Here is a 144,179-nt window from a genome sequence, read left to right on the forward strand (position 1 = left end):
ATCGAAAGCTCCCGGACCAAATGGTCTCCCAAACTCTTTCTTCCAGAAATATTGGGACACGGTGGGCCCAAGTGTGGTTAGTGCAGTAAAGAAATTCTTTAATGCTGGTAATTCAATGGACCCAACCCAAAGCCCGAGCCCAAAACAATATAAACTGTTAATTCAGGGCAACCCGACTTGCACCCCTACCCACAGTGCTTTGATGATGTGAGGCTTTCATTTAATTAACGGCAAGTGCTTAATCCTGTACTAATAAAAAAAGGAAGATCGAACTCTCTTGAATCAGCAAAACCACCATGAAATCTACTTTTCTTACCCCTACTAATAGGTAAGGCTGTTAATGGTCAAGATATTGGTCCAATCTGATTCAGCCAGCACGAACCCATTACAGATGGACCAGACCAATCCAATCAGATGAATACTTTGGAGTTTGGACCATTTTGGATTGGTCCAATTCAATGTTTGGACCATTCAAACTGTTTGAATTGGTTTGAATTTAGATTATGTCCAACCCAAATCTGGTCTACTGACACCCATACTCTTATATTATGTCAATGGACTGGATATTGATTCAATCTGACCTAATGCAATATAAATCCATTACAAGTGGATCAGGTCTAATCCAATCCAATAAATACAATAGACCATTAACTCTGGACTGGTCCAATTCAATGTTTTATTAGTCCATCCAATCCATATAAAATGATTGTGATTCGGATGGGTCCCAACACAAACTCAGTCCATTGACATATTGACATATTATAATAATCAAAAGCTGAAACAAGAGATCTTCCACTTTACCTGTGTTAGGTCAATTTGCGGGGTGTGAGCAGAGATCTTCCACTCCAGTTGGAGTTTTAAGGAGTGGGAAAGTGAACAGAGAGAGAGAAAGTTATTTCTAAAGAAAAATAATACCCTACATCAATGTTTCAAGATAACGGAAGGGAGGTAACTGAAGGGAGTTAACAATACTTTAGAACTATAGGGGAGGATTTTATATTTTTCCCTTTAAAAGATAAAATTATGAAAATGCATGAAAAAGGGTATTTAAAGTGTTTCGACTTTTTTTATAATATTTCCATTATAATAACTGTATGATATCTTATTAAAGCTCTTATCTGAGAGCAAATATAGAACAGTTCTCAGCTTTTTGAAATATCATTGCACCACATCACTTTCATGATTGATCCATCACCAAGGTGATTCAAGAAACCCTTATCTCACAATATTAATCCCAAAGCTAATCCTTGAACCAATGTTTGTCACATGATTAAAGAGTGCTTTTGTTTTTCTCCTGATGATACTTTATTGCTTCAGTTGTAAGATAAATAATTAAACAATAGAAACCTTGAGAAATTACCCATCATAATTAGACGCAAAAGGGGAGTTATAAGTAAAGAGAAAGAAAGAGAGAATCATTCCATCAATCAAATTACCATTTACATACTACAAAATAAATGCAAAACCCCTAATAATTTAGATCATAATGCACCCTAAGGCTATGTTTGGTTTGAAGGAAAAGGTAAAGAAAGGAAGGGAAAGGTAGGGAAACTCATACAAGGTTTGTAAAGGTTTCCCTACCTTTCCTTTCCTTTCCCTACTTTTTCCTTCAAATCAAACACAGCCTAAAAGAGAACCATTCTCAATCATAAATCGGTTTGGTAACAAAGAAGCTAAACCAATCCAAGCCGAGGGAACTATCAAATAGTAAAACTAATGATTCAAAACAACGGCCTTGATTGTACCATACTTAGTTCAAATTCCACATACGTTTCAAACCATGCTTTGATAGGAATTGAAAATTGTAATATAGCAGAAAGGTGAAAAACTTGTTGCCTAAAGCAAACGGGATTTCCTACTCACTTTTCCTATCCACTCTCTACCCACCATGAATTGAAGTCACACATGGGTTCGGCCCAAATCCTATTCAAATTCAAAAACTTGATGTGAAAAAACTATTCCAAGTGAAAGCTTTCACTAGGCGAAACAATTTTCTCCCTTAGGCTCCATTTGGTTTGTGGGAAGATTTGGGTGGGATGGGATGGGAAAGTGTAAAAATTAACCTTTTCATTGTTTAGTTTTATATATGGGAAAACACTGTTACGAGGGAGAAGAGAGAAAAAGGTGAGGGAGAAAAGAGAAGAGGAAGATGGAGGGAAAGAGAGAACTCCATGACTGAAGCTCCGAAAATGTCCTCCAGCACCGATAGTCCCCCCTCCTCCACCAGTGCTTAATCGACCACTACACAGTGGTCCCCCCTTCTTCGCACTTTCTCTGTAACAGAGGATGATTGGAGACGAATAACCATTGTGGGGTGCTCTGTTTCACCAAGAGGAAGACGAACAATAGTTTGTCGACGGAAAGCGAAGATGTAAAGGAAGGGGGAAGAACGAGGAAGATGATGAATAGTGTTTCCTGTGTTCGTTGTCGAGAAGACGATGAGCAATGCTTTTTTTTGGGTGAAAAACAAAGCACAAAAGAAGAAGAAAGAGAAGAAGAGAAGAGAGAGGGAGGAAGGGAGTGGCTAAGAGGGGGTGCCATCGCTGCTGTTCTACTTTTATGTTTGAATGGGGAAGGGGATGCAACAGTGGTTTCTCAGTTTTTCCACTAGGGTCGCACTATTTTGGTGCGACCCCGATTCCACGATTTTGGAATCTGGCATCCCACATTTTTCTCATCCCATCCCTCTATTTCTCTTCAAACAAGCAAGAGAAAATGGAATATTTTTGAAACATTCCCTTTTTCTCATCCCCATCCCATAAACCAAATGGAATCTTAGGGATCGAACATGGAACTTAGACCATGGCATATCAGACACAAAATAAATTAAAACATACCTTAAAATTGATGAAAAAGACACCACAAGTGCAACAATTTGCTGTGGTAGTTCACCCTCAAGACTCCAAGTCTCCTGAGTTTTCCTAATTCAGCTAACTATTGTCTAGTCAAACTAGTCAAGCCCTAATCATATTAGAACACTTCCAAACTGAACTGAGTTGGATACTTCAATTGAGAAGAATTTTGTCTTAGAGCAACTGAAGAGTAATGCCTTCTCCCCATTGAATTTTGAAAGTGTTCTCTAAAATGTTCTAGAGCAGCAAGAACATTGTAACACTGATGTTAATGGTATGTGACTGAGATGATTATGAATTTGACGACGTATTCCATGGAACTAAAATTCGTTTGTAATCGACCTCCTCATCCTCAACCGAATGGTATTCTCCATTCATTTCTTTCTTACCTATTGAAACATTTTCTGCTTGAAACATGCATGACACATTGGTTAATTGTATGCCCAACTCCTTAAGGTTGTGTTTGGAAAAGATGCAAATATGTAGAGTGTAAAATGGTTCATATAAATTGCAAAGTCGGGTTAGTTTTGCATTGACAAATTTACTTTCTTTCCAAACAGACTTTTAGTTGTAATGGAAACATGAATTACAATAAAGCATATGCTTTTTTTTTATCAAAAACCCACTTGAATGCAAATTTATTTATTTTTACATCTTATTTGATGCTCCAAGTACATGCAGAGGCGAACGACTGAGATCTTTATGTGTCAAACCTGCATGCAAAGATAGAATAACAGCAGCTACACAATATAGGATCCAAGACACCAACCTCTCGAACAAAGTGTAAGAGAGAACTGCTTAATCTAATTAGAGCCAAAGCTGAGTGGATATTTTCCCTTCTCAATAAAGAACTTATGTTGTGTGTTGGAAGCACTTGAGAGTGAGTCCTTATATAGTTGCTTCCCCAACGTTAAGTTCCATGTTATTAGGAACAAGCATTAACCAGAATAACCAATTGAGATAAGTGTTCCTCAACAGTAAAATTCATGCTCCATCAGATTTGAGACAAGTGTCTCATGTTGACCAAGGATCTAACCACTTGGTCATCCAGCCTACACTGGGTCAAATGGATATCCATTGACCCAATAAGAGCTGGAATATGGATCCAAATAATCCAACAATATTGGTATCTCCATGCATAAAAATATTTTCAAATAAACAATCAAATAAATTTGTTTTTATAGAAAATAAATAAATAGGTAATTATTTAAAATGAATGATTGTGTGTGAGAGTGATGCATGGAGATAACCAAAAAATAATCATCATCCATCAACATGTGGCTTGTCACATGGCTATTGGATGTTCCAACATGTTGAGGATTAAATGAGGGCCTATGGCCACTCTACCATCATCTCCCACTTGGCCAATTATGCTCGAGATGAATAAGTGCCAATTAACCCCATTGCTTTAACGTTCCTTACATAATCTGTAATTGCAATGGGTTTAGTCAAAGGGTCAGTAGTCATATCTTTTGTAGGCACATATTCTACCAAGATCTCATTCCATTGGTAGACATCATATAAATACCGGTAATGGAGATCTATGTGTTTCCCTTTAGGGCCGATCTCACCATTTTTAATTGTCTTAATGGCAACTTGCCTGTCACTAAAGATCTTCATAGCTCCTATTGGCACATCAGGAATTTGGAGTTCTTTCAAGAATCTCATAATCCAGACTGCTTCAGATGCTACAAAACTACAAGAGATAAACTTAGCTTCCATGGTGAATTTAGCTAAACAGCTTTGTTTCTTGCTTGTCCATGAGACAGCACCTCCTCCTAAGAGGAATAAGTACCCGGTTGTGGATTTTCTATCATCCGGGTCACTTGCAAAATCTGCATCACAATAACCCACTAACTCTAAATCGTTTGCATGATAGGTTAATTTGAAGTGTTTTGTTAACTGCAAATATCTAAATATTCTCTTAACAGTCTTCCAATGTATTTTACCTAGGTTACTTTGGTATCTACTAACAAGACCTACTGCATATGAGATATCTGGTCTTGTGCAAAGCATGGCATACATCCACCTAACAATATCTTGAGCATAGGGTCTATACTTCATTTTCTCTATTTCTTCATCCACCTAACAAATTGGAGTTTCAACTCCATTACAATCTTTCATATTGAATTTCCTTAGGATTTTTTCCAAATAATGTTCTTGTGAAAGAGTTAAGGTTTTAGTGTTCCTAGTAAGATTTTTTCCAAGTAATTCCAAGTACATAACTTGCATCACCCATGTCCTTCATTTCAAAGTTGGTTTTTAACCAATCTTTGGTTTCATTAATCATAGACACATCATTTTCAGCAATAAGAATACCATCTACATATAATGAAAGAACAACAAAATTGCTCCCACTATTCAAAGAGTAAACACAATGATCAAACGGATTAGATATAAATACAAGTTTAGATATTGCTTCATGGAATGTATGGTACCACATCCTAGAGGAATGCTTTAAACCACATCATGATTTCTTTAATTTATACACTTTATTTTCTTGTCCCTCTATTACATAACATTTGGGTTGAGTCGTGTATATTTCTTCATTCAGCTTTCCATTCAGAAAAACAGTTTTGATATTTAATTGGCACAACTCTAAGTCCAAAAAGGCAACTAAGGACATTAGGATTCTAATAGAGATAAACTTGGCAACTAGAGAGTAAGTCTCCTCATAATCAATCCCTTCTACCTGGGTGTACCCTTTGCTACTAATCTTGCCTTATACTTTTCTATAGACCCATCAGCATTGAGTTTTCTCTTTAATATCCATTTACACCCTATAGGTTTCCTATTCTTGGGTAAATCAACTAATTCCCAAACCTAATTTTTATTTATTAAGTCTAACTCTTCTTTTATGGCTTCACACCACTTTTCTTTATCAGGTTCATCCATAGCATCTTCAAAGTCAATTGGATCATCAAGAGACTCTTCATTCAAGTAGGTATAATAATCTTTTAATCTTGATGAAGGGAATCTTTCTCTTTGAATTCTACCTTAAGGTGTCATTATTAGGTGAAGCTTGTCTACTAGGTGCAGTCTCAGCTTTTATAATTTCTTTATTTAATTCAAATAAGCTAGGTATATGTTTATTATCCTCAATTTGATCTTCTAGAAAAATAACATCCCCACTTTCCATTAATTCAACTGTTCCATCAGATTTATGATTAACAAACCTATACACTTTGCTATTATCACTATACCCTATAAAGGTACACCTTAGACTCTTGTTATCTAACTTGCTTCTTTGCTGATTTGGCACTCTTACATAGGCACTATCCCCCCAAATTTTGATGTCAGTTAGGTCTGATTTTCTACCAGTCCACATTTCATGGGGTGTTAAGCAATTAACTTTAGTTCAAACCTTATTTAGGATATACACAGCAGTACCTAAGGCATCTCCCCAAAAGTGTGTTTCTATACTTGAGTGAGATAACATTGATCTCACCATATCCAACAAAGTCATATTTCTCCGTTCAGCCACTCCATTCTGTTGTGGCGTGAAGGACATGGTTAATTGGTGTATGATTCCATTTTGTGTATAAAAGTCACTAAATAGGTTATAGATATATTCTCCACCTCTATCACTCCTAAGAGTTTTTATTTTTCTACCCATTGGTTTTCTATAAGTGTTTTATATTCTTTAAATTTCTCTAAGACTTCTGATTTTCTTTTAATCAAATACATAAAACCAAATCTGGGGAAATCATCTATAAAAGTTACAAAATATTCCATACCCCTATATGTTTTTACGTCAAAGGGCCACAAACATCAGAGTGTATTATAGTCAATAATTCATCTGATTTCTTTCCTTTCTTAAAAGGGAGCTTAGTCATTTTTCCACTAAGGCATGGTTCATAATAATTGAAATTCATTTCTATTCTAAGAATTAAGCCATTAGTGCTCATTCTCATCATTTTATCTTTATTTATGTAACAGTCTCATGCGCCATATGTATGCATTTTCATTCACATGATAAGCATATCATAACTAGAAAGAGCATCAACTTTATTGATAGTCAAATGATACAATCCATCAGACTTGTTCTCAAACATTAAAACTCTACCATGCTTTCATATGGTCACTTTTCCTCCCCTGAAACGTACATCAAAACCCTTCTCATCTAACAGAGGTATAGACAACAAATTTCTCCTAAAATTAGGTGCATACAATACATCATTAAGGATTAAATTTGTGTTCTCATTTATGGGGATCTTCACTTTTCCGATTCCAAGTACATCAGTGTAGGTGTTGTTTCCCATAAAAATTATGTGTTCTCTTGTCTTCATTTCCTTCAATTCCATGAACATCTCTTTAGTTTTACAAATATGCTTAGAGGAGCCAGAATCTATGCACCAATAAGAAAAAACAGAATCAGTAAAGTAGGATTCAGAGACTACACAGACTATGTCTTTCTTTTCAGTTTTTCCTTTTTCATTATTTGATTTATTCTTCTTGCATTCAGGGCAATTATATTTTGTATAGCCTTGTTTTCCACAATTAAAGCAATGTTTACCCTTAATCTTCTTGAATCCTTTTGAGAATTTAAATTTCTTCCCATTATTATTTTTGAAAAACTTGCCCTTAGGCTTTGCAGCCATTCGGGAAGTTTCAGTTGGTTTGGGAGTAACCATTAAGGATGAAGGTTGGGATTTCTTCCTCTTCCTCTCAGCCTCTAATCCTAACAAGGTAGGTAAGTTTTTTATGCTAACTTCTCTTCTAGATAGGTTTAAAGTTGTTACTACAGAATTCCAAGAAGATGAGAGGCTATTAAGAATGGTGGAGATCTGAATTTTCTCAGGAATAGGGTTCCCAGTGGCTGCCAACTCTTTGGCAATCACATTCATTTTACTAACATGATCTACTATAGAATCCTCTTCTCTCATTTCACAGTCATAATATTTTTCAATTAACAATTGAACATAGGTTTCAGTTATTTTTCCATATGTTTCTTTAATGGCTTCAAACATATCTTTTGCATTATTGTATTCTTCAAACACAACTACTATGTCAGGCTCAATAAAAGTTAACAAACAATTTCTTGGCTTCCTATATCCTTTTCCCATTTTTGATATTCACGAATTACAGTCAAGGAATCATCATCAGCAGATTTAGCAGGAATAGATTTATCTAAAAATAATCAACATTTTCTTCATCAAGTATCCTTCTAATTCTACGCTTCCAGAGAGAAAAATTGGTGCCACTCAGTTTCTCAGTTTTACTGAGTTCTTGGGATAATGCAGTAGCGGACATGATTCAAAATAGCAACAGTATTCCATAAATAAATAAAGCAAGTGCAATATCAATTGGTTGTATTTTACAAGACCGTCATTCAATTTCGGAGGCCAAAAATAAATAAATAAAGTAAATGCAAATGGAGTACTTAGCTGTTTATGCAAAAAAAAATACTAATCGACAACTAAGTTATCCAACAGATTTAATTTGTCCAGCTCCCACTGCTCTTTTTAATTCAGCAGCAGCTTTGGTATTCGGCAATGATGCTTCTAAGTGGTTCAAAAAAATGTATCCTCAAAAAAATGATAGCAAATGATCAATAAGATGTATGAATCAACAATTGCAAAAAAAAAAAGAATGAACAAAAATCGAAATGGGTGAAATAAGCAAGTATATAAAACTCTAATACCTGATTTGAGATGCTTGGGTTCGCCTCACTGGTTGAATCTACCCTTTCTAACCAGATTTGTTTTGTAGTGAACGAAAATAGTAAAAATCCCTAAATTTATTTAGGGTTTCTTGTCTCACTTCAAATCTGAGCAGCTATGGAGATGACTGAAGTTTTTGCAGTTCCTCGAGTAGCAGATTCGTCTATGTATTTGAGAAAACTCGAAGTACCAGTGATGCTTTCGAGGTTGCAGTAACGTAAGAGTGAAGTCGATGTTGTTAGAAGCCAATGGTTGGACTGGAAGTGAAAGAAAAAAAACTTTGTACTGGGTTCTGTTGTCTCGGAGTTTCCAGAGCTGCCGTTTGTTCGGAGATGGGCAGTCGAACAGGGTTTCGCAGCGGAAATCAGATGAAAAACTCGTACCAGTTCTCTTTCTCGCAGTGAAGGGTGCACAGATGGGAGAGACGAGAAGAGAGGCAAAGATGTAGAGATGAGAGGAAACCCTCGAAGTGGGTTTGTTTTCTCTCTCCTCTCCTTCTCTGAATCTTAAATGATGAGGTAAGATCCGGTGTGGCACGACTATACTTTAAACACTATGCTAGTCAATGCTGCGCTCTAATACCATTGATGCTCCAAGTACATGCAAAGGCGAATGGCTGAGATCTTTATGTGTCAAACCTGCATGCAAAGATAGAATAACAACAGCTGCGCAGTATAGGATCCGAGACACCAACCTCTCGAACAAAGTGTAAAAGAGAACTGCTTAATCTAATTAGAGCCGAAGTTGAGAGGATATTTTCCATTCTCAGTAAAGAACTTATGTTTTGTGTTGGAAGCACTTGAGAGTGAGCCCTTATATTAAGTTCCCTGCTATCAGGAACAAACATTAACCAAAATAACCAATTGAGATAAGTGTTCCTCAACAGTAAAATTCATGCTCCATCAGATTTGAGACAAGTGTCTCATGTTGACCAAGGATCTAACCACTTGGTCATCCAGTCTACACTAGGTCAAATGGATATCCATTGACCCAATAAGAGCTGGAATATGGATCCAAATAATCCAACAATATTGGTATCTCCATGCATAAAAATATTTTCAAATAAACAATCAAACATATTTGTTTTTGTAGAAAATAAATAAATAGGTAATTATTTAAAATGAATGATTGTGTGTGAGAGTGGTGCATAGAGATAACCATAAAATAATCATCATCCATCAACATGTGGCTTGTCACATGGCCATTGGATATTCCAACATGTTGAGAATTAAACGAGGGCCTATGGCCACTCTACCATCATTATTATCAATGTAAATATGCATTGGTTTGTCATTTGTCAATATAAAAATGTAATGTTGCAAAATATAGGCAAAAGTGAACCAGAGTGTAAATTTACCCTGAACCGGGATTTAAACTCCATTTGCATCGTTTCAAATACAGCATAAGGCTCACTTTTGGAAGGAGTACAAATACAAATATGGACAGTACAAATATATACAAATAATACAAAATATAAGGTTTTGCACTCTACAAATTTGTATTTGTACTCATTTCAAACTGAGCATAAACAAAGAAACTATTTTGAAAATTTTAGGACAAGCAAAGAAAAGAAGAAAGCAAGAACTGGAATTCCCTTTGACATCTACAGTTTGCATGGTTGCATTTAAATACTTGACATCATAATCCGTCACCAACTCTTCTGAACTTTGCAATTTCAATCTTGCTAGGTTTTCCTTAGTGCAAGGATTAGCTGAACGTAATGGCCGTTCAGCAGGCTGTGGAACCAATGATAGGTTTTTTTATTAGTGGCGTCCGTGGAACCTTATTATATATTGATTCAACTTCTACAGCCCTCTGAACAATCATCACGTTCAGCTAATCCAAATTCGTTCTCTTAGGGCTGCAAGCTGCTGCTGTTGTCATTACATGAATCAGTGTTTTATTATTGGCGGTTCCACAGCCCGCTGAACAGCCATCACGTTCAGCTAATCCGAATTCGTTCTCTTAGGGCTGCAGGCTGCTGCTGTTGTTATTGCATGAATGAGCAATATTGTCTGAACTCAAATTTCCTCCATGACCCAGCTTGGCAAAATTGTCTTATGAGACATCACTACGGGATCTTCTGGAGTTGATGGATATCTGGAATTCCTCGTTTCTTCTTCTATGCTACCAGAATTTAAGGAGTTACCAGAATGACAGGATCCTTGAGTCCAACCCAACGCTCCCATCCATCCTTCTATGCACCACCACATTGTTGGGTTGTGATGTTTCCACCGAGTTGGGAAAGTCAGGTTGGGTTTTAGTTCTTTTTTCCTTCTGCCCTTACTCAGTCTTAGATAACTGAAACTCTTTTCTTCTGCCAAAGATGGTGCTGGTTGAAGCAAAGTAACCGCCATTAAACAACAAGTACTACAACCGCGCGACTACATCACGCCTTTGAGGAAGGATGGCCTGGAATTAAAATCTCCAACTTTGAGGCAATAAACTCATCTCTGGTACATGATCCCTCTCTCGTTCACATAATTTTGTGTATAGGAGTATAGGACTGCAAGAAAGATCGGCTGAATGTGATGAAGGCAATGCCTTATAGGTTGCCAAGGCAGTAGGTAATTGAAAACTGGGGGAAAATGGCCAGCATCAGAATAGTCATCTCTTTCGATCAAGTGAATAGAGGTGTAAATCGGGCCGGCTACCCATGGCCTGGCACGATAGCACATGGGCCATGCCAGGCCCAGCATGATGGTCCGTGTCATGCTAGGCCTGGGGTTTGAAGTCCACAAGTCGGCACGACATGGCACAGCACGACTGTGTATAGTAAGCAAGTTTGATATCGACTATGCGCCTCAGCCTGCCATTAAAGCCCAGGCCTTGGCCGACTTCCTGGTCGAATGCACCTTCACTGCACAAGACCCAGTTGCACACCGCCGGTATAGACTCTTCATGTGGACGGTTCATCCAACCAACAGGGTAGCGGATCCAAGCTCATCCTCCTCGACCCAGACAACACCGTATTAGAGCATGTCCTCATATTCGAACTCAAGGCATCCAACAACAAAACTGAGTACGAAGCTCTGATCATCGGACTTCGACTCGTCCTAGACCTTCGTGTCGGGCGAGTCGAATCCTTCAATAATTCCCAACTGATGGTCAACCAGATCCTCAGCCAATTGAGGCAGGAACACCACCCATGGCGAGCTACCTGCAAAGGGTGCAAGAGCTCATCCAACAACTCGAACATTTCACCATCCAGCAGATCCCTCGAGCCGAGAACGTAAGAATTGATGCACTCCCAAAGCTCACTAGCTCGCCATAGGCTGACCTGGACCCAATAGTCTGGATGGATACACTAGCTCAACCCAACATCTCGACAACAACCTTCCTCATCCTCCCTGTTTAGAAAGGCCTGTCATAGATGGACCCCATAGAATAATACTTTTGGGACGGTGCACTACTTGAAAATCAAGTCGAGGCCAAGGGGCTCGTACACAGGTCGGCCCGATACTACCTCATCCAGGGACAGCTCTACCATCGGTCACACACTCTCCCCTACCTAAAGTGTCTCCCCCCTTCCGAGGCCAACTATGTCTTCAGGGAGATATACAAAGGTATTTGCGGAGATCACCTCATGCTCAAACCTTGGCGCATAAGGCACTTCGACAAGGTTACTTCTAGCCGACCATGAAGCATGATGCAACCCAAGTCATCAGGAAGTATGACCATTGTCAGAGGCACTCCAACCTTCATCACCAACCAACATTCCTCTAAAGCCGATCACAAGTCCATAGCCCTTCGCCCAGTGGGGAATGGACATCCTCGGACCATTCCCTACCGCAATTGGGCAAAAGAAGTTCCTCCTCGTCGTAGTAGACTATTTTACCAGGTGGGTGAAGGCTGAAGCCCTCGCACGCATCACCACACAGAATGCCTAAAATTCCTTCTAGTAGAGAACCGTGTGTTGATTTGGTATTCCTCAGGTCCTCATCATCAACAACGACACTCAATTCACCATTCGAAAGTTCAAAGCCTTCTGCACCGAGCTGAAGATAGATCATTGGACCATAGCCATTCACTGACCTCAGAGCAACGGACAGACCAAAGTGACCAATCGAACCCTACTACACGGCTTCAAAACCAAACTCGATAAGGCCAAATGAAGGTGGGCCGAAGAACTTGCAAGAATCCTCTATTCATACAAGACCACACCAAGAACAGCTATCGGAGAGACACCATTCAACCTACCATACAGGGCCGAAGCCATGATCCCCGTAAAGATAGGATCCCCAACCCTATGACAACGAGCAAAACATTGAGGACCATCGCGTAGAGCTTGACCTGGTGAAAGAAGCACGTGATCAAGCATACCTTAGGATGGCAGTGCAGTAGCACCAGATGGCTAAATACTATGACTCCAAAGTCCGAAGAGTTGAGTTCAAGACAAGCGACCGCATTCTACGCAAAGTCATAGTGTCCAACGCCAAGAGAAGGTACACTCATACCAAACTAGGAAGGACCGTAAAAGGTGACCAAAGTCCTTGGACTTGGTACCTATAGGCTGGAAGACCTCAACGGGAAGCCTGTACCGAGAAGTTGGAACACTGGAAACTTGAGGATGTACTAGCAATAGTTCACATCAATAAAGGCCTCATTTTGATATTTAGTTGTACAACACACACCGCCCAACCGAACTCTAACAGTTGAGGCACCCAATGCTTTCACTCATCACTACACACACAATCACACTTCAGAAATGCATAGTCGACCAAGTTGACCAGCTGACTCGGCCAACCCACAATGGCCAGAGCCAAAGCGGGAATGATGCCCTCACCTCCTAAGGCTAGAGGGCGGCCATCGAACTTCGCACACTCGACTAACAATCTGTCAAAGCAAAGCCAACTGAAGAACACAACTTGCCAAAAAAGAGCATGAAGCTCCCCGAGACCACGTGCCATTGAGCATCCCCAAGTGATGAGAGCTCGGAAGCTCCTCAGCCAACACAAAGCCGAAGACTAGGATGTCAAAATCTCGGCTACTCTAGACCTCGGCCAGAATAAGACTAAGGCTTGTGACTAACCTACTCGTTTAAGTTCAACACTATAAAAGGAGAAAAAGGAAAACACACAACTCAAAACAAAAGGTTCTCTTTTCATTAATTAAAAGTGCTTACATGTCAAAAGTTTCGACATACCGAGCCGCTTACATCAACAAAAAAAGAGATAACATAAAGAGAGCATAATAGAACGGAAGAAATAGAAACTTCACTTCATTGCTCAGTCGGATGCTCCTCGATCTGCTCAGGGACCTCGGCAGTAGCACCCTCCTCAGCAAGTGTAGGGGGATTGTACGGGTCTAAACTGTGTGCAATTTTAGCAGTGCAGGGAGCCAACGCACAATCCTCTCCCGATAAAGATAGAACCCCTCCACCCAAGAGTTAGAAGAAAAGTCATCGAGGGAAAGCTATTGGGCCTCTGAGGCCTTGTACTTAGTGACCGCTTCTTCCTCCGCATTGGCAATCCTATCCCTGGCCTCCCTGAGCTCCTTCTTCAAGGCGTCATGTGCCTCCTTCAGCTCGATGATGTGGGTCTTCAGTTTGCGGACGGTGTCGTTCCACTCATCTATGTCGTGCCTTAACTCAAAGTTCTCGTCCTCGAGCTCGAAAACCCGAGACCTCGACCTCTCGACCTCAGCCTCCCATGCCTCATGAAGGCACCGCATTGTCTGAAGGTGATCCACCAGGCCGACATCCGAACAAACATTCTATAGGAAAAAGACAACTCGGTACAACAAAGACAATAGTCAACTGAAGAAATAAGAAAACTTATCATTGTGGCCTTCCAAAGAGCAACGCTCTCCAAGGAACTGCTTGTCATGCTGGAGACCTCCTGTCTGATGATGGGTGTCAATAGACCCCGAGCATGCCCTCCGTTTCAAGCTCATCACCAGGCTAAACCTTTCACCGCAATGAGTAGAAGTCAACAACACCGCTCTCCAGCACGTTCTCCATCGGCGGCGAAGAATGATCGTCCCGAGCACCCTCCTTCGGGTCGACCACCACTACTTCCTCGGGCAATCTTGGCCTCTTCGACTGTCAAAGCGTATGCTCCGCAGACTTCAGCTGCGACTCGGCAGTCTGAGGTTGAGTGCTCAGAGCCCCTCCAGACCGTGCCCTCTCCACTGCAGCCCTCATGTGGCGAGCCATCTCCTCACGACTAGCTATTTCAACACCTTCACAAGACAAACATCAAATTAGTCACCAAGTAAAAGAGCTCAGAAAAAGAATGGACCAGAAAAACTAAAATGGCGCACAGACTAGCCGCCTCACTCATCAGCCCGGCACAGATTAACATCGAGAAGGGCATGCACTCCATCATGTTGATCCTCTCAATCAACGTAATCAACATTTTCTCATCAGTAAGCTCAGTCACGCTTAGTGCCTTCACTTCCGTCCTTAGCTTTTGGAGGTCAATAGGGAGCAAACAACCTCTAGGGTAGCACACAAAGATGAATCTCTCCTTTTAGCACTTCACCGAAGATGAGGCCCCGACCAGCACCTTGTTATGTTGTCGAGCTGAGAAGTAATAATACACCTGCTGGTGATGCTTCAGTTACAGGAAAGAGACAAACATTGGCAGGGTAATCTCTAGGCCGCGGACTAAACAGTAACACAGAAGATTGACCACGAATCTAAAAGAGTTTGGCATCAATTGAATAGGGAGGACCCGGTACCACCTAAACACCATGGTGGTTCCCTCCCTTAAAGGAAACCTCAGCCTGACCATCAAGCTATGCATGTATACGCAAAGCTTTCCTACCCGAGCTGAGGTGGCTCTCTCACCAATGCCCAGACACCTAAGCTCAAACTCTTCGGGTATACAATACAAGGCCATAATTTGGTCCATGTCCCCAAGGTTTAGGCAGCACGGAGTGGTTGCGAATTGATTGCCAGACCATGGAGGGAAATCAGCCTCCTCTTTGGATACTACTTCGAAGTCGGCCTCCCAGACCGTGGCTCCCTCCAACTCAATGGCCTCAGCCCCAAACCCGTCATCCTCGGCCCCTGGCCATCAGCCTCATGGATAGTGAGTGCGGTAGCATCAATGAGAGACCCTGGCTAGGACTCATTGTTGGATGAAGCAAAAGAAGAGGATGAGTAGGAAGAATCAAAGGACGAAGGAGAAGACATCTTACCAAAGAAACAATGGAAGTTTAGACCGCGGAACTAAAGCCCCACCAAACCGAAGACTACTTCTCGCTGAGCTCTAGAAGGCCTCCTCGCAAATGACAAAATGAAAATGCTCTTCACTCCCAATTATAGGGCTCCCAACTATCCAGATCAAGGCAAATCAACGGTGTAGATTAGATATCACCCTCTGACAGGTCAGGAAGATGAAATGACACCACCGCCCTTTACACGCACATGCCCTCAGGAAACAAAATGGAACTCCTACTGACCCATCTCGAAAATGGTATGGAGGTCGAACCGACCGATCCACTCAAACCGGTTGCATCCTGAGGCACCCAACTCGGAAAAATACTATTCAAAAAGAGTTCCTTAGTCATAGACCTCAGAGCTCTTCCACGCCACACCACGGTCGAGCACTACACTCCTCAACTTCGGAACTGGAGGAGTGGTATTTGGGTTATGGTTGAGCTGGCCCTGGGTGCCAAATATCACCTCCATAGCCACCTTATCTCTTCGGACACATCTGCACCACGTAGGATGGATAAGCGCAATCAAGAGATGAGAGAAATGTATGGATAAGGAGGACAGCTCCACCAAGGATTAGGTCTTATTCCAAAGACCTCGGCGAACAACCTCATCCCGACAACCCCAAAAGCCTCATATGAGTCACGAATCCTCGGCTATAAGTAGGTAACCTCTGCTCAAGGTAAAGGACTTCTGACTCTTTAGACTCCATACTGTTACTCTGCCTCTACTCGAACTAACACATTTCCCTCAACTACTCAACCCAACCACACTGTTCTTGACTGACTTGAGTGTCGGAGCGCCCACCGAAGGAACAACTCCTTGGGCCTCTAACTACTTTCTTGTTTCAAATCTTGGTGCACAGCTTCGTCCTTCCACCTCAGCTTCGCCAATTGGCACGATTATCTTACTGCAATCCTAGTTTAAGACACCTCGGATCGAACATCATCAGCAAAGTTTTAAATACTTTACATGCTTATGGAATTGAGAATAAACAATTTTCTATTAGTTTTGATAATGTTAGCAATGATGATTATGTAATAAATATTTTAAAATCTTAATTAAATCCATGTTTAAATGGTAAATTATTTCATATCAGATGTGCATGTCACATCTTAAATTAATGTATTCATGATCCTTTAAACATTATTTATACTTATATTTCTAAAATTAGAAATTGAATTATATTTATTAAAAGTTTTGGAGCAAGAAAATAAGAATTTAAATATTTATGTCAAAATTATGGTTTAAAATATAAACATTTTATATTAGATGTTAAATATAAATGGAATTCTACCTATGCTATGTTAGAAAGTTGTATTTCTCATAAACAATTTCTTACTGATTTTTATAATGCAAAAATGCCTAATGATATTATATTTGGAAGACTATGAAATGGTAATTTGTATAAGAGATTTTTAAAACATTTTTATGATGCAACTAATGAATTATCGGATATTTATTATCCAACTAGTTGTAATTTACCTTATTAATTAATGGTAATTAGTGATTGTCTTGCAAAATATAGAAATAACCCACAATTTAAAAGTATTATTGAAATAATGGAAAATAAATTTAAAAAATATTGGGAGAACATTTCTCCTCTTTATTGCTTAGCTACAATATTAGATCCTAGGATTAGGAAAGACGGTTTAGATATCTTACTTGAAACACATTGTGAAAGTATGAATATTGAAATTGGAAATAAAAAAGAAGGCAATAGTAGAAGATAAAAACTTTTCTATTTAATAAATAGAAGGCAATAATATGTTACATCAACAAGTTCATTTACTGAACTTAATTTTTATTTACAAATAAATTTTTCTATGAAGTGAGGGAACAAATAATTTTGATATTTTAGCCTGGTGGAGTGAACATTCAAAAAATTATCTAGTTCTCACCACCATGGCACGTAATCTACTAGCCCCTCCGGCGTCTACAATTCCATCGGAGTCTTGTTTTAGTGCAGGTATTAGGGTATTGGACAACAAGAGAAGTTGCATAAATGATGAAAGTATAGAGATGTGCATCTGCATTAAAGATTAGCTAGATGTTGAAGATAGATTACAAGACAAAGGAAGGCAAGACACTACACCCGATATTTCACCTGAAGCAAATGATGAAAGTCATGAACAATAATTGACAAGTTGTATAGAATTTTTTATTTTTTTAAATTATTGTAAATTTTGTTTTAAGTTTATTTGTTATTTTTTTAACAATATAATTTTGTATTTTCAATTTGTAACTATATTGTATTTTTTATATTTTATTAATTTATTTCATTTTCACATTTCATTCATCCAAGCATCCAACCACTGTATGCTTCGTAATTTGTCATTCAAATTTAAATGAAACAAAATTCCTATTTTTCTTCCACTTTGTTATTCCAGCATTCTTATTTGGTTAAGCATTTTTTTCACTTGTGTTAGATTTCTCATTTCTTAATTTTTCAAATAATTCCCAAAACTCAAAGGAAAATTAAATATTTTAGTTTTACACTTTTACTTAGAAATGAAATCAAATTTTTCAAAAAAGAAAAAAACAACAAAAAAGTAAAGAAACCAGTCTAGCCCAATTCGACCCACACCCAAAGCCTCCTGCCCCGTGACCCAACCCAGCACAGCCCAAACCCATGGCCCGGCTTGCAGCCTGGCCCAGCCCAAGCCCACAGCACGGCACAGGCCCGCACGAGCTTGGGTCATGGGCCATGTCGGGCCGACCCCCAAACTTTTCACTGAGGGGAGCATGGCAAGGCCGCACTTTGCACGGGCCACCACGAGCCGTGCCGGCCCGCTTTACACCTCTACAAGCGAATACTAAAAAGAACAGCACCTAATCAGCTTTCCCATATAAAGCCTGCACTAAACTCAAATTGTAACATGAGTTGACTAAGTGGACAAGGATTTACTTCAAAAATGTTGTCAACATACACATTCAAACAATATACTCGTTTCAAGATTAAAAATGTTTAATTTACCCCATTTACAGACGTAAAAGTAAAACCAAATAGTATTTTACACAAAAAAGGTTATTAGGAAACATATCATCACATTTATACATATGAGGCATCTCAATTCTCGCAGAGCTCTATAACCAAGGTGTTATCATCATCATCGAAGGCTTATCCCAACTATTTGGGGTCGGCAGAGAAAAAAAATCAGCTCAGTTATCGACAAAGTTGTCAGCAGCATTAGCAGTCAGAGTGAATACTTCGAATGTCATGTCAATTTATATTTCCTGAGATTGTATAGTCCTCAACAGCTCATTTAAATTTGCCAGTACTTGGCGTGGTCCCAAACTCATAAGCCCAATAGAATTCAAGAGTTGCTCTAAATCCTGCATGAAAAAGGCGAGCATGAGACCCATAAATGGCAAGGTTATATAATGTCATAATTTTATCTTAAAACATGTGAGGAATTGATCCTGTAACTCAAGGCGATTGACATACGGCATCAATCATGAGGTAGTCAGCGCAAGTCCAACTTACCCACTGAAATAAAGATAAAAAATATAAAACATAGAATCAGAGGTAGCTCGTCGGAATCAAATGGAGGACAATTTTGAAAAAGAACTCTGAAATCCATATAGATTTCTTGAAGACTCAACATGGTGATCCTGGCCTATGTTTAAAGAAAATTTATGATATTCTTCACCAATATTCTTAACAGATCCTTGACAGGAAACAAAATCCAAAGAGCCTAAGGCGGTGTTTCGCATTGATGCCGTTGCTTCAGAAAATGGCTCTACATCTGTGCCACATCAGAAAAAACGGTGTGCCAAGAAACACAGCCTTTGTTTGGAATCATTGTTCCGGAAAATGGACAGGAATTGGAATTCGGGAAAGTGTGGCTCGAGAAAATGTCGAATTTGGTGTTTTCTCATTTTTGGAACCGTTGCTGCCAACTGTACCATGACATGGCATCATGTAAACCATTGGATATGTGGACCAATGCTGAAAACAATTATAGAGCACTGATGCCAAATAAAACCGGTGCCTTTCCCCAGAAAATATTCTCTGTGGCAGCATCAATGCCAAACAATAAAAAGAAGGCGTTTTCTCAGAAAACGGTGCAGCAAATACAGCACTGTTTTCTCAGATAACAGCTCTGAAGCAACACATTGTTGCCAAACACCAGCTAAATAATAATAGCTAGATGAGCAGCAGCAGCCATAGTTTTCAAGAAACCAAAGTGAGGCTGCTAGGCGACAAGGAAGCACCTTGTTGCCTAGTTGCCTAGGCGATGATGTTTTTAGTAAAAAACACATATTCTAGGGTAACTCCGTAGGTTTCATAACCATATTTCCTTAATAATCATCCATAATTTTCATAAGAAAAATACAAACCTCATGTTAAAGTATAGAAAATCAACATATTCATAAGAAAAAGAAGAAAGAAAAGAAAACTCAAAAAAAAAATATGAGGGCTGAACCCCTATTTTGTTATAGGAAAAGAAGAAGAAGAAGAAGAAAATACAGCATTTAGCAATATTTGTGTTGATTAAACCAGTGTTTTAAAAGCACAAGGCGCAAAAAAGGCGCAAGGGTCAATTTGTGCCCAAGGCACAAGGCGAGGCGCATGCCTTTTTGAAGTAAGGAACCAAAAAAAAGCTAAAAAAATCGAAAAAAATGTCAGAAATTTCAAAAAATGCAAAAAAAAATTAAACATAATATTAATAAAAAATATAAATTTAAATTTACCGGAGCAGAGTAGAACCCCCTATTTGGTAATGAACATTTTAGTTTAATGATGCCTATTTTATAATTATAATATCAAAAAATTAGGAATATAAAAGTATTTTATAACTCTATTTACAAAACTACTTGGCAATTAGGCAAGGCAAACCTCCAAGGGTGCCTTGTCGCCTAGGCGTCGACTTGAAAACTATGGCAGCAGCTTCTAACATGGGGTTTACTAACATTTCTGGTGTAACAAAGGCCGACTATTTTTCACTCCAGGAAACACTAAACATTCCACGGCAACTTTACCAAACAACACCAAGAAATAAAGAGATGACACTAGAAAAAGCACACACACCTTGTTCAACAAGAATATAGCATAAGTTGCTCTCGTTGTATCTTGGCCTTCTAGAAAGAGAGGAAATTCTGTTGGCTTAGGATTTGTTGAAGGTAGTAAACTTGATGTTGAATCGGATGGCATTGGTTCAACTGAAGGTGCATGATCAATGATATATGAACGTGAACCTCCCAAGCGGAGAGAGTACCTCAAAGGAACGTCTAAATAAGAGGCAATAAGTGAAACTGCCTGCAAGACAACCAAAATGATGAATTTTTATTCTGCATAGAATTTGGACCAGAGTTCATGGACAGATTTCTATGAAGGGGCCCAAATGAGTCATGAATAAAAGGAGAAACATTGAAAAGTCAAAATCTTCTACATCTGGAAAATTAGCATGATTTGAGAATTAAAAACTACTAACAAGAAGAACGTTTAATTGGAATTACATCATATGAAGTAACATAAAAAACTTACATGTGCAACATGTCCCAGAGCAGCAGCAGATTTCAGAAGTTCCTTCTTATCATTGAAAAAACTCATCTTCTTTAAAGGGAGTGAAGTCAATTGAAGACCTGAAATGGTCAAGGGTCCTGGATTATGAGGTGTTGCAGATGTCCCTGCAAAAGTAAGTATATATTTTAGTACTCGTCTTCAATGTAGTGGAACATGATGAAAAGTTGCTAAGCGTGACCGATTAAAGGATTATTTCTTTGGAAATCAGGAAATTATGAGCACAGATACACTGCCCATGAGACTTCAGGCAGGTATATATTTTCGTATCCCTCCTACACAATAAAGAGATGGTGTAGTAACAAATAATATCAAGACCTTTCAGCACCAACTAAGATGCTACCTCGAAGACTCCTGGTCATCCAGAACTCTTTCACAAATGATCTTTTTTTTTTCATATCAACTCTTAATGAAAAATGAATAACCTTGAAAATTTCACCACGTATGAAAATAGTACCTGATTTACTGTTGTTAGAAGATGAATTAGGCTTTTCCACATATGTTGATTCAGTTAAGGGCTTTACAGGGTAAAGAGTTGAAACTTGAGCTATCATATATTGTCTCCTTTTCTTTAGCCTCATCAGCAAATTTTCTAGATGAATATAACCTCTTTCTCCAGCTAATAATCTATTTGCCTCCTGCAACCAGAACTTGATCAGATTGTCTGCAGCAGCAGTGTTTATTTTCAACCATGATAGCAAATGAAGCAAAAGAAACTAAATTAATTTTGTAGTCTCTTAGTGCTTGCTTTCACTATTTTTCCAATATGTTGCAAGTCTACAATTGACATTATAAAGGATAGTGATATATTTAAACTTGTTACAGGTGATGTTCTAGTCATCACATTCAAATGCATAGAAATTGTTATTCAATAAAAAGATCCCATCCAAAACCCAAACAAAGGGACTGGAAATCCAGGGCTATCTGGTGTGGGTGGTGCTTTAAGGGATAATGGTGGTAACCTCATTCTTAGCTGTCTGGTGTGGGTGGTGCATTAAGGGTAATTCCATAAGAATTGAATTGCAACCTCTAATTCAAGGGTTGAAATTCAGGGTCTTAGAGATGTAGTAGTGGAAGGAAACTGCCAACTTGTCATCCATTGAATGCAGGCACAACTTATGACCCTGTGGCAATTCAGGCCACTGGTGAGGCTTAGCTACTTCCCTAGGAGCAACTACCTTGTCCTGGTTGGCGCGCTTCTTTTTCTAGTGAGCAGTCGGGCTTGTTCTTTTTATGAAAGCATTCAGTTATTTATCAAAAAAAAAAGAACAGAAAGGGAAAAAAAAAGTTGGACACTGCTTAAAAGATTAATAATTAAAAATAGCAGGAGAATAAACATAGTATCTACCTCCTATAAACAACTTACAAAATGTTTAAGCTGGACAGACCAAAACATCCATATCACCATATAAACACAACATTAATTGTCAAATGTCAATTACCTGCACTTGCTTACTAGCCATAGATAGAACTTTTGCAGCAAGCAGAAGTGATCTAATTTCAATAGTAAGCTCCTCTTCTTGGTTCCTTAAACCCTCTGCAACAACCTTTGAGTGCATCAACATATTTCCTATCACCAACTTCCGAGCCTCTAGTTTTTGGCGCATTTCCTCAAGCTCATTTGACCTACTTAGAGATTCTGATCTTACCTGCCCACCATTTTGTTCCCCACAAACCAGCAGGATGATCAATAAAATCCTAGAATTTCAACAATGAGAGATTAAGAAAAAGACACTAGATTTTAAAAACAAACTTCCACTCTTCACTGAATTTTTTGAAAATAGAGAATAAAATCCCTAGGTTTTGAGACCAAAGCACAATTGAAGATGTCAAATTGAATGTAATGCCCTACCTGGATAAGTGACTCGAGCTTCTGTTGAAGAAAATTCTTATTCTCCTTAGCTTTGATGAGTGCAGATGATAAACTCCATAATCGAGCAAGTTCCTGCTCAAAATCTTCCCATTGAATGATCTTCAAATTTGCAGCTTCTTTCGGATTTTCCTTTGAAGAGGAAACTTTCTCAGGTTCCATAGCAATGAGAGCTAAATAAGTAGAACCTGCAAATTCAAGATCATCGACAAACATCATCATCTCTCTGGTTGCAGTTAGGTTTGATGATCATCAATCCATTAATAGAGAAATGCAGCAATGGTGATATTTTATTAAATAATGAGATGAGAATGCCTCATTAGAGAAGGAAGAAAAAAAGGAAAATTATTCTTTGTTTTAAATCGCAAACTAATAGGACTACTGTCTCCAATCCACTAGATAGGGTAACTCTCTAGATAGGTCATGTATAATGCATTACATCTCTTAGTCCATGTCATCTCTGCACTGCACATTGTATTGGAGTTTTGCCACATGACAAGGAGTTAATCAGGTTACACATTGTATTGATGGGTCACCAATACACAGAATAAAGGACCTATGGGGTTTTGACCTATTTCAGGGGGTAGACAGGCCTAAGACAACCTGTCCCCTGACCTATTTATGAAAAAAAACTAAAAAAAGGAGTTGCACAAGTTTCAAAGTACCGATACACCCTTCCACCATCAGGGTGTATCTATATTTTTGAACCCTGCTCAGAAGTGTTTAAAGGTAATCAGATATGCCGTACCTAGGAAGGGGATCCCTTCTATAGAGGAAGAGCCCCAGCCAACGGAGGAGTAACAGTCTCCCTAATCAGCCTACATTCCTTGTCCTAAAGTGTCACAATAATGATCCATTTGTAGGGTCACCGGTTTCCACAATAAATATGTGGCCATTGCTGACCTCCTCATTTGTCACCAGTTATGTCAGTAAAATCCTTTTATTCTCTTTTGACAAGTAACGAAGATATCATTCATTCATTATAAACATAATACCATGTTGGCTGATCTTTGCACCTATTGAACCTGCACCTACATACCCCTAGTTAAGCACTTGAGAAAAGAAAATCCTAGGCTTTTTGAGAAGATAATGAGGAAGCTGAGCCTAGAAAAATGTACTAAATAATAAAGATGATATCTGCAATATCATGTCATGAACCTAATGAAGAGACAACAGTTGATAATCAATTATATCTGTAGTATCATGATAAGAGAAAGAAAACATAAACAAGATGATATCTACAAAAGCTCTTCCTTTCCTCCTATGCCATGCAGGGTCCTGTATGGTTAGTGTCATCTGTGCATCCATAAAAGTGTTTCAAAATTCCCTAAGATGCTTAAACCTTGAGGCTTATCAAGCACGATGAAGTGATCAACCTCAATTATGAGAGCTACATCTAAAAGTATAACAGAAATGCCCCACATCTTGAGACACCTTACATTAACAATTTTCAATTCACATAGTAATTGAAGTAGGACTCTCCATTGAAGATCAAGTTAAACTTCAAAGGTGAATCCTAACACATATATACATGCACACATGTTATGATTAACATATTTAGAGTGTTTAAAGCACTTGTGAGTTGTAAGGTATCATTTTACACAAACAAAAAAAATCTCTCTTGCTTAAGAGAAAAAAATTGGGAATCGATTAAATAAATCAGTTAATTAGAAATTTTTCATGGAATCTAGTTAAGGCCCAATTACTTGCAGTTTCTGATTGCTAGTAGACAAAAGTATCAACTGTAGAGCCACTTACAGCCTAGTGATCCAAGAATTAGCCTGTGAATATGGTTAATTTTTCAATATAGAACAACTTATGGATTCTTTCTACAGTGGTTTTGTATGATGTCTAATACGGTGAGTCAGGATGAGATGATGCTACCAAGCAGCTGCCCAAGGTAGGTATTCAAACAACCAAAAGAAAGGCATTAACAGTAATAAAATAGAAAATAGAAGAATTAATTTTGGGCAAAGGACTTGAGATATATTGTTCATTTTTTTCTCTTAAAAATCCCTTGTAGCAACCAAAACCCTATAACTGCTTCAGTCCACATGATAAAAACATTTAAGAATATAGATAGCATTATAGAATCTGGATTCTAGTTAGAATATAATTCTCAGAAGACAATTGCGTTTTTAGTCCAGTTTTTATAGACTTGATTATAGAAACAACCCTGAGAAATGGCTTTTCCGTAGAAACTAAAAGGCCATTTATTAGATTTTGCATCTTCTTTTTATAAAATCTGGAAAGTCAGATTCTAGGTTTTTTATCTTCTTTTTTTATAGAACGCAGAAACTCGGGCTCTAGGTGTCTTCCTTATTCTTTTTTTTTTTTTTCCTCTTTTAACTGGTCCGTTGAACAGGGGTTCCACCCCTTTTCTTCCTTCTACTTCTTCATCAACGGCAGGGACTCCGTCAGTACATCATCTTCTTATTCTTCTCTTGTCAAATAAAACAGGAGCTTTCCCCTTTATCATCTTCTTCTTATCCTACCTATTCTAAATTCCTTAAAACAGCCTCTACTCCTTTTCCTAATATTTTAGATATTTCCATTAGTACACAATATTTCAACAGATAGCCTGTTTCGTGTTGACAATGCAGTAGTAGTTCAAGTGTTTAATAATATAAAGTTTCTTAACAAAGATCTCCATTACTTTATATTGGGTAGCGGTCTTATGAATCTCTCATCGTGTACATATCCTGTAGGTGTGAAGCATATAGCACATGTAGCTTTCCCATAATGCAACATACATTTGCGGATTTTTATTACAACTTTAACCATTATAATATGTTTTTTTTATTTTCCTAATGCTGGTGTTTATTTATCTCATGGGTATAAGTATTACAATGTTCTTGGAGGGCACATACTTTTAATTGTTAGGGAGAGGGGGACCAGACATTATCACTACTCCTGAGGTAAATAAATGCATTAAACGAGAACCCCTTTGTGGCTCAGTGGCTGAAAGCCTGAAACATGACTTGGAATAATAAAACAAGTGAAATTTCACATCAAGGGAGATAAGAAAGGAATTGGCCATCCTTTCTCAAGCCATGGTCTTTCTTCCTGAATATTTCTACACTGTAGCAGTTGGCATGCGGTTATCTTCTAACTGTTCAAAGTCTAGAACTACCACATCTGTTGATGTAGACTACCTATAATTATGTATGCAAATTCAAACAGCTGTCATATATGTACTTTGACAAGGACTGCTGCAAAATATTTACAGGTGCCAGATAGTTTAATAGTTGGTAAAACTCCTACTCACAAACCCACTACCCACTAAACCCACCTTATCCACAAGGAAGATAAACTAACAAGAAGGGGGGGGGGGGGGGGGGGAGAGAGAGAGAGAGAGAGAGAGAGAGAGAGTTCATAGAAGCATGTTGAGTTACCAAATATATGCAAGCTCTCACTAAACTAATCAAGAATTATTAGTGGGTTCTCCTGAGGTTTTTTTCCTTATCATCCTAATAAGTAATAAGTTCTTATGCTTCATGTATTTTCTTTCCCCTTATCAAATTATTTGTGGGCTTCAGTTGTCTTCCATTTCATTCTAATTCTGAGCAAATTACACACATTTCTTTTCAATTGAATCAGACAAAACAGACCTAAGCATGCTTTTCAATTGAATTTCACATTTCTTTTCAATCTGTCTGATTTTTTATAGGATATCTGTCTGATTGAAACACTAGTTTTTCCATTTATGCAGGAAACAGCACCAATAGTCAAGGTTCCAGTCACACGTTTCCTTTAATTATCTTATATCATCCTTATACAGTCAAGTTGAAAATGTTTCAACTGTTGATACTTCTAAAATACCATTGGAAATTGGATTTAATTAAGCAGCAAAGAGATGGATGAAACTTGAAAAAGGATACAAACAATACCTTTGCTTTCCTTGCAAATTATCACGCTCAGAAATGAAGATCAATAGGACTGAAGAAGGCGACCTGAAAACGAAGAAGTTAGGACCCTCTCTTCAAAAAGAAAAATCAACAAATAGCGAAGTAGATCAAAGGCAACCTGAAAACGAAGGCAGATCAGAGTTGTCTCTCTGTAAACGAAGGCAGATTTGCCTCAAGACGAAGACGGATCTCTCTTCCAACTAGACGACCTAAATGAAAAAAAAAAAAAAAAAAAAAAAATCATAATGAGAGTGCAGAGATCGAAACGAGAAAAGAGTTACCTCTCAGAAATCGAGGACAGTTACCTCGACTGAGAATGAAAGCGAAGATTCCTTTCATTTTTGTTGAGAGCAAAATTTGCTCTTATTTTCGATGCAAATCATGGCACATACATTTTTGCATCAAAAAGTGATGCATTTTTTTATCTCTTTTCAATTACAAACATGAACCGAATCGCAAATTTACCACGGTTGAGCATTTGCACTCCTTCCAAAGTTCCAAGTGCAAACTACTAAATGAAACGAAGGAAATCCACACGAACATCTCTCTTATTTAATTTTGTTTTTCTATCCATGTAAATTCCTTGTGCCATATTTAGGGGTGGCCACGAGCTGAGTTTTGCACGAGCTACTCGAGCTCGACTCGGTTCAATTTCAACTGAGATTGATTTTGAGTTTGAGTTTAGATTATAGGTTCGATTAATAAATGAGTCAAGTTCGAGCTAATGGAGCTCAACTTATGAGGCTCGTGAGCCGGTTTAAATATATATATATATGTATATATATATATAATATATAAAAAATAATATTAGCTCGAACGGAGCTCGAGCTCTAGCCTTATACTTCCTAGGCGAGCTGAGCTCAAGCCTCATACTATTCGGCTCGGCTCATCTCAAATGGAAAATTTTCAATTAATTATTGAAACCTCCCCTAAAGTTTCTGATTGTTGATATAACCACCCTTGAAGTTTAATAATTACAATCACTTTCTCTATACTTTGCAACACAATTGCAGATAAACCCCCTTTGGTAGAATCTTCTAAAAATAGGCTTGAAAATGTATAAAGTACCCATACAATTTATGAGCATTGGAAAAACTAGTTCACTTTGCCACTTGGGTTGAAAATGGAGTGGCTACCCATCAAATAAGGAAATAGAGGTAATGGGACCTCTAAAAAAGATTTTTAAAATGCTTTGTTTTAATAGTGACTCCAAAACCCTAGGCACCAATCCAATCAATCCGGATAAGACTCAGATGGAAGAGGGAAGGGGGTTAGGCATCCCTCTCCCGGGTCCAATAGGTGGGGCCCACAAAGATACCAAACAAGCAAGAATACTATGAAAAAGAAAAAAAAACATTCAATTGACTAACAACATGATAAACAAAACACGTGAAGAATAAAACACCATAAAAGAAACCCTCCTAATTAAATTTTTTTATTTTATTAATTATTATTATTTTATTTATTTTATATTTTCATTTTTTTTATTTTTACATTACTGTTATTTTCTTATAGAACTCTATTTATTTATTAATTACTTTTTTAATCAAATTTCTTAAATAACTTTTGTATATGCTATTATGTGATTTTTATAATTTTTTATTTTTTATTATTTTCCTTTTTTTTTTTGTTTTTTTTCACTGTTTCGCTATCTACTATTCTACTACTCTCCAAGCAGAAAATACCTCTTAAATCTCAAGTTAACCACCCAGATTTGCTAAAACCGATATCACAAATTCTTATTGTTTCCTCTTTATCTTTTTTTTTTTCTTTTCTTGTATTTATTTCGTTCCTACATGTGTTTGCAATGGGTTGAACCTACATGTATTGGGGATCGTTCCCGCTCTGTCCATCTCGCACGACAGCACAAGACACCGCAGCAAAGAGATATTTGACACCCAACGTAAATTATTATTTACTTCCAAATAATATGGCAGGTATATCAAGCAGCAATAACGCATATACTCGCGGTGAACACCGTATTCATGCAGAGTAGACAATAAAGTGAAGCACATCGAAACTTAAACTGCTTCTAAGCAAATAACAGATCAATTTAATTGTAAATAACAAGAATCAGGAAACATGGGAAACTACATTTGAAGCAACAAAACCAATAGTTCAAATGACAAACAAGCACATATCGTGATCACTAGATTCGTTGCCGACAAATAAATTTATAGAGGTCGGCTCAGCAGAGCTTCATCGCCGTCTCTATGGCTGATGATCAAATGTTGTTCAGCAGGGGATGAGAAGAATACAATAAAATAAGTAAATAAACTAAAAAGGGGAAATCATAGAGGAGAATAGACGTATCTGAATCGAAATTTTGGCCTGAGCAACGATGCTGCAAGAGCCTCGGCCCGGTCATCCTAAAGTCAGTGGTTCCTCGCCAGACCCCCAAGGAGAACCATAGTGTGTTCAATGCTCGGGCCGCCGTTGCCAAGAGCAAAGAGGTTATCTTCCCTAACAAGGTTTTAAAGCACGCCGAACTATCCCCCATCGGCTCACCACAAAAGCTTTAGGTCTTCTTAAACTCATGCTTGTGTTTATCCTTTCTCCTCACTTAAACTCATTGTCTACTTCTTTCTTGTAGACGAACTCCATGATTCACTCATTTCTCAAGCACTCTGAGCTGCACTCTACCAGGGTGCAAGTTGCCGAGGCTAAGGCATCTGCTTACGAGGCCAAGGCACAAGCTACTAAGAGTAAGCTAGTGAAGGCGGTTGGTCATATCCAAAAGCTTGAGGGCGATGTGAAGGCGGAGAAAAGGCGTGCTGACGAGTTGGAGAGTGAGGTCGAAGAGGCAAAGAAGCAGCTCGAGGAGGCCCAAAAAGACTTTGCTAATCGCAAGGATGCTCTGACTCAGGAGATCAGAAATGCCGAGTTCCTTGCAGTTTAGGCCTACAAGGATTCTCTTGAATTCGATAAGTTTCATTACGAGACCACTACGTTGGCCATCTAGAAGGGCTTCAAGCTTTGCCACTGGTTAGTCAGACGTGCCTTCCCTCAGCTCGGCCTCAGAGCTGTCACCACTGTCAGGGTCACCACGAAAATGGTTCTAAAATCAAAGAAAGAGAACCTTGACTCTGAGGAGGAGAGTGATGACAACTTCGACGAGGGAACTGTCGAGAAGCTGAGCATCCCGGGTGCCACCGCTGGAGAAGCCATGGAGACCGATTACGCTGGTGTTGTTGAAGATGTTGTGGAGAAGGAACCGATGAGAGATTCTCCCGAAGATGTTGAGGGTGGGGGTGAGGAGCCCCGAGACCCCTTGTATATACAACATATACTGAGCCTCTGAGCTCGGTTCAATAGACTTTCTTTTCTTCTCTTTTTTTTATGCTTGTACTAGAACTTCTTTTTGGTTACAAAGTAATGAAGTGCCTCTTTTTTGTCACTTCGCGTACAATAACATAGATTTGCAAAAAAAAATCTAAGTATAGGTTACCGGAGGTGTCGAGCTGACGAACTAGGCATGGTAAGGGATAACCCGAAGTCAATATACGCTGAGGTGGGTAGACATTGTAGGGTATGTGCCCAACCTGCCTACGCAGCAATGAGGCGTGAGTTGGATTTGTTCGTTGCCCATGCTTAGAAGCAACTGGGTCTTATTTTAGCACCAAGGTTACTTATTATATCGGCACCGTAGCACTTGGGCGTTGGGAGCGACTCGTAGTCCACTCTCCATTGTAAATTTTAGTCGGCGTGCGGCCTGACCAGCTTGCTGATCTTCTGGACTTAGAGAAATTTTGTGGATGTCTTACTCTCAAGCTCATAGGTAGTACCCCCTCAAGTTGTCAACGTTCCAAGCATGGGGTACCTGCCTCCCTTCGAATGTCTTGAACTTGTAGGTGCCTTCACCAAAAACCCATCTCATTTTCTACGGACCTTCCCAATTCGGTTCGAGCTTACCCATGTTGGGCTCAGGTACCATTACCTCTGGAATACAAGGTGTCAACTCGGAACTACCATCTCTTGACTCGGGCATTGTAATATCGAGCTACTTGTTGTTGGTAAGTTGTAGTTCGGATGTAGGCCAGGTCGCGTACCTCTTTGATCAGGTCAAGGTTTGTCCGAAGCTCATCATCATTGGCCTCCTCGTTATACACCTCTAGTTGTAGGGTCGGTACTTCGATCTCGGTTGGGATGATGGCCTCCATCCTCTACGTCAAGTTAACTGGTGTCTCACCCATTGCAGCCTTGATGGTCGTCCTATAGGCCCAAAGGACAGAGGGCAGCTCGTCCACCCACAAACCCTTAGCTCACGCTAATCGAGTTTTTAGTGTGTGGAGAATGGCCCTACTCATCACCTCCTGTTCATTCACTTGCAGGTGCACTACCAATGTAAAGTTCTACTGGATCCCCATCTCGGAGCACTAGTTTTGGAACTTGATGTTTTCGAATTGCTTCCCATTATCCAAAATCAGCACCTTGGGTAATCTGAAGCGGCACACTATATTCTTCCAGAAGAAGTTCTATACATTGTGGGCTGTGATCATCACCAACGGCTTGACTTCCACCCACTTTGTAAAGTAATCCACTGCCATGACCAGAAATCTCCTCTGCCCGGTTGCTAGTGGGAATGGACCGAGGATATCTATTCCCCACTAGACAAAAGGCCACAGGTTGTTCAAGTACTTCAGATCGACGACAGGTTGATAAAGGATATTGGCATGCCTCTAGCAATTGTCACACTTCTTGATGAACTCGAGTGCATCCGCCTTCATTATGGGCTAGTAGTACTCTTGCCCTAGCGCTTTTTGGGTGAGTGCCCTGCCCTCCAGGTGTCCTCCACAGAGACCTTCATGGATCTCATGCAGTACTCGGTCTACTTCTAAGGGTCGTAAGCAGTGCAAGTAGGGGAGCATGAAGGATCTCCTATACAGTCGCCCGTCGATAAGGATGTACTGGGCTGATTAACGCTCTACCCCCCAAGTTGAATTACGGTCTGCTAGTAGGGTCCCGTGGAGCAGATAATCAATAGGCGGGTTGACTAGTTCGGTTCTGCTTGCAACATGGTAGTGACCTCTTCTGCCCCCCGAATATGTTGGGTCAAGGCAGGTCTTCTATGTACAGCGTCTTCATTGTGTTGTCGCTTATGCTCACCAACTTCAATAGTGTGTCAGCCTCAGCATTCTCAGACCTTGGTACTTTCCGAATGAACCAAGAGTGGAAGCCGGGTAGGAGTTTCCTCACTTTGGCAAAATAAGCCATCATGATTGGTTCCCAAGCCTCATACTCACCATTTACCTAGTTCACGACTAGCTGGGAATCGCTACACACCACGACATTCTTCGTGTCGACATCCTTTGCCAAGTGCAGCACGGCTATCAATGCCTCGTTGTTCGGTGTCGAATCCAAACCGGAGAGCGTACTCCAACTTCACTCTGCTTGGCTCATACAATATGAGTCCAACACCACTTCCTTGTTGATTAGACGAGCCATCAACATGGAGGATCCCAGGCTCCTCATCCAAGACCGGGTTTTCCTTGACCGGAACAGGTGCCGCACTGGTTGATGCCTCCGATGTGCTAGTCGGCTTATCCACCTCAGGGGCCGATGTGTTGAACGTACATTCCACGAAAAAATCCACCAAGACTTGAGCTTTGATGGCTGGGCGTGGCTCAAACCGAATGTCGTACTCGCTTAGCTCGATGGCCAACTTCATCGGTCTGCATGACAACTCAGGCTTCTATAAGACATGCTTTAGGGGTATGTCAATGATGACAACGATTGTGTGAGCTTGGAAGTAGGGGCGTAGCTTCCGAGCCACGATATCCAGGGCATAGACTAGCATCTCGATGTCGAGGTACCTTGTCTCTATTTCTTGCAAAACTATACTTATATAGTAGGCGGGTCGTTGGATCCGGCCTACTTCTCGGATTAGTACCGAGCTGACCATCACATCACTCGCAAAGAGGTACAATCTCAGCTCGTCTCCAACTTCGGGTTGGGTTAAAACCGGTGGTGTACTTTGGTATTTTTTTAGCTCGTCGAACGCGAGTTGGCACTCATCGGACCATTCAAAGTCCTTGTTCTTTTTTATTGCCTTAAAGAAGGGTAGGCACTGACCTACCGATTTAGACATAAACCGGTTTAAGACGGCTACCCAACTAGCTAGTATTTGTACTTCTTTGATGTTCCAAGATGGTCTCGTATCTAGTATGGCCTTGATTTTGATCGGGTTGGCCTCAATGACAAGCCGGTTCACTATATAGCCAAGAAATTTGCCCGATGTGACCACAAAGACACACTTGTTTGGGTTGAACTTCATGTTATATTTCCTTAAAATTTGAAAAACATAATTTAAATCATCAAGTAAAGAGATGGAAAATTGGGTCTTCACACCATGTCATCAACATAACATTCAATTTTATTTCCAATAAGAGGTTCAAAAATTTTGTTTACAAGACGCTGGAAGGTCACTCCATCATTTTTCTGTCTCAAGGGCATCACTTTATAACCGTATAGCCCAAATTTAGTTACAAATGCAGTATTGTCCTAGTCGGCAAGGTCCATCCTAATCTGGTTGTAACCGGAGTATCGTCCATGAAACTCAACAACTCATGGCCCGATGTCGCATCTACCAAACGATCTATTCTAGGAAGAGGGAAGTAATCCTTTGAGCAGGCTCTGTTGAGGTCGGTGTAGTCAATGCACATGTGCCACTTTCTGTTAGCTTTCTTCACGAGCACAGGGTTGGCCACCCAGCTCAGGTATTGGACCTCTTTAACAAAGTCTACTATAAGGAGCTTCCTGACCTCCTCATCAACTACCCTCCACTGCTCCGGGGCAAGATTCCTTTTTCATTGTCTAATTGGCCTAACTAAGGAATCCACATTAATTTTGTAAGTTACGATGCTAGGGTCAATGTCAGGCATTTCTACTGCCAACCAAGCAAAAATATCTAAATTATTAAGTAAGAAACTTACTAGTTGTGACCAAAGCGGTTCCTTAGGCAAGTGTCGATCTGGAGGGTCTTCGTTGGCTCGACGTTAGAGACCAGGACCTGGACTATTTCCTTCATTGGGGCAGCGCACTCCTCTGTATGCTCGAGGGGTGGTTCTAGTTTGACGTCGTCCGTCAACATTGCCTTGCCCTTCAATACGGCTACGTAGCACTTGCATGACTCTAGCTGGTTACCTCATACTACCCTTACTCTGTAGCTCGTCGGAAATTTCATTGACAAGTAGTAAGTTGACACCGCCGTACATAGGGCGTGCAAGATGGGCCGACCTAAGATTGTGTTGTCAAGGGATGGAGTTGCAACCACCAGGAATGTATGCTTGAAGCGTACTGAGTTGGGCTAGGTTTCTACTACAACCGGGATCATAATTCGGCCAAGGGGCTTCACCACATCTCCGCTGAACCCGACCAAGGGTGTGTCTGCTGGTTGCAAATCTTTTCGCTCCAGCTGTAGCTTATCAAATGCCTCCATTAACAAAATGTCCACCGAACTCCAAGAGTCTACCAATATCTGCTTCACCTCGAAGTCGTTAATTACCAGCTTAACCACGAGGGTGTCGTTATGCGGATACTGAATCACGCGTACATCGTCCTTGGTAAAATAGATTGCCTTCTCGACTCAAGGTCGCTTCGATGGATTCTCATCTTCATGCCTCAGCTTCCAGAATGTTGCCTTGCCTGCTAATGTATTGCACCCCGCTACAATAGACCCGACGGTGATCATATTGGCCACCTTGCGGATTGGCCTGTCCTATGGTGGCGGCGATTGCCGGGGTGGCTATTGGTCATTCCTTCTACTCGACTTTGGTGTGTCCTTACATTGGTCAGTCCGCTGCTTCCCTGTCTTCATGCTTCATAAAGTGCTTCAGGTATCCGTAGTGGATCAACTCCTCGATCTTGCCCTTGAGGCTATGGCAACCCTTCGTACCATGCCCAAAATCATGGTGGAAATGGCAATTTACATTGGGGTTTCTGGTTTCTAGTTCTCCTCTCATCCTAGGCAGCCACTTGATGTAGCTAGTATCCTTGATCGCCATAAGGATTTCACCCCGCTTCGCATTCAGAGGGGTGTAGCTAGACCTTTGAATAGGTGGGGTCCTAGATCGCCAACTTGACGTAGAACCCCAAGGTGGTGACTTGCTCTTCTGTCGTGGGAGCTTACTTCGCTTGTGCAGGGACTTACTTCGCTTTGGCAACTTGCTCTTCCATCGCCGATGTTTGTTGCTACTGGTACCTTCATCTTCTTGCTTCCTCTTCTTGCCTTGTTGCAGCTCTAACCTGGACTTCCTCTGCCTTGATGAACTTGTCAGTTTCGTCGAGGAACTTATCCATTGTCTTCGGAGGGCTCAACCCGAGGTGCCAACGAAACTCAATGTGTTGAACTCCCTTATGGGCTGCAGTAAACTGCACAGCTCGGTCGAGGTCGGGTATCTGCAAGCACTTCACATTGAACCTTTTGATGTAGCTTTTGATCAACTCATTTTTGCACTGGACCATGTTCAAAAGGCTCACTACGGATTTTGAGCACTTCTTACTTGTGATGAAGTGGGTAGTAAACAGCCCCATGAATTGCACCCAGCTCCTGATTGAACCCGGTGGTAGGTTTTTGTACCATGACCTAGTCGTGTGCTCGTGTCTCTGAAGGTCATGGAGAAGGCCATGCATAGGCTTGCCTCATCTGCTCCGGCGAGTAACATCAGGGACAGGAAACTATTAACGTAGTCATTCAGGTCGGTGTTCTTGTTGTACGTCTCCAGTGCAGGTGTCTTGAAGCCTTTTGGCCTTGGGGCCTAGAGGATTTCTGGTGCTAGGGGGAGGGCCGACTCAATAAAATAGGAGCCAGTTGTGCAGCCACCGAGCTCACTTCCTCCCTTCCCCTATCTGTTGCTGCTTGCGGGCCGAAGTATGATGTGCTCTGCGATAATGTCGCTTCTTCGCTGCTTCGTGGTTAGGACTATTAACCTCGGTTTCAGCCCTATGTTTTCTTTATCATGAACACTGCCCTGAGTAGGAGGCGGGTCCCTGTTACTGGCATTCTCATTGAAGGGATGTTGGTTGTTGCGGACTAAGGGGTCCCAAGCTACTAGTTACTAACCTGGTTTTCTTGATTCTCATGCGCGTGATTGCCACTGATCGGTCCTGGATTGGCGGTTGTTCTGTGGCCGATCCCTCCGATCTAACACCTGGGAAGGTGGTGGTGTGCGCCGACCCACTGTTGGATCCCGAGGTGGGGTTTGGCCCCGTGGAGGGGTTGGGACCCGATATGTCCTCCCACCCTGGGGAGGAGATCAGTGCACATTCTGCTGGTGCTAGTTCTGATTCGGCTGGAATCAGAACACCTTCGAGATCCTTGGCTAATGCCCTTATATAGACAAGTTTTCATGGGTTACACGAAACACCTCTGAAATCCTTGGCCTAGGCCGTTAGGAGTCCATTCTGCCCTGGAAGGTTGATAACGTGCTGGCCGATAAGGCCTATCATATCCATCCGATCTGAGCAAAATGAGGATAAGACCTACAGTCATATGGCGTGATCCCGAAGAGCTCGGGGACAATTGGCAAGCTTCTAGAAGTTTGCTACATGTGTCCTCGGTAGACTAGGAAATCCTAAGCTACTCGGACCTTGGTCCCTACCAAGGTTCTCGAGACACCCGAGGTGGCCTGGCCCCCCGAAGTGGTCGAAAGTGCTGAAGTGGTAGTAAGTGTGTTGAGTCAAAGCCTAGTTGGCAGGTCGCATTCACATGTTTGCTGTTTAACAGGTTGGGCCAAATCACCCCTCAACACAATTCGATATAGGATTGTTAGCACTTGACAGGTAATGATTTTCTTGGATTTCGATCGGGATAGCCACCAGTTCGAACAATAGAGTTCACAGAGTAGGAGCTCGATTGATGATTAGAATGATAGAGGAATGACAATGGGGTGATAAGAAGGAAAACTATGGAGGTAAATGGGACCGGAAGAGTCTGGGTTTATCTTAAAATCAAAATAGGGAATCAGAGAAGGATTGCATCGTCGTAAGTCATCTATTCTTGTTGATGGTACACAGCGAACATAGAGAACTGCGACGGGAGAAACTCAAGGCGGTCACCACAGGTTCGCCTTCGGAGGGAGAAGATGATGAATAGTAAACTTCTCTAGAAAATCCCTTGACAGTGATCTTGTCGGTTCCCTGGCGCTAGAAGGAAGGCGAATGAAGCTTACATTGAATTTATATGGGAGGCAGGGGTAATTTTATAATTTTGGGAAACATTTGGGTATTTTGGTAATTTTTTAAAGGTTGGGTCAAACCAGGTCTAAAGGGGTCAGGCTAGGTTTCTGTTTCAATGGTGGGGAATTTTTTATCAAAAAATGGAGGGTTGAGATATGACTATGTGCTGAAGAGGTTTGTGTGAATGGGCCAGTGAGATTGGCCAAAACGAAATATTTTTAGATGAAAGGGTAAATGGGGGTATTTTTGGCTGAAATTTGGCAAGGTGGGGTTTTTGAGCATTCTGGGTTGATTGGTGGGGTCAAATTAGCCCAATTGGGCACATATTGGGTAGGTCTAGAAAGGGCTCGATTTGGTTAATCTAAGGCATCACAACAAAATCTTTGTGTAATCAAAGAGCAAACAATGTATATTCACAAGGTAGGATTTTTGGGTAATCTGAGGTAATTTGTAAGGTTAGATTGAGCCAACAGGGCCCGGATTAGGTAGATATAGAATCCAGTCAATTTAGAGCCTTGACATGGAATCTTTGTGTAATCAAGTGTAAATGAAAGTATTTGGGGCAGAAATTTCACAGGTGGGTATTTGGGGGTGTACGGGTTCTAATGATGAGTTCTGATTAGTCTTAGAGGGTCAAGGTCATAGGGATTTGGATCAACGAGATGTGGGAACAAAATCTTTGTTTAATGGACGGGCAGACGGGAGAATCTAGGGCTAAAACTTTATGGGAAGGTGTTTTGATGTGTTTAGAGTTTAATGATGTGGTTTGATCGGTTCAGATCTGTCCAAATCAAGGGAATCTGGGTCCTGAGGTTTTAGCTTAAGGAGAGGGGTCAAAATGGAATCTTTGCTTGATGAATGGGTGAACAGAGGAATTTTGAGTTCAAATTTCATGGGTAGGTGTCTTAGGAGCTTCTAGGTCTGATGGTTGTGTCTAATCTAATGGTTGAGATGTAAGTGGGGGTCAATTAGGGCCATCGGGTAGGTATCGGGCATGTTTAACGATGGATCTGAGGGCTTTTGAGGTGAAATTCAGGGTTTTTGGGTTTTTGGCTGTTTCAGATGGATCATAAGGTTCTGATTAGGGATCTGGGTTGAATTAGAGGTTCAAGCGGTGGATTGAGCAAAAATTGGGTGCTGACACAATTATTTTTACAAAAACATTTATTTTCCAAATTTTCTTTTCACATGAATCACTACCCCAAACCCATCCAATCTCTTTTCTGAAATTGATTTATTTTTCAAAATTGCCCTTCATATCGATCATTCAAAGGTAAAGCTGTAACTTTAAATTCTTTTTGTTTTTGTTGTTCAAAAGTTTGTATTATTTTTTCCTCTTATAGCAACCAACCTCAATAGTAATTATGGGTATTTTAGGCATTTTCATGTCATTTTTAGAAGATTCTATCAGAGGGGGGTATACTTGTAAGTGTATCAAAAAAGTTTAGGGAAGGTTTCAATAATTTATAGATAGAGGATCTACTTGACAGGCTACATGTTTAGTTTAGGAGTGATCATGGTTAGGCCGGGCCTTTCACTTGTTATAAGGGCAATAGCTTGGGCATGGGCCCGACCTGGCCCATGGTGAATTCAAATCAATTGAATGCTTGTAATAGCAAGTTGTGGAACCAATGGTAGTGCTCCACACCAATGATAAAATACATGGGGCCCACATTGATAGGTTAGATGATTGTGGGCCCCATATATTTTATGACTAGTGTAGAGTGTTACTATCAATCCCACAACTTACTCAACAACTAATGCAGTCAACTAATCCTATCTCACCCAAGGTTGCGGGTTTGAAACATAAGCCTAGGTCTAGGTTGGACAAGACCTAATTTGGGACTTATCTTTTTATGTAAAATATACAACATATATCTAATATTTTATAGGGTAAATTGTATATTAGGACCATATACTTTAGGGTCCCGTTTGTTTCAAGAACTCTCATGGGGAAATATTGGTCAATAGGATTATGGTTCCCATTGACCGATTCTCCCATGTTCTTTTTCATAGATTCATGTGGGACCTATGAGAAAGTCACTATCCCTAAGTATCACTTACCCTCCTAGGTGGGTAAATAACTTTCCCACTTGAAGGGAAGGTTGTTAGCATATGGTGGAACAACATTGTCCCTTCTAAATAGATATTTTTTTAGGGTAAAATGGCCATTATCCCACTTGAGCAATATAAGAACATAGATAAATTTATTGACCCGGGAAACACTTACCCAGGTAAGTGAATTTACTTGGGTAAATGGCTGAAAGGAAAGCAAACAAGGCTTGGGAGTAATCTCACTTTAGCACCCAAACTTTAAAATGTGCCACTATAATACCTGAACTCCTTAAAACCACCATTTTAGTCCCATAGTTATCATTCTGTCCATTATCTATAGCATGTGACAACGTGTGTGACTTAAAAGTTTTAAAAATGTCGTAAGTACCCTTCTCATTATTTTTTGGACCATTGTACAATTTTCTTTAAAACCATTAAAACTTTAGTCCTTTCTTATTTTCATATATGCTTTTCAACAATGGAATTAGAAGATGAGATCTAATGATCTCAACTATGTTGCATTAGGATGAAACACAAGCAATTCCCTAGCCAAATCATTATCACATGCAATCAACTATTCGACCGCCACCACACACAAAAGCAAGTGTGGGCACTTTGTGATGCTTGTTTTGAAGAAAAAAATACGGTTTTTCATCTTGATTTTCTTCCTTGACAGTGGTAACAATTATTCGTCCACTTTGACAATGACAATGATCTAAAACCCCTATCTTCTTAGGTGAATAAGTACAAAAAAGATTAGTAGAGAACCTCTGTATTATCAGTAGCAATGACATTCTCTACGACTCTTTTCCAATGATGATTTTTTGTCATAAGTATGCTAGTGAGAAGTACTAAAAGCCATATAAGTCTAATTGGTCTGTTCACATGGCAAATGCAGCCTCAATGGGTATTTTTATCCTTTCACCTACCATCTAACATCAATTAATGGATTTGGCCTAAAGTAGCATTTTTTTTAGATTTTAGGTATTGAAATGGTATGTGTTAAAGTTGGGGTACTAAAGTGAGACTACCCCCAAAGTATAATGTATTAATCTATAATTTACCCTATTTTATATCATATATTATGTAATATGCATATAAAATTTATTTTGTACATTAAATGATATAAAATATTATATATAGTATGTATTATAAATTTCATCTTATAATATCTATATACAAAATAACATAGAATAAAATATATGCATATGACTAAATTATCTATAAAGTATACATATTTATAAATATGTAGGCTAAACTAGACTTGAAGTATTAGGCCTATAGTTGACCTTAAATTTTTGGGCCTAAGGTAGGCCTAGGCTAGGCTTGAACAAAAAACTTAGGCCGAAGCCCAGAATTTCAAGGGTGGGATTTGTGGGTAAGGCTAAAAATGATCACCCTAAGTTTAGTTCCAAGAGTAATTACCCCATATACAATTAAGCAGATGCTTGAAGATGATGTTGAGCCATTTAAAAAGAAAGTCCATTTAACAAGTGTGGAGATTGTAAGTAGTGCAAATCATGGCTCAAATTGGAAGAAGATGGTTCAATAAACTACTACAAAATAAAAATAAAAAAAAAAAACCAAATCAATTTGCATGATGGCAACATTACCACCCCTGAAACAACCTAGGTAGTAGGCCATGAAATACCACCACAATAACCTTAATATCTTAGAACTATTAGGGGAGCTAGTTGATAGTTCGACAGTTCAAGTATCTCCTTTTTGGTGTTAGGCTAGAGTTCTTCCTTAGCATAAATACATTCCTTTGTTTCAATTGTGAGTCTCTATGTTTTAGGAGTCAAAAGTGTTCCATACTTTTATACTAGACTTCATCGTTATGAGAGTTTCAATGGAGGCATTTGCCCTTCTTTATTGATAACTCTTGACATTTTGCCACCATTTGCAAAGGATTCAAAAGATGTCCACTCATGGTGTTCACTTGTGGTTTCGATCCTAGCTGAGTGCAATGCCTAGCCTTTTCCACATTCAAACCTTAATCTCAAGCCTAGGTTAAATTGAATAATTTGGAGCCACTTGGGGATTTTTTAGACTAAAAATTCATTGTTTTCTTAGATTGAAGGAAGGCTTTCAAAACTCCCTCACGTTTTATTTTTCCACATATTTTCCTAGTTTTTAATGCAAAAATTAGGTGGTGACTCCCACTTCCCCCTATGGACCTTACCCACAAGTTAGAATGTTATAGACTAGCGACTCCATTGGGGACTCTAGAGATTAGACTTAAAAAGTTTCCTCATACCTTAAAGTACATTGTTATGCATTTTTTAAATAAAATGGTGAATTAAAATAGGGAAACCCCATTTTTTAGGAATAAGGTTTCTAAATATCTTTTCTTTCATTTGACTTGTTTTCGGCTTAAAATAAAAATGTGGAGGCAACCAATGGCTAAGATTTTTGTCTAAACTTAACCTAATAACCAAGTGGTTGATTCCATTAATTGCATGGTTGATCACACCCACTACTAAGTTGATCCTCATTGGTTGTGTGACACTTTGTCGTAAAACAAATTTCTTGGTTCCCATTTACTCTTTGAGTTTTTATTTCCTTTCAAACTTTGCTTAGAGCCTTCTTAAGTTTCTAGGAAGGCCATAAAGTTAGATTTACTTTTGTTTAACTGTAAATAAGAGTTTCGTTTGTGCTTTTTGTTCTTTTAGATTCTTGTTCTTGTTGTTTGTGGTAAAAAAAGAGGCGGTTATTTTACAAAAATGCCCTAGGTGCACCTATCAACTTAATGCACACACCCACTCACTTTCACAACATGATCTCTCTTCTCTTTCTTTTAGGCATTACAAATGCATTGCGTTCATGGTTGTCCCTAAAACAACCCTAGGTAAGGTAATAACTAAGACTTGGTTCCATAAAATATAATGCCACTCGTAGTCACATACTCTTATTTTGAGGGTATATTGAAAAGAGTCCACCCTATACTATTTAATTGAATTATTTTCAAGAGGTGTATTGGTGTGCTCTTGTTGAGAGAACTTAAGCTTCAACTTTTTGCAAGTAAGAAACATAGAACCTTCCTTGGTGATGCATCCCAGAGTTCCCAGCATTATGACAAAGAGGATAGTTGTAAAGAGGAAGTTCTTTGCTACGATGAGACTTTGGTGCACGAGAGTGAAGAGCCCTAATGCACGTTAGTAAGGATTACAATGCAATAAAATATAAGAGAAAATACAATTTGAGTACAAAACATTAGACTAGGACTCATCGCATGCAACTTTGACACATTGCACTGGTGCGCAATGCTAAGGTTAATGCTAAGGTGCAATTTACACAGATATTACATTACAAGGTCAACAATCACCAATACACCCGAAGTGACACGACAAACAACAATGCTCAAGGCCACATGCCCGTGTTCTAATTGTCAACTTCCTGTAGTCAATTCCTAAAGCACAATCACTATAGAACTGACCACCTAACGGATATCTTATTGGCCCCCTATCGTCTAAATCACACTCCATACATCGTCAACTATCCAATTTTCATTTTAATCACAAGCCTACATAGTTGTGTCAACAACTCCTTTACTTAGTTATTTTGGGTTATTGATTAGGTGCCAATATTTTTGTATTGCTCATCTCTCAATACTATATAAACCAAGAAAAGCCTTATAATAAATAGTTCTTGGATTTTGAATACCAAGGCCTTGTTTGAATAGAATTTTATAAAGTATTTTCACACTTTTGAAAGTATAAAAATACAAAAAACATGACATAATCTTTGTACTATGTACTTTATACATTTTGCTTTCATACTTTTAAAAGTATGAAAAACCCCAAAAGCACAAAGTCAACTTTTTATACTTCACTCTTTTGGTGAAATTGTCCTTTTGTTTTCGTTCAAATGAGTGGTCCACTCGTTGCTACTAGAGTCGGACTACCATCACTAGTCTTAGACACCGAAACTACTGGAAGCCATTACCAAATGTACAAACGATGTGCTTTTTTCCAACAAAAAATAGTATTTTTATTTTGGAAAGCATATTTTTCATAATTTTTACCCAAACGGTTTTCAAAGCAAAAATACAAAAAGTATTTTATGTACTTTATACTTTGATATTTTTAAAAGTACAAAAGTACAAGTATATCCAAACAACGCCTAAGTCATTCCTTGGACTCCAAGTTTTATTCTTTTTCTTCCTTGCCTAGCTATTCTTTGTAGGTTTTATTTTAGAACCATAGAACTTTAAACCCATAGCACTATCTACTTGCATAGAGGTTAAGGTCATTGGGCGTTCTTGGGTTGTAAAACCAAAGGTTCAGTATCGTTACTGCTAATTGTTTTCTATGAGTTTTCCTTCATTAAAAAGTACCAACTGCACTACTTGGGATACCTAATGGTAATTCACATCATATCATGACCCAAAGATGGGTGTTTTCAAGTTGCTAAAAAAAGAAAAAGCAGAAAGGCAAAACTAAGCAAATCTAGCTAAAAGTAAAAGTGCAAGTATTGTGAAAGTATTGTGCTAGTGAACCATGCTCTTATAAGCAAGACAAAGTTCCACTAGTAGCATTTTTCATTTTGTTGTTAGTTTGAATGTAGATAGGTTTACTCTTAGCTATATATTAAAAGACTTTTAGAGTTTGTTTTATCTTGGTTTTCCCATCACTTGACTATCTCTATACTATTGATAGACCCCTCCCCCCTTCTATCCAAAGCATGAGGTCCTTTTGTTCCCATGTTTTTTTAAGCTCTTGCTCTCATAGTTACCACAACACTCAACAATGCTCTTTCAAACCCAAAAAGGTCCCCCATAAGAAGACATAGCCACTATTCAACCTTTTTTCCTATAAGTTGAAGAACTAACTTGAGTCAATTTTGTATCACCACTCATTCAAACAAAAGTAGCACCTTTTGTACTTAAGGGAGAAAACCTTTTCCTACTAGGTGCAAAGAGTGATGATGTGCAATATCTCACTAGAAGTGGGTGGGACTTAATACTATTGTACCTTAATGATAATAATTAGACTACATCGACCCTTCAAGAACTTAGATGAATAAATCTAGGCAAAGGAAAATAATGTTCTGAAGCAATTAAAGAAAACATAAGCAAATATTTCCATTCGGGACTACTAATGGCTTCATTTAATCACCAAGAGGTAGTTTAAAAAATCCTTGAATCACATCCAAGTTCCCATTGACACCACTCTATAGTAGTTGGTACAATTAATAGGAGCTTTGTACACCTCCGATGCCATAAATTTTAGTGATGCAAATCTATTAGAAGGGCTTGATCACATGTGCATTACATATAACAATAGATTTTAACAAGTAAGTTCCTATTGTATTAGTTGATAATAACTCAACACTAAATGTCTATCCCTTGAAGACTACCATAGATCTTGGTTTTGAACCGTAAGACTTCTTGCCACCTATACAAGTAGTTTGTACCAATGACAACACCCACTGAAACCTGATCTGCATTCTCAAAAACAACATTGAGATTGCATTAGTGATGTTTTCTTTTTTTTTTCAAGTAATTGACATATCATCATTATTTAACATGCTTCTTGGTAAACCATGATTACACAAAAATGAAATGATACCCTCTACTTTCCATTAGAAAGTCAAGTTCATGAATAGACGATGAATTGCAATAATTTTATGAGATCCTAAACTTCCATTTCCCTTTATCTTGGCAACAAAGTAGAACACTCAAATCCTTAGTATCTAGCATAATGAGCAAAGAGAGGATTTGCATGGCTTTTGTTGTGAGGAAGTTATGTTCATGGAAAGAGAAATACCATGACAAAAAAAATATCAACTTAATACAGCGACAATTGCAACGCTATCACTATGGCCTACATAATGGGTTAATTCCTAGTTTTATGACTTAGAAGACAACAATGGACAACTAAGTGGTAGTTTAAAATTATGAGACCACCTTTCGGGCTAGGATACTAATCTATAGAGAAAGATTTTAGAAGAGTATAGAAATGACATCAGAACACCATCTAAGCCTGTCTAGAAGTAATACCTTATGAAGGAGAAGTGATGAGGCCCTACCAAAATACTCTTAATGGCTAGTTTGTGAAAGAAGGGGAAAGCCTGGTTTACTTTGGGATGAAGACACTAGAAGGTAGCTACCAAGGCTTGGCATCTTCTCTATAGAGCAACTAAACCTCACCAGAGGTAGTAACAAAGAAGCCAACATATTTAGAATGGAAGAACTATTTAAAGAAGACTTCATTAGCATTGTAACTTATTTGCAAGAGAGGACTAAGTTGAGGAACTATACTGCAAAAATTATAAGTAATGGTTGTAGGATATGGAGGGTCTACTTTTACTATTGCCTCAATATTTTCTATTTTTTCCTTAGCTAAGGGCCCCCCAAATAATGTTGTATTTGAAATCGTTTCTTCTATTATTCTTGTTTTTATTAATAATAAAGTGAGTGCTACTTTTATTTACGAATATGCATCTAATAGTAGGACTCTTTATAATAATATCAACCCCACTTGAGTGTGAATTCAAACACCACTTTTGAATATGAGGAAGGGCTGACCAAAGGACTTACTCCTAATTTGCTTAAAATCCTATAAAATCCTAGAACATGACTAGCATCAATGTGCCTCGTGGGAGTAGAGACTAAGACCATTAATCTAGTAATTTCAAGCCATCCACAAAGAGGTGAGAATAGGGGCCACATTAGGTCTAGATGTTGACCATATATGTTTTGATGATAACAAGTCCATTGAGAGTACTAATGGTGTATCTAGTGTGTATTAAATATTTATTAAACTTCTTTGTGCTAAAAAAAAGTTCTACCGAGTTGGATACTTGTACTTCAAATAACATGTGTACTATCATCATCTCTTTAATTGAGAAAGCTCCAAGCACCTCAATTGAAGGACTTAATGGTTTTGGATATGTTCAAAGAAGATATTCTACATCTCATAAAGGAGAAGACTATATTAAGTTGTACTCAATTATATTTATCTTTTTAGGATCTTGATGTAATTTAATCAGTTGTATGATACATTTTATAGATGCTCAACAAGATTAAACTTAATAAATCAACCTTAAAAACCACAAACTTAAATATGTTTGATTCTATAAAAGAATTTCCAAGGATTTAAACAAAATTTTCGAAGGTTTCATAGTATTGGGTTGTTAGGCAAGTTTTGTACTAATTGCGAAGAATAGTTTATTATCGTAGAAAGATGTTTTAACTAGCAGTGACAGTTGAGACATGAAATGTTAGGACTGTAAAGAGTAGTTAGCTACCTCATAAAGATGTATTAACTAATTATGACAATTGAGGCATGCAAAATGCCCTATTTGAGAATATGTGTGAACTAGCTAAAAATATAAGTTGACTGCCCAAAAAAAATGGAGTTTAAATTTTACTATTTGATTGGTATGGAGAATCCAGCTGACCAGGAGAGAAAAAAGATTCCTCCATTCGTCAAGTGGTTAACTAACAAAAATTGATAGTCGAATACTTTGAAGAAATTTAACCATTTAAAGGATCTAATAGTTATTATTGCTAAAAAGGTAAAGTCTCTCCAATGACTAGAAAATAATCACTTACTCTCAAATCCTCTATACATAGAGGAACTCAGCTTGATTCAAAGAGAGAGAGAAAGAGAGAGATTTGAAGCAAGACTTGTAAAAAAACTTATACATTCCTTGTACATATTGTATATAGTTGTTTTTTAAAGAAAGCAAATTAGCTGGTGTCATTTTTGCAAAAAAGATCATTTTGCTTTAATAATGTTAGAGGTGAACAAAGCTGCAAAGCTACCGAGATTGTATAACCTCACCCACTTGTTGGTTGTTTTTCTCTAAGTTGAGCATCTATTGATAATTCTACCAATTGAGATAGTTTGAGCTTGTGTTGTATATATCTGTCTATTGAGAGGATTTCTCTTATTTGTAAACTTGCTCCAAAGAAAAAAGAGATACTTTAAGTAGGTAGGTGTTCAACCAATTAAACACCACCAAGGTCTTGTTAGCACCTTTGTTAAGCCTAACTACAAGGTCTTGTAGGCACCCGAAAATCCTACTAGTTTAGGTTCGGTTAGCACCCATAAAGTCCAATTGATCTAGGTATTGCAAGCACCCATGAAGTCTTATTGGTTATAAATGCATCACTAATGCCCAATTGGATAGTGTAAATCCTTAGTTCATTGATGTAGACAATCGCTTAATTTATTCTCTCATGTGGTAATTGCTTGTGTTTTCAAAAGCAAAACCAACCATGTTCTCAATCATCCTCTTAATTTATTTTCAACTTTAGCATTCCTTGGAAAATGCCCCTTTGGCCTCTGCCCAAGAATATAGGAAGTCTAATGCAAGGATCAAAATATCGATAAATATCATATTTGTAACGGTGTACCCATGTATGCTTTGATACATCAATATAGAGGTATTTTAAAGCTTTTTATGTATATACACCAATTCTTTAATAATTATTATTAAATTAAAAAGATAAACAAATTAAAAGAAGTGGACATTGACCATATTGATACATGGACAATATTGATTATCAATGTTTTAATTCTTGGTCCCAAATATATATAACCCTTGGACTAGAGAGTTTTTCACTCAAGCAAGTTACATCATATTTTTTTAAGAAATATCATCTCAGAAGTAGTTATTTTTACTCTTAAATGAAAGTTTCCTTTTTTAGACATGTGTCTACCCACTAAAAGCAAGTATGGGCTTCAAATGGTAGTTACTTCCACTCTTACAAAGGTTAGTGGTAGTTACCTCAACCAAAAGAATAAAAAAAAACTCATTTTAGATTATGTAGGATCCACAAAGTGGGTTATTATTTAGAAATAAAACTTGATTTAATTTTTTGGATTGAATAACCAAAAATGGGTATCAAGCAAAATTTACTAGAATACATAAATCAAAATGAATCAAGGTAAAAAATCTGAATACTAGCCCTGTACTTAGTATGTGGGGCATTCTTTACTAATATATATTAGAACAAAAGCACTCAAACCAGAGAGCTTCTCCCTGAGACAAGTAACATCTTATATTTTCAAGAAAGAACATTTAAAAAATAGTTATTTGTACTCTCAACTAAAAACTTCATTTCTAAAACATGTGTCTATCCACTCAAATGTACTTCTGCTCTAAAAAAGTATTGGTGATAATGTGGTAGTTACCCCCACTTAAAAGAATAAGAAAACAAAACAAAAACTCATTTTAAACCTCTCTTGAGTTTTTTTGAAAAAGCCTTAAACCTCCAAGCAACTTTGACTTGCCCTTAAACCTCCTTTGATCTTTGAAGATAAAGGGACTTCTAGACCCCTTCTATTACTTTACTCTTAGAAATCCAACAACAACTACTAATGTTATGGATTTAAACATATTATAATGTCATTTTTTTTTTCTGTTATGTAAGTTATCAAATGCTTGATGATTGAAATACTCTTAAATTCTCAACAAAAAATAAAATACCCTTTAATCTCTCTTTACCAAAAAAGGTTTGTTTGTGTGGTAAAAAAATGAAATACTAAAATATAACTTGTATTAACAATTCAAGGGTAAAATTAGAATTAAAAAAATCTACTAACTTCATTAGAAGAATTAATATGGGAATAATGGACATTGACGTCTCTAATGGAAGGGGGATCTATATAAGTCCCTTTATGGAGGTTGAAATCCCGTGACATTTGGCTCAAAGATGGGGACAAAAATACCAATTTTTTTTCATCATATGGCCAATAAGAAGAATGTAAAGAATGACATCTCTTGGATAAAAGATGGGAATGGGAACTGGGTCACCTTCAAGAGAAGAAATAGCCAAAGTATTCAAGGAACACATGTCAAGCATAGGAGAGACCTCAGAAAGCTAGTCAAGTCTCTCTCTTTCCAACCTTTCACCCCCTCAGCTGAACACACATCAAATAGAGGACCTTCTAACTCCACCTCGCATTGAAGAATTGTATGATGTCATCCACCAAATGCATCCCTATAAAGCTCCAAGTCCAGATGGTTTCACTGCTTATTTCTACCAACACTATTGGAACCTACTGAGTGATGACATCTTCCAATTGGTATTTTCACTTCTTTGCATCAGAACATCTCCCAAGAGAACTGAACAATACCAACATAATTTTCATCCCCAAGTTTGCCACAGCTACAGTTCCATTAGATTACCGACCCATTAGTCTCTGTAATGTCTTATATAAAATCATCTCAAAATGGTTGGTAGGCAGACTCCAACCCATTTTACAGGAACTAATTTCACCTCATCAAGTTGGCTACCTAAAGTCCAGGAAAATCACAGACAACATCCTATTAGTGAGGGAAATCACTCACTCCATGTTTTTACAAAAAAAGGGGAAGAGTTACATTTCCTTGAAAATTGACATGTCGAAAGCCATCGATAGAATGGGATGAAATTTCATTAAAGAAGCCTTGCTAAAAATGAAATTTCCAGAGAAATGGGCTAACCTCATTTATCAGTGTATCTCTATCCCATCCTTCTTAATCAAGTTAGGGGGGAATCTTTTGAAAACTTCAACTTGAAGAGGGGCTTACGACAAGGTGACCCATTATCCCCATACCTGTTCAACATTGGAATGGAAGTATTCACTGCCTTCCTTCAATTGGCCTCACACGATGGCTTACTCGAGGGGGTAAGAATTCGCAAGAATGGATCATCACCCACCTAATGTTTGTAGAAAGCAGAACTGAACCAGATAAAGGTGCTCGAATGGATCATTCAACAATTTGAAGAGATTTCAGGTCAAAGAGTAAATTACTCAAAATCTCAAATCTTGTTTAGTAGCTTTGTACCACGACAACATAGGAAGGTCATTTCACACGTCCTCGAAGTAAAAAACCCCATGGTAGGATCAAAATACTTGGGCACCAGAATTCACCTTCAAAAGAAGCACCACCTGTCGCTCCAAGATGTAGTCAACAAAATAAGTGCTCGAATAAACTCATGGAGTTCAAAACTCCTATCACAAGCTGGAAGGACCACACTTGCGAAATCAGTCATTCAGGCAATCCCAACATACTCTATGAAGACTACAGTCTACCCAAATAAAGTCCATGACAAATTGGATAAATTGTCTAGAGATTTCTGGTGGCAAGGAAAAGAAGCACACTATAGCATGGAGAAATTTATTTAATCCAAAAGGAATGGGAGGCCTAGGTTTCTATCATTGGCCAAACAAATGGAGATTACAACAATCTCCCAGGTCACTTTGGAGTAAAGCAATAAAAGAAAAAAATTTTCCTAGTTCTCAACTAAAAAGAAGAGAGACAGCTCGCTGTGGTAGAAACAGGCCCACAAACTTCTCTCTAAAATCAAACTCACTAAGGCTGATCAAGGACGGCCAATCCATTTAGTTTTTCAAAGACCCTTGGGTCCCCGCAATAACTGGAGGTACACCAAGTCATTTCCACCAAAACTCACAACAGATGAGTCACCATTGACGGACGGTACTGGAATCATGAGCTTCTAAATAACTTGGTAGATGAGGTCAGTCCAGAAAATTATTGATCTCCATCCAAACCCACAACTCAGTTTAGACACCCTAATTTGGAAAAGGAACAAGAGTGGAGTCTACACAGTCAAGTCAGCGTATTGAGCTTTCCTCTCCATGAATCCAACATCATCCTCCCCACACTTCAGTTGGCCACTACTTTGGACCCTCAAAATACCGTACCGTTGCATCTTGTTGACATGGAAATTACTATGGGAGGGTCTGCTAACAAAGGACAAGTGTAAACAATGGCTCAAGGAGGAAGATCTTCTTTTCATTTTCTACGAACAAAACATTGAAACGAGTACTCACCTTTTTTTTTTTTCCTGTCCGTTCGCAAGAGCTATATGGTGTGAGAGTCAACTGGGTATCAATCCTGAGTTAGCCGAAAATAAATCCACACATGTCTTCATTTTGCTATGGATGAAACATTTGAAAGCACACTTGGATAAAACCACAAAAGCCAGTTACATGGCTAGGTTTTGTACTCTCCTATACATGATCTGGTCTGCGAGAAACAAGACGACCTTCCAAACAAAGCAAGAAATACTCGCCAATGGACATTGTCAGGAAAGCTTAGTCTTGTATTAGTACACAAAACCAATCACATTGCCGAGCATATGCCAGCACAGGGTGCAACCAGGATCTACCCCCATCCTCAACACCTCACCAACATTTTGATGGCTCTTATGATGTCAACACAAGTCATGCAGGAAGAAGTTACATCATCTAATGCCCCACAGAGGAACCATTATTGCGGCTCAAGGAAGACCTTGCTGGGCAGTCTGTGGCTATGATGCAGAAATTCAAGCTCTTATAGATGGCCTGGAAGCAGCTCAAAAAGAAGGAATTCGTGGGCTAATTATCTTGTCAGACTCCCTACAATTAGTAACTTTTTTGAATAGCAATATAAAGACCTCATACTGGTTAGAAACATTGTATTAAAAACACTCTGTCGACCTTCCAAAACTTTTCTATCAGCCATGTAAATAGAAACTTAAACAAAGCAGCTCATACCCTAGCCTACACGGCTTGCAAGGGTCAACCAGTAATCTGCCAACAAGCGATGAATGATGTAATGAATGGCAGTTTTTTCTTCTTCTTTTTTGCAAAAAAAAAAAAGGTCCCTTTATGCTAAAAAGAATTAATATGGGAATAATGGACATGGACGTCTCAAAGTCGAGAGAGGTTTTAACTTTTAAGGCCTTATCAGAAAGCCCAGGGAGGTTTAAGGGATTTGTCCATTTTTTTCGGCAAAATACTCGTATCCGATTCGATTCCACTGTTCGCAGCCCTAGTGTAATGAGAGAGACCGGATCTGCTCCTTACAGACGGCGCCTCACAAGCATCTCCCTTATTTATTATTTTATTAATTATGATTCACGGGAGATGTTCCCAATGCACGGTGGATGTGCCTATGAGGCGCCCATTTGTGAAGGGCAGATTCCGTTCAGGTGGGATCTGTTCTCAGAGGCACATCTCACCGTGCATTCGGAATATCTTTCGTAAATAATAACATATAAGTACGGATGATGTTTTTAATGCACATTCAGATGTACCTGTGAGGTATGTAGCAGATCTGGTCTCTAGTTTAACGGGGAATACTTGCCTTCGGCCCAGAACAAAACCCATAAAGATAAACCATCGAGCAATCGTCCTACGCTTTCTCTTTCTCGAGTCTCGTCTCTGCAGAAATTGAGGGAGAGGTATGCATGCATTGTCTCCCCCGTCCCATTTTGTACTTGTGTGTTTATTTTATTCTTCCAAAGTTACGATTTGATTACAAATTTACAATAAATTCTTCCTTCGCTTTCTTTTCTTGTTTCCTTTCCTTTCCTTTCGTTGTTTGGTTTACAGTTTCAAGTTCTTTTTATCATTGTTTTGTAGTCCCAAGTTTCTGTTTAACTCTTGAAGGCGCTGGGCGATTTACCCAGTAGCTGAGTTCACTTGGGTTGTCAAGGAGCAAAGGTTTAGTGGATTCTATTGCTGGTTCTGGGACCAGCTTCTGAACTAATCCAGCCCCTCTGCAGGTTTTCCGGGACTCGTGAGCTTCCTGAAGCGTTGGTGTCTGTTGTTGTTTTAAAAATTTTGCAGCCTAGAGATTGATAATCTATTTCAGTATTTAGCTTTGGGGCTACGCTACGTAAATGTCGATTCCTGTAATTCCTCCGAACTGTTGGTACTTGGTATCTCGGTTCATCAGTTTCTTTGTCTGTATTTTTTGTTTGATAATTATCGGTTCATCAGTTATCTAATAATTTGATAATATTGGAAATTTCATTAGATTCTCATTGTTTTTCTCATCTTCTGCAACAGTTATTTCTGTTGTAAGAGTGTAGAAGTTGTTCCTGCGTTCGGAGTTCTCGAAGGTTTGACAAGTTATTATTAGTTGGGGGAGCCGCAGAATGCTTCTACGCAGTACCTCTGCAGTTTTCTGTGGTCAGCTAAATGATTCTCTGTTTTGCTCGGAATTTAGGAGTCAACCTACATATAAACTAAAAAAGGAATTAGGTCTTCCAATGGGACATGTTAACAGAGGAAAGGTTGAGAGTGGGTCTTCTTCAATGCAGCATAAGAACTGGATCTCTTGCTGTCAAGCATATACGGAAGATCATGCCAGTTCAACCAGGTATCTATCACTTTTTCCCCTCATATTTCTTGTGTTCAGATGCACTGCTTTTTTGGCGAAGTACATTTTGTAGTTTAATCGTTTGTTTATCATAGAATACTTGTTTGGATCATCTATGTCCGAAGAGTGTCATATACCAGCTGTTCACATCCACTGAGGCAATGAATATAGCTGCATTAGTGGCATCATAGCATGACTACATGGAAATAAGAATGCTGGAATTATTTTCTTTGTTGGATAGAAGGCATGAAGGCGTCCTTTAACTGCTTGTATGTCTGAATGAATGTGTCAACTTCTAACCTAATAAAATTTTGAATCCTGTTACCATGTGCAAATGTAATTGGCCGTTTTGATTGATGACATGGAATCATGAACTAATTGCTATGGTTAGGTGAATTGGCATGCAACAAACAAGTGATTTATTTCTTGCTCACCTTTTTTGTTCACTTAATTTTCTTTGAATGACCCTAAGCATTTTCTATGCAAAATTCTTGGGCATTCATCTTGTACATTTTATGTTGGTGCAAGATTGGAAGCAAATAAATTAGTTTAGCGTTACAAATCAGACATGTTTATTACATGTGATTACGTTGTGCATGCAGGAAGGATGATTTATCAGTCCATGGATTATCTGATGCAATTGTTGGTGTCCTGGGAGGAGGGCAACTGGGCCGTATGCTATGTCAAGCAGCCTCAAAAATGGCTATCAAAGTAGCGGTTTTGGATCCACTTGAGAACTGCCCTGCAAGTGCACTGTCCCATTATCATATGGTTGGAAGTTTTGATGATAGTGCTACAGTTCAGGAATTTGCCAAGAGGTTGGATTTGAAACAATGTTCATACAAGTTGTGCTATACCCGGCTTTCCTTTGGGCCTTACTAGACCAGTTTTAAGTTTTTATTATTCATTTTATGGTTTTCAGAAGCTGTTGTTCTTCTTGCTAGATAGATGCGGAGTATTGACTATTGAAATTGAACATGTTGATGTTGCCACGCTGGAGAAGCTTGAGCAGCAAGGAGTAGACTGCCAACCTAAAGCTTCTACAATTCGAATAATCCAGGTATGTTCTGATTCCTGTTGAGTTATGTCTTCATAAAAATCACAAGGAGAGTATAGATGGGTTCTATCTCTATCAAGTTATGCACAAACCATCAGTCCATGTTGGTAGTCAGCTTGAAAAAAACATGGCACTGCTTCTGCTTATATGTTTTCTTTGCTATCACATGTAGCAATATGTCTTGTTGTATTTCCTGTATGCACATGACAACATGTACATGTGATTCTTATTCTTGTAAACAGTTCTTACTTCTGCGTTCTTTAATATTATTGATGACAGTTGCAAAAGATTTGTTGTAATTCTTTTTTATATCTTATGTAGCATGTTGCAGGTGTTAACCTTTCCAAGGAACACTTCCCAACAAAGAATTTACACTTTAGGAGGGATTGGTTTACACCAAATTTCTTTCGCTAGGAAATTCTCTCCCATTGATTTTGAGTGGGAAGAAGGCTGAAAAAGGAAGGACAAGAGAATAGGCCATTAGGAGAGGGAGGATAAACTCTATTGTCCAAGGAATTTTGATCCAAGAAGACCTTTTCCAAGTTTGAAAGTAGGAGAATTAGGGATTCACATTCATTATCTATCAAACCCCTTCTAAAACCAAAGTCCCAATTTAAACCAAGCTTTAAGAGTGTGAGGGTAAACCAAACCTGGCAAAAGGCTCAACCTTATTGTCTAACAAAGAGTAGAATACAAGGAAATGCAATTTAAGGGGTAATTCCCCCAGCCAGAGGTCTTCTTAGAAAAAGACTTTGTTCCCACAACCCACATCTGATGTAGGACCGGCTCAATTCTAGTCCATAGAGAATGTTGAATGATTTTCTTTGAGAAGAAATTTATGGCTGTTGATGGCTGTAATGGCTTCTTGAAGGAATAAGAAAGAAGATACGGAGAGAAAGAAGAGAGAAAATGTGCCTAGAATCACTCTAGGGTATGAGAATCACTCACCATAATTAGCATAAGCTGAAGAAAACACAATAAACTTCACTGCTCTTTGTGTAAAACGTTCATACATATTTATAGACTCTAAACTCATAATAATCCTAGGAGTCAAACTATTAGACTCAATAATCCCGGTAGGACTCAAAGGAGGCTGTCATATCCATTTCAATTCAAAGGAGACTCAATAACTCTAATCCTACTTATGCAATGACTCTGAAATTTTAAACACAAGCAAACTATAAGTAGAAAACCAAACCCTATTGGACCCTACAAAAAATTGTAAAATAATAAAAATACCCTTGCTGTCCAATTCCAAATCCCAAGCATCACCATGCCATATTAGTACCTGCTGTAAGGCCTTCTTCTTTCTAGAATAAGTGTTCAAGGGTGTTGTTCAATTCCTATCAACATCACAATGGAGAAAATTAAGAAAAGTTGGAAGTGCCTCAAAAATTGCTAAGGGAGTTTGGAGATGCATGATGCGCTAGTTTTGCATCCCCGCCATTGTCTACTACACATGGATGCTTCCAATGACCTTATGCCACAACCTTTCTTCTTTTAGGGGAAATCTCCAAAGTCATTTTCCTAGGAGAGTTGTATTCCTCTTAACCACATTTCTTATGTCTAGTCTTCCTTGTTCCTTAGATTTACACACTTGTTCCCATTTTACAAATGATCTTTCTTTTCATCTCCCGGCTCCTATAAGAAATCTTTCATTATTTTTTCTAATTGCTTTGCAATTTTTATCGAGATTCTAAAGGTGGACGGGTAATAGGTGGGTAAGTTGGCTAGAGTGGACCTGATCAAGGTGATTTTCTCTCCATAGAGATGTAGCTCCTTTTCCACATGGCTAATTTCCTAGCAAATATTTCTATTATTGGTTCCCGAAAGTTATCTACTCTCAAGTTTCCCCTCAAAGGCATGCCTAGATAATCTAGGGGTCAATTTTTTACCTCACAACTTAGTATTCTTGCTTGCAAACAAGTTTATTCCTCTCCCAGGTTGACTCCTGCCACATATCTCTTTTCCTAGTTGACTTTTAAACTTGAAACTCTTTGAAAATGATCGACTAGGGCCTTTAAATTCCTTAAATTGAATTGTGCAGTACTCACAAAAAATGATATTGTCATCCACAAACTACAAGTAAGCCCCACAACCTCATTTACATACCCTCCAACCTCTAAGCTGGTTTTCTAGACCAGCCTTAATAATCAGTCTGCTTAGCACCTCAACAACAAGGGTGAAAGGAAGGGGGAAATGCGATCTCCTTGCCTTAGTCCCCTATTTGTTAGGAAAAATTCTTTAACCACTCCATTGATCAATATTAAGAAATGTGCTGAACTAATACAACCTTTGGTCCACTTTCTCCATTTCCCTCCCGGACCATTTTTTTAATACAAACCTAGAAGAAAGGACCAATCCACCATATCATAAGCTTTTTCTAGATCCATTTTGCATATTAAACCTTTGTCTCCTTGCTTTTCCTTTTCTGCCACACATTCATTTGCCACAAGAATTTGGTTAATTATTTGTCTCCCTTCCACAAAAGCTACTTGATTCTAGGAGATTACCAAGGGCAAAGCACTCTTAAACCTTCTTGTCAGGACTTTAGCAATGATTTTATACAAGCTACTCGCCAAGCTTGTGGTCCTATAATTCTTTGGAGTTTTAGCTTCCTTCTTCTTGGGCACTAGAGCAATGAAGGTTGCATTTGCTCCTGGTGAAATTTCCTCTTTATTGTGGAATTTAGTAAAAACTTCCATCAAATCAGATTCTATGATTTCCCAACAATCCTAATAGAAAGCCATTGAGAAGCCACCAGGTCTAGGGGCTTTAGATCTCTCCATTGAAAATATTGTCTCATGAATCTCTTCCACACTGAAGTTCTTTTCTAGGAGGGCTACTTTTGTTTCTGGCACTCTAGTCCAATCTAGTTCCCCCACTTCCAAGTTCCTTTCACCTAAAGTGGCAAAAATTGGTTTAAAATGATCCACAAAAGTCTTAACAATTTCTTCCACCGAAGTTATTGCCTGACTTTCAAACTCAACACTAGAGATCAGATTTTCTTCTTCTTCTTCCATTTGCCACTAAGTGCAAAATTTTGTGTTGCCATAACCCTCCAAGAGCCACTTACATCTCAATTTCTATATCCACGAAATTTTCTCCTTCCTTAAAATCTCCTCTAATTCCACTTTTAGGCACCATCTGTCTAATCTTTCCTTCTCAATCCTTTCATTCAGCCTCTTTAACATTTTTGTGAATCTTACCCCTCTATTGCTTATGCTAATACCATCTTCCATCCACCACTCCTTTATTATTTAGTGAACTTTGGAACTTCCAACCGCATGTTTTCAAATCTAAACGGTGTGGGGCCCCTAAGGGGGTGTCCAACATGGCCTGATTGGACACTTTTATCCCCCTAATCACCAGTCCTCCTTGATCCTTAGGGGGAGCAGCAGATCTGATTCCAATTTACTAGGTGGATTTTTTCTCCTCCTCTCAACCACTCCGAAGGAAGTCCCTTTGCAACTTCTTGATTTTTTATGCCACCTTTGCAGGGATTGGGAAGTCCCTCTGCCCTATCCATTTGCTATGTTACCAAGTTTAGTATTTTTTTTGTTATTTTTTTAACATTCAATGGTTTGGTCACGCGCATAGAAGACCACCAACAGATCTAGTAAGAAGAGGTGATTTGATACAAATGGAAGGGGCTAGAAGAGCTAGGGGTAGACCAAAAAGGACATGGGCAGAAGTAGTAAGAATTATTTAGGCACTAATAATTTAATAGTGGATATGGCTCTAAATAGAACGGATTGGTGAAACAGGATTCATGTAGCCCCATATGGTTGGGATGAGGCAAGGACCTCCCTCCTTGATAGATCAGTTCTAGTCGAAGGTATGTGAGAGACCCAAGAGAGAAGATGAAGAACTGATGACAGATGGAGAATGAAGTGTTGAAAAGAGTTCAGGTTGAGGCAAATCAGGGGGAAGAGTTGAACAACATGCTGAAGATCTTGAGTGCTAGTCTAGTTGGTTGTTGGCTGTGATTTGAAAGAGAAATCGGCTGAAGCTTGGGCAAAGCCAGAATGGGAGGAAGAAAGAGTGGTGGGTGTTAGAAATTTGGTTGGGGGTCTATTTCTGTTTATGTTTTAGAGCAAGGAAGATGCAGAGTGGGTGTTAGACTTAGAAAGGGAGAAAATGAGGGAGGTTGATTTAAGATTATGTTGGTGGCTCCAAGCGGCAGGGGCAATTCATGAAGAAAGGAGGAGAAGGGCGATATGGAACTATGGATAGGTGTGGTGAGCCATAGACCTGAGGTTGGACTGGTGGTTTCTAGCAGATGGGGGGAGTTGAAGGGTGGGGGGTGAGAGTCGCAACATGGATTGGAGTTGGGGGGATTCCCCTTCATGCAGTGAGTATTCCCACCTTCGAAGAAGTGGCTGCAGCTTATGGAAAATTCATAAAGTTTGGCGATCGTAATAGAACGTGGGAGAAGTTAGACATAGCAAGGATTTTGGTCGAGGTGGAGAATCTAGTAGATGTACTTGGTAGGTTTATTATGGAGTTCGCAGGGGAGAATATGAGTTGAGGCTATTGGTAGAAGGAGCTGATGAAACTTTTCGCAGAGAAGAGAAGCCACCGTTGAAGCGCAAAGAGAAGGGGAGATCTGAGGAAGGTGACAAGTGCTCTGATACACAGGGGAGAGCAGAGGAGAGAATAGAGGAAAGGCAAGAGAAAGGGAGGGAGGCTGGAGATGAAGAGTTGAATGGGGGAGGAGGAAGATGCTGAGTCAAACTTAGGGTCAAATGAAGAGGCGCACGTGGAAGAAGGGGTAGCCAAAGATGAGAAAGAGGAGGGACAAGTGGACACTATGGAAGTGGACCTGACGGATGACTGGGAGTCTGGGAAGAAGAGAAGGAATGAATGGGTCACATTCGGTCGGGTCCCTCAAACGAGAGGGATTAAAAGAAAGGAAGGGGCAAAAAGGTCAAAAGAACAAGGGTCTCTCTGGGAAATTCCCCCATGTCTTTGAAGAAAGGAGAAGACGATTCATCTTCTCCGACTAGAAAGAGAAGATCGGCTAGTAACAGGGAGGACTAGATTTCGGTGGTTACAAGATATGAAAGGAATGAAAAGATTGGGGTTTGGGAGGGAGGAAAGGTGAAGTTCCTTCGAACATTCACAGATGGGGGAGAAAAGGAAGAGACGTCAACATTAGAAGAAAGGGAGAAGACTTTTGCGAGCGAGTCTTGTTTCAAAGGCAAACGTTATAGAGGAAGTTGGCATCTTGGGTGTTAGGGTGTTTGTGACTTGGGGCGATAAAAATGACAGAAAGGCCTCCAAATAGAGCTGAAGGTGATTTCAGTCATCAAGAGGCAAGGGAGCTTAACAAGGTAAGGGTAAATCTTGGAACTTCGGCTAATTTTGTTTCTTCCCCTGGAACATCTATCATCTCTGCCCCTTCTTCAGTTAGGGGTAACTCTGAAGCTGAAATAGAAGGGGAAGGGAAGACAACCTCTGATTCAGGGGTTAGGAAATCTAGCACACAAAGAAATAGAGGGGTGGAGGAGAAAATTAAGTCTATATCAGGAAGAAAAAGTCAAGAAAAGTGGGAAGAACAAGTCGGGAAAGGGTGAAACAAGGGAGAAGGATTCAAGGGTTGGGTAGATTGAGGTAGACAGAAACCTAGGTCTGTTTTTCCTGGGAGGAGAGGAGGTGGTGAGAAGGGCTATTGATCAGTATGAAAGGTCTAGAATGAGGATCTGGAAAAAAGGGTTGCCTGGGGAATTTCTGAAGGAGGAGAAGAGGGGGATGGGAGATTAGTAGGTTCGGTGGTGTTAGCGTAGGGGTATTTCTGTCTTTATACCTTGATTGATGTTGCTGATCTGTAATGTTGTGTTGAAACATGTGCTCTTAACTTAAGTAAGGGCACATAGGTCTTTTTAGTTATGTTTTAATAATAATATAAATACTTGCTGGCCGACTGGGAGAAGTCAAGTTGACTCTTTCAGTTCAAACCAGCATTCTCTCTTCTCTCTTTCTCTCTTTCTTTATCACTTTTTCTTCTTCTACATAACTGAACTCAGTCAGGCCGAACTCTAAGGCAGACCTGAATTATAACATGGTACCAGAGCTAGGTTAGATCTGCCTAGATTTCTGCTTGCCTAGGGTTCATTCTTTGCGCACCCTATCTAGGGTTTTCTTCTTTTTTTTTTTTTTTTTTTTTCTGTGTTCGATTGGAGATAAGGGAAAGGGCTGAAAAGGAGTGATCGCCCTCTTCCCTTGGGGGTCTCTATGCCTCTAGTCAGGTCGTATGTGGTCGGTTGCTGTGATTTCTGAGATCGCCCTCTCCTAGTAGAGGAAGAATAGAGGGCCGAACTGTGTGTGGCTGTGTGTGTGAAGCGGCTGTTGTGTGTGGGCTGCTCTCCTGCTCGCATGGGTGTTACTTCAGCGATAAGGTAAGGGATTTCAGTTTATGATATCTGTTATGGATTAAATAGGAGGTGTGTTTCAGACTCCATTTGCTAGGGTTTCGGCCAGTAAGTGCTAGGGTTTATGCTGGTTTCTTTGTGCATTTTGAAGGAAGAGATATGATCATATAGTGGTGAGATTTCAGGTAGTTGTAGGAGTAGGGTTTGTGGTGTAAAGAGCACACATTCCAGTGCTGCAATCAGTGTGATAGGTGTGACCTAGTGGTGTGTAGTGTGCAGATCTCAGTGATAATAGAATTCAGCAAGTGTGCAGAATTGGTGATAACATAATGGGAGACAATAAGGATTATAAACCTAGTGTGATGGTGCCTACAGACTACCTGAATGTTCAGATGACCTCCATTAAGTTAAATGGAGAGAATTTTGTGCCTTCGGCTAAATCTGTTGAAGTCTTTTTGAAGGCAAAGAAGAAGGTAAAACACATCAGAGAGGAAAAACCCTCCTCTGACTCTCACGAGTATGAAGACTGGGAGCAAGAGGATGCTCAGATCATCACATTGGTTGTGGAACAGTATGGAACCCAGGATTAGTGTGAACTTCATGTTCCTTGATACTGCCAAAGATGTGTGGGACCATGTGAAGAAATTGTATTCGGGGCAGGACAATACAACTAGAGTTTATCAGCTTTATCAAGAGTACTTTAATCTGCAACAAGGCAATCAGAGTCTTGAGGAGTACTATGCCAACATGAGGAACATATGTAATGAGTTGAATGTCTATCATCCTCTCACTTCTGGTGTCAAGATTCAGCAACAACGGAGAGAACATCTTGATGTGACTAGATTTTTGGTGGGACTAAAGTCTGAATATGAACCAGTACGGGCTCAGATATTAGGGGGATCAGCTCTTCCGTCCCTAGAAGAGGTATTTGCTCGACTTCGGAGGTTTTCTGTCGGATCTATTGAGAACTCTAATATCTCAGATAGATCTGCCTTTGCTGCATCGAGAGGCCGTGGTGGTAGAGATGGAGCTCGGGGAGCTTAGTCTGGCCGTGGTGTTGGTAGTGGTTCTGCATATGGCCGAAGTGGCAATGGTGGGTCTACTTATAATCGTGGTGGTGGTCGTACTGGGAGCAGAGATTCAGGGGGAGCTCATGGTAGAGGACGTAACTCAGGCCCGAGGAAGTGCACTCATTGTGGTATGGATGGACATACCATCAACTATTGTTATGATTTACATGGTCCTCCCTCAACCTGGGCCAATCATGCCATGATCGGTGACTCAAGTTCCAGCTTTAGATAGGAGAATCATTTATCTGACCAGTTGCCTCCTACATCCACAGATGGTCCCATAAAGGAGATGGTGAGTGTTCCCCGTGATGAATATGAGAGGTTTATCCAATCACAACAGAACATGGCGACTTTTGCTCACTCAGGTATGGCTTGTTGGCATCTACACCCAATCCCTGGATCATTGACTCTGGAGCCTCCGATCATATGACTGGAACTCCAGGTGTGTTTTCCTCCTTGTCTCATTGCTCAACATCACAATCTGTTACCCTTGCTAATGGTTCCACATCCTCAATTTGTGGTGTTGGTAATGTTGACCTAGATTCTGTATCCCTCTCATCAGTTCTGTATGTTCCTAAATTGCCTTTTAACCTTATGTCTATTAGTAAGCTGACCAAATCACTTAACTGCTCCATTACCTTTTATCCTTCTATGTGTGTCTTTCAGGATCTCAAGATAGGGATGAAGATTGGTGGAGGGCATGAAGCCGGTGGACTGTATTATCTTGACGGTGGTGGTGGTAGAACTTCAACAACTCTCCAGTCATCTCTTTCTCCTCTCCAGTGGCACTGCCGATTTAGTCATCCGTCGCTTAAAGTCTTGAAGTCCTTAGTTCCGTCCTTGAGTCAGCTTTCTGTTTTGGATTGTGAGTCGTGTCAGTTTGGGAAACACCATCGTGTTCCCTTTAGTTCTAGGGTTGATAACCGTGTGTCGAATCCTTTTTCTTTAGTTCATTCAGATGCTTGGGGTCCTTATAAAGTAATGTCATATAATGGATACAGATATTGTCATTTTTGTGGATGATTTTTCAAGGATGACGTGGCTCTATTTAATGAAAGAAAGAAGTGAATTGTTTACCATTTTTCAAAAATTTTATGCTGAAATTTGTAACCAATTTGGTATCCACATCAAAGTTTTTTGTTCTGATAATGGCCGCGAATATTTATCCTCATCATTTCAGGAATACCTGGACCAACATAGCATTATACATCAGATCTCGTGTACCTACACCCCACAACAAAATGGGGTGGCTGAGAGAAAGAATCGCCATCTCCTTTAAACAACAAGATCCCTAATGCATCACATGCATGTTCCCAAACCTTTTTGGAGTGATGCAGTGCTTACCTCTTGTTTTCTGATTAATCGGATGCCTACGTTCATCCTTGATGGTCAGTCTCCGTTTCAGGTCTTGTTTCCCACTTTGTCTTTGTTTCCTCTTACACCGAGAGTTTTTGGGTGTGTCTGTTTTGTCCATAATCTGGGTCCCGGGAACGACAAGTTTGATGCCCGTTCTCTCAAGTGCATCTTCCTTGGCTATTCTCGGACCCAGAAAGGGTATAGGTGTTACCATCCCGGTTCTCGACGGTCCTTTGTGTATGCTGATGTCAGTTTCTTTGAGTCTACTCCGTTCTTTTAAGGGTCTGGTGATGCTTCTCCCTCCTCATCACCTCCTCCTCTTCCACTACTCGTTGTCGATCCTCCTTCCTTTGTTCCAATCATGACTAAATCCTTGCCTCCGGTGCCACCACCTGTTGAATGCCCACCTATCCGTCATGTGTATACACATCGCCCACGTGCACCAGCTACTACTCCTCCGGCTGCATCTCCGTCGACGGATCCGGCACCAGACCCCCACTTAGCATCTGAGATTGATCTACCCATTGCTTTGCGGAAAGGTAAACGTACTTGCACCCTTCATCCCATTTCTAATTATGTTTCTCTTACTCACCTTTCCGCTTCCCATCGCCAGTTTGTTACCTTGTTATCATCAGTTATTGTCCCTAAAGATGTCCAGGAAGCCCTTGCCTCTCCAGGGTGGTGCCGTGCCATGGAAGAAGAACTCTCAGCCCTTCATCATAATCATACTTGGGACCTCACTACTCTTCCTCCTGGGAAGCAAGCTGTTGGTTGTAAGTGGGTTTATACGGTTAAGTATCTGCCTGATGGTAGTGTTGAACGCCTGAAAGCGCGATTAGTTGCAAAAGGGTACTCCCAAACCTATGGCATTGACTACACAGAGACCTTCTCACCGGTTGATAAGATAGGGTCAGTTCGTGTTGTGATCTCTCTTGCAGCCATGTATGGGTTGCCACTATATCAGCTTGATATCAAGAATGCCTTTTTGCATGGTGACTTACTCAAGGAGGTCTACATGGAGCAACCTCCAGGGTTTGTTGCTCAGGGGGAGGATGGTAAGGTGTGCAGACTGAGGAAGGCTATATATGGGCTTAAACAGTCTCCTCGAGCATGGTTTGGTAGGTTCAGTGAGGTGGTAAAGAAGTTTGGCATGAAACAGTAGTTGACCATTCTGTATTTAGTCATGACTCTCCGGGAGGAAAAATACTGTTGGTGGTGTTTGTAGATGATATTGTTATTACTGGGAATGATAACATTGGTATTGACAGGCTGAAGACTTATCTGCAGAATCACTTTCAGACATTGGATCTGGGTAAACTGAAATATTTCTTGGGGATAGAGGTAGCGAGATCCAAGTATGGGATTAACTTGTGCCAGAGGAAGTATGTGCTTGATTTGCTGGAAGAAACAAGTTTGTTGGGTGCCAAACCAGCTGAAACACCCATGGACACAAATACCAAGCTAAGCAGTGATATGGGTGAAGTGTTTGAAGACCCTGGCAGATACCAACGACTTGTGGGCAAGCTGAACTACCTAACCATTACCAGACCAGACATCTCATTTGCAGTTAGTGTGGTAAGCCAGTTCATGCAAAAACATCTGATTCCTCATTGGAATGCAGTTCTGAGAATTGTGAAGTATCTAAAAGGGGCCCCGGGTCGTGGTTTGATATACAAGAGTGGGGGAAAACTTGAAATAGAAGGGTATTCTGATGTTGATTGGGCCAGTTCTATGTCTGATAGGCGGTCTACTACAGGCTATTGCACGTTTCTGGGAGGTAACCTGGTGACATGGAAAAGTAAGAAGCAGACGGTTGTGGCAAGAAGCAGTGCAGAAGCAGAATATAGGGCTATGGTGCATACCGCTTGTGAATTAGTGTGGCTAAGGAACCTTCTACAGGAAGTAGGGTACAACATTAACACTCCAATGAAGCTCTATTGTGATAATTAGGTTGCAGTTCATATCTCCTCTAATCCAGTGTTTCATGAAAGAACCAAGCACATTGAGGTTGACTGTCACTTTGTGAGGGAGAAGGTGCTGAATGGAGAACTAGACACTACACATGTTAATACAGGAAATCAGTGGGCTGACTTATTTACAAAAGGCTTGAGTCGGGGAAGAGTGGACTACATATGTAACAAGCTGGGAGTATATGATATATACTCACCAGCTTGAGGGGGAGTGTTAGTGTAGGGGTATTTCTGTCTTTATACCTTGATTGATGTTGCTGATCTGTAATGTTGTGTTGAAACATGTGCTCTTAACTTAAGTAAGGGCACATAGGTCTTTTCAGTTATGTTTTAATAATAATATAAATACTTACTGGCCGACTGGGAGAAGTCAAGTTGACTCTTTCAGTTCGAACCAGCATTCTCTCCTCTCTTTCTCTCTTTCTCTCTTTCTCTCTTTCTTTATCACTTTTTCTTCTTCTACATAACTGAACTCAGTCAGGCCGAACTCTAAGGCAGACCTGAATTATAACAGGAGGAAGAGGAATAGAAGGGCTGTTGGAGGGGGTAGGGGAGGTGAGGAAAGTGAAGATGGAATGTGGCGGGATTGAGAGTTGGGAAGAGGAGAGAAGTGGTTAAAAATCTTTTGAGAAAATACAGTCTAGATGTTGTACTACTGCAAGATACAAAAGTTGGAATCTTTTGATCTCAAGGTCAAAGAACGAGATTTGGGGGTCAAATAGAGGAGAGTGGGCTGAGCTGGTGCAATTTTTTGTTAGGGGGTATGGAACTGTATCCCATCTGCAATTTGCTGGAATATTTGGAAGGAGAGGAGCAGTAGGACTTTTGAAGACAAAGCCTGCAACATGGACAAGATGGTCACGACTGAGGGCAGTTCAGTGTTAGAATGGTTGCTGATTCTTCCAGAATTTAGTCAACTAGAAAAGAAGGATTCTGGACTGGAATGTAGGCTTATCTATGTTAGGATCTCAGTGTCCAACTGGTGTGAACTGGAATTTAGGCTTTAGAAGGGGACTAAGGGAGAATGAGTGTGAATCCTTAACCCGCTTGCTGAACCTCTTAGGTCTAATCCACCTGGACCCTTCATTGGAAGATTCAAGAATCTGGGTAGGCTCTCCTGACGGCCTCTTTTCTTGCTCCTCTTTCTTCAAAGTACTTGCTTCCCCCAACCCTCTAGGTGGGACCTTCCCTATGAAAGAAATCTGGTGCAAGTCTATTCCCCCGAAGATCCAAGCCTTTTGTTGGGAAGTATTCCTTGGTAAGCTAAACACTTGTGATATGCTACAGAAACGAAGGCCATATATGTGCCTTTCTCCTCACGTGTGTTCACTATGTAAGGTAAGTTGTGAGACCCTTTCTCATTTAATGATATCTTGTTCTTTTGTGCATCGAATTTGGGGTTTCTTTTGTACTCTCTTTGGCTGCAGGTGGGCTCCCCCTCAAGATGTGGCAGGACTCTTCAACCATGATTTCTTGAGACAAAAAGAAAAGAGGGATGGTAATGTGGAAAGCAACAAAGGCAGCAATCTATTGGGTAATATGGGAAGAGAGAAACAATAGAATCTTCCTGGAAAAAAGTAGAACAGTAGAGGAAGTGATTGATAATATCAAAGTGAAAGTATCCCATTGGGTAAAACTCTTGGACTGCTTTCATGTCTTCTCAATTGCAGATATTCTAAGAGCATGGTTCGAAGTAGCACAATCTTCGAGAGTAAGAGAGAAAATAAGGACGGAGTAGAAACCACCTGAAGGCAATAAAGTAAAGCTGAATTTTGGCGGGTGCTCATATGGAAATCCAGGCATCTTAGGAATAGGAGTATTAAGAAATCTTGACAGGAGGATATTGGGTATGTTCTCAGGGCCGATTGGCAACGGAAACTTGCTGAAGGCTGAGCTACTGGCATTATTACAAGGGTTAAAGCTAGCCAAACAACTAGGATGCAGATATGTTGAAATGGAAGGGGATTCCAGAGTAGTAGTTTCATGGGCAACAAATAGCAGCCACACCCCATGGATGTTTAAAGATGTGATTAGGGAAATGGAGGAGATTGCCAAGGAGGTTGAGGTTGAATATAATCCGTAGAAGTGCAAATGGGCTAGCTGATGGATTAGCAAAACAAGGGGCATTGAGACAACAATTATTTTGGTCTACATTGTAATGAGGGATAAATAAAGTGAGGAAAAGGGATCAACAGTCCCATCATCAAATTGTATAAAATGTTTACAATCTAAATCTGAATTTTAATAAAACACATATTTACTGATAAAAAAAAAGGATGATTCTGGAAATAGTTTAGGAGAGTTCCTGGATTATCGGATTTGTAATGTGGAGCTTGTTCTTTATCCTGGAAGTTGGTCTACATATTCAAGTGATGACTTGTCACCCTCTTTTGTAACTTCTTTTATCTTTAATTAAATTTTTATTTGACTTGTAAAAAAATAGGTGTGGTGGGAATTCCCTTGAACGCTTGGGGTCAGGTGACTTTTAAAACGATTGGAGATAGGTGTGGAATATTCCTAAGCTTTGATGGAAGGAATGGAAACTGGGAGAAGGTTGATTGTGCGAGAATATTAGCGGGAATGGAAGATCTGAGAGAAATTCCGAGTTCAATGGAGATGCTATTTGTAGGGGAGATTTACGAGCTTCGGCTTCTCATAGAAGGGGAAGACCAAACGTTTTGGAGAATTGGAGAGTGACGAAAACTTATTCCTTTTCTGAGTGCTGGTCGAGGTTCAAGAAAGTGGTGAGAAGCACACATAGAGGAGGCATTCTCTTGGGGCGAGGCCTTGGTTGGGAAGGTGAAGGGTCAATCCAAGGTTGAAGACGATGGAACTGAAAGGGTAAGGGCTAAGAAGGTAATTTCAGAAAAGGGGTTGAGATGGTTTTATCTAAAGAAGAGCACATGGTAGTCATGGCGAAGGAGAGGGGAGAAGTCGATGAGTCTGGGGGTGGTTTGGTGGAGAAATGCGTTTGTTCTAATCCAGACCTCGAAAGGACTAGAAGGCTAGGTGGGGTGCACTTTTTTGAAGGAGAGTCTAGTGGTTCCAATTTTTTCAATCAAGCAATAAAGGCTAAAAGCCCTTTTAGTAAAAGTCTGGGCCCTCTGTCTCCTATTAAGTTTAAAAAGTCAAGGAATAAGAGTGGGGGAAGAGGAGGGACACTTATTGCTTGAAAGGGATCAGGTTCGAAGTGGATCTGGGTGATCACCAAATTTGCAAGAGATGGTCAACCGAAAAATGGAGTGAAGGATAAGGACCTTAGTGTGTCTCTTTTTGTTCAGCCTTACTTTCCTAGTTTGTTGGTAGTGAGTTGCAGTGGGCATCCCAGTGGTGCTACAGTGGTGGCTGAACATGGATCTTCATCCAAGGAGGTTGTTGAGACTTCAGGGAAGCCCTACTCTTTTGATACTTTTCAGCTAGGTGTGTTATGTATGGATGGAGGTGTTGAGCTGAGCTCTCAAGGTTTGGATATGAGGGGCAGTGGTTGGTTCTGGGGGTGGAGTAGAGAGAGACGAAAGGGATAGGGTAGAAGGAGATGAGTTGGGAGGGAGTGGTAGAGGGGCAGATAGTAGTCTTCAGTGAAGCTAAGGAGTTTGGGTGTGCCAACTTGGCTCTAGACAAGATTGAGTGAACTGAAAATGGGGAGGATTTGTCAACTGCTGAAGTGTTGGTAGGCAAGCTGGCTGTAGACCTGGGTTGTAGGAGGGAGGAGTTGTGAGGTGCAAGTCAGATGCTTCAGCGTTGGCTACGGAGAAGATAAGATCATTAAGGAGGGTATCATTGCCATGGTTCTGTCACGTCTTAAGGAGGGTATCATTGGGGTAGGCTCAACTAATAAACTTAAAATGGTTTATAATAGAAAGGTCTTGATACCCAAATTGCAGAGACCTGTCTTTCCCTGTTAGGGACGGTCAGTTTTCGAAGGTGGTGGAAAAGAAGCCGGATCTTCTGGCAAGCCTTTTGAGAAAGGAGTCAATTAAAAGTGAAGGGACAAAGGGTGCCAGTCAGGAATTTAAGAAGATGGAGGGGGAGGTAGTGTCAAAGGGGGAGGAGTTGAATGGAGCTTGGAAAGGGGGGGGGGGGCAACAAGTGTGTTTGGTCTGAACTCAGAAGGGGAAAGATCTGACTTTTGAGAAGATATGGGATGTTTGAGGACATAGGTCAGATTTTGGGGTGATTTTTGGAATGTACTTGAAATACAGAATTGTAACAGCTCTTAGTATGGAATTTTCTGTTTTTGTGGGTGTGGTTTTGTTGTTGAGGTGCAATGTTGTCACTTCCTTTTTGTAATCTTTTCTTTTAATAAATTTTTATTATTACTCTCGAAAAAATGATGATGATGATATTTTTAATGTTCAATGACTTAATTAGCTGGAAATTGCCAAGTCTATGCATTATTCTTAGCTTTTCTTTTTCCAAATTCTAATATATCACCAAGAAATTAGAAATGCGTTCCATGTTGAGTTGTCAACATGGAATCTATGTGCATTTCCATGGTAAGGTTTGTTTGTCTAAGGGACGGGGTTCTATGTTGACACCATGTCTTGCCTACTGCCTTGATAACCTTGACACTTCAAATTTCTCTATTGAGATTCTTGCCTTTTATGGTTACAGGACAAATACCTCCAGAAGGTTCATTTTTCCCAGCATGCCATTCCACTTCCTGATTTTATGCAGGTTAGCTATTACTTGCATATTTCCTGCTTTTACTTTGATTATGGTTATTGTAGTGTTCTGATTGCTTAAAATCTTGCAATGCAGATTGATGATCTTGAAAGTGCAAAGAGGGCAGGGAACTTATTTGGTTATCCTCTTATGATTAAGAGCAAAAGGCTAGCTTATGATGGGCGAGGAAATGCTGCTGCTCAAGGCGAAGAGGAGATTTCTTCTGCTGTTGCTGGTAATGCCCATAGAACCTAACTAGTTATTAGTTAAATTGTACTGTAGGTGTGCTCTTTAGTGACATTGCCTATGAAGTTTTGAGCATCCTCTTCTGCTTGTGTCTCCTTATATGCTGTGACCTCGAAATTGAATAATTAGGCTTGCATTATTCTTATTATCCGTCTCATTTGGCACTATTTAGCACCACTGTGTGTTTGTCCATTGAACTGTTACTTCTTTGGCTCTTTTGTTGAATAATTTTCTGCTAGACTGCTAGAAACTTTGGAAGGAGTATACTATTTAATGTCTTTAATGGTAATTGTGATGTTTGGGAGATGGTTCACGATTGGAATCTTTTGTTCTCCATTTCACATATACTTTTTTTTTCTTGCTGCAAAGCAGTAAAATATATACTTGTTTATATTAAAAACATGCGGGTTACACTTTCATATAGGGTTTGTGTTTGGAAGGGTGTTATGTGTGTTCTGAAAGACTTTTGAGGTTTGACAAGAGTTTAAGTTTGGGTAGGCCTCTAGCATATGATTTTGGGAGGATGATTGGAGTGGTCCTGGGAAACTTTGTGATATACGTCCTAGATTGTACAGTTCGGGGGAGAAAAGCATCACTATTTTTTTAATAGAAAAAAGTCGATGCTTTGAGATCATAAAGGACTGTGATTTGGTATCTCTAGTTTAGAAGGTCATTGATCTTTGTGGGAGCGAGAATTAGAATAGTGCTTGTTGTTGCTGCATTTTCTTGAGAAAGAGTCTATCTCTCTGGATAAGGATAATTCAAGATGGTTGAAGGAGTGCATAAATAGACAATTTACTGTGAAATGTTTTTATAATGCCTTGATTCATAATCAGGTGGACAGGTTTTGGTTAAAAGGTGTTTGGGTAATCCTATTCCTCCTGGAGTTGAAGCTTTCACTTGGCTGGTGTCTTTGGAGTGTGCTGACTTTGGATCATTTACCAAGTATTTGTTGCAGTGCAAATAAACTGCATCTCACTTGTTTTCTTCTTCTGACTTTCCTATATTCATTTTGGGAATTTTTCTCTTGCTTATTCAGAAGAAGGGGTTGGCAAGTCAATGATCCTATTATCCTAAAGATGTGTTTGCGTCTTGGCTGGTTGGACCAGAATTTATGGAAGTATGAAGGCTAAATTTTTCTGGAGACTGGTTCATTGGAGATAAAACAGTTAGCAAAAAGGTCAAGAATATTATGGATTGGTCCAAGGAATGACTTGCCTAACAAGCTTTTTCTTATGAGGGCCAAGGAAACTGGGCCATTTGATGGGTGTATGTACCATTATTTTAGCAAAATCAATAAATTTACAGTTATTCATTTAAAAAAATTCTGGTGACGTTCCTTGCTGTGGTTTGGGGTATTTGGAAGCAGTGAAATAGGAGGATCTTTGAGTTGAAGGAGTGCAGAAAGATGGTGAAAAATTATATACTACAATTGGAAATGTGATATTGGACTGAGTTCTTGCACATCCATAATTTAAAGATTCAGTTGGTATCTTTTGGGCCATGTTATAGATTCAGCAAGAAGATTTGTTGCACTTTATAGATCAGATTTATTTGCCTTCTTGTTTTGTTGGGTGCCATCTCATCACTCTTTGTCGATCTTGTACTCTCTTTTTCTTTCTTTTAATTAATTTATTGGCAAATGAAAAAAAAAACATTAGTTTAAAAATATGGAAAATTGAAAAGCTTTCACGATTCTTGACATGTGAAAGGTTTAGTCTTTTATGACATTTAGTAGTGGATTTGCCTAGATTTTTTTTTCTTGTATACTCTATTTTGAAATATAGTAAAATTATTTTGGATTTCTCCTTAAGATTTTTTATTTTTTATTTTTTGATAGATGATGATCTTTTTAGGGATTTTTAGACTGCACTCCACCTCAGAATTCTGATTTGAACTGCAGACCTACAACAATTCAAAATTATAAACAGCTCCACCTATAACACCCATACCCGCCTGTGAATTGGCATCAATTCCGAGCTGGCACCTACCCCCAATTGTACCGTGGAGCTAGGATTACTGAGGTGGACTAAACAGTAAAACCCCCTTTTTTTATTCTTTCACATAGAACAGTGCAGCACTTAACTTTTGCACCCAAGTTTAACTGCATATTTTAGTAAATGTTTTTTCTTTATTGTATATGAAATTTTGTTATTGGGTGGCTTCCTTGTTTTGACTACAAAGTGGGAGCAGAGTAGTTAGTGCCTAGTGGATCTCCACTTTATCCATCAATGGGTAATGAATTTGTTGATATGTTTTTTTCGTTTGGGGGGGGGGGGCGGAGATCCTCTTGATTCTCTTCCTCTTTATAGACAACAGTTTACTAATAAGATCATTTAGTGAGCTTCCAGAAGATTCATGAATATTCAATGTAGCAACATCTTTTGCCCTCCACATGTTCTTCTGTCTTGCCTCTACTCAAATAGGTAAATTTCAGCCAAAGTCTGCCATACATCTAAGTTTACAGAATAAGATGTTCTTCATGGATATTTATTCTTAGGGTAAATTACTGATAATATCTCCCTTGGTTTTTGGTCAAATACTAAGATCTCCCCATAGATTCATCTATTAAGATGGTGTTTGGTACCTTGGTGGGTTGAATTCTCAACGTTTATACTTGATTTATAACAATTAGAAATCGAGGAAGTAAGATGTGAAGGGATGAGAGATACATCATATGGATGGTCGAACCCTGCAGGAAGGTAGGGTGAAATTTCAAAAATTTTCTCTCTCCCATCTGGGAATCACATTCCTTGTTTTAGAAAACTGCTTTTCAAGGATCAATCTTGAACCAAAAACTGAACCAGATCTGAACAAATTCAGTAGCAGAGGGATATACCTGATACGAAGATGTAGTATCTCCCAACGAAGGTGTTCACGCCCAAAGAAAAACTCCAAAGACTACTCCCACTGAAGATGACACAGCGGATGGTGGAGCAGAATCAGCAGGATCCGTCCAACGAACCTAATTCTTTAGCAAGAATTCAATGGAGGCAGTGAGCACAACTTCTGATAAGCCTTTCTCCAAAGTCTAATATCAAGACTCTTCTTGATCGCTCCTACAATGGAGGAGATCGAACTGGCTAGCGCGGCAACTGGAGGAGAACGCAGGGAGAAGATGGCGTAGTCACACTGTTGTTGTCTTCTCTCCGAGTGATCTGAGATCTGATCTCTGGATGCTAGGATGGGCTGAATGGTTCGCCCCCTCCTTTTATAACCTTAAAGAGAGCTCCTAATCTCATTAGGAGTTTCCTAATCCAAATCTGTATTTGGATAAGGAGTTCTCTTTAAGAGATAAGGATAAGTCCTTATCTTATCTGCAGATTAGATCAGCTATCTCCTAATCTTATCAGGAGGTTTCCAGATTCAAATCCTTATTTGAATCTAGACTCTCTGAGTGGATAGGGATAAGACTCTATCCTATCTGCTGATTTAATCCCAGATCCGCCCCCTTATTTAACTAATCAAATTAGGCCAGTTCGAAATGGGCTTTAGGCTCAATAAGTTTAAGTGCTCAGAATGCTTCCAAACCACTGCCCAGTTGGGCTTCTTTGTATGGCATGGGACTCAAACATTGATCTACACATCAACCACATGGGTTCATCCCAGTCTCTATTACAAGGCCTGGCCGAATTCACTGAAAAGACAGTGAACCCTTTGAAGCCCATCACATGGACTCCTAATGGGCCCAACATTTACACTAAGTGGTCCTGGGCCAAGCCACCTTATAAAAACCCAGGGACTGTGGGCAGATGCAAGATTAGCCCATCAAGTATAACCCTCAATGGCCTTACACTTAAACTCTCAGCCCATAATGATCAAACACTGCCCAACAAGAGAGGACATCTCGCTCGGCTGCAAGGAACAATGCTACACTCTCTACTCACATGGATCCTGGGAATTAAAACCTTTTGCAAACATTTTGAAACCGTAATATATATGTATATCTGTATATAAATTTATTTTGCAAAACAAATTTCAACGATTGAAATCGGCTGTCGGCAGTCTTGGTTTTCATCAGAGAGAGTGTATCCCCAATCATTACCTTTGTCCGACAAAGGGGCTGATCCTATCACTATGATCACCCACTCAGATGAGTTCTCGGACTGTCCCAACATACACAGATTTTGACCCCCTCTAAGGATCTCATTGATTGACACATCAAAGACAGCCCAATCCGACACCTAGTGTAGTATCATAATCGAGTCTAGGGGTCAGGTGTAACATTCTAGTTTTGCCCACTTATCACCAAGGTCTAGGGCAACACTAGAATTCTGGTCCGGTTCAAGGTTTCAAGTTAAACCTACACTTCATGCACCTCGGGTCTCACCCTGGCGGCTGAGACGGGCCACCCCAACCAACTTGGCGGCACATCAGTGTCAGCCTTATCAGGATAGATCTCTCTAGATCGACCCACTGGCTGTGAACATTCTAAACTAACACGAGTCTCATTATGTGTCCGGTTTAAGGGTATTACACAGAAACACACCACTATAACGTGAATCAAATATGTACTTTATTCATTTACAGTAAATGCCATAATGTACATCAATCTGATTGGAACTAAGGGCATACACTGTCTAACAGCTCCCACTTGCACTTAGGTTCAATCTGGTATAAGCCGGAGTCCCAGACTTTCCCCGTGTTTCTCAAACACTTTCTGTGTGAGTGGCTTAGTCAATGGGTTTGCTACATTCTCCGCTGACGCTACCTTCTGAATCAGGACGTCCCCTCTACCAATAATCTCCCGTAGTATGTGGTACTTCCTCTCGATGTGCTTCGACTTTGAGTGGGCTCGTGGCTCCTTAGCCTGAGCGATAGCTCCATTGTTGTCACACAACAACGGGATGGGTGATGTGCTGGATGGAACTACTCCCAATTCGTGAACGAACTTTTTCATCCACACGGCTTCTTTGGCAGCTTCACTTGCGGCAATGTATTTGGCTTCGGTTGTGGAGTCTGCTGTGGACCCCTGTTTGCTGCTTTTCCAACAAACAACACACGATCCTATCGTGAAAACATACCCAGATGTAGACTTTCTATCATCTGGATCCGACTGGAAATCGACATCAGTATACCCCTGGATCTGTAGTGAGCTACCATCGAATACCAGACAAAACTCTTTTGTCCTTCGAAGGTACTTAAGTATATTTTTCATAACAGTCCAGTGCTCCTGCCCTGGGTTGGCTTGGAATCTACTTACCACACTCACTGCCTGAGCAATGTCAGGACGAGTGCACAACATGGCATACATGATGCTCCCTACGGCTGAGGCATAGGGAATGCCCTTCATGCCCTCAATCTCCTCAGAAGTCTTGGGAGACATCTTCTTGGAGAGAGACTCTGTGCCTAAAAGGAACATTTCCCTTCTTGGAGTTCTCCATGCTGTTTCTCTTGACAATTTTGTCAATGTAAGCAGATTGGGATAATTCTATTATCCGCTTCGATCTATCTCTATAGAGTCGAAGACCCAGTATATAGGAGGCTTCTCCAAGATCATTCATGGAGAATTGCTGTGAAGGCCATACTTTCACCGTAGTTAACATTCCTACATCATTCTCAGTGAGTAGAATGTCATCTACATACAGAACCAAGAACGCAACCTTATCCCCACTGGACTTCTTGTAAACATAGGGCTCATCTGGATTCTGCTCAAAGTCAAAATTTTTGACAGTAGAGTCAAACCGGATGTTCCAACTCCTAGAAGCTTGCTTAAGTCCATATATGGATTTATTTAATTTACATACCATGTGTTTTTGACCCGCAACTATGAAACCTTGTGATTGCTGCATATTGATATCTTTAGTAAGATCTCCATTCAGGAACGCAGTTTTGACATCCATTTGCCAAATCTCGTAGTCATGGTATGCTGCTACAGTTAGTAGGATCTGAATGGATTTAAGCATGGCCACGGGCGAAAAGGTTTCCTCATAATCGATGCCCTCTTTCTGAGTATACCCTTTTGCCACCAGACGAGCCTTGTAGGTCTCAACCTTACCATTGGAGCCCTTTTTCCTCTTATAGATCCATTTGCAACCAATTGCTTTTACCCTGGGGGTGGATCTACTAGAGTCCAGACTCCATTGGTCTTCATCGAGTCCATCTCAGCTCTCATGGCATCTACCCACTTCAAGGAATCTATGTCCAACATAGCATCCACATAAGTCACGGGATCCTCCTCACTAGTCAAGGCTTCCACCAGGTAATTGTCCTGATCATAGCCAAAACGGACTGGTGGCCTGGAAACCCGGGTAGATTTTCTAGGTTGGTCACTACCTGGAACTTGTGGGACATCTCCCACTACTCCTGTGCTCTCCTCATCAAGAACTATTTTCCGACGATGGGTGTCCAAGATGTAATCATTTTCCAAGAACTGTGCATTTCAACTGCAAAACACCTTCTGCTCACTTGGGTCATAGAATAGGTAACCCATAGATTCCTTTGGGTAGCCTATGAATAGGCATCGGTTGGTTTTGGATTCCAACTCGTCCACACTCGTTCTTGTAATGTATGCTGGACAACCCCAAATCTTCAAGTGTCTGACACTTGGTTTCTTTCCGGTCCAAAGTTCATATGGAGTATTCGAAACCGATTTGGTTGGAACCCGATTCAGCACGTATATCGCAATCTCTAATGCGTAACCCCAAAAGGATGTGGGTAACTCTGAGTGTACGAGAAGTGACCGGATCATATCCAATAAGGTCCTGTTCCTCCTCTCTGAGACACCGTTAAGCTGTGGTGTAGCAGGAGGAGCTAACTGTGATACTATCCCGTTGACCTTCAAGTAGTCCCTGAATTCATCAGAGAGATACTCGCCACCTCAATTCGATCGAAAGGTCTTAATTTCTCTCCCTAACTGTTTCTCGACCTCTTGTCTGAACTCTTTGAACTTTTCAAATGATTAAGACTTGTGTCTCATTAGGTACACATGACCATACCGAGAATAATCATCAGTAAATGTAATGAAATACACGTGCTAGTTACGAGTCCTAACACTCAAGGGGCCACATACATCAGTATGTATAAGGTCAAGCGTGCCCGTACATCTTTCAGGCTTACCATTAAATGGTCGCTTCGTCATCTTACCCTGAAGGCAAGGCTCACAAGTGTGAAGATCTTCGATAGTTAGAAAATCCAAAGGGCCATCCTTTACCAACCTTGTGATACGATCAATGCTGATATGGCCAAGTTGGTAATTCCACAGGCACATGGGATTAACTGTATCATGGGTTCTTTTCTTGGGGATATCAGCCGACGTAGTTTCGACTATGTTAGTTTCTAGAGAAGGATGTAGAACATAGAGACCGTTCTCCAGTTTCCCGTATGCAATGAATTTGTTGTTTCTTTTGATAGTAATCGTATTACTAAAGAAGACAGAATATCCATCTGTACATAGTTTTGAGACAAATCAAATTTCTTCTTAAATTATGTGCAAAAAGACAATCTTTAAGTACAATATATCATTCTCTAAAATTTAATTCTACGGTTCCTATGGCCGTAGCTGCAACACTTGCAGAAGTCCCCAAGTAAAGTGTCACCTCTCCTTCACTCAGCCTTCTGCTTACCTTGAACCCCTGCAGTGAGTTACACGCATGAGTTGAAGCCCCGGAGTCAATACACCAGGACCCAGAAGCTACCAACAAATTGGTTTCTATGACACAAGATTCGAAATTACCTTTCTTGGATTCCAGGTATTGAGGACAATTCCTCTTCCAGTGGCCGGTCTGCTTGCAAAAGTGACAGACATCTGATGCCTTGTCTTTCATCTGTTTCTTGGGTTTGGTGGCCTTCTTCTGGAGCTTTCTCTTTGCCTTCATCTTCTTGCCCGATTTGCCTGCTTCAATAAACATAGCTATGGGCTCATCCTTCTTGATCAGTTCCTCGGCCCTCTGTAACATGTTGCTAAGTTCCTGGATGCTGACATTCAACTTATTCATGTTGTAGTTCATGATGAACGAATTGAAGGACAGAGGCAAAGAGTTGAGAATGGCATTTATCTGGGTTACCAGATCCAACCTAGATCCAAGAGCCTCTAGCTCATTGATGTAACCCATCATCCGAAGACAATGGTCATGAACTTGTTGCCCCTTGGACATCTGTGCGGTCATGAACTATTTTAAGACCTTCTGTCGAGTAGAATGATTATGCTCTTCATACATTGTCTTTAAACTATCCAATATGTTCTTGGCTAGTTTGATCTGATCGAACTGCCTCTGTATCGGATTGTCCAGGGAGGCAATGATGTAACAACGGGCGAGGGAGTTTTTCTCCTCCCATTCCTGATAGTCCTTTCTCCGTGTTTCAGAAGCCCTATCTCCCGGACGTTCCGGGGCAAGATTCTTGGCCACCTTATCTAGTTTTTCAGAGGTTAAGACCAGCATCAGGTTACAATACCAGTCGGCATAGTTTGGACCCTTAAGCTTGTTGTCGTCAAGAAGCTTTGCAAACTGTCCGTTTGCCATTTTCTGATAAAAGAGCAAACATCAGTCCACAACCTAATTTGATTCATGTTATCTACATAGATATGGCTTTTAATCTATGTTTCATTACCATTTATTCATCTCTGAGATTTCCTTCCTATCTCAGAGACGGAGACTGCGAATTGTCTCTGGAAATGTGGGAAATCACATAGGGTGCATGGAGCCAACTGTTTTAGCTGCATAACCCCACCACCTTTCTATGAAGGATCATATCCACTCATCATATGAGTTTTCCCTTTGGCCTCTGTCAGACAAGGTTCAGAGCCATTTTAGGTTAAACCTTTCTGTCCAGTGAGTGCTCACCCATCATATTCGTGAACGCCAAGGTACCGTGAGAGTCTCCCATTTTCTGGTGAGGTCTTCCCACATCGGTCTATGACGCCCCTATCATCTTATGAAACACTACGACAGATCCAACAACAAATGGATAGCCCAATTTTATGGTGCATTTCCTCATTATTGAAAGACCCATCTTCATGCTAATGATGGAAGGCCTTTAGAGAGTTCATCATATGAATCTCCCTATCACATGGACTCATATTTCAGGAGGGAACAAAAGTTACGCCCTAGTTTAATTTAGGTCAAACCAAAGTGGCTCCCATTGACTTTCATAAAGCCATATTTCTGGTGGGCTTAAACGGATAGGGTTCCGCACATATCCTTTTCAGGGGTGTGGGGCCCACCACCGAGGGAGATCATCCAATGATCTTTAGGGACACCATGGAAATGATGTGCATTCAGCCATGGTGTGCGCAAGAGCCACTATCGTAACTACATGAGCCAAGTACTTATGGCCCATGTACATAGCACATCACACATCCATACATCACATGCAAGGATAGAATTGATCCGATCAATTAATATCTGTAAAGCCCGTTATTAAAGCCCATTTTAATCCATAATATTACTGATTAATATTATCTAGGTATATGGGCCGAATAGGGTTAAGCAGTTCGGCCCATATAGCTCATATGCAATTAGTGGGCCTTACAGGTGTGGGCCGAATTAAATCTCATAATTAAATATCAATCCCTTGGTCCAAAAGTGGGAAATTAGGGCTGACAATCAGCCTCCATCGAACCACAGATTCGGTCTAATCAGTTTGGTCCAATCTGGTTTGAATGGGTCTAGGGTTTGATTTTTAATTAAATATTTAATTCAAGAAACAATCTGAAATTAATTTTACTGATTAAAGAAAAACAGGTACCAGTAACAGGGCTGTTCGCACAACTCCAATTTGCAAAACAAATGTCAGATCTCAGTTTGCAGTTTCATAAACTGCAAATCGCAGATAGCGATTTTCATATCTATGAAATCTCCTCTTTTGCGCCGCCAACTTCGATCATGAATAAAATAAAATAGAAAACCCTAGTTTTTCTATTAATATTACATCAGTTCGAATACCTCTACATTCAGTCTAAAAATTTAAAATAATTAATTACAGACCAGAATGAATAGTAACTCCGAAATCGCAGATTTTCTCCACCAATCAAGATTTCGATCTCCATTTGTACGAACAGTCCATAAATCAAGAAAATAATAAAGAACAGTTCTAAATAAATTCCAGATTTATAAAAATTAATTTCAGATCATTCGCTCTTTAATTAGGAATCGATTTCCCAAAAAAACCCTAATCTGTGCAAATCGGGTAGAACACCTTTTGCCCATTTGCGTAGGTTCAAATCTAGTCTATTTCGGTTCAAGATTTGAACCTGGCTCTGATACCATTGAAGGGATGAGAGATCCATCATATGGATGGCCGAACCCTACAGGAAGGTAGGGCGAAATTTCAAAAATTTTCTCTCTTCCATCTGGGAATCACATTCCCTGTTTTAGAAAACTGCTTTTCAAGGATCAATTTTGAACCAAGAACTGAACCAGATCTGAACAAATTCAGTAGGAGAGGGATATACCTGATACGAAGATGTAGTATCTCCCAATGAAGGTGTTCACGCCCAAAGAAAAACTCCAAAGACTGCTCCCACTAAAGATGACACAGCGGATGGTGGAGCAAAATCAGTAGGGTCCGTCCAACGAACACACGACTTCTGATAAGCCTTTCTCCAAAGTCTGATATCAAGACTCTTCTTGATCGCTCCTACAATGGAGGAGATCGAACTGGCTAGGGCGGCAACTAGAGGAGAACGCAGGGAGAAGATGGCGTAGTCACACTATTGTTGTCTTCTCTCTGAGTGATATGAGATCTGATCTCTGGATGCTAGGATGGGCTGAATGGTTTGCCCCCTCCTTTTATAGCCTTAAAGAGCTCCTAATCTCATTAGGTTTTTCCTAATCCAAATCTGTATTTGGATAAGGAGTTCTCTTTAAGAGATAAGGATAAGTCCTTATCTTATCTGCAGATTAGATCAGCTATCTCCTAATCTTATCAGGAGTTTTCCAGATTCAAATCCTTATTTGAATCTAGACTCTCTGAGTGGATAGGGATAAGACTCTATCCTATCTGCTGATTTAATCCCAGATCCGCCCCCTTATTTAACTAATCAAATTAGGCCAGTTCGAAATGGGCTTTAGGCCCAATAAGTTTAAGTGCTTAGAATGCTTCCAAACTGCTGCCCAGTTGGGCTTCTTTGTATGGCGTGGGACCCAAACATTGATCTACACATCAGCCACATGGGTTCAACCCAGTCTCTATTACAAGGCCTGGCCGAATTCACTAAAAAGACAGTGAACCCCTTGAAGCCCATCACATGGACTCCTAATGGGCCCAACATTTACACTAAGTGGTCCCTGGGCCAAGCCACCTTATAAAAACCCAGGGACTGTGGGCAGATGCAAGATTAGCCCATCAGGTATAACCCTCAATGGCCTTACACTTAACCTCTCAGCCCATAATGATCAAACATTGCCCAACAAGAGAAGACCTCTCCCTCGGCTGCAAGGAACAATGCTGCACTCTCTACTCACATGGATCCCGAGAATTAAAACCTTTTGCAAATATTTTGAAACTGTAATATATATGTATATCTGTATATAAATATATTTTGCAAAACAAATTTCAACAATTGAAATCGGTTGCCAGCAGTCTTGGTTTTAATCAGAGAGAGTGCATCCCCAATCATTACCTTTGTCCAACAAAGGGGCTGATCCTGTCACTATGATCACCCACTCAGATGAATTCTCGGACTATCCCAACATACCCAGGTTTTGACCCCCTCTAAGGATCTCACTGATTGTCACATCAAAGACAGTTCAATCCGACACCTAGTGTAGTATCATAATCGAGTCTAGGGGTCAGGTGTAACATTCTAGTTTTGCCCACTTATCGCCAAGGCCCAGGGCAATATTGGAATTCTGGTCTGGTTCAAGGTTTCAAGTTAAACCTACACTCCATGCACCTCGGGTCTCACCCTGGCGGCTGAGACAGGCCACCCTAACCAACTTGGCGGCACATCAGTGTCAACCTTATCAGGATAGATCTCTCCAAATCGACCCACCGGCTGTGAACATTCTAAACTGACACGAGTCTCATTATGTGTCCAATTTAAGGGTATTACACAGAAACACACCATTATAACATGAATCAAATATGTACTTTATTCATTTACAATAAATGCCATAATGTATATCAATTTGATTGGAGGTAAGGGCATACACTGTCTAACAAGATGTTTTGGACATAACTCAATGCACAATTGTTTATTGTAATTTCAAACACAGAAACACCACTAGGCACCACTTAAGACACCTGAAGTAGAGATGCCCTCCAAGTTCCAACATCCCCATGCACATATCCCAATGTGGATGGTAGTACAAATGTTTGGACTTGAACGTACCTAACCAAACATGATTTCAGTATGTGAAAGTCCAAGTTCCAATATCCCCATGCACATAATCTGATGTCGATGGTGGTACAAACGTTTGGACTTGAATCCATCCAACCAAACATGATTTCAGTATGGCAAAGTCAAAACACTTGCATGGCGCTTGCATGGAAGTCTAAATGGGAATGCAATGCCATGGTCCCAAAAATACCTTAACTTATTAACCCCTTGTAGTTTGGGTTAAGTTATTCCACCCCTCCACCAAAAGGCTGCCAGTTTTAATGATGAAAAGTGTTCACAGGACATTCAAAGTTTCTTAAAAGTCCATCATACCATTTTCTGGCACCTTCCTGTGCATAGCCCTCATTCATGCTTGTTGAAGGGACATTTTTTCTGACATAATGCTAAGGTGAGATTGCAAATTTTTAAAAAGGTTAAATTTAAGATGATAATAAAACTGTATATTTTAGAGGTAAGGCTAATATTTTATTTTATTTTATTTTTGATAATTGCATTATATTTCATTAATCAGAGAATATAAGCTGTTACAAGCATCCTTTGGAGAGGTGCAAGGTGCAGCCTCGCCTAGACATTACAGTGAAGCAAGAAAAAACCAGAAAAAGTTACAGACTTGCCCCGAAAAATAAAATATTAGTGAGGAATTTGCTAGGCGGGCTTTTAAAGAATTTGAAAGAAAAAAAGAGAAAGAGAAATTGAAGACCAAAGCACAGTTGAAAGGGAGCAAGGTCTGGGATGAGGAATTCACAAATCAAGAGGATGAGTTTACAGATGAAGACTGATGTTGGCAGCTAGGTAGGTTCTGCTTTTGTTTAGAGTTGGGTGGTGGTTTCTACTTTAATGGGGTCTTGTATAGGGTTTCTTTTTTATGGACTCTGTTTGGGTTTTGTTTTGCTTGTGAGGTGCAGTTTTCTTAGGCCTGTTTGGATTTCCCATGGATCCTTCTTGATCTAGGTGATGTCTTATCACCTTCTACTGTAATCTTTTTTCTCTTTAATAAAATTTCTTTTGATTCTTCAAAAAAAATTATTGAGAATATTTTAATAAAGTAGCCATTCCCATCTTGATTCTGCCTCCTGTTAACAAACTCCATGCAGTTGCATGGTCAAAGGGGGTATGAGCTACTAGGTAAACCTGAAGGGAGGTCTTGGTATTTGATCGAAACCCCGGGGTGGTTGAAGTAATTTACCCTTATCTTTATTTATATAATACTGATACTTGTCTTGGCTTCATGTGCAGACTACCACTCTCTTTGCTCTCTATCTATTAATCTATCCTTCCCCTGCCATTAAACTAGTTCCTAAAATACAAGTTTGACAGATTTGATAGCTAATATAGTTTTGGCAAAACTTCAATAAAATGTGTGTTATAGACTGATGTGGCCTGTGGGAGTGAACATTATTATTCGAGAAAGAAAAGCTTCTAACTTTTTGTTTTTTTTTTAAAAAAAAAGCTTCAACTTTATAGTCATGTTTTGTGCCATCAAACATTTTAAAATTCCTACTGGAAAATGCCTATTTATGAAAACTGACTAGTATTGATTTTGTTCCAATCTAATCTGGATTCAGTTTGATTAATTTGGGTTTGGATGGATGCCCAATAAGCTAATCAAAGTGGATTCAATTCAAATCAAAAGCTATTGCTACTTTTGGATTGGTTTTGATTAATGCAATAACAATCCAATGGTATGCTTTATTCTTGTATTTTGATACGAGGGAATTTATCCTATTGAGAAAAAGAGTTTATGAGAAATCAAGGGAGAGAGTTTAAGAAAAAAATGAGAGAATTTATCCTACTGAGAAAAAGAGACTCATAGAGAGTGAAAAAGAGTTTATGAGAAACCAAGGAGAAGGGATATTATACTTGATATGAAGACAAGAATTTGCAACTCCCGAGGTGATAGGTAGTTCACACCCAATTTTAGTCCTAAAACTGGCCTCCAATTGAAGATGGTGTAGTGTATAGAGAACCGATTCAGCAACACTTGATTTCAGCAAATTTTCTATCCAACTTGCTTGGATTAAGTAGGGTAATTAAACAATGCTATTTGTCTATGTTTTTCTTGCTAAAACAAAGAAGAAAACTGATTTAAATCAGTTCTTGAAAGCCTAGGGTCGGTCGTTCTAGGGTTACTTGGGAGACAAAAGAGAAGAAGAGAGAAAAAGAAAGAGAGGTAGTCTAGTCTTGTTCGCCCTCTTCTCCTTTTATCTCTTAATGGAGCACTCCTCTAATCTAATTAGGAGATTATCTAGATCTAAATTGGAGCTGGACTCTTTTAACAATTAAACATTATCCTCTTGAGAGGATAAGTGCTCATACCCAATATCAATCACATATTTGACCCAAATCACATGATGACTTAATTAATCTTATTAATATTGGGCCTTTGGCCCATTTTCTTCAAAGGCTCATGACCCTAGGTGTTGCATGGCCACTTTAGGCCTGATATTGTATGGTGTGGGACCCCACAAAGGTCTCACTCAGGTCCATAAGGGTCCGACCCTACCTCTGAAAGAGGCTAGGCCGAATTCACTATTTAGAGCAATGAACCCCTGAGCCAATCAGCATGGGCTCAGTCTGGGCCCAACATTTATAGCTAGATCCTTGGATTCAACCCCCCTATGAAGACCCTAGGATAATGGACTTAAGTGAGATAAAGCCCATAAGGTAATCAACCATGTAGTGGTCTTTTACACTTGACCTCTCGGCCCATAATGATCAAAACATTGCCTGATAGTGAAGGACCTCTCCCCTGGTTGCAAGGTGTAGTGCCACACTCTCTGCTTAGATGGATCCCAGGATTAAAACCTTTTTCATAAAATAACAATATATATAATGTATAAATACATTTTGCAAAATCAGATTTCAAATACAGTTGAAATCCACTGCTGATATTTTAGGTTTCCATCAGAGAGAGTTTAAACCTTGATATTCACTTGGTCCGACAAAGGAGCCGATCCTATTACTATGATCACCCACTTAGGTGATTTTCCAAATTGCCCCAACATGCTTAGGTATTTGACCCTTGATGGATCTCATTGATTGGCACATCAAAAACAACCCAGTCCAACACTTAGTGTAGTACCATAATCAAGTCTAGGGTTATGTGTAACTTTCCAGTTTTGCCCATCTATCTCCAAGGTCCAGGGCATAATTGGAAACCGGTCCGGGTTCAGTGTTTCTTCCAAACACACACTACATGTGCTTGGGATCTAACCCTAGCATTTGAGAAAAGTTGCTCCAACTGTTTGGCAGCACAACAGTGTTAGCCTTGTTAGGATTAACTCCCATGTCTATCTAATGGTTGAGAACATTCTAAACTAACACGAGTCTCATAAGTGTCCAATTTAAGTGGTAATACATAGAAAACATACCAATATCAACATGAAACAATAATGTACTTTATTCATTTACAAGTAAATGTTTATGTACATCAGTCTAATTGGAGATAAGGGCATAGACTGTCTAACAGGGTACTCAACTTGAAGAATTTACACCCACACATATTGAAGTTTTGGCAAATGCTCAACCCAAGCCCGCCCAAGTTGCTGCCCTAGAATAAAGTCTTTTTTTCTATATGATTGGTTAATAGAAAGAGGATTGTTAACAACTTGGTGGTTTGGTGCTGCCTTCCTTGATCTAACTTGAAGTACTAGAGACATGGCTGCAAATGGATTGGATCAAATCAAATATAAGGTAGATCCACATTCGATTCATTTATATTCAGATTTGGATTGGATCTTATCCATCGGAATTGGATATTGGCTAGCATTAATAATTAAATTAGAAACATGAACCAAAGACTCTTTGGTGAAATCACAACATTCAAATTTTCTAACTAACTTAACAAATAGATAGAATATAAATTTTAAGTATATATTAATATTCATTTAAATTGAATTGAATGGGATTATATATATAATATTTGCTTTTTATCAAATAGGTTATATTGGATTAGATAGGGGTGAATCCATGTTGATCCAATTATAAGTGGATCTAACTTGGATCACTCTTATCGGGATCAAATTTGAATCCACATTTGGATAAATAGATACCATTTCCAGCCCTAACTATAAGGACATCAATTGTATATTGCTAAATATCAATTGTTATCTAGTTACCACTTTAGGTTTGAAAGAAGCTTCATACACTCTGATAATCTAAATTCTCTTTTAATTGCAGCTCTTGGAGGTTATGGTCGAGGCTTGTATGTTGAGAAGTGGGCACCATTTGTTAAGGTTAGTATCCAGTAGTTAGCATGCAGTTTCATATCTATCTATTGTATTAATTATTACATGTATGACTTAAGATCCAGAATGAGTCTATTTTCATTATGGAGCTCTGGATTGTTCTATTCTGTTGTCTAGATTGCACAACAAATTGCTTGATGGTTTGTATGTTGCAACTGTAAATAATGCCTTATGCATTGCAACAGCTTTGCTGTTTTGGGTGATCAGAAGAAGAGATGTTTTTCTTGTTCTGGATGAATTTGTTGTTTGCTCTTGATCCAGGCCCCACCATATAGGTTTTTTTATTGTACAAGGGCTATATTTGTAAACCTTTATCTCATTCAGAAACTACTTATTAACCAAAAAAGAAAATCGGTTCTCTCTAGAATTGTTAGTCTGCCTTTATGAAGGCAGGGGGGGGTGGTTATGACTGATATAGAACTCAATCGAATTCTGTTATCAGATATGTGGCACTCTAGTGATTAACCAGAGCTAGGTGTAGGTGGACAAATTAGCTCTCTTAACCTGTGACAGAGGAGTGCTTAGTTGCCTACGTGCCCACCTAGTTATCTCCTAAGCGATGGATTTTTGGGGGTGGGTGGGTTGGGGAGGGATGTTAGAGGATCAAAAAAATTCCTCATGGCTCACATTCAAGTGCTATCTCTTTTTTTTTTTTCTTTATTTTCTGATAAAATAATGAAATGTACAATTAGATATACCCTCTTTGTCAGGCTAGCCTCCATAGTATCTTACACCATCCTTCACTTGTGCATACAGCTTTTACAGGCAGTTTCATTGGTTATCCCCCTATGCAGTTGTTCCCTATTGATCCCTTGTTTTGCAAGTGACTCAGCCAAATAGTTTGCTGATCTAGGTACCCAAATAACAGAAACAATCAGTTCTGTTGCTAATTGTTTGATTTCCTGCAATGTATGGTGCTCTCTCAATTATTAATACTCTGTGAGGTACTGTTGATTTGACATAATGTTCCTGCTTAAATAGAATACTATCATGTTCAGCATGGTTATTAAGGAGAAAACAAGACCCAGGGGGGTGCTGTGTAATCCTCTGTTGTACAAGTAAAGCAAGAAGACAGGAAATTGACTACTTTTGGTATTTTTTTTCCTCAAACGAGCGTGAAACTTTCCTGGGTTATTGTGACTGATGTAATCCTTGTCTCTTAATTGATTTAGGAGCTGGCTGTCATTGTGGCAAGAGGAAGAGATAATTCCATTTCCTGCTATCCAGTCGTTGAGACTATTCATAGGTAAGGCATTAGATTCAGCTTTCATAGTTTAGAAGTATTGTTTATGTTTTCAGCTTAGCTAGAAATCTTGGTTAAATTTAATGTTATAATATGCTTGTTAGTGTGAGATTTTGTTTGTTTCAGTTTTAAGAATTGGAGAAAATTTGGGTGCTATTGCAACTATATGTGGTTTTGTGCTTTTGCAGGGATAACATTTGCCACATAGTTAAGGCCCCTGCTGATGTGCCATGGAAGATCAGGAACCTTGCTACTGAAGTAGCACAAAAAGCTGTTAGTTCATTGGAAGGTGCTGGTGTATTTGCAGTTGAGTTGTTCTTGACAAGTGACAGTCAGGTTGTCTTCTACTTACAAAACCCTTACTGCATGCCTTGGTTAGCCATTTATAGATCTTTATGTGGCTCTTAAGGAAATCTCCTTTGTACCATATTCTATTGAAAGCAATCATATTGACATTTATTCACTTCTCTACAGATTTTGCTAAATGAAGTAGCTCCAAGACCTCACAATAGTGGGCATCACACAATTGAATCATGTTTCACTTCACAATTTGAGCAGCATTTGCGTGCTGTTGTTGGTCTTCCACTCGGTGATCCATCAATGAAAATGCCAGCTGCAATTATGTACAACCTATTGGGTGAAGAGGAGGTGAATATTTTTTATGAACTTCAGATTTTGTTTCAGAAATATGATTCTGGCATTGAACTTCAGATTTAGAAGGCGCGCCTAGGCGCACAGGTGAGGCACATTTTGGGGTATGCACCTTGCCCAGGTCCTAGGTGCACCCTTTTCAAAAGGCACATGCCTGGTGCACTTGATGCACCTTGCGCCTCAGCCCAGGTGTGTGCCTTTTTAAAATTTTGCGCTTTTTGCTAATGTGCGTGCCTAGCATGTACATGTACTCTGTAACATTATTTATTGGATAGACTTGGAATGGTTTGGACCTATGATCCTTAGATATCTGTACATGACCATTGTTGAACACATATTTATTGGATAGACCAGATACTGCATGGACACTTCTTGATGTACATGTACTCTATAACATTAACACTTCATAAATTTTCTTATGAAGTGGCATTTAGCTTCAATATCCGTATACGTGTTTGGGATTTTTGGAAATGGAGAATTGTATCCTCATTTCCTGCATCCGTGTCCGTTATCTGTATCTTGGCATCAAAGCTTTGGACATCTGATCATGTGATAAATTGCCAAAACCTCTGTAATCTATGCATTACACTTTAAACCTCTGTATCTTGGCATTATGAAAGATCTTTGTCTACCTAACGTTTTGTAGGTAGTTATGTTTCTACCACAGAAATTTCTGACAATAACTGGCCCCTTATTTGGAAAATAAAAGATCCTCTTGTTAGAATAGAGACCCCTCAGGAAAAGAAGTAAATAAATCTCTGGTAACCACATAGGTTCAGTGACCAAGTAGTCCAAATTTTACACATACAACAAGCCCCCCTTTTTTAATATGGATGTTGTCCTCTCTCCTTCACTCTCCTTCAATAATCTAACCAGAAATGGCTTCTCGAATCCTAGGGCTGTCAATGGGTCTGGTGGACCCAACAGAACTAAAACAAACTGATCCTATTATATAGGGTCTGAGTCTGCACTATGTATCCTGATTATGAGTGGGTTGGTTCCAGGTTTTGATATTATGTCCTGATTGGCTTTGGTTGTTCGGACTGGTTAAGATCAGAACCAATTCAACTTAACTCAATTAAGCCTTGTCCCAACTATACTGGAGTAGGCCACATGAATCCTGTTCTGCCGTTCCGTCTGTTCAGTGCCATATCCATTGTTAAGGTATGGGCCCTATCTCTTCTTGGATACCCCTAGCTCTTCTAGATCCTTCAGCTTGTAACAGGTCACCATGCAAATGTGTCAATTTAACAAATGAGCAGGTTTATTGTTAAATTAGAGGTTAAAATTGGAGCTGTCAATTGTAGTCGGGTTTTATCAGGTAAGACCCAATGGTACCAATTAATAATTGGTTTGGTTCTGGTTCTGGTTCTGGGTCTTGGTCTTGGTCTTGTTCTGTTATTACAGACCCTATAAGGTCTGCATTGTGTATTTATTTATTGGTTTGGGACTGATCTATCCTGAACCTGACCTCAGCATTATTGAATATGAAACCTTTTTTTTACGGGTATTGAATTATAAACTTTCATCACCTTCTTGCAGAAACTAGAGGGTTAGGGTGAGAGAAACAAAGAGAAGTTGAAGGGGATGAAGATCCTGTTTTTTTTTCTAGAGATAGAGGATTGGAGGATTATTATTTTTTTTCTTTTTTTTGATAAGAGAATGTTTTTCTTTATGCCAGGAGCGATAGGAGGGATAGAGCGATAGAGCAAGAGAGAAGAAAAAGAAATATAATGGAATGGAAACCATCATAGTGTAAAGGATGCAAGTTTAATGGAATGGAAATCTCCTTCACACAACAGGTAAATCTGACTTTTGATGGAAGCTCCTTGGGTAACACTGGACCTCAAAAGTGGGGGATGCTTTTAGATGAAGAAGGTGAGATTATGACAATATACTGAGGGCTGATTGGTCATGGAGACTCACTAAAATATGAAATTATGTCACTCAAGGGATGAGGTTAGGAAAACAGCTTGGACTGAAGCATATAGAGGTGGAAGGGGACTCATAATTAGTCATTTCATGAATGAAATGCAACAGTTCTGCAACTTGGATGTGCATGCAAACTCTATGGGAAATTGGTAACCTAGAAAATGAAATGGAAGCAATTTTCAGATGGGTAAAACAAATTGCTAATGGTTTGGCCAATGCTCTATCAAAGCAAGAGGCTCATACTTCATAGGGAGCAATTGTTTTGGGCTAATTTGTAATACAGGCTGGATTATAAGATGATGGGAACTGGAATGCAGTCCATCATGGATTTTGAACTATCAAATAATCTAATTTAATCACGTTATGAAATCTTTGTTGCTGACAAAAAATAAGAAAAAGAAATACAAGGGGAAAGAGTTTTTTCTTTTCTTTTCTTTTGCATAGAATAAGAGCAATGACTCTCCAATCAAAAATCAAATCAAATAAATCCAAAATCCATTTACTTATGATGCCATTTTGTATGAAGCTTTGAATACACAATAAAATTCAGTAACCCTTTCAAGGCAACCATGAAGCAACCTGTCCAGAAAATTAATATTGTGGAAATGCTGATGAGTAAGGATAAGATTAGAAATGGGTTTACTTGTGGGGGATTTTGGCATGGGCAGCAGCCTCTAATGGACGTTTTTTCCATCTCTCTTCATGTTAGCACAGAACAGGGAGTAGGTGGTTAAGGATTCTTACTTAACTGCAAATGTTACAGTTGCTGCCCTATTTTTAGAAGGGATTTAAATGGCTGGGAGGTAGAGCAGTTGATGGAGATCCTTCAAAGAGTTTGGGAGATCAGACTTCAAGTGGAGCAGCATTATTTGAGAAGCCGATTTGGGAGAAAAAAGTGGGCTCTTCTGTAAAATCTTTTTTTTTGAAAGAAAGTATGGTGTTATATTTAAATATAACAAAGAACATGTACAACAAGTTGCTGTACCTAGGGCTTACAAAAGCTACCCCTGCTGCACTTCAACCCCAACCCCTGTTTTACAAAAAGGTTCCAATGTATAAAAAAGGAATCATGATTTATATTTTTAAACAATTTGTCTACATCTATCCATGAAAACATGTTTTTTTTTTTTTAAGAAGGTAAGGTAATTTTATTTAAATGAAACAGAGAAAACATGGGGGTCCCATAAAAGGTGCAAGATGGCTGAGAACACCCTCCCAGCTTCCATTACAAGTTCCCAGTGCCTTCTGAAATATAGTTTGTAGAACTGCTATTTACTCTTAAAAATCCTTGCTTACTTTTTCTGCCACAAGCACCAAAAAACTACAACTTGTGTTCAGAGTCTGTGAGTTGTTTGTGAGTTTCCTCCAGAGTATTCAGTGTTCAGGTGCTCCCTCGAAAATTAAGTTTTTTTGCATGGACTGCAGCCTTAGAGGAGTATTTTAACGAATTAATATGGGACAGACTTCTGAGAAGGGGAATGATGCTGAACTGGGTGGACTGTTTTTTGTTCAGAGGTTTTGGAAACTGCAAACCAAATCCTTTTGCATTGTTCACATGTAGCTGAGATATGATGGACTGTTTTGAACACTTTCAGATGGGTTGGATGTTTCCACATTCCATTCAGTTTTTTCACTGGAGTTGGCATTTGGAAGGCTTGAGGAGCTGAGGGAGAGTTCTACAGGTTTTGATTCCAGTGGCAGTATTCTGGTGTATGGAAGGAGAAGAATGCTAGGGTTTTTGATAAGTCCAGAGCTTCAGTTCCATATCTGTTGGCAAAAATAAAAGGAAACATTTCTTCCTGGCATGCTGTCCGCAAGGAGTTCAAAGAATTGAATTAAGAAAAAAGATCAAGAGATGTAAGGTAAGACGTGTTTGAAAGAATATAAAAGTACAAGAAAGGAGGAAATCAGCATGTGCACTTGCAAAAAGAAGGATAAAAGGCAGCAGAATTCACACTGCCTAGAAGAAAAATTGACACATTTGCCCATATCTTGCAAGGTGGCAGATTTCATTTGGCAGTTCTACTCATCTCTATAATATTTTCAGGGGCTGTTTGATAACAGATGAAATAGCTGAACTGAATGACTTATTGTTTTGTCTTTTAGTGAATAGAACTCCTTAATGGCGAAAGCTGGAACTGGCTTGATTACTATATCCTTGAATTTTTATTATTTAAATATTTATTCACTAAAAGCAATGACTCATTTAGTTCAGCCACTTCAGCCATTATCAAATGGACCCCTCGTCCTAATACTTAATAAGAGTTTTTTTTTTTCTTTTTTTTTTCCATGTGGCTGAAGATTCAAGGAAGTAAGGGGACCGAAATCTGCCGTAGCTAAATTCCTTTTGCAATTTGCTGGGGATTTATGGAAGGAGAGAAGCAGGAGATTGTTTGAAGACAGATTCAGGAAGGTTGAATGGCTAATATAGGAAAGATGATAATGGGCTGGTTGCTTATTTTACAAGAATTTGCTGAGATAAGCAGACAGATTTTGAAGCTAGTTTTTGGAGAATCATTGAAGGTGAAAAATGCTGCACCTCTGAACATTTATAGTGGAGTTGTAAACATAAGTCAGTACCTATTATTAGAAGTGTGCTTTTCTTATTGTTATCAATAAAATTTCTGTTTTACTATAAAAAAAAAGAAAAAAAAAATTCAGGCACACCTCAGGCATGAGCTAGGCCAAAAGCTAACACTTGAGGACCAAGTGTGTCCTCTCTGAAAACTACTGTTTTAGTACACTAAATTGCATCTCGTCACAACCAAACATGCAACCTATAGGTGCAGCCTTTCAAAAATATATGCATTCTACTATTAGAAGTACCAACCCTCCAAACACTAATTACTCATCTACTACTGGTTAAGTATTTTTCTTTTTATTTTTTTTACTTTAATTGACCTTGAAGAAAAAGTCTGTCTCTGATATATCCCAAAGCCTATCTCATAGTTGTCCTAGCTCTTGGTAATTCCTAACAAGAGTTGCATGCTCTCCCAGTTTCCTTCCACAAGTAGGTTTTCTTCTTGGTGCAGGTAGGAAGATCTAAAAGTGCAAGGAAGTCAGGAAATAAAGTGGTTAGAGATTAACAAAAAAAATGATGACTAGACAAGGTTGTTTTTTCCAACTCTACATAGTTGGGACTTGAGATTAAGGTCAAGTTCAGTTGAGTTAGCCATCAGTCTATTTTAGAAAGATTCACCATGAGCAAAAGACTGGATCATAATTCTTAGGTAAGCAAGTATTTCAACATTAACCAGTAGAATACATCATGAAGATCTAAATCAAACATAACATCTAGTTGAAGATGAAGTTTAATGGATCAAATAGAGATGTCAATTGTGGTATACAAATTCTATATGTTAAGTGCCAAGTGGGTGCCTTGGTAAGAATTTAGTCATAAAATGAAACGAAATGAAATATATTAAGACTATATACATAACATTTGAAGATACTTGTTATATGTCACATTAACAAGTTCATGTGCCATGCCCCTCAAGGCCAGCCCAAACAAGTCCATGTTAGGGTCTTAAATTCTTAGTTTCCACACAAAAAATAATGATTTATGGTTCTAATTGCTTTTAAGAAGATATTTTATTAGGATGAATGAATGGGCAACATGTTACAGGCCTGGGCATAGGATCTCGTCACAGGTCGCTCCACAGGGAGAACCTCTAGCTACCCCTTGCCCCTCCCTTTGCGTGTAGACCCTATCGTGGCGACCTAAGGGGTGATTTGTCCAAGAGATCACCCTAACTCTCCTCAACTCTTCTCTTGACTGAAATTCTTGGATGCCTTTATTCAATAATAGTGGCTCCTTAAATAGGAGATTACAAGAGTCCTGCTCTTAGGGAGATTCCTTGATGAATAGGGAGACCTCCAAGTCTATCTTGATAAGATAAGATAAGTCTCTCTTAATCCTAATCTAATAAGATAAGATAATCTCTCTTAATCCTAATCTAATAAGATAAGATAATCTAATCTACTAACTTAATAAGATAAGAATAACAAGATAGTCTAATCTAATCTGCTGAATGGATAAGACTGTTGCTACCGAATTGGATAGGATGAGAACACCGGATCATTGCTGCTGCTCCCAATACACGTCCACATCACAACATTACCAAATAGGGGGTTCTCGAAGCTCCGGTGGGCTTGCCTTGAGGGGCATGGCACAAAGGTGGCTTGTAGAATTAGGAATGTAATGTCACATTAGCTACTTGATGCAATTGAGAAAAAAAAAAGAGATTGTGGGTTTTATATGCTTGAAAATGTTTTATATGTTTGATTTCATTTTTAAATTCTCATTTGAATATGCTTTACATATTATGTTTATGTATTTTAATTTTATATAATAGGTTTTTTAAAACATTTATTTTAAAATTTAAGTTTTTATTTTTATTATCATAATGTTTTATAATTTTTTGAATTTTTTGCATTTTTTTTGAATTTTTTGGCATTATTTTTTAATTTTTTAATTTTTTAGCTTTTTTTTTAATTGTGTGCCTTGCCTCAAAAAGGCATGTGCCTCGCCTTGTGCCTTGCGCCTTTTTGCGCCTTCCGCTTTTAAAACACTGAGCTAGAAGCATCAGCTCTATCGTTCTGGACTGCTATTGGTTTATCTTGATTTCCATTGTGCACCTTGATCTTCATTTGGGGCTATGTTTGGTGTCAGAATTTACTAAGGTGGCGTTTGATAAATCTGAAAATTCAGATCTGAAAAGTTAAAAAGATATTCAAAGTGTCTGAAATCTGAAAAGAGGCATAGATGTTTTTCTACTTTTTAGAGGATCTGAATCTATAAGTTTGTTTGTATTGGATCAGCCATTTACCATCTGAAATTTACTGATTTTATTATTTTACCCCTAGAACATACTATTTGAAAATGTTGACTTCAATTTGCATTATCTCATAAAAAATATTTTTCAACCTCAAAATAATATTGAAACAATACAAATAAAAAATAATAAATTAATAACTACTAATTAATAAATGAAATGATTAAAATTAAAAAAATAATGACTATAAAAATATTAAAATAATTAATAATTTACACAAATAAAAATTAAACTAATTTTTAAAAATTAATGAAATAATTAAAATTTACTAGTTAAATAAATAATTAATACTTAATAAATAACACAAGTAAATTTAATAAAAAATAATTAATGTTTAATAAAAATATTAAAATAATTAATAAAAATAATTTATAAATAAATATTTTTACTCACCCAACCACCGTTGCTGCATGTTGTAGCGGTAGTGGATGTGGTGAAAACACAGGAGAGAGAGAGAGAGAGAGAGAGAGAGAGAGAGAGAGAAACTTCATGGTTCGCCTTTGCCATGGTAATTTCCATGCTCCTACTGAAAAATCTCTTGTTTCCGTTTCCCTTTTTCCTAAGCTACCACTTGAATCCGATCGTATTATTTTGGGTTTCTATTTTACTGCTTCTAATCGACTCAGGGAATTGAAATCTTCGTGGGGTATTCGTGATTTTTGATTTTACCCATGGTCGATCATTGGAGTTTATTTTTATTTTTATTTTTGTATTCCAATTCGAGATTTATCTGAAAAAAAGCTTAGGGTTTCATCATTGTTACTTGCTTTCAAGCTTTAAGAATTTGAAGATTGCTGTGATAATTAGTTCTTGCTGTTTTTTTGTATTGTTCATGTTTTGCAGCGGCGGTGGCGGTGGTGGTGGTGGGAACACGGGAGGGAGAGAAAGAGAGCGAGCGGGAGCGAGAGTGAGAGAGAAGACAGGGGGTGAGAGAGCCGCCGTGGCGGTGGGAACACGGGAGGGAGGGAGGGAGAGAGAGAGAGAGAGGGAGCGTGAGTGAGAGAGAGAAGACGGGGAGAGAGAGAGCCGCTGCTGCAACTTGCAGCGGTGGTGGTGATGGTGGGAACATAGTGGAGGGGGAGAGAGAGAGAGAGAGAGAGAGAGAGAGAGAGAGAGAGAGAGAGCGAGTGAGAGAGAGAGAGAGCGAGAGAGAAAGAGAGGGGTAGTTTTGACTTTTAGCCACGTCTGAAATGCATCTGAACGCGTTAACTTACTGGCCACAGTCTAAAAATTTCAGATCTGAAAAATGTTTTCAGACCCTATTTTAGATGCAACACCAAACAAAGGTGGAGTCTGAAAAGTGCAACCAAACCCTACCTAAGTGTGGGACTTTATAAGCTCTTATTTTTCTATTTTATCGTATTGGTTGTTATTTTAGTTGAGTTCTCAACATGCTGTAGAGTATAAATATCTTCATTATAAAAGTACATAGCATAAAAAAGTTTTGGCCAAGAATGAAGTTGAAAGCTTGGATGACCAATGGAAATTCAAAACTTTTTAAGTTAATTATCTGTCATCTGATTAATTTCTTCATTTTAAGTTGCTTTTCTCTGTAACTGCTAATTCATAGCCAAGTATTCATAATTGGTTCAACTGTATCTGGTTTAAAATGAATTAAAAAAAAGTTAAGGACTGTTTATACAGCGGTTTGTTACCAAAGTTATAGCAGAAAATAACTGATCTGGTGCTGCAATTCCATGTAAATCATATTCCTCTAGGGTGAGCGGGGGTTCTATTTAGCTAATCAACTGATTGGAAGGGCATTGACTATTCCTGGCGCTACTGTTCATTGGTATGACAAACCAGGTTAGATAGTGTTGAGACTGAACTTATTCTAATTAGCATATAACAATTCCTTTGCCTTTTGGTTTTCATAGCCTAGATGGTTTTAATGTTGTAGAAATGAGAAAGCAACGGAAAATGGGCCATATTACAATTGTTGGACCCTCTCTAGGCATGGTGGAAGCACGGCTAAATTCAATGTTAAGTCAAGAAAGTTTGGAAGCTCAGACTGCAGGTAATTTCCCAAATGTGTTTTTCCTTAATTCTTTTGTTTCATTGTTTCATGTGAAGCAATTGCTTTGGTGTAATTTTAACATTTAAGCTTACTGTATATAAAATCTCAGCATTGGTTAGGTTGTAGGCTTTTCTTGAAAGGTTTGAACTATCAGATAATTATATAGTCTTGTTTGCTGCATGATGTGATGCCGTTGACATTTTTACTGCAAGGTGTTATAGTTTTTCTTCACTGTGTTAGGTGAAACCTTTTTTTTTTCGGGGGCGGGGGTGGGGGGTGGGGAGTGAAATTAATGAAGTGTATGGTGTCCTGGTTTGTGATGTGTCTTTTAGTTTCAATTTTTATACTTGGTTCTTATCACTGGGGCCCTTTTAATGGTTTTCATATTTTCGTAGTTCACCCATGGGTCCTGCTGCTAATAGCAATAACATTTTTCTTGGCTTTTGTTGGGCACAAATGATGCTGGCAATTGTTATCTGCAATTTATATTCTGTAATGGTAAGTTTGTCTTCAGTATAAGAATTGAATTGATTGCTCATATCCATTCATTTGCTAGGTCTAGCCAGCCCACGTGTTGGGATTATAATGGGTTCTGATTCAGATCTCCCAATCATGAAGGATGCTGCAAGAATTTTGAGTAACTTTGGTGTACCTCATGAGGTTAGGTTCTATTGTAGTATAATTTTAGTTCTGAAAAATTGCTTCATTGTCTGTTGATTATATTGGTTGAACAATAGCTGCCATTTTTATGCACTTAACTTTGCAGGTGAGAATAGTTTCAGCACACCGTACTCCAGAAATGATGTTCTCTTATGCATTATCTGCTCGGGAGCGAGGGATTCAGATTATCATTGCTGGTGCAGGTGGTGCAGCACACTTGCCAGGTTAGTGGAGAAGAATTCCCAGTACATAAATACGTGCTTTTCTTTCTCCATGGGCTTATTTTAGATATAAATTAACGGGATCCTTATTTTAGGTATGGTGGCAGCATTGACTCCTTTACCTGTTATTGGTGTTCCCGTGCGTGCTTCTTCATTGGATGGACTTGACTCCCTCTTATCTATTGTTCAGGTACCATAGGATGATGTTTTCAGAATTATTATTGACATTCCTTTGTTATTGAATTTGGTTTAGAAATTATTTTTTAAAATAGAAATGGTGATATTGAAACTAATTTTTCTTTTTCTAATTAGATGCAACCATATGCACATGTTGAATTAACTAATTAAGTATGACAAGAAAGACAAAATAATTCAGAGTTCTTTATATTCAAGCTATTCTGGGGTTGCGGTAGGGGTAAGGGTAGGTTTTCCTATTTCTTTAGATGTTCAATGACTTTTACAGCATCCAGTAATTGGATTGTATGTGATATCACATGGTTCTTATCAAACAGCATTTCAGTTTCTTTTATGTTTTAAGAACTGTTTATTATGTCATTATGCTTTCAATATGAAGAGGTGCCCTACTTTGGCAATATAGTTAAACAATCAAATTTTTGAAAACAAATATTGTTCAGAAGATGAGGTGCTAAGAATACTAAAAGGCACCTTCTGCTCATGGCTATCAGGGTATCCCATACAGTTCTTTTTTTGATACTGAAACATTTTGTAAACAGCAATACACATCTCTCTTAAACTGTATATTGCTATTGTAAAGCTCCATGAAATACATGGGTTGGTGTATTTTTGACATGGGCAATACAAGCAGATACATCAAGTCATCAACTACTATTTTCGTGGCACTTGTTTGTGCTATATTTGTGATATATTTGGATCAACTCAACTTAAAATAAAATAAGCCTTATCCTGAACTATATGCTTTACCGGAAAAAAAAAAAATCTATATGGGCTTACATTAAAGTGTGGTTTCATAATCATCTAGAAGAGATTGACTCTTCATCAGTTGGTAATTCTCATAAACTCGAGGGGATTTTGTCTTCTAAGCATGAAGGTTACATTTTGATGTTTTTTCCTGTTCCAATTGGGGTGGGTGGTTCCACCTGGGCACAGCTATTTTTGGTGCTTTAAGGACTTGAACTGGCACCTTCTCTGGGAGATCATAGTTCATAGGTTGGTTGTAGAATGATGCTTTGGGGCCTTAGTAGTTTTTCTTTATCAGCCAAGGGAAGCTAAACCCTTAGCATGCAGTCTGCAGGCATCATTTCATTAAGTACCTAGGTCTGCTCATGTAGTAGTAGTAGTAGTAAAAGGGCTCCCTCTTTTTTTCTTTTTTTAATCTTTGTTTGGCCAGTGTTGCGTGGACATAGACACAAGAATCAAAACCTGACCCATAACCAGGCATCCAACTTGGCAAGATGAAAAAAGGACCACCAAAAAACTATTAAAATAGTCCATAATTCCATTTAGCATTATAGAAAAAGGTCTAAAAGTAAAGTTTATCTTGATTTCTTAATATGATTTTCAGAAAAAATGGCATTGCTAATGTATATTAGCTGTTCATTTATGTCAATGAGAAGGGGAAAGAAGAAAATGTTACATATCAGTGTCCCTCAAGAATCATGGCGTTTTGGAATCTGAGACAGACGCTTGATCAATTAATCCATTTAGGAAGAAAAAGAAAGAAAACCTTATGTGTTGTTTTAAAGTGTTTAGATTTAAGGAATGCAAAAGAAATTTGAAGGTGAATAGACATTTCTCAATCCTTACTACCGATCTAATTCAAATTTGGTAAAAGAAGCCCAAATATTGAATATATTAGTTGTTCTGCCTGGGATTTTTCCATTTCGTGGCATCTTCTCTGACCCACCTACTTTTTTTTGTGTGTACTTTTTCTCAAGATCATTTGATGAAAACGTGTTTCTTTTCTTTTCAATTTTGTTGTGTTTTTATTCACCATTTTAACTCTTCCTAATATCTTCAAAGCATTTTCTTTTGTGTCACAACTTCGAGCCATCGTTCTCTTCCCATGTTTTTGAGAAAGAGAAACCATACCTAGGGATTGACTTTGAGAACCAAAAGGCACTTATTGCATGGGGTTTCAATGATGCAGATGCCAAGAGGTGTACCTGTTGCAACAGTTGCAATAAACAACGCAACAAACGCAGGTCTTCTGGCAGTCAGAATGTTGGGAGTTGGTGATGCTGATTTACAAGCAAGGTTGCCTATTTATTCCTCCCCTTTTTTCTTATGTATAAGGAAAATTCTAATGAGCCATATTGCGGAAAGATTAATTACTTGAGCATCTTTTTATGTGTAATTTGGCATCTGATATTGCATGCAGAACAATCCAATACCAACAGGACACAAAGGATGATGTCTTGACAAAGGCAGAAAAGTTTGGGAAGGATGGTTGGGAAGCATATTTGAATCGTTGATATTTTCCCTTGATAAGGGGTCAAATCACCTGCATGCATTTTTTCTCTATTTGAGTCTCAGATCTCATCATGATTGCTAGTCAAAGATTGATTTCACAAAAGTCGAAGATCTGAACAAAGACGATCAAAGAGGTGCACGCGTGGTCTGAATTCTGAAACACAATAACCAAGTTGGGTGCCAAAGCCCTGACTCCACTACCGAGAGAAACACATTTTGGTTCTGTGATGGTTTCTGTATCCTTAAAATTAGGAAAAAGAAAAGAAAAATTCGTATCATAATTTTAAGACTAAGATTGTACTTCAATATTTTCAGGTCTTAAATCAAACTGAAAGGAGCTCTTAGTAGAATTTTGGCCACTTGGTTTTGGGAATTGTGAGATAAACTGCCATTGCTAGTTTCGTTACTAGGCTCAGTTTGGAAGGAGCAAGAGTGCAAAACCTTGTATTTTGTATTATTTTGTATGTATTTGCACTGTACATATTTATATTTGTACTCTTTCCAAACTGAGGAGCAAGAATCTTAGGCCTTTTTCTTTCACAGATTAGGATATTTATTCTTATTTTCCTACTCAAATTCGTTCAAAGTATTGACACGTATTGGTCCGTATCAGTTGATACGTATTGTTCTGGGACCCCTTCAGAAACTTCTTTACAGGGTGTATCGGGGGTCTGACTGGTTCAGGGTGTGGAGGAGGTCTAAACCGGCTCCTCTGAACCAGTTGTGAAAAAATAAAAATAAAAAACACTAAAAAGCTGTATTGATTTGCCCGATATACCCATACCGGCAGATTGGGCATATCGATATTTTGAAACTTGCTCAAACTTGTTACGCTCAATTGCACAAGTACACAAATGGGAGTAAGTATTACCCTAGTTTTCAAAACTTGACTTATAAGTTCCCTACATTTTTCCAAATGGACAAATATAGGTTGATTCCACCGGACTTAAACATGCGCTCTACTAACAAAATTTTAAGAACTGTAAATCAAATAGACGTAAGTATAGGTTGATATAACCTTAGTTATTTTAAAATTTTAAAAATCGTATTTTATCCCTCTGCTCTGTTCTGATAACATGTGTAAATCAAGCTGGATTAAAAGAACAAGGGATAACCGGTAAATTGAAGGGATAGGATAGTATTTGATGGGACCATGTATCAGCATCTTTGAGCCATTGCGGTCCGTATTTCCAAAGGACGGTGAAGATGGACCAAATTACTTGCCACCCGCCACTCACCACTGAAAGTGGTTTGCTTGGGAACTAGAAATGTCTTATTCCCGTTTTTGTAACTTTCTAAGAATTGAGATTTGAAGATTGATCCTTGGTGTGTGACTTACGAGTCGAGGTTTGGTATTAAAGTGTAAGGGTGGGGAGTCGCAATATTTTTCCGATATTTTCATTCCTGTAGTCTATTCGGCTGTAAGCATTAAATAGGATTTGCCTTTCCTTGTGAGATTCATATCTTGGATTATTTGGATGAAGGATTGAAGGACTAATCTGTTTAAATTTAGGGTAAAATATAAAAAACCTTCCGAGGTTTCTGACAATAATAAACACTTCCTTGAGTTTTCATTTTATCAAAAACCTCCCATCCAATTTTTGAAAGACCTGCAGTTACCTCCCTTCCATTATTGTCTCAATTCAAATTGCCAGATTTGCCCTTTTATACTTTATACTTCACTCAATCCTAATGAATTTAAAAAATGTAATTACGTTACTCTTTTCAATTGACCCAGATAATATTTTTTCAGTTAAAAATTAAAACTCTTTTGGGGGTATTTTAGCAAATCTCCATCTGAGTTGATAGGGATAATGGTAAAATGGTTATTTTCAGAAAAACTAATGCATAGGCCAACCTTTTTTGGCTGGGACAATGATGGAAGGGAGGAAAATGCAGGATTTTTCAAAAATCAAAACTATACGGGAGGTTTGTGTTAAAATGAAACTTCATGGGAGGTTTTTATGATTGTAAGAAACCTCATAGGGTATATATTACCCTTAAATTTAAACAAATATTAAATTTAAGTTTGACAATGTTTTCTTAGACCCTGCCAAGGTGGACTCTAGAATCTAGACCCCAACCCCCATTGGTTCTTTCTCCTGTGCCTCTTTTTTCAAAGTTTTAAACCAATCTACCAGTCTTATAGCCCTCCTTTTTCCTGTTAATGAGGTTTGGTGCAGACCAATTCCTCCTAGGGTTGGTAGTTTTTGCTAGGAAACTTTTCTAGAAAGATTCAACATTAGTGATCTGCTCCAAAACAAAAGACCCAATACTTGTTTATCTCCTCACTAGTGTGTTCTTTGTGAAGTTGATGGGGAGACTGTTTTTCATCTACTGGTGTCTTGCCAATTTGCTAAGTTTGTTTGGGAGTGGGCTCTCTCCCTATTTAAGTAGTTGGAACCCTCCGTCAAATTTGCAAAGTCTATTTTCCCCTTTTTTTCAGGTGGCATATGAAAAGGGGAAAGACTATGTGGAAAGGACTGAGGGTTGCGGTATGCTAGTCATTGTGGGAAGAAAGAAACTCCAGAATATTCTCTGATGTGGAAAAATGTGCTAAAGAACTGAGGGCTTTGATCCTTATAAGGGTCGTACAGTGGATGAAATTCCTAGAGATATTAATAGATTATATAGTGGATGACATGTTAAGGAAGTGAGGTGAAATTGCTAACTGCTCCTAGACCAAAACAATGATGAGTGTGTCTTGGACCCCCCCCCCCCCACCTGCATGTTTCATAAAACTAAACTTTGATGGGAGTTGTAGAGGGAATCCTGGACAATTAGGGATTGGGGGTGTTTTCAGGGATGAGAATGGGGTTGTTCTTGCTATGTTTTTAGACCTCATTAGAGAATATGACTCTCTTAGAGCCGAGATTTGTGCAGTTATGGAAGGGATATAGAAATCTAGGGAAATGAATATCAACAAACTCATAATTGTGGGGGATTCGGAGGTGGTGGTAGGATGGTTGAATAAAGACAACAGTGGTTTATGGCATTATAGTAATGTGAAGAGGAGATTTAGATGGCTGGTTCGAGGAATGGAAGTTAAAATCATTTGGGTAAAATGATCAGCTAACTCTTTTATTGATGGATTAGCTAAACAAAGGGTGGAGGAATCAATGTTTTGGGTACAACTGTAATTTTATTTTTCTTTTCCCCTTCTCTTTCTCTTTTTACTTTTTTTCCTTTTTTGGGCTCAAACTGTAAGAAAGTTTGTCTTCCTCTTTGTAATTTTTTATTAAGATTATATAATGAATTGTGTTATTGATAAAAAATATATTAAATTTAAATCCATGTTGTCTTGTAAGAACTAAATTGTTTAAATTTAAACCCTTTCCATGTTTTAACCAAATAATTGAATTGTCTTTGAAGATTTTAAAACTTCTGGAAATAAATCCGCTTCTCCATATTACTTCTATTAAGGATTTTGATAGCTCCTAGAAAAGTGAAAGTTTAGCAGTAGATTCTTTTCTGAAAAATAATATGCATAGGTTATTGGAATTCTAAGTAAAAGGCTGCTTATTAATTTAATAGGAAGAAATCCAACGGTGGCCACTACCATGAATCAACCAGGACAATCTATTTTTCTATGTTTACTTAGTAGAGGCATGTGAAGTTAAGATTAAATTACTATAAGAAAAACAAGTAGCCTGGATCTTTCACCATCTTATTATAAACTTTTGTACAATGTGTCAATTTAGGGTCTTAATAAAATAGCTGGTTACTGGTTTTCTTAAGGAAGTAGGGTTTGTAGGGTGGTGTCTCAAGGTAAAACAAAACTCAGTTTCTCTTCTTAATGAAGGGTAATGTTGTCTTTTAATTAAACTATCAAAGATAATAGTATTAAGGTATATTTAAGTCTAATTGCAAAAGTCAGGGTATGTTTAAATCTTTTACCCTAAAAAACAAGCTTGACCCGAATGGGTTGGGTCTGGTTTATTAATCGGTTCCATATGATAGACCCGGTTTCCCAATTACTAATTGGGACAATTGGGTCTGACCTGATTAGACTCTTGAGTATGTATGGGGACGTCAATTGGTTGGGCCTACCCACCAGAATTTAATTGACCAAACCAATTATGACAACTAAACATATCTTTGGTTTCATGGGCGTTTCCTGAGAGGTGTTTTTTAGATGAACGTTTATTTAAAAAATGCTATTTCAAACATTTTTTGTCTTTTCTATTTGGTTGGACGTTTTATGGGTGTTTCAAGTAACATCCCATAAAATTGCTTTCCGCCTCAGCTAAAATGCATCACATCAGGCATTGGGAGAAACATGAATTTGAGGTTTCCCCAAATGCCCCATCACATGAATCAAAGCGTTTCAATTTTTTAGTGTTTATTTGATAAACGATGAAAACAAACAGTGATTTCATATGCAATAAACACCAATACCTATGTGACAGAGTTTTTATCAATAAACTATACAAAACCAAACATATATTAAAACATTCAAAGAAAAACCCTTCCAGCATATGGCCATTCTTCCCCTTTGTCTCAAGTCTCACCACTTGTCATTTTCCCTAATCCTTATTCTTCTGCGGTTCCACCTTTCCCTCATGGTTGCGGCAACGGTGGAGGCAGCAACAACGACAACGTCAACATTGGCATCTCAGTTGTTTTCTCTTCCTTGCCATTCAGCCATTCACCCATTCTGCCATTAACCATTTACAGCCCTATTGCCATTGAAGTTGTATTTACAAGTTGATGTGTAAGCAAAAAGGAGTGACACAGAGTCTACTACTTTGGTAAGATCAAAACCTTGCACGAATGAAATTATAGACGTTAATCGGATATTAACAGTTCAGACCCAATTGTTCTGATAAATAATCGGTTCAGTCTCATGAGTAAAATTATATACGAAATAGGGTCTAGTTCAGTACCATCTAGTTTCTTATCGGTTTGGGATGGTTCCACCTTGTCTAGAATCAGACCTAACAATTTTGATAATATAACATTAGGCTCTGTTTGGTTTGTGGAAAGATTTGGGTGGGATGGGAAAAGATAGAATGGGTTGGGATGGGATGAGAAAGTATAAAAGGGGACTGAAGTATTGGAGGGAATCGACTGTTCATTCTCCTCACCGTTCGAACAAGAGGAGCGGCGGTGGTGATATCTCTCCTCTCCGATCTTTCATTCTTTCTCTCTCCCTCTCTTCCTCCATTCTTTCTTTTATTTTCTATTTCTCCTCCCTCATCCGACTTCCTACCACATTCGCCATCCCTATTTCTTCCTCCCTTTTCACTGCTGCTGCAAATCTTAGCAGTGGCAGCTTGTTCCTTCGATTACTATCGATTCATTCCACATTTTATCTTTCTACCACTCTCCTATCATTTCAAATACCTCCAACCATTTATCGATCCTTTCAATTCTTGTCACCCCTGTTTTTCTTTATTTCCTAATCACTGCCGCTGCAACCCTTGCCAGCAACGGCCTTATCCCGTTCATCGTTAGCCTCACCCGTACAAAGAAGATTGATGAGGGCAGATTTGGCCCTCCAGTGGAATTGTGACACATGGCACCTCATGCCAATTAAGTGTGGTCTCTTGATAGCTCACCACAGGCAGCTCGCCATAAGCAGCTTGCCACGGGTAGGTCACCACAGGCAGTTTTCCATAAGCAGCTTGCCACAGGCAGCTCGCCATAGGCAGCTCACCACAAGCAGCTTGCCATAGGCAGCTCACCACGGGCAGCTCGCCATAGGCAGCTCGCCATAAGCAGCTAGCCACAGGCAGCTCACCCTCATAGCCTGGCAACTTAGACAACTTGGCATTGCATAGGCAGCTCGCCACTAGGCAGCTTGCCACTAAGCAGCTCGCCACTTGTAGGGTAGCTCGGTATAGGAGTAGTTTGGCGTATCACAGGAAGATCTTCAACCTGACAACCTAGCCCAAACACCGACCCGCCGACTGACATAGGCGCCGACCTGACAACCTGGCCCAGAAATCGACCCGCCAACTGTCGCAGGCACCGCCCTGACAAACCTAGCCCGGGTGCCGACCTGGCCGCCTGACACAAGCACCAGCCTAACGACCTCGAGGAGTTCACCACTATACCCGGTTTTGACGGGATGTGACGAGTCTTACCGTTTGGAGGCTTTTCACCCACCTAACCCCCGATGACTCCGGTATATAAGGACCTCACCCCCCAAAGGGGAGGGGATGAAAAAAATGGAGGTAATCCCTGCTCTTTATCTCTCTTGTTTCTCCAATATCATCTTCAAAGCTCTCTACAATCAGAGTGCTACTTAAGTGTCGGAGAGTCCCCGCCGGGAAAATACCCCCGGGTCCTCTAATTCAGTTCTTGCAGGTCCCTCGGCTCCCGCCATCTACAAAGAGGAGGGAAAAAAGGATGTTCTCGCAGGTCCCTCGGTTCCCACCATCTACAAAGAGGAGAGAAAAAGGATGTTCTCGCAGGCCCCTCGGTTCCCGCCGTCTACAAAGAGGAGGGAAAAAAGGATGTTCTCGCAGGTCCCTCGGCTCCCACCGTCTACAAAGAGGAGGGAAAAAAGGATGTTCTCGTAGGTCCCTCGGCTCCCGCCATCTACAAAGAGGAGGGAAAAAATTATGTTCTCGCAGGTCCCTCGACTCCCGCCGTCTACAAAGAGGAGGGAAAAAAGGATGTTCTCGCAGGTCCCTTAGCTCTTGCCGCCTACAAAGGAGAGGAAATCGCCTCATGCGGAGGGTAGTCAGGTTGCGCTGCACCAGGGAGCTCCATCGTCCTCTGAGTTGCAGGCTGCCTAGGAGCAGATCAAATGACGAGTCCACCAGGGAGCTCGCCACCAGGCAATTCGTCATCAGGAAGTTCATCACCAGGCAGTTCGCCACCAGGCAATTCGTCACTAAGTAGCTCTCCACTAGGGAGCTCGCCACCAGGCAGTTCTCCACCAGGGAGTTCACCACCAAGTAGCTCATCACCAAGGCATGCCACCACTGGGTCAAATAACGAGGTACTTAGCCAAAAAATTTTATACATCACAAAAAATGGTACGTGACAAAAAACGATTAGATCAAAGATTGTAGCAATCATCCTTTGAAAATATATCCTCTCTTGGCTTTCATTCGGCTTCAAGTCTCTACTATCATTGTTGTTGGAGAAGATAATCAGAGGCGAGAGGAAATCTCCCCTGTTTCATTGTCCGGTCTCAGGCCACATCTCATCAACCGCATAAAGGACACTTAGAGGACATCATTATCAGCACCCTGTGAAACCAGAAAGGACACTTAGAGCACATCTCATCCCTTGGAAATATAACGTCTCGCTTGTTATTACCGATCCTGTGGCAGCTGAGTTGGTCACTGTAGAGGACATCATTATCAGCACCCTGCGAAACCAGCAAAGCTCGAAGCTATCACAACACCAATGTCTTAGTTCTGCCAATTAAATTCAAGGCAGACATTTAGGTAAGGACCCAATTCAATCTCTATTATGTTTTTTCTTATTTTTGGTTCGTTAATTTTTTTCTTCTTTTATATATATTATGATCGGAGGAGGGAAGGAGAGTCGATAGAGGACGAGGCATGCGGGAGAGAGGAGGAAGATGATGGAGGATTAGGGCCGCGTTCATCAATCAACAACTTTCTCAAAGGGAGTCAAATGGACAAGGCATGTGGGAGGGAGGAAGGAGATGGAAACTTGAGTTTCTCAAGTTTTCCCACCAGGGTCGCACTGCTTTGGTGCAATTCTGAATTCACGATTTTGGGATCTCGCATCCCACCTTTTTCTCACCCCATCCCCTTTTCCCTCAAAACAAATATATGACAAGTTCCCTTTTTCTCATCCCCATCCCACAAGCGCAACGGAGCCTTAATAAAACTGATGGTAAAATAGTAGATTATTTATATGTTGATAAATATGTATTTTACCGAAATCATCTTATATTTATTCAAATTACCCTTTTGTACATAACATGTAAGAAAAATTATAAGAAAACTAGGATGTTTCTTGTATATTTTTAATCATATAATCGGTTTAGAACAACATAAACTAACCTGACCCAACCATTAATCGAGACAAAATCACAGAACTGGAACTAATACATTTGACTCGATTGGTTTGGTTCCATCGGCTAGACTCGATTCATTGACAGTCCTACCCACAAGGGGTTAGTGATCTCCAAAGTCTTGAGTCCTAATTGATCAGGTTAGTCCATGGCATAGAATGAGAATATTTCATTCTTGGACCCATCTAATGTCAAATTGCTTGGTGTCTAGTACTACTATGCATGGTTGGACTAGTTGACCCTGGAACTAATCATAGGTCCAGGTCCGGTTTTCGACCTCAAAACAATCCGACCCAGATTTGGGACTGGATGGTTAGACCGTTTGACTTGGGAACTGGTGGTCAAAATGGTTTCGTTCCGGCTGATCCAGTTTTCAAAACCGTGCATGGCATTCAACAATGCAAACTGTAAAGTCATTTGAAAATGGACAGTAGACCAGTTCTAGTTTGGCTGGATTTGATTGACTTAAAGGTCTGAAGTCTGAACTAATTCTTATCCTGACTAGTGACCCATCATCCAATTGTCCTAGTGAAAACTTGAGCTGTGTTTGATCACAATGCAAATGCACTTTCGCACCAGTTAGGGTCTGGTAGGCACAACGTTGTAAGCATGTTCAATAAGTACTTGAAATTTTTGTTGACACCTATCCCTTAAAATACCCTCACCCCACCCTTGAAAAAGATTAAAACCCACTTTTCACACTTATCAAAATACTTATCAAGTGCTCATTTAATGTGCTTACTTATGTTGTGCATACTAGATCAGGTCCCCTTTTGCACGTTACAAAACATATGGTTTAGTAGCATGCAAAAGTGGGATTGGATATCCATTTTGTGGGCATTTGGCATTAATGGTGCAAAATACCATAGTTAAATTCTGGGCATTTGGCTACTGGGTCATTTAATAGATCACACCCTATAGTTTTATGGATTTACTTAAACCAATCCTATAGTTTTTATTTTACTAAAACACCCCCAATAGTTTGCAACCTATTTACTTAATTGTCCTTTTACTAAGAAGTGTTTGTTTTTCCATCTGAAACTAGTAACATTATAACCTAAATTGAGTGGAAAATGTTCAAGGGCATGGTCCCATGACTGTTTATTCCAAAAGTATCCCTAATACTTCTTCATACAAAAAACAAAATTGACCAAATAGAGTCAAATAGAGTGTTTGCTTGTATCTTATTAGGGTCAAAAATAGTATTTTCATTTTCATTTTCTTTTCCATTGAGTTTATTCAAATGGACATTAGGGTTAAAGCCACTTTCCAATCATCTAATTGAAGGTCGATTAAGTAAACCGATTGCAAACTATAGGAGGTGTTTTAGTAAAAAGAAATCTATAAGGTGGGTTTAGTAAACCCATGAAATTATAGGGGGTGTCTTCTTCTTCTTCTTCTTCTGTGTGTATGTGTGTTGAGAAAACATAACAGGATGGTATCGACAATGTTTTAGTCGTGGAGTGTTTTATAGACATGAAGAGATGTGAAGTATCCATTGTCCTCCAAGTGAAGGCAACTTCAAATCTCAATAGATGTCACTAGATAGCGTGATTAGTTGTGCAGGTTGTTTACAGATATCATCGATGGTAGGTTTAGTAGATCAAGTAGTTGTTGGCCGACAAATTAAGGCCCCATCTGGAATCAGAATTGGAATGGGCTATTTCAATTTCAGTTGTTTGGTTGGGCGGAATCGAAATCCTATTCCCATTCCTACTAGAATGGCATTCCCTCATTTGAGGGAATGGTCATTCTCTACCCCTCCTTTGGGAATGAAATCCTATTCCTGCTGATTTCAATTTCCATTCCCATTCTTGTCTGAACCAAACATACTATGGGAATGGACCATTCCGATTCTGATTCCATAGGATTTCAATTCTGATTCTGACTACAAACCAAATAGACCTTAAGATGGAAAGGAACATGGGAAATGGATGATTTGTTTACTTTGATGGAAAAAAGAGGGGAAAGTTTAAATCAAAGTATACTTTACACCATAAATCGAGGTAATTCATAACAAGTGTGTAGTTTTACCTCTATAATTAGAACATTTTCGTGCTCTAACCAAATGGCGCCAAAACTGAACTAGGGTGCATAATAGCACTTATTCGACGTTTATGTCACTTCCAAATGCAGCCTTAGGCTCAGTTTGGGAAGAGTATAAATACAAGGAAATCCCAGTAAACTCTCTATTAGCCAGTTTTGTAAGGATAATAATGCAACTTTTATTTTTGATGCTACCGGCTTCTCTATTAAGGACAATGCAATTGGGAAAATTCTCCTCCAATGGCTGATTAAAGGATGACTCTATCAACTAAAGGCAAATTGCACAAATAAAGCTCCATTGGCATTCATTGGTGAGAAAGTATCTATTTCAGTATTGGATCAACGGCTAGGACATCCCAGTAAGCGAATAGCTGCCCACATCTTATCTTCATTTCAGCTTCCAGTTTCAAATAAAGAAATCTCTTTTTGTCCATCCTATCCACTGGGCAAGAGTCATATCTTGCCATTTTCTACTAGTACTTTTGTTGCAAAGTATCTATTAAAACTTTTATTTTCTGATGTTTGGGGGCCAACCCATGTCTCTACAAGATATGGTTTTCGATATTATTTGATTTTTGTTAATGCTTACAACAAGTATATAAGGATTTTTCCTATGGCCTCTAAAACTCAGGTTGTCTCTACCTTTGTTGTTTTTAAGAAGAATGTGGAGAATGTATTGAATACCTCTATCAAAGCTCTACAAATAGATGGAGGTACAAAGTACAAGCCACTTCTACCTATTCTCTCCAATTTGGGTATCACTCATCATCTCTCATGTCCTCATATTCATGAACAAAATGGGGTTGTAGAATGACGCCATCGCCATATTGTTGAAATGGGTCTCACCCTCCTGGCTACGGCTTCAATGCCCAAACATTACCGGTATAATACTTTTGAGAATGTAGTTTTTTTAATTAATTGGCTTTCTACTCCAATACTACAGATGAAATCTCCTTTAGAGTGTCATTTTGGCACAAAACCTGATTACACTATGTTGTGCACTTTCAGATGTGCTTGCTATCCGCATCTCAGACCCCATAACCGATCTAAACTGGACTACCGCTCCAAATGTTGTTTGTTTCTAGGTTATAGTTTACATCACAAAGGGTACAAATGTTTGGACTTAACCTAGGGTCATCTCTATATTTCCTGAAATGTGGTTTTTGATGAACATACTTTTCCATGCACTTCTGGCAGCACAACTCCACTTCCCAGCTCAACTACCAACACTATGGTTGGGCCCCCTATTGTTACATATCTGTGCCCTTCTCCTGTACACAAAATAGTACCCGCCGGAACCACTTCCCCTAACCCACCTATTATATCCATTGGTGTTGGTTCTGCTGAATTGATCCCATCATTATCAACCTCATTGGATGCACCTTCTTGTTCCACCGCAACCCCACTTAGTGCTCATTCCATGATGACACAGGGAAAAAATGGTGTTTGCAAACCAAACCCTAGGTATACTTTGGAAGCCTCTGTTGACCCCGACCTTGAACCTTCTTACTACACTATTGCCAAGAAAAATCCCTGTTGGCTACTCGCCATGGAGGAAGAGTACAAGGATCTGTTAAACAATGATACATGGGATCTTGTACCTCCACCTCCTCATAAGAATATTATGGGAAACTGATGGGTTTATAAGATTAAGAGATGTCAGGATGGGTCCATTGAAAGATACAAGGCACAATTGGTTGCCCAAGAGTTTACTCAACAAGCTGGTATTGACTTTGCTGAGACTTTTAGTCCTGTAGTTAAACCTACCACTATTTGGTTAATAATATATCTTGCGGTTCACAATGGCTAGAATCTTAGACAACTTGATGTGAGCAACACCTTTCTTCATGGCTACCTCAGCGAAGAAGTATTTATGAAATAGCCCATGAGTTTCGTTGATCAAGCACGACCACATTTTGTACGTCGACTTAAATGTTCCCTTTATGGTTTGAAACAAGCCTCACGGGCCTGGTTTACTCGATTAAGGGATCATTTGGTTCATTTTGGTTTTCTGGAATCCTGAGCAGATAGTTTTTTATTCATGCGGCAGACTGGCACTGATGTCATATTTCTTCTTGTATATGTGGATGACATATTGATCACTGGATCTTCTAATTTTACACTTACACAGCTCATCTCTCAACTCTAAACCACTTTTTCTCTTCGAGATCTTGGGGAAGCTCATTACATACTAAGGTTGGAACTACATCACAATTCAGATGGGGTGCATCTATCCCAACGTAAATATATTCATGATCTTCTTGTCAAGACCAAGATGCATGAGGCTAAACCAATTCATACACCTATGGCGACATCTATCGGACTTGATGTCACTCATGGTTCTCCTCTTCCAGATGCTACCAAATATTGAAGTGTGGTAGGGGCACTACATTATATTACCCTTACTTGGTCGGACATCCGCTTCTCCATTAACAAAGTTTGCCAGTTTATGAAGGAGCCCACTAATGTTCATTGGATTGTAGACAAGAGGATCCTCTGTTATCTCAAGTCCGCAATTGATCATGTCATTACATTTCGTTCTTCTCAAGAATTGGCTCTCGAAGCTTTTTCTGATGCTGACTGGGCTAGTTGCATTGTTGATCGTTGCTCCCAAGGGGGTTTCTGTGTTTACTTGGGCCGTAATATGATTTCATGGAGCTCTCATAAATAGTCAACAGTTTCTCACTCTAGCACAAAATCAGAATACCACAGTCTTGCCTCCACTACCGTGAACTACTTTGGCTCCAGATGTTACTAAAGGAGCTTGGATTGAAGCTCCCTCGACGACCTATCATCTGGTGCAACAATTTGAGTGCCAAGTTTCTCTCATCCAATCTTGTCCACCATTCTTGCACCAAGCACATAGAATTTGATGTTCACTTTATATGAGAAAAAGTTGTAGTAGGCCTTCTACTGATCAATCACATTCCCAGCCATGATCAGATTGCAGACATTCTTATCAAACATTTGCCATCAACGAGGTTTCATGACCTTATAGCCAAGCTCACCGTTTCCAAGAGACCACTAAGCTTGCGGGGGGATGTTAGAGTATCTCAATAGTTACTATAGACTAGTGACTAGGATCGTTATCTCTGATAGCTATCCTAGATAACTAATCGCCTTATCTCATTATCATGTAGCTTATCCTCTGATAGTTTCCTAGATAAACTTTAACTTTGTAATTGTTATCTCCTATACATAGTTATCCTCTTGTAACCAGTTCTCTATTTAATGCTCAAGAGATCAGTCAATATTCGATTGAGTCATTCTCCTCTCATTGTTTTGGTATTTCTCTTATACTATCAATCTCTGTTTTTCAAAATTTCTTCGAAATTTGCAACCTTTGGTTGATTTTTCTTCTTTTCTTTTTCCTTTGTATGCATTTCCTTTTTAAAAATTTTGTTTAATTCCTTTTGTTTATTCATAAAAAAGGCACAGAATACACAACTACCCCGTTCTTTTTTCATTGTACGTGTTCAATGTTGTAAGTGGTTGCCGATGATGGTCGTTGGTGAAAACAAAACTCCTTTACCTGCTTTGTAATGAAAATAAATAGGATAAATTTCTTAAACTACTCTTATGGTTTAGTTAATTAACTAAAAGAAAGAAATAAAATGTCGAATTTACTCTTTACTATTTCTCAAATTTTCAAAATAAAACTTAATTGATAAAAAGATTCAGGAAGATGCAAAAGCAGATCGTAACTCCGACAATGATGTTTTGGAGACACAGAGGAATTGCCATCATAGCTGTCCAGTCCAACTAGTTTGAGAAGCTTGTCGACATGATAGATAAGATTACTAATATGCACTTTGAATCTGCCCATTTCTCATTTTGTTAAAAACGAAGTCATTGGTGGAAATAGACCATTGTGATTAAGTTCTCGAGGGCAAAACAATCCCTTTCATCATCCTTCTTCTAATTAATGTCGTTAAAGAGACTTTCCTTAAAATAGGGGTGATCATGGGCTGGGCCGAGCTGGGCCGGGCTTTGCCTTCATAGGCCCGCGTTAAGGGCCTAAAAATATAAGTCCAGGCCTGGCCCTACATAAGCCCGAGTCGGGCTGAGCCAAGATTTCGGGCCTAATTATTGTATTTTAGTTCTAAAATTAAACAATTGTACTTTTTTTCACTTATTGTCATGGAGACTATAATAACCTATAAGAAACTTTAAACGTAATATCAAGATAAAATTTTCTAAAACAAAAGAAATTAAATAATTATACCTTATAATTTATAAATTTCTATTGGTCATTAGTATGCTAAAAATGACAATTTTAACAAACCAATTCTTCGATCAACAAAAAATCAACCTATAACCTATAATATCTATCAAAAATAACCATCAATTGTCATGTAATATCCACAAAACAACTTTAAACATTTCTACAAGGGGCTCCATCTTCCATCAACTCCTACAAATAAAAAGTGAAATAAAAAAGATATTAGCAAACTAAGAAAAAATAGTTCAAATTAATGTAAATAAATAAGTAATAAAATATTAAAAATGGTTTCAATTTTACCCAAAACTTGCAACCACTCTAAACTTCAGATTTATCTTCATCAATGGAGTCTTCATCACTAGGAGATTCATCTTTTGGTGAGAGAGAGAGAGAGAGAGTTGAGAAGATTAAGGTTCAGTAATTTCTATATTTCATTAAATACTAGATTAGAATTTGGTAATATCTATGACTGTAGGGTTAAAATCTTGAATCTCCTACAAATCTCTATTAATCTCTATTTAATATATAAACAATTATTAAATATTTTTAAATAACATATATATTATTTATAAATATCCAGGTTGGGCCTAAAAAATTAGGCCCAAGACCATGCAGGCCTGGCCAGGCCTTAACAAAAAACCTAGACCCTCCCGGATTTCCGGGCCAGGAGGCCAGGATGAAATGATCACCCCTACCTTCAAAGTTGGGAAGAGTCCTAAGAGATAAACAAACTGCAAAACCAGATTGGAACTAAGGATTTTGGATCATAATTTCTTACTCGTCATTCTTATCTAATGCTATAAATAGAAAATTAACTAAAAGAAAAGTAACTACAACCTCCAGTCGTCCTTGAATGGCAATCTTTTCGCTTAATTACTCATTTATGATTTTTCTAATGGAATGACAGCTCCATTACTCACAGAGCATTCTGTTATGCCTTAGCAGTAGAGAATGCAAGACTCAACAAATCCATTAGCAACAATGAATCTAACGGAACATTCCCTCCATCTCCACCCGCAAAACCCAATTCCTCTCGTCCCCTTCCTAACCCAACAACAGAAATTCACAATTTTGCCATCCTAGGTCTCTCTCACTTCATCGGACCCTTCTCAGAACGCAAACCCACTCAAAAGTCGGTTCAAAGCAAGGATGGAACTCATCATCATTCATCAATGGCAATAACATCCGTAGAAAACCCCAATAATTTCTCCTTTTTTTTTTCTTTCGTAAACAACCCCTTAAACAGTTGATTACATCACCTTTTCAACCCTCCAAATGGCCACAAACAATGCCAAGGGCAACCACAATACCAGCATAACCCATATTTTAGCCATTGCACTCCTTCAAAAGGCTGCAAGTGGGCGAGTGCCCATTGCCCAGATTGGAAGGAAAAGGGGTTCTTATCACTGACACTTTGCTATTGAGAACGATGAACAATTCATAGGAAGGGTATTTTAGGGATTTTAAAAAATGTACCAGTTACGTGATGTCACATGTGAATGGAGTATGATGGAAAGTTAATGACAAGGGAAGTTTTAGAATGAAGCTTGCACGGAAAGGTGGTTCGAACGAAACTTGCACTAATTGAAACCAATCTCAAATGAAAGAAAACGACAAGTGCACTCAAAACAAGGCCTACATCCTCTGATGTTTCATTGGAATAGGATCTGCTCGTCACACAGAGGCACCTCACAGGCACATCCATCGTGCATTAGGAACATCTCCCGTGAATAATAATTTATAAGTACGGAAGATGTTCCCAATGCATGGTAGGATGTGCATGTGAGGTCGATGTGAGGCGCCCTGTGTGAAGAGCAGATCCGGTTTCTATTTCATCTAGTGTGACATTCAACATCATAAATGCTTTGAAGTTTGAATTGTAAAAGTAAGGGTAAATTTCTTAAACTATCATTATGGTTAATCTAATTGATTAAGTACACCCATACTGTTTGACTATTGTCTAATGCTACCCTTACTGTTTTGGAAAATTTTCATTATTGTTAAAATATTAACAGAATGACTGAAATGTCTGTTTTGCCCTCTCTTAAACACTTAAGTTTGTACCCATTTTCTGAGGCCCAGTTCATTAATTCTTTTCACCTCATTTCTTGTTTCTCCCCCCTCATCTCAGTCTTTCCACATCTGTATTCACTCTGTTCATCATCTTCTCCGACAATGAACAAAGAAACACCCGACGGTCATGAAGCTACTTTTCTAACCTTTTTCTTTGTATATCCTCATTCAGCTAAGTCATTCTTAACTTGATTCGTTAAAATATTAAGGCTCAGTTTGGAAGGAGTATAAATGCAAATTTGTAGAGTGCAAATACATACAAAATAATACAAAATACAAGGTTTTACACTCTACAAATTACAATTGTACTCCTTCCAAATTGAGCCAAGGGAGGAAGGTGAATAGTTGATATTGGGTCATTGTTTTTGTTTGATGCGGAGTGAGAAAGGGAGAAGAGAAACCGAATCCTTTTTTCCTGAAATTTCCTTTTCTCTCTACAGAAATGGATGACTGCCACTCCCTGTGAAATATAGAAATAATTGCCATGCAAAATTCATAGGCCTGTGTTTGGAAAAGATGCAAATGGAGTGTAAATCCCAATTCAGGGTAAATTTGCATTCTGGTTCATTTTTGCTTGTGTTTGGCAACATTACATTTTGCATTGATAAATAAGAGACCAATGCATATTTACATTGATAATAAGATGTAAAAGTACATCAATAAAAAAAAGTAAATTTGCATTCAAATGGGTTTTTGATTAAAAAAAAAACATATGCTTTATTGGAATTTGTGTTTGCATCCATTGCAGCTAAAAATCTATTTGATAAGAAGATAAATTTATCAATACAAAACTAACCCAACTTTACAATTTATATGAACTATTTTACACTCTAGATATTTACATTGTTTCCAAACTAACCTAAGGAATGACTTTCTTCCCAAGCCCAACTTGTCACACATGGTAACCAAACTTCTCGATCTCTGTGCCATCTCCCCGTTTGGGATCCTCGACTACGCCGGTTCAATAAAACATTGACAGGGCACTACTTAACGATTCTCCGAAGCAATAAAGTCAAAGTTAGGCCAAACTCCAGCAGCAAAAAAGTATTTGACTTGGAACCATAAGTTCTACAACAAACATAAATTTAATATATATACGAAAGATATTCTTAATATATGATTAGATGTTATGTAAATAAAATTTTTATTTGTAAGAGATTTGGATTCATATATTGTTTATATGGGCTTAGTTAAGAAAAATGACATACGAATACACATGAAATATAAGATTTTACAGTCTATATATTTATATTTATTCTCTTTCCAAACTGAGCCGTAGTAACAAAAAATTAGACAAAATAAATCCTAATGCAGATTGCTTTTCTGCATTTTCATACTAGTGGTAGGGACGAGCTCAGTTTGGTAAAGCAAGGGCTAGAGATACACATGGACCGACAAAACAAATTGAAAAAGAGGGGAGACTTCAACTTTCAACCCACTGGGGGCCGGGTGGTATCAAATCAACTTTTTTCCTTCAGGTTGCTGTCCAGTGCCGGTTCTGTCACGTTTCAGACCACAAACAAGCAAGAGACAAGAGAATATGTAAGTTGTCCATCTGTTTTCTGGGCCCGTTTGGGAGGGCTGAGATAAGATTCAGTTAAGCAGGTTCGACTTTGAGGTACTCTGCATAAATTAGTGCCTGTTTGGGAGGCTGAAGCTCAGAGGCTTTTGGCATTTTGAGATCAATAACACGCTGACAATCTATAAACTATATTTGATGAAACATCTAAAGAGCCCAAAATGAGAACTGTCAGTCATTTGAATTAGCTTAAGCATGGTTTTCAAAATCGGATCAAAAAAATTGGGAACCGTTCGATTCGAGAACCGTACCCCTGACCGATTCATTATCCGGTTCAATTTTAAAAACCTTAAATTTAAGTATTTAACTGAGTTTTTAACTCAAGCTTCCCAAACAGGCCCTTACAGATTCTTCAAATGGCTGATTAAACAACCTATTTTGACTCTCTAGATTTTTCACCAAACATAGCTAATAACTTATAGCTGTTAATGTGAGGCCCACCAAAAAGCCATTGCGCTTCAGCATCTTTCAACACCTCATGAAATCAAATATTTACGGTGCAAATACATAGAAAATACAAGGTTTTGCACTCTACAAATTTGCATTTGTATTCCTTCCAAACTGAGCCTAGAGTGTAAAACCTTGTATTTTATATTATTTTATATGTATTTACACTATATATATTTATATTTATACTCTTTTCAAACTGAGCCTAAATTTATTATCAAACATATTTATCGTAAGAGGGAAAACTTGTATCTATATATAACTGATGTAGGTGCATTTGGCTGGCCAGTATGGGGTTGACGTGTGTCGAACAGAGGGCACTAGCAAAGGCTCACAATGAGGATGCTCGGTGTTACCTGGTGCGGACCAAGCAGACCCAACCGCAGGGCGTCGTGTGGCTCTATCAAAGGATCTTGCTAGGCTCTCGTATGGCTCGCATCTGGACCATCCAAGCCAAACTACTCCCTGGCAACTCTGACTATAAATACAAGGCACCTCCCACAAGATAAGGGATTCGAAACCTTTGTGATTTATAGTGCTCTCTCCTCTAAGGAGTTAGCACTATCTAAGACCTCGTCTGGACCCCTCGGCTCTAGACTCGTTACATACCTTGTGCGCATACTAACTTGACCATCAGAGTCTTCAACTCAGGTTCCCACCTGAGGCCTCTAACACCTCCTCCCTTGCAGATTCACCACCGTGGGAGCTGTATCTCGTCCCTCTTCGGACACCCTTCTCAGTACAAGCCCTCAGCTTCTACAGTATCCGAATGACTAATCCGCCTCGGCCTCCAACCCTCGGCCTCGGCTTGTCTCCTCCGAACCCTCAAAGCCTTCGGCCTTCCTTCGAAGCTTGGGACTGAATTTACTTTGTTGCCCTCGGCTAATCCGAGCATCAACAATTGGCACCATTTGTGAGAACCGTTGCTAAGACCCCTGATACCCTACAAATTTAAGATCTCCTAAGCTTTCGACACCATGGTATGAAGAGCTAGGAACCCCCAGAACTTGGTAAAAAATGAACAGTTTCATGCGGTCGTCGATCGTTTGGAATACTTCATGCAGCGCATGGAACAAGCCTGCCCCCAGGCAGGAGGTCCCTCCCAAGGCGACCGCCCCGCCGGGGTGTTAGACCACTAGGACCAACATGAGCATATCGAGCCCCCAGCACTCGGCTAAGTCGACCCCCAATAGACCAAGCCCGCCGAGTCCGGCAGCAACCAACCCGCCAATCCAACACAAAGAAATGTGAAGCCTCCCAACCGAAAGGAGGAAGAGCCTATACGATCCGAAGACAGCCGCCAACCTTCTGAACAACACCACTGCCACAGGAGGGAGAACCCCCGAGACGAAGGCGAGCACCCTAGCTGTCGTAGCGCCCACTCAAGGGTCAAGGGCCAACGCCGCACCTCTCCGGTGCCAGTCTCAAACCTCCGTGACATCCTGAACGACCGATGCGCCAGACAGGAGGCACGCGGTCCTACATTGGAGCATTCTAGAGTTCGTGTCGACCCTCACCATGCCCACGAAGATTGCGGAACTGTGAGCCGAGATCAGGGCCATCAAAGACAAGCTCTACCAAGTCTGAGAGAGCCGAGCTAACGCCTCGGCCGATCATAGCAATCTAACGGAGAGAATGGATGCCTTCACCCCAGATATCATCTCCGAGCCTCTCCCCTAGCACTTCAAAGCTCCCACGTTGGAGATGTACGACGAGAACTCAGACCTCGACAACCACCTGGAAAGTTATAGAGCGCTCATGATACTCTACAGGTATTCTAACGCCCTGATGTGCCGGACTTTCTAGGCCACTTTTAAGAGGGTCGCCCAACATTGGTTCTCCAGCCGCCCACCTTGGTCAATCAGCTCATTAGAGTAGCTTTCCAACCTATTCCTTGCTCACTTCGTCAATAGCAAACGATGCCAAAAAAGCATAGTTTCACTAATGTCTATCAAGAAAAAGCAGGTAGAGAGTCTACGGTCCTATATTGATCGCTTCAAAAATGAAGAGCTCAAGGTCCATGACCTCGACCCCATGGTCTCTATGTACGCTGCCATCAATGGGCTCCACCCTGGTTTGGCGTTAAAGTGTTTAGTTGCCAAGACTCTGCCGAAGACGAAGCTAGAGTTCTTCAAGAAAGACCAAAAGTACATCGTGGCTGAGGAGGCTTCAGCCGGGGACCACCAAGAAAGGGAGGTTGACCGCCACGATGGGCCCCCAGAGAAGAAGAGCAAGTGAGGAGAACACCACTACAATAACAACAGCAGCAAGGACAACAAGAAGCCACCGGCTTCGGCCCTGGCTTACAACCAATACACGCCACTCAACTCCACCCGAATGCAAATACTGATGCAGATCAGGGAGGAGAAGTTCATGAAGTGGCTTGAGAAGATGAAGAGGAACCCCAAAAGGGGAAATCCCAAGAAGTATTGCAAGTACCACCGTGGCACTGGACATGACACAGAGGACTGCCATGACTTGAAAAATGAGATAGAGACTCTCATCCAACGAGGACACCTTAAGCAGTTCGTCAGTGGTGAGCCTGATGCCCTGTCCTCCCTGTAGCAGCACTAGCATAGCACCAACAAATAACTGGAGTCATTGACATAATCTCCGGGGGCATGGCCTCGGCCTGCAAGGCCTACGCTAGGCAGCTAAACATCCAAGGGTCTGCCCCCAAGAAAATGAAACAGCAGGAGACCCTCTCCTTTACGGACGAGGACTTGAAGGGGGTCACAGTCCCCCATGATGATACTCTAGTGATCTCGGCCGTCATCACAAACTTTGTAGTTAAGAGGATTCTCGACGACAGTGGATCCTCGGCTGACATCCTCTTCTACGAAGCTTTTGAGAAAATGACATCCTCTTCTATGAAGCATTCGTGTCGGGTCCAACCTTCCCCTAGAGAGCATATTCGAACTGATAAGTTTCCTCAAAACTAATGCTGATGTCTTTGCTTGGTCCGGCACTGACATGCCTAGAATTGACCTTTCGGTCATCACTCACAGTCTAAGCATGGACCCGAGCTCTAGCCCAGTTCGACAAAAGAAGAGGAACTTTGCACCTGAGCGTTAGAAGGCCATAGGAGAGGAAGTTGGAAAGCTACTCAACGTTGGCTTCATCTGAGAGGTATACTACCCTAACTAGTTGTCGAATGTGGTTTTGGTGAAGAAAACTAATCGGAAATGGCGATCTGTATTGATTTCATAGACCTTAACTGAGCCTGCCCTAATGACAATTTTCCTTTGCCGAGGATAGACCACCTCATTGACGCCACTTCAGGGTACGAGCTATTCAGCTTCATGGACACATTCTCCGGAGACAACTAAATAAAGATGCACCCAGAGGACGAGGAGAAGGCCTCGTTCATCATCGAGCATGACACTTATTGCTACAAAGTGATGCCCTTTGGCCTCAAGAATGCAGGGGCCACCTACTAGGGCCTCGTCAAGAAGGTGTTTAGAAATCAGATGGGGAGGAATGTTGAAGCCTGCGTAGATGAAATGGTGGTGAAAAGCCTGAAAGCCGAAGCACACACGTCGGACTTAGCCGAGACCTTCGACACCTTGCACAGGTTCAACATGAAACTCAACCCCAGCAAGTGTGCCTTCGGCATCACCTCGGGCAAATTTTTGGGCTTCGGCATTACACAAAGAGGCATTGAGGATAACCCAGACAAGATACATGCCATACTGGACATGGCACCCCCTCGGTCGGTGAAGGAGACTTAGAGACTCATCGGCTGACCACTGCCTTCCCTTTCTCCATGCCATCAAAAAGTTAAAGGATTTTCAATGGAAGGAGGAATGCCAACGTGCCTTTGACGAGCTAAAGGTCTACCTCGCCTCACCTCCCCTCCTCACTCGGCCAGCTCCACAAGAAACCCTATATCTATACCTGTCAGTCGGGGACAAGGCAGGAAACTTAGTTCTGATAAAAGAAGACGAAATGCAAAAGCTGATATACTACATCGGCAATGTCCTCTATGATGTCAAAACCAGGTATCCTGAGGTGGAGAAACTGGCCTTTGCCATCGTAGTCTCAATTGGAAAGCTTAGGCCATGTTTTCAAGCTCACACTATAGCAGTCCTGACGAACCAGCCCCTTAGGGTTACTCTCACCAAACCCGAGACCTTGGGGCGCTTGACCAAGTGGGCCATCAAGCTCTCTGAATTTGACATACAATACTAGCCGAGTCCCGCTATCAAAGCACAAAACCTAGCAGATTTGTAGCAAAGTACACCTTTAGGCAAGCCCTCCGCCGAACCCTAGAAGATGTTGAAGGGGACCACCAGGCCGAGGAAGCTCACCCCAAATGGAAACTCTTTGTTGATGGTTCATCCAATGCCAAAGGAAGTGGAGCGAGCCTTATCCTCCTCACCCCAGACAATGTAATCATACAGTATGCGCTAAGGTTTGACTTCTTAGCCTCCAACAACGAAACCAAGTACTTGGCCCTCCTCACTAGATTGTAGCTTTCAACGGACCTCGGCTCCTTACACATTGAAGCCTTCAACAACTCACAATTGGTGGTGAACCAAGTCAATGACGAGGATGGGGCCAGAGAGCAAAGCTTGTCCAAGTACCTCGCCAAAATTCAAGAGCTAGCCCATCACTTCCAGCGCTTCTCCCTGCAGCAAGTCTCGCGAGCCAAGAACACAAGAGAAAATGCCCTTTCAAAGTGAAGAAGCACCTCGGATGCAACCCTTGGCCGCATTGTCAGCACAGAGAAGCTACCTTGGCCCTCTATAGAAGAGGCCCAAGTCCTCTCGGTAGAGGCTGAACCATCATGGATGGACCCCATCATCAAATTCCTTTTGACTAAGCAGCAGCCCAATGACAGGAATGAAGCCAAGTGAGTTCGACGTCAAGCAGCCCACTACACCTTGTTGGAAGGAAAGTTATATAGAAGGTCATTCACCTTGCCTTACCTCTAAAGCCATCGTCAGGAGGGAAGCGAGTACGTGCTTCGATAAATTCATTAAGGCATCTACGGCAACCACCTCGGTGGCCGGGCCCTAGCCTAGAAAGCACTAAAGCAGAGGTACTTTTGGCTGACCTTTCACAAGGACACAGCCGAGATGGTACGGAGATGTGACAAATGCCAAAGATATGCTAACCTTAGCCATCAGTCGACCACAACCTTCTTATCTCTCAGCAGCCCCTGGCCCTTCGCGAAATAAGGAATGGATCTCCTTGGCCCTTTTCCTCAGGCAACGGGGTGGGGGGAGTAGGAAATACCTCGTCGCTGCAGTGGACAACTTCACCAAGTGGGTAGAAGCTGAACCTCTGGCTACTATCATAGCTCAAGAAATTTAGAGCTTCGTTTGGAAAAACATCATTTTCCGCTTCGGCCTCCCCACATGCTGGTCACCGACAATGGGAAGCAATTTGATGATGCTAAATTCCAAGAGTGGTGCACCTCCATCGGCATCAAGCAGCAGTACACCTCGGTAGGCTATCCCCAGACAAATAGCCTAGTCAAGATCACCAACAGAACCATCTTAGATGGACTGAAGACCAGATTAGACCAAGCCAAGGGTTTATGGGCTGATAAGCTTAGCAATATCCTTTGGGCTTACCGAACCACACCTCGAACAGCTACGGGAGAGACCATGTTTAGCCTGACTACGGTACAAAAGCAGTTATCTAGTAGAAATCAGCCAGCCAACGCTCCAAACTGAAGCATACGACGAGACCAAGAATAGCGAAGCACTTAGAGCAAACCTGGATTTGCTAGAAGCCCAGGAGAAGGCACAAATTAGGGTAGCCGCCTACCAGCAATGAGTGGCCCACTACTACAACTCGGAGGTGAAAGAAAGACACTACCGAGAGGGGGACCTCGTCCTCAGGAAGGTCATGGTCCCCAAACCTGGAATAGGAAAAATTGGGCCCCAACTGGGAAGGCCCCAACAGAATCAAGCAAGTCCTCGGCCTCGGCACTTTTCGTCAAGAACACCTAGATGGAAGACCTGCCCCTCATACATGGAACTCGAAGAACCACCGGATGTACTACCAATGAATGTATTTTTTGATAGATAAGTGATGAATGAATAAAGCAAAGTTCCTCTTCGGCTCAACGCTTAGTGTGTGCTCTCACTTAGTCCCTAGGACACCTCGACTTCATGACAGGACGAACTGCACAGCCTCTCCCGAGGACTATGTGCTCGTGCCGGACTGATGGCAGGGCACATAACCAGTGGCGAACACCTAAACTCAACACCCCCCTCAAACATAAATACACCAGGATGGCCGAAGCCTCACACACCTTACTACTTGCCTCCTAGTCTTGTACACAGCGCAATTGAATAAAGGTGGCAACCCCGACTAACTCGGCAGTTTGCCTTGGCCCGAGACCCCGACCTCCTTAGAGCGTCACCTCGGCCTTGCCGAAGTAACCACTTGGGAGGAAGGGAGCTAGGCAAGCTACACCTCTGCCTCGGCCCATCCCCCACACTTCGACAGGTCACCTCGGCCTTGCCTAAGTAAACACTTGGAAGGAATCAGGTCAAGTGAGCCACACTTTGGTCGCACGGCTCCACCTCAGCTTCTCCCTCTTAACTATCTAACCCAAGCATGTAATAGACTAGTACAAGCTATTTTTTGTGCCTTGTGGTCTCTTCGTTGGGAGGGGTAGGGAGACCCCTTCGTAAAAAGAAAAGAAAAAGAAAAGAGAGAGAGAAAGAGAGAGAGAGAGAGAGAGAGAGAGAGGGAGAGAACACACTGTACAAAAAAAAATGCTTGTATTTTTCATTCATTCACACTGAAGCATTTACAAAAAATTTGCGACCTCAGAGGTCGAGCACATTTACATCAAAAAAGAAAAAACAGTAAAACAGAAAGACAAAAATAGGAAGAACCCCGCTAAGCTACGCCACTAGCTGGGGGGAGGGTAGAGTCTTCAGCAACCCCATAAGCGACCATGACAGACCCTTTGGGGGAGTCAGGAATCACCTTCAACCCCTCGATGTTGAAGTCGGGCATCACTTATAGGATGGCCTTCTTCGTGTCCTCAATGCCATCCAGGCATGATGCAAACGCATAGTCCATGAGGGCCTTCTCATACTCGAATGACTATTTGAAGGCCTCCACCGCCTTAGTCACCCATTTCTCAGCCTCAATCGCTCACTTCTCAGCCTTGGCTACCTGCTCCTCGGCTTGCGTTGCCCGCCGCAGAGCCTCCGTGACAATGTTGTCTTGAACCTGTACCACTTACTCTCGGCAGTGGCAACTACCAACTGGAGCTTCTCGTTCATCTTCTCCATCCGGTCCAAGTGCTCCAGGGTGAGACCCATCCGGTCTCCCAGTCTGACAAAGTGGCGATAGACCTGCATCAAGCACCATCGATAAGAACCACAACAAAGAAAGAAAAAAGTGTACAGAGGAAAAGACAAAGACGAAGACTAAAAGCTTATTATGGCCAAGTAATAAAAACCCACATGCAGACAGTCTGGGAGTCACTTTGCATCGTTTCGAAGTGATTCCTCAGCAGAACCACCCCACTCACTAGGGCCTTGCTGACTCCCTCCTTTGTGATGGAGTCCCCCTTGTGGACCTGCCACTGAGGGTGAAAGATCTTGGCAAGTGGTGTGTCCGGAAGCGCGTCGTTAAACACTTCGGCGCCACAACGCGCTTTGCCGGAGTAGCAAGATTCAAAACGGCAGCGCGCTAGCGCGTACGAATTTACAATGGAAAAACTCTTGTTCATTGTAAGATCACTGAAGGAAAGGTTGGTCATAAATTTGGAGAGTTTGCTTCTACATATCCGCAGGGAAGCAAGTGAAAAAATAATATATACTTAGATCCGGACAAGAGAGTGCAATCGGGAATGACAGAAAATACGAAAATAAAATCTATTATTGCTGAAATTAAATGTTTCGAATTTAAACAAGACAATAAATAAAAATCAGAATATAATAAAGTATGGGAATCAACAAAGGAAATAAAATAAATAAATAAAAAACAATTCAGAATCCGGATTAGGTGGCAGTAGCTGCAGATCGGCCAGACAGCCTGCAGAAACCCCTCCTAACAAGAACCAGGCGTCCATCCTTTCTACAACCCTCGAACCCCTCGAGACACCTTAGCCTTGAACCGAATGAATTCAGATCTGCAAAATAGAGAAACAAACAAGAATTAAATCTAAAAGATTATAAAAATAAAAATAATAGAAAAAAAATAAAGAAAAGAAAAGAATGGTTGATCAGATCCAGTGGCGGTAGTTGCAGATTGGTTGAACAGCTTGTAGGAACCCCTCCTGACAAGAACTAGGCGTCCTCCCCTTTTACAACCCTTGAACTCCTTAAGAAACCTTAGCCTTGTTAACTGGATAAATTGACCAACCCCTTCTACAGGGCCCTTGGGACCCTTTTTTGTTGAGCAGGGTGGACACAACTAGAAATAGGGAGAAAGATGGAGGCGGCAGCTGGGATTTAGCAAAGCTAGGAATGCCCTAGGGTTTCTAATGGATGGATAAGATGGTTTTGGGTGATCCTATGGATGAAAATAAAAGGAGAGGGCACTCAATATTATATAGGGCTGAGATTTAGATGCCTAGAAATGGAGGGTGTAGATTAGAACATCTAAGGTTAAAGGGTTAAAATTAAAAGAATATGCGGTGCCCTAGATTGAACGACTGAGATATAAGATGGGGGGAGTGGTTGAGATTTAATGGTGGTGAGCTGAATGGTGAGGATTAGTAGAATAGGTGGCTCCTAGGGTTAGAATGCTAACAAGAGAGTACCCTACAATAGATGGTGGAGATTAGAAGGGATGGAAGGTGAGGATTTAAAAGTTAGGGGTGGCTAGGGTTTCTTAAGAGTGAAAAGAATGGGTTAAAAGACGCCCTAGGGTTTGCTAAGGCGTGGGGAGCATGCTAATACAGTAGGAGGGGCCCCAAACTAGGTTTAGCAACTAGGAGGCGCCCTCCTGCTTTCAGTTGTTTACAAAAACACCCCCTCTCTCAGCTGGACTTAACACCAGCTTCCCAAAAGCTGCATTTCAGCCATGAAAACTTCACAGTTTTCTACATAATTTGCACAGAGACCCATAGATGTCATATAATTGATTTTAACTGGGAAAATGATGCACTTTGACTAATCTAAGACCTAAAATGCCCTTGAATTGATGCCCTTAAGGCATCAAAATATTGGGTTATCACACCCCCCAACTTAACCATTGCTAGTCCCTTAGCAATGCAGCCTTAAAATTACACTGAGTATATAAATCTTTCCCATTTTAAGGTCATCCCAAATAGAATTAATCAAGCATCTTGATTTCAACATTCTCAAACTCTGTATAGAACGATATTGGGCTTTAGGGGTAAAACGGTATTATTTTGAATATTACTGAAACATGGCTTAAAAATCTTATTTACCCTTCCATTTACAAACTGTCTTGATAAGATGAGATTGATTTTAAAATCAAACAGGTATTCTAATTATTTTCGATAGCGGATTTCTACCCCTGAACTTATTTTTATTGTTACCTTTCACCATTTTATGCGAATCTCGACACTTGACTTAGGTGAAGAGACTTGGCTACTAAGTGTTAGGTAAGTGTCTTCGGCATTCCCTTTTCCGTTTAATGTGAATCTCGACACTTGGCTTAGGTGAAGAGACCTGGTTACTAAGTCTAAGGTGTCCATTGACCTTTTATCTCCTCTTCTTTTTTTTCTCTGTTTTTTTTTTTTTTTTTTGCAACATTGTTTAGGGTAGTCCACTATCTCTTAACAATTTGAAGAATTTTGTCTAATTTCTCAATCTTTCTCTTCCTATCTTGGCAGGGGCAAACTTGGAAGTATTTTTCAATTTCCAAATAGTTTCGACAATATTCAAATAAGACCAATGTTGACTCCTATCACTTGCTACCAATTTCTATACAATTCAATATTATTTTACCAGTTTCCTTAACTTTTTCTATTTGGGAATCTCTTTTAATGGAAAATTTTAAAAAAGTTCAATGAAATTTTAATTCTCTATCTTTAAAGGCTTAGCTTCACAATTTTTTTTCAAAATTTTTCTCTCTTTCCTCACCCCCCAACTTAAATGCCATTGTCCCTAATGGCATGACTAGAATGATGCAAAGAAGATTTGGGCCAAAGGGAACAACGGATAGGGTTTTCCTAAGGGGTTCAAGGTTTGCCACCTGGTCTCAAATCAAGAAAAAAAACAACAATTCTAACACTACAAACAAAAATTAACTGAAAACTACGTTGGGTTGCCTCCCAATCAGCGCTAAGTTTAACATCTTCAACCGGACACATTCACACACTGTTCCCATCTACACTCCCCAACTCACTTTCATCTTCCAACAGACAGGGTTCAGATTGGGCTAACCATGGGGTAGACAGGGCCTCTAAAAGATCATCAACTATATCCACCTTGCACTCATTTTCTGCTCCCCTAATGAAATGTTCATTTCTTCCGATTTACATTTGGTATTTCTATCGGACGTTGCTAAAAATGGACATCTTAAGATTATCGGGATGTGGTTCAGTTCCTCGGTTAGGGCCATGTCCAGGATAAAATCCAATGAGAAGTGATACCCTTTACCCTGACCATGAAATCGTTAGTGACGCTTCAAGGAGTGTTGACCATCCAATCAGCGAGTTACAGAATTATTGAGGTTGATTTTCACTCGCCGATCATGAACCTATCATAAATGGATGAAGCAGATTTATATTGGCCCTAAGATCCACTAGTGCCCAATCGGAGGTGATTCCAGTGATGACACAGCTTATGAGAGGAGCACTAATGTCTTTCATGTTTTGGGGGAGTTGATTTAGGAAAGTTGCACTAACATTTGCCAAGAGCATAATTTTTTGTGGGGCCGGTTGTGGCTCCATCATTTGAATACGCAGATCTTTCAGGAACTTAGCATAGGTCGGGACATGTTGGATCGCATTGAGGAGAGGGATGTTAATATGGACTTCCCGGCTCTCTACATTGTGACTTTCTTTGTTCTTTAGCACCGGCCCGACTGTGAGTGCAATTGGAAAGGGAACTACGGGTTGGTTTACTATAGGCTCTTCTTCTAAAGTTTTCTTCCCTTCTTCTTCTCCCCCCAACTTAGGGTCTTCCTGCTCCTTTTCTTCTTCTTCAATTTTCTTTTTCTCACACAGGTCCCCTAAAATCCTCTCACCCCTTAAGGTTGTAATAGCCTTGGTATTTTCAAGCTGAGGGTCCTTAGGAGGTGGTTGAACTTGTTGTGGAGGAAAACCTAGTGGTTGATTTCTATAACTCACAACCGGTTGACTTGGTAATTGCCTTACTCCTCTCCTCTTTTTGGCTTCGGCTAGCTATCCTATTCGGCTTTTTAATCTATCGATGGACTGCTGTTGATTTAGGATCAGCTGCTGAAGCTTCATGAATTGGTTTGAAGAGGTTGTGGGTAAGCCTGATATGGTTAAACCGGTTGGTTCCTAAGGTACACCTACTGGAATGAACTCTGTACTTTTGTCCTCTGAAAATTTTGGGCCATTGAGTTAGATGGGTGGTATTGATGTTGGGATTGTGAATAGGTTTGACATTGTTGAGCCGTTTGAGTCCCAGAGTAATCATTGTACTCCCAACGAGTCTGGCCTTTAGACCATTGAACCAAATGTGAGGCTTCCCTAAAGGATCTTTCTATCTAAATTTTAAATTAGGGTTAGGGTGAACCACACATGAATGGTGGTGATTTTTGGGCCAAGGAAGGGTGATGAAATCCCCACCTTATCTTATTTAAATTGGATGCCCTTATATGACTTAATGGAAACACAAAATAAACACAACAAAATGCAACTAACTATAATGCATGAACAATTATTTCTAAGATGTAATTCAGCAAGTAAACATAAAAGAATAAAGCAAACAACTAAGCAAAAGGAACAATTAAAATAATAAAGAGAACACCTAACACATTCACAACTAACAATAATAATTTCAGAAAATAAATAACCCTATATGATGCATGCCCTAGAATATCAAACCCTAAATAATGGAATGAAGATGCAAGAGAAATATTCAAAAAAAATTCTCAATTTTTTTATATTTTCTTTAATTCAAAATTTAAATTTTTGGGAGTTTAAATTCAAATTCAGATTTTGAAATTTAAATTTGAACATTTTTTTTAATTTTTAACTTTTTTATGTTTTTAAAATTTAAATTTCTAAATTTGAAATTAAAATTCAAATTCAGATTCGAATTAAAATTTAAATTTAAATTCAGATTTGAAATTTAAACTCAAATTCGAAAAGTTCAATAATTTCCTATTTAGCAATTAATTGTTCTATTAATTGTGCTAAACGGAATTAATTGTTTATCTAAAAATTAAACTGAAAATAAAATAATCAAAAAGAAAATTATGCAAAAAATAAATAAAAACTATGCAACAAATAAAATGGCCCAATAGGTAAAGCTAATAAATGGAATCCCCAATGAACTGGGATCAAATCATGCCTCCCTTAACACCCCTACCTCCAGCTGGCTTAGCTATAAAAAAAGAAAAAAAAATGTTAATTGGGAAAACCAATCCAGAGATAGGGAGGAGGGAGGGGACTACAATATAGTGATATACAGTGCCATATATACTTGCATGATATTTTTTCTTGCACAACCTTTAGACTTTAGAGCATTGTTGTCAAAACTAGATTGGACATTGACTCATATTTAATTTTCATACAGGTCTTTTTTTTATGGTAAAGTTGTTAACAGGTCATAGTTCAAACTGTTTGACCATCAAGTTCAATCAATTCAGTCTTGTATCGAATAAACATGCTTAAAATAAACAATAAACAAAGTATAATACCTACTCTATTTGTGGGTATTTTGATCCATTAGTCAATATTTTTGAAAACCAGGCTTTTATGAATAATATTTTGTTTGGACTGGATCACGGCCTCAAGATTTAAACATCCGCTCTGATACGACAATATTGCTTAAAGGAAGGTTGCAATTAACAGCCGATGACACAACTTGGGTCTAAGGATGGAAGGGGCTGTCATGTATGAAGTTGGAAGAGATGGGTTGCTCTAATCTTCAAATTTCAGATTATGGCGGTGTTCTAACATAGAAAGCTCCAGCTAGTAAAGCCACTGAATGGGTCTCACCTAGCTATAGAAGCTTATCTACCCTAAATTTCAAAAAATCAGATGCATCGCTTCATCATGGTGATTTAATATTTTCATCTGAAATATATTCCAAAGTGAAGGCATTCGTCAAGTTGATTGTGAATTACCCCACATTCACATACCGACAATTGGTTCAACTACGTTGATTTCAAGGACATTCTTGGCCTTTGACATGCTCCCATCTTTCAACAAGAAAGTGGTCACCGCCACCAAGGTGATTGATAATCAAAGCTCGGTTCAAAGGCATGCAGTTCAAGACGTGGGAATGAAGACCGCCGCAGGTGGTTCTTTACCAAACTATTAGAAACCAGAAGGAAGGTTACTTGTGTCATATATCAACCTTGTTATTTAACTTCTTATTTTATCATACATTAGAATTTGGAATGAGCAAAAACCGGGTTCTAACTTCTAAATCCATTTTGTGTATAGTTTTAATTTGATAGTTCACTTTTGTCTTAGTGAAATTAACTGAATTGTTGCTGTTTTGAATCTAACAGAAAATCAATACAAAAAAGTGAAGAACTTTAACTAATAAATACTTGTTTTTTTTTTCTTTTTGGATGTATGGGTTATTAGTGCTTTGTTAAATTTCATATGTAGACCTGCGGGTAATCAGATTGTTTTGAATTAAGGGGAGTAATCGAAACCGGGGGCTCATATACGTACATGTAGGACTTGTACATGAGAGAGGGACACCATAAACAACCCAAAAGCTCTAAGTTATTGGATTATGGGCCACTCCTGTCTATAAGTCCCTTGCACCTCTCTTATTCCTTTCTAATGTGGGATTTTTTTCAACTATTCATTTGTGAATTCCAACAATCTCCTCCTTACGCATGAGTATTAGGAATTTTATACTCCCCCTCGAACAGAAACCATTGTCATATTGCCAAATTTGACGCATACGAACCAAGAGCCCTTTGCTCACAACCATAGGGGAGCCAACTATGGGAGCACCATTCCTGTGGATAGAGACAGCATGAGAGATCGACCGCTTTTGCCGACTATTCCACCAAGGTAAAACCTGCAAGGCCATGCCTGGGAGTTCACCATGTGCATCTATCAATACTTGCACCCAACTAAACCTTCGGCTCTGATACCACTGTTTTGAATTGAGAAAAACCATCAAATCCTAGAAGTCATACAGAATTGCATACAAGAGAGAGACACTAAAAACAACCCAAAAGCTTAAGCTATTGGATTATGGACCATTCTAACTTTTTTCTAAATCACTTGTACTTTTCTTATTATCACAATCCGTTTGAATTGATATTTTCATAGAACTGTTGAATCATCACCCATTTTCTTGGCAATGTTGAACACCAATAGTCACCCTTTTTGTGCTTTTTATTTTTTCTTCAGCATTCGTTGATAAGGGCAGCTGTCATCACCACTTAATTCTGTTGATCAGTAGGTAATTTAAGTTGATTATATTGCGAAACATGACAATCCAGCGTTGCTTTCAAGTCCTAAATGAAAACGAATCCTACCGACCCACGCTACCTTCCAAAGCCGTGCCGCCGTGAGACTCATTTTGGTGGCGGGATTCTGCGGCTGAATGACAATGTGCATTAGCAGCTGCACTACCTGCTGACACCTTCATACACCTACGTAAAATACTCAAAATAATGAAGCTATATAGGTTTATGATTTTGATTCTGGAATCTGGACCAAACCCTGAAAAATCATAAACCTAGCTTCTGGGTCTTGAATATAATTAAGTTGGGTTTAATTTCAAGGTAACATACAAGCTAGACTCATATCATTTACTCAGAATGATTTCTCTCCTGATGGATCACTGCTCTAAAGAAATATCATTTTTAATCTTCTAATCTAGACATTAAGTAGGTGTTCGACAAGGTTTTTGATTTTCATGGGGCTGCTTTCCAGGAATATATATATATATATATGCAGGTCGGACGTTGAAAATTTTCTACAAGAGCGAGCTTGTTTAGTGTGGATTAATTTCTCTTACTGGCATTGCCATTCAAGATTCAAGGTGGATTTCTCAAAAATATAAAACATAAAAAGAAAATTTTTGTTTCTGAAAGCTTCATTTTGTTTCAGCTACCCATTTTTGAGTGTTTCTGACTTCTGCAATGAAAGAAATCAAAATAACTCCTGTTGAATCAAATCTTGAGACAAACTCAACTTCAATTGAGAGAGAGATTCCTACAGGAGCAGCTATATAAGCATCGGTTGATCATTCTTCAGCACAAAATATTTCTAATATGCATGAATTGATGTTTATCGCAATACATGTGGCCCCGGAACAACGTAAAATGCTATGACCCAGATGTTAAATTTGCTCAAACAAAGTCTTTTGAACGATTCCACAACACACCACATTTGCTTTTTAACCATTTCTCTTTGCTTGTTAAATGAATCGAGTTACAAGTTATTCAATAGAAAATCAAAAGAAGCATGCATCAATGTACAGAACGCGCCCTGAACCCCAAAAGAAGAAAACAACATACAATAAATGAATGATGATGAACCTATATATACATATATATATATATATATATGACCTGTAATTCTGTTTGGCTAATGTCTGAAACCCTGCTTGCAGGCAAGATCGATGAAGTAGAAACATTGAGCCATAATTTGCTTCAATCAATCTCCAACCTCGTCACTCGCCAGTTATAGCTTATTCATTTCTGACCACTGGCCACGCCGAAAGGGATGAGGAGATGGGGGAAAGCACTGATATGAGCCAAAGCACTGCCAGCGAAGTTCTTTTCGCTGACTGCAGCTGGGATAGGACAACTGTTTCCACCACTTCCGGGGACGTAGGTGCAGGTAGAAGAACCAGAAGAAGGGACACTACCCCTCTGTAGAGACCCTAACAGAACACTTCTTTTCATCCACTCTTCTTCTCCACCCAGGATCCTACTAGCCATGAGAGGCTGGATGCTCAGAAGCAGCACAAAAGCTATAATTGCAGAAAGCTTGCACAGGTGCCCCATATTGTTGAAACAGCTGCTGCGTGTAGAGAAGCCAAGCATTAAACAAGAAGAATATTATAACTGAGTGCTGAGAGAGATTGTTTAATTATTTATATATGGATATCCTTGTGCAAACCTAGTTCTTATATGCATGCATCAGGGTTTTGACTGTTGACTAATAGGATTTTCGCTTTTTTTTTTCCAAGGATAGAATTGAATGGGTCATAAGTTCCTATCCCAAGGTTTTCAATAATGTTTACTGCTTTATTTCTCTCTCTACACATATTGATAAGAATAACTACAATTAAAGACCATTGTTTGAGTTGAGGTTTGCATCTTTGTCTTCGTTTGTGACTTTTGTGGAACATCATGGACCAAGGAACTTTCGTGGGTGTTTACTTGGGGCCTTCAATTTTGAAGTCTGATCAATATTGTGCTTCGGTTTGTCAGGTTTCAACGAGACATCGTATTAATTAAAGAACTGAAAAGGTTGTGATGACGATGAGTCATACTTCAATGGCAGTCGCTTGCGTAAACCAAAACCAAAAAATATTCTAACTGATATTTTTAGTAAAAAATACAAGTTAAAGGTTTAGTTCAAGGGTGACATTTATTAGATGGTCGAATAGGCAACCAATCCAGAGGGTCCCCTGCTTGGTGGACAGCTCAGATTGAGAACATCAATCTTTGACGTGGCAAAAATACAATGTCTAGACAAGCTTCTTAACACGGTCGGTGAACCTTTCTCTTTTCTTTTTTTCCTTTCAAAGCATGTTTTCTGTTGTTTTGCAACCTTGACCTTTTCTTTAAGGGCTTCATTTATTTGGATGAGAAAACAAAGTAAAAGTATTTTTTTAAAGGGTAAAAGATTTAAACATCCCCTGATATTCACACTAAATACTAAGACCTCCCCCGTCTTTTCAAAATAGACCAAGACCTCCCTTATAAGTGATGTCATATTGTCATTGGACAGAAACCTCCCCTCCATGGAAAATCCATTAAGATCTAGTTGTATGTTATGTCAAGTACGGTTAAATGTTTTCAAAAACCCAATACTATCCCTAATTTCAATGGACAAAGACCTCCCCTCATAAATGATTTATTTTCGGTTAATGCTGCCATTCTTTTGAATAGGAGTGGATTCAGGTCAAGCCAAGCCAAGTCAAATACTTGGCTATTCGAGTTCCGTTCGTAGAAGTAGTATTAGGCTCAAGCTTGATTCAAGCTAGAGATTTGAGATTGAGTTTAGCTCAATTTTAAAGCTTGCAAGTTTGAGCTCGGCTCAGCTAGAGTTCGACTGCAAGCCAAGCTTTTTTTAAAAAATAATATATATATATTATTTTACATATAAAAATTAATTTTATTTTACATACAAAAAAAATCATAAAAATTATTTATTATTATACATAAAAAATAAAAATATTAGGGCAAATTTCTTAAAGTATCCATATGGTTTAGGAAATTGACTAGCTCTACCCCTACTATTTACACCTTTAAGTTTTTTGACAACTGTCATCACTGTTAAGTACTCGTGGAAAAAATGAAATGTTAAATTTGCCCTTCACTATTTGTCAAATTTTCAAAATAAAATCTAGTTGATAAAAAAATTTCAAAAACTATAATAGTCAGAGAGATATGTGAAGGAGGTCGATAACATTGTCTAGAAGCACAATTATGAAAAAAAAAAAACATTGTCTAGAAGCACAATTATGAAAAAAAAAACATTGTCTAGAAGCACAATTATGAAAAAAAAAAGAAAAATTGTCTAGAAGCACAACCATGACTCATGAATCATAACTCCAAGTCCAATCAAATACTGCATACATTGCCAGTATCAAATATCATGATTAGATTTAGCTAATAAGGATACCTTGTGGGCGGTACTGTTAAACTTCCTATTTACAAATGCAAAAGAAACATGTCTGAACTTTGAAATTAACAAACTGATCCTAAACAAAAGCCATTGGCAGGACCGGGGTAGATTTGTCTTCTGTTGAAGTGCTTGAACTACCTGTTGAGCATCAGTGTATATACAAACTTCCTGAATTTCCTAGGTTGAAAGTTTTGATAAAGCCTGTAGAATAGCATACAGTTCAACTTGAATTATCGAGAAAATTTGATTGGTTCTACCTCCAATAATTTTCAAGCAAGATAGGTTTTTTGAGAGAAAACAACACCATAGGTATATAGAGAATCTGAGATTTTCCTTGCATCAGTAAACACAATAAGATCCAAATTTTGGGATATGCTAAGAGTAACTTTATCCATTGAGTATTGACTTAGAGGAGCATCGATATTGGAATGAGAATTTGATTGTAAGCAAGAATTATTAATTTGATGCAGTAGATTGGTAGGTTGAATTAATTTGTTTTTAAAGCTCTTTTCATTCCTAGCATACCATATGTAATAAGAAGTTGTAACTATCTAGTTGAAAGTATTCATAAATAAAGAGCAATCTGCAGTTTGATTGTAAAGAGTTTTAATACATAATATCCAGGATCCTTGAAATATTCCAAGGGTTGGCAAAAAGGATTGCTTAGGTATAAGTGCAATTCATGAACAAGTGATTTAAAGTTTCAGCTTCTAAATCGCGGAGGATACAAATTTTGTGTTGATTATCTTGAAAAATCTTACCTTTTACAAGAATTAAATTATTAAGACTTCTCCAAAACAGAAGTTGAAAACGGGGTGCAGTTTTTAGTTTCCAAAGCTTTTTAAGACAGAAGTTGAGATCTGGGTCTATAGATGGACAAGATATTCCTTGGTTCTTCTTGTATTCTTCCTTCGCTGTAAATTTGCTTGAACTATGTTGGGCCCAGATCTAGGAAGTTGGATGAGAAGAGGGGAAAATGGGGGTATTCAAAATCCTTGTTGCTTCATCAATAGCAAATAAAGAAATAATGTCTCAATTCCATTGACCATTTTGAATAAGATGGTTGATATTCAAGTTTTGAATTTGGGAAGCTAAAGGAAGAGAAATCTAGGAAAATTGATTTTGCACTTGAACCCAAGGTTGTTGAGAAATTGGAAATTCAGAGTCTTCCTTAATTAAAGAGCCACATCTAGAGGCAAGTTCAATAAGAATTGGGGCTACTGATTTCCAAAAAATGGAACCTGAAGCAATGATATAGTAGGGAAACAAAGTATGGTTTTTTAGGTATTTCAATTTTCAAAGATGAGCTCATAGATTGTTTTGTTCATTAAGAAATCTCTAGGTTGTTTTCTTGAGTAGAGCTTTATTAGTTAATTAGAGATTTTAGAAACCTAAACATCCCATGGCTTTAGGTAACATTAGGACATTCCAAGCACACCAACGGAACGAGTGAGGTTTTGATTTTTAAGTTCCCCAACAGAAGTTCTTAATCATTTTATCCATTTGGTCAGTAGTTTTCTGGGGGAATTTAATTAAGGTCATGGCATGGAGGGGAATAGATTGTAAAACAAATTGAATTAGTACTATTTTCCCAGCCTGACTGATAGCTGAGACTCTCCAAGAGTTGAATTTTTCTTGCATGTTATCTAGGATAAAAGTTAAATTGGAATGTTTATTCCTAGATCAAAAGAAAGGGAGCCCTAGATATTTACAATTCTTATGCAAAGGTTTTATTTTCAATTGTTGAAAAGGAGATAGTTGAAATATATTCTTTGAAAAGACAAAAGTCAGGTGAGAAACCCAAAAGAGACAGAATTTGAAGGAGGAAATACCATTCTAGACTATCATAGGTTTTAGACATATCTAGTTTTAGACTCATATAGCCTGTTCCTCGTTTTTTGTGCTTTAAGAAATGAAACATTTCCTGGGTGATAATTGAGTTGTTAGAAATTTGCCTTCTAGGTATAAAAGCTGCTTGGTTTGGGGAGATACACTTGTCCAAAATTTTAGGAAATCTACCAACTATCACTTTGGCAATTATTTTATAGGTGACATTACAGAGACTGATAAGTCTATAATCTTGGACTTTAGAATAGTCAACATTTTTTGGGATAACACATATGAAGGTATGGTTCGGATTTTTCAAGAGTTTTTTATTCTGGAAAATTTCTTATACTAATAGTACTAAATTAGGCCCCATTAAATCCCATAAATCCTTAAAAAGTACTGCTAGCATACCATCAAGACCCGGAGATTTAAGACTCCCAATACTGAAGAGAGCTGCTTTTACTTCATCAACAGAAGGAATATCAGTGAGCATGGAATTCTCTTCCTCTGTGCTAATTGGATTAAAACAATTGGATATATCTTCTAATTCTTCATGATTCTGGGAGGAGTAAATGTTAGAGAAGTAATCAATAAAATTCTTAATGATGTCTCATGCTCAGTTTTCCAATTGTTTTGGTCATCTTTAATTCCTTCAATGTAGTTTCTCTTCTAAAAAGAGTACTTTTGTGAAAAAAGTGTGTTTTTATCTCCCAATTGCAGCTAAGTTTGACGAGAAGTTTATCTCTAGTAGCTTTCTAGTTGATCATTGGCATGCTCAAACTCTCTATATAAATTGTTTAAATTGTCAAGGACTCTCGATTGTTCCACTTGTAAGATCTGATCTTCCAATTTGTTTATTTTTTCTCTTGGTTCAACAAAGGTAGATTTTCTCCAATTGATTAAACTTCTCTTTAAAGCATCCAATTTTTGAGTTATTCGATAGGCTACATGACCATTAACTGAAAGTTGCCAACCATCTTCCATTAATTGTTTACAAGAATTCTCAGATAGCCACATCTCAAAGAATCTAAAAGGTTTGGGGAGGTTACGGATTGTAGGATTAAGGTTGAGAATGAGAGGATGATGATCTAATCCCCATTTAATACCTAGAGTGAGGGTTGCATTAGGAAAGATAGATAACCAATTAGGAGAAGTGACAACCCTATCAAGAGTTCTTTGAATATGGCCTATGGTTCTTTTATTAGTCCACGATATTCCTCCTCCCTAAATATTCAATTCTAATAAATTATGCTCTATGATCAGATTTCTATATTGCTTGGAGGATAGATTAGAGGTATTAAAAGGGGTTGAAGGTTCTAGAGAGTTGACAGAGGCATCCTCATTAAAGTCTTTGATTAATAAATAGGGTAGAGAGAATTGTTACAATTTTGAATTCAGATCTAGTTGAAACTATTTCTACAATGTTTAACAACAAGTCCATAAATGAAATCTAGTAACCAACTACAAGTAGGTAAATGAATTTTTAGGAATACATACCTTGGAGTTGATGACTCTATAGTGACCAAAAAACCTACTTTCCACATGATAGCTAAACTACTGGCTCTTCCTTCAGGATTAACGGTAATACAGTTAGGATAATAAAGCTTATTTGTTAAGGCATAAAAAGATAAAGACTGGGTTGATTCACTGGACAAAATCCCTTAACCCTTGAATTGCCTTAGGCCGACCTACCCCACAACAGTTCCAACTGAGGATAATCATTGCGAAAGGTGGGGCTGATAAGGGCCAACCACCTCCGTCCATAGAAAGATAAACACATAGAAAAAAGAAGTCCACCAGAAACTTATAGAACTTTGATCCTTTGTATCTGCACTGGGATCATTGCGAGCCATGTGATGGATAGAGACAATACGTTCCTCTTGTATAGCTGTGCCTAAAGATTCAGTCCTATCATAAGTAGGTAGGTCTAGGGACAGGTTATCAGGTTCTAGATTTGATAAGAGATCAATTCTAGGCCTTTTCCCTCTAGCAGAAGGACCAGGTGTATCTTCGAAAAGGCGATTTACTAGATCCTTAATAGAAGCCACCAAATGAAAAGTTTCGGTTGAGACTCGAAGAGGAGGGAGTGCTAAACACGAAGCTACAAACAGATTTGAAGAAACTGGTGAGACTAGGGGAGAGTTTTGATTAGACTGAACCTGGTGATTAGATGGGGAAGGGGTTGCTTCATTGTGAAGGCTTTCATAGGATAGCGGGGTGGTTGCGTTGAAATTAACAAAATCACCAAAGTTGGGGCGTCTTCATGTCCGCTACAAAGCCTGTTCAGCTCTCAACCAGGGGCTTGGATTGTTCATGGGATGCCGATTAAAAAATTGATCAAAAGATCGGGCTGATGTGTCTGGGAGAGGTTGAGAACATCATCGGAAAAGATGGTTAATCTTTCCACACAAGTAGCATGTCCAAGGAAAATCTTCATATTGATAAGTGATCCAGTTATGGATACTTACAAACGAACTAGTCTGAAGGGGACAATCAACCAAGATGGTGATCTTTGCACGAATATAACTTTGAACAACTGACACAGAACAAGTAGGACCTATACATTCAAAGAGCGGACAGCCTACATCTGTCGATAGGGTCTCAAAGGGCAGATCTTGTATTTGGACTACATCATCAAATTGATCAGTTAGGTGAGGGAAGAAACAACAAATAAGAGACAGTTGCCCTCAATACCAAGAGGGATTAAATGTTGGATATTTACCACATCTATGCCGGCGTTACCGTTAACTTGAAGCATTTGCTGAAATGCTTCATTTAGAGCATCCAAATTATCCATTGGCAAGAAGGAGATGAGTATATTAGGAAGGAACACTAGAAAATAGGAGTAGAGAGTAGATGGACAGGAAGAAGAACAAGAGTAAGGAGCAGGAAAAGGAGTTAAGATGAAAGGGAAGAAAGCTAATAAAGAACTGATACAAGCATTTAAGTTAACTAAGCAGAGGTAATAAATTGAAAAGACATTCGAAAAGTTTACATAAAAGTTAGAGAGTTTTAGTTCGAACCTAACCAGCTAAAGCAAAAGCTAAATTAAACATTGTGAGAAAGTAATTCGGTTCCTTGTTTAGTGAAAGCATTTAAGATGACAATGCTATATCATAATAGCAAATTTTTGAGAGATCATCAAAGTAGAGTTATAGATAGGTATACTCCCTGCTAATTGGTGGAACATCCTTGCATGTAGTAGAAGTGCAACATGTTAAACACGGGCAGTGAGATTTCACGCTGTTGTTCATAGCAAGTGGTTGTTTACATCCTTGTATGTAGGTTTTCTAAACCTTCGTCGCTTCCAATCCATCTTTACATCCGGTCACTTTTGGTTCGGTTCGGACCAACCCAAGTTGATTACAAATTCTGTTTGATTGGCTGGTTAGTTCGATGATTTCCTAGATATCAAATCCGAGAAGAAATGAGCAGTAGCATATTGTTATGCATATGGCGTGCCCTATCAGAAGCAGCTAAGATCAACACAGAAAATATTCAGATGACTCAACGTCATGTTTGATTTTATATGATCTCATCACATCTTCCCCTTCAATCCATACGACCGGTCCCCTCTCCAGTCTCCTCCCAGGCGACCTACATCGTTGAATATCTGACCAACCATATGATCTGATGCCTTCAGCCTATTTCTTGTGATCATCTCTCCTTCTCCAATCTTAATCGGAGCTGTCTCCACTTCTATTCTTATCCTCTCTCCACCTCCTTCGCCATTGTGCTCCGCTCTATGCTTCACCACTTTGGACCAATTATCTTATCCTTTATTGCTCTTGCTACATTTCCAATGGAGCTGAAAATGTTGCCCCTCCCTGCTGAACCTGTCCCCCCTGTTTTCAGAATATGAAGTTAATACATTTCTGAAGGGGCTGAAAATGTTGCCCCTCCCCACTGAATCCATCCCCCTGTTTTCAGAATAAGTAGAAAAGAAGCGGAACCCAGTGACATGTTACAGAAGATGATATCACTCAAAATGGAACAACAGACAATGCATAATATAAACTTCAAAAGCGCACCTCTCGCTTTCATCTCTGATTCATCACTTTGCAACAGATTCCTCCTAACATGTGTTACGTACTTGTCTTTCATGAATTCTTTGCAACTGTAACTCCTAGCCAAGTCCATCTTCCAACACCCATGAATATAAGTTTAACTGTTGCCCACAAAAGGGTAATATTGGGTTTTAAGAAAAGTTTATCTCTCACGTGGTGTTACATGTGCATGGATTGTGACAGAACATTAATGGCTGCTAACAATAAGGGTAGATTTAGTCAATTGTCAAAAAATTTAAAGGTACTTTATGATAATACGTAAACACTAGGAATAGAGCTAATCTATTTCCTAAACCATATTTTAAGAAATTTGTTCAAAATATTATATATATATATATATTTATTTATTTATTTATTTATTTATTTATTTATTTATTTATTTATTTATTTTTGTCTTTAATCGAGTTTGTCTATATTCTATTTTCTTCTTTTTTTTATTTGTTTTCCATTGTCTCTTCTATTCGCAATACTATAAGTCTATAAACACCTATTATGCAATATTCAAAAGTAGGGGTGGCTATGATATGAGCTTCTCACGAGCTATTTAAGCTCGGCTCATGAGGCTCGTGAGCCTAGTATAATAAATAAATAATTTTTATGTATACATAACATAACATAACATAAAAATTACTTATTTATTATACTAGGCTTATGAGCCTCACGAGCCGAGCTCAAATATCTCGTGAGAAACTCCACTCATGACCACCCCTACTTTTGAATATTGCATAATAGGTGTTTGTAGACTTATAGTATTGCGAACAGAAAAGACAATGGGAAACAAATAAAAAAATAAGAAAATATAATATTTAGCTAAATATAGGAAAGCCAAAAATAAAGATTAAGACTCCATTAAATTAATATTTAGTTGAATATAGCAAAGTACACTATCATTACAAACAAGGGAAAACTATTAAATCCAACATTCACTTGTTCTCTTGTTGGCGAAAATATGTAGAGATAGCACAATGATGATTTAGAACTCAATAACTATTTCGGAAACACTCTAAATTCCAAACTCTGAAGAAAATCCACAAAGAAAGCTCAAAAGCATGATTTTTTTTTTGTGGAAGTAATTGACCTTCAACAAGAAGACAAGCAATGATAAATAATCAAGGTACTTGATCCTATCTATTGGGGCTTAAAATTGCTCATTCGAGTTCAGAGCTCCAAATGTATATGTTTGGCATCGATGCTGTAGATATGCTGTTGTGTGGGTTGGAAGCACCGTTTTCTCAAAACACGGTGTCTTTTTTTCTGTTTGGAAACGTGACTGTCAGGTAAGACTTTTCCTGGAGCAACAATACTTTATGTTTGGTACCAGTGTTTCATGTTTGTTTTCAGCATTATTACCCATTATAGGAAGTCCACATTA

The 144,179-nt window shown here is 39.4% G+C and overlaps 2 protein-coding genes across 10 annotated transcripts; one reads left to right on the plus strand and one right to left on the minus strand.

Annotated features, from left to right (window-relative positions):
- Positions 1-18,564: 18,564 nt before the first annotated feature.
- On the minus strand, positions 18,565-27,550 carry LOC148864907 (UV radiation resistance-associated protein). 5 transcript variants are annotated; one of them, XM_088975868.1, is made up of 10 exons: positions 27,291-27,429; positions 27,104-27,194; positions 26,968-27,030; positions 23,060-23,265; positions 22,857-22,905; positions 22,650-22,744; positions 21,665-21,845; positions 21,172-21,314; positions 20,716-20,943; positions 18,565-19,016 (listed from the first exon to the last, which is right to left on the minus strand). In XM_088975868.1, exons 4-10 carry the CDS (start codon positions 23,237-23,239, stop codon positions 18,909-18,911), a joined length of 984 nt encoding a protein of 327 aa, XP_088831994.1. In that variant the 5' UTR covers positions 23,240-23,265; positions 26,968-27,030; positions 27,104-27,194; positions 27,291-27,429; the 3' UTR covers positions 18,565-18,908. The 5 variants fall into 5 exon arrangements, with proteins under 5 accessions (XP_088831994.1, XP_088831991.1, XP_088831993.1 ...); XM_088975865.1 differs by lacking the exon at positions 22,857-22,905 and having other exon boundaries at positions 22,650-22,856; positions 27,291-27,550; XM_088975867.1 differs by lacking the exons at positions 22,857-22,905; positions 27,291-27,429 and adding an exon at positions 27,451-27,500 and having other exon boundaries at positions 22,650-22,856.
- Positions 27,551-52,093: 24,543 nt separating this feature from the next.
- On the plus strand, positions 52,094-101,149 carry LOC148864908 (phosphoribosylaminoimidazole carboxylase, putative / AIR carboxylase). Of its 5 annotated transcripts, none has more exons than XM_088980351.1 (18): positions 52,276-52,408; positions 52,733-52,888; positions 53,019-53,331; positions 53,934-54,149; positions 54,280-54,391; positions 69,773-69,835; positions 69,920-70,058; positions 86,532-86,587; positions 87,772-87,845; positions 88,031-88,178; positions 88,317-88,490; positions 96,979-97,066; positions 97,161-97,277; positions 97,834-97,937; positions 98,044-98,161; positions 98,254-98,348; positions 100,287-100,393; positions 100,518-101,149. In XM_088980351.1, exons 3-18 carry the CDS (start codon positions 53,108-53,110, stop codon positions 100,609-100,611), a joined length of 1,929 nt encoding a protein of 642 aa, XP_088836477.1. In that variant the 5' UTR covers positions 52,276-52,408; positions 52,733-52,888; positions 53,019-53,107; the 3' UTR covers positions 100,612-101,149. The 5 variants fall into 5 exon arrangements, with proteins under 5 accessions (XP_088836475.1, XP_088836477.1, XP_088836478.1 ...); XM_088980352.1 differs by having other exon boundaries at positions 52,733-52,881; XM_088980350.1 differs by having other exon boundaries at positions 52,733-52,861.
- Positions 101,150-144,179: the final 43,030 nt, after the last annotated feature.

This window comes from Nelumbo lutea, chromosome 3 (genome assembly GCF_056320005.1).
Source record: "Nelumbo lutea isolate HS-2025 chromosome 3, American lotus-T2T, whole genome shotgun sequence".
Classification (NCBI taxonomy): domain Eukaryota; kingdom Viridiplantae; phylum Streptophyta; class Magnoliopsida; order Proteales; family Nelumbonaceae; genus Nelumbo; species Nelumbo lutea.

Coding starts and splice junctions, on each gene's coding strand:
- LOC148864907 (XM_088975865.1), bottom strand. CDS start 23,239: ATGGAACCTGAGAAAGTTTCCTCTTCAAAGGAAAATCCGAAAGAAGCT. Junction 21,846..22,649: donor TGGCTAGTAAGCAAGTGCAG/GTAATTGACATT, acceptor TTCTGGTTGCAG/GAGGCAAATAGATTATTAGC. Junction 21,315..21,664: donor TTCTAACAACAGTAAATCAG/GTACTATTTTCA, acceptor TTACTTTTGCAG/GGACATCTGCAACACCTCAT.
- LOC148864908 (XM_088980349.1), top strand. CDS start 53,108: ATGCTTCTACGCAGTACCTCTGCAGTTTTCTGTGGTCAGCTAAATGAT. Junction 88,491..96,978: donor ACCTATTGGGTGAAGAGGAG/GTGAATATTTTT, acceptor ATATTCCTCTAG/GGTGAGCGGGGGTTCTATTT. Junction 97,938..98,043: donor ACTTTGGTGTACCTCATGAG/GTTAGGTTCTAT, acceptor TTAACTTTGCAG/GTGAGAATAGTTTCAGCACA.